Raw genomic sequence first — 144,179 nt, 5'->3', positions numbered from 1 at the left:
AAATAAATAATCAATACTCATCTAAATGTAAATGAGAAAGTAGCCCCCTTTGATAGGAGGGTTTTTATCAACCAACCAATTTTCTACAGGCACTCACTGGGCCTCAACCAAATCACCATCATTCAGCTCCCATGTAATGGATAAGAAAGGGGAGGGGGGAAGGCTATGGGGGGGCGGGGGCTATGCGGGAGAAAAGAGGAAGGGTCATCTGAGATCAGCCATGTTCAGAGGGCTGCATCAAGAGCATCGTCCCAGTGACTACTGTATGCTCAAGCTCTTTTTTTGTGAAGAGATTGTTAAATAACAGTAGGATTTCCCTTATGACAAATAATGCTACACAAGCTTTCGAGATAATAATGATGAATGGTAAAAAAAAAATAAAGATTGCAGATTACAAGTAGAAACAGCGTGCGCTTGACTTACCAAGTCAATTACATTTAACCCTAACCCAAGTGGAGGAAGCTAAATTTAAAAGAAGTTTCTTTTTAGATTAGACATAGATTAGACATAGATTAAGAGACATAGATTAAGAGACAACCTGATTATTACCCAAAACTGATTATTTTACCATTCGTCACATCAACCTTCTGTACCTGACAAATATTTTCCCACATCGAACCCAGAGCTCTATGTTTGGTGAAGCTAACTAATCACATTCGCCCCTGTCAGGTTCAATTCCATCAAAATGTCCCTCCAAAAATCAAGAAAGACAAGTCCATAGACGTTACGATGATTTCTCCCTATCTCTTGTGTTTACATTTTTGATACCTCTGCACTTTTCTAACCTTTTTGGATGTTGTATACGCTGGATGAGATTAGCATTTTATTGTCATCAGAATGCACTGCTCTGACTTTAAATTGATCCAATAAAAACCCTCAAATACCATTTTCCTCATCCTCATTGCGTTAGGTTTTATTTCATAACTCATAGATGTCAATAATGGAAACCATTATATAGCAATATACTCAATAACAGAATTTTCCTGCTTGAAATGCATGCAGTATTGATTTCATGTTTTTCTGGGTCCATAAGGGCAAGTAGCGTGGCGGAGGTTGTTTTACTGTACTCAGTCAGCACTGCTGAAACAACGTGGAGCTTCACAGCTAAAAGGTACAGCTTCAAGAACGTATAAAGATAAATAAGTATGAAATAAAGGACGCACTTCTTACAATTTTAGATTTTTTTGCCATCAGTTCAACAGCACACATTTGCAGACATTATGCACATGACCTTTTAATGCCCAGTAACATCAAAAAATCTAAAGAATAATGTGTTTTTTTTTCCAGATCTATGCCATTTAAACTGTAAACACTACTATGTTTGTGATTGCTGTTGATGCAGCATGTGAGTTATGAGCTATCGCTGTGCAGGAAGATGCTTATTTTTCAATTACAGTCAATTGTTTTATAAAGCATACAATTAATGTGGACAGCAGTATTTTCACAACAGCTGTATAGTCTGAGGCTGGTACTGTACTGTGGAAGGCTCCAGGTGAAACTGTGGTCTGTGGCCAAGCTGTTTTTGATTTTTATTGTGCTGAATTGGAATGACAGAGCAAAGCATTTCACAGAGTGTGTCTTCCATTTCCTCCCTGGGATCCCTCCAAGCTAGCCTATTGTGTCCCACGGGAAACAGACCCATCCAGCTAATATGCCATAAGCTGACAGCACTCCTCTGAAATGTGTGTTAAAGAGCCGGGTTTGGAAACATAAAGGCATTCTTCAGAAGCTGACGCAATCCCTTTAGAAAATCACACCTCCCAGTAGAACGCTCACAGCTCTGTTAATACAGGACCACACGTACATAATACAACATTATCCATATGAAATACATTGTCTATTATTAACAAATGACATAAAGAGACAAAATGTTTTAGATGAACTTCTAAATTCAGCACAGGGAGGCAACAAAGTCACAGTGTTGCTTTTTGCAGGAATAAAAAAATGTCAAGAAAATGTACTATACAGTATTAAAAGCTTCTGACTCACTCATATCTATATGCAATTTAGCTAGTACAGGAAATTGCCCCAAGTTCCAACCCCAGCTGTAATCCGCTCAAGGAGGATTTGCAGACTGTTCCTCCAAACCATTTTAAATCAGACAGAACTGCGAGGGTGAAAAATAACAATTTAAACGGATATCTTGACAGAATAGTGCAACGTTGATGTTACACCGCAGCTGCTTTTGTTTAAATCCGGCACATTCACACCTCTTAACAATGTTGCATCACTCCTGCTTTATAATCTCTATGCAATTCCACTCTTTGATGGTTTTAAAGAATACAAATTCTGCTTCCTGACTTAATTTCATAAGAATTACTGAAGACCTAATATGAGCATTTATCACGCCACACAGGCCAAGCTGAGCTGCAACATTTAGACTACATCCACACCTACTGAGACTCCCCGTTGCGCCGTTATTCAATTTACACAAAAATATTAAAGCCAGAACTTTTAAGTACAAAAGGCAATATTGCTGTTTCATAGAGCAATCTCTCACAAGCACATTGTTCAACAACAGAATCACCAGCCATTTAAAGACCAATACCAGAGACCATAACGCCTTTATAGTTGGTGTTGTCAACTCAATTTTCAAATTCCACCCCACACTCCGGCTCTTCTATTGAAGTGTCATCTGATCTGGTGAATTACTGACAAGGCCACAGTCATCACCGTACTGCTCTGCCTCTCCTTCAACAACACCCATCAGCAGCTGCATTACCTTCACCGAAACCAGGGAAATAACAGCTCTGTGGAGAAAAAAAGATGCTTGGATCCAGTCTTTTATCTGAAGGACTGTGTTTCTGCTTATTGTTGTACTACTAGGCTGCAGCCCACATTATCATAGAAAAGGTTGGTTTTTTTAACATTTATTTAGATGTAGACAAACTGTACTGAAACAGCCAGAAAGCTTCGTTCACAGTCAGTGGGAAGTATTCAAAAATGTAAATAATGATAAACTTTTGTATTTTTGTGTGTGTGTGTGTGTGTGCGTGTTGCTTTTAAGCCTTTCTGTTAACATTTACATGTAAACGTTCTTCTTTTTAAACTTCCCTTCTCTTATATGTGCCTCACCAGCTGTCTAGCAGACTGTAACTCAACTCTAGTTCTGCCGTAGTTTGTGCTGCAGCTGTATCGGACTGCATCACATTGAAAGGTGTTTCTAACAAGCTGTGGTATTCTATAGGTCTACTGAGCCTATTTAAGCAGAGGTGGTAAATCAATTCAGCTAAATCAGTTATTTTTGGGCCCACAGGAATGAGCTCACTTTTACAGTAGTAAGACCAAGATGAGCACACGACACATCACCTCATACTGAAAGATTCGGCAACCTCACCTGAGACTCTGGTCCCGGGGGCAGCAGAGCGGCTGAGGGGGGTCCCCTGAGAGAATATGCAGCTGTCTACCCAACAAAACTCAAGGGCACCGAGTACAGCAGGGAAAGGTTTGCCGATATGACCACTGGGTAGGAGCGGCAGACAGTCAGAGAGAAGAGGTGCCATGAGCTGGCTGCACTCTCGCTGCTCATTGGTTGTCAAGCACTTGCTCAAATTCACTTTTGTGACAGAATCAACCAAGGACACTGGGACTCTTGTGTATTTGCTGGTCAACGATAGTGACTGTTATTCCCGCAGTGGTTTGTTGTAATTCAGCCTCTTATCATAAAAGGACCAAAGGATGGCGCTCGTCCTTGTTTCTGTCTGGGAGACGATTTGCATTTTATTCTATTTCCACTTGTTGTAGAAGTGTGGAAGCAACAACCACGGCTTCCATTTGTTTTTAATTGTTGAAATAATAGAGTTTCAGTTAGGGTGAATGGAACCTTTAAACAAATCATTTAGACCAACATCAATACCACTTTGAAAATAACCCAACATTTTCACAAAGGAATTGTTTCATATTTAGAACCCCTTCTCTACGTGTGATATCTGAATAAAACTTCTACTTCTCCCACGTATTACAGTCGGAAGGCCCTCTGTGCTTTGTTTTTACGTTAAATGCACTTTCTGCCTTAGGCACCATTCCATGGCAGGTTTTGAGAGACCTATTGTATGTAACTGCTTTATAGACGTAAGCCCCTTGAAGAATGTTGAGGCTCTATTATTCATTATCACAAAGACAAACTGAATTTGGAATCTGCTGGGAAAAGGTAAAGAAAAGCTTTTGACCTGCAATATGGATTCACAATACTTTTTTTTTTACAGTTCATTTTTCTGGGACTGTTTACATGAACTGCATGAAACCCATGTTACTAATGGGGTGACTGTGGGTCAGTGGTTAGCAGGTCCGTCTTTCAATCAGGGGGTTGGTGGTTCAATCCCCACCCTAGTCGATGTGTCCTTGAGCAAGACACTTAACCCTGAATTGTTCCCTGTAGCTGTGTCTACAGTGTATGAATGTAACATGATTGTAAGTCGCTTTGGATAAAAGCGTCAGCTAAATGACATGTAATGTAAGAGATATGTGTGGCTTTTATTAGAAATCAATAAAAGTTTAATTTTAATGAATCAAAAATGTTACTTCAAATAACAGAAACTGCACTTGGCGGCTGTAATGCACCAAGAAATATCAAATTATTGCAGCAAGGAAAAGAAGACTGCAAACTAGCAAACGTGATGCAATTAATGCATGATTTAGAAATACTTCAACATATCAGCTTTGCACATGTTTTATGAGAAAGGAAATGCCTTCAATGCTTTTGTTAGGCCTCAATGCTGGTTGGCATAAAGCACTGACTATAAATGGTACATCTCTTAAAAGGAAAGTCCATTATTTTGGGCAGATAGTTTTAGTCGCTGAGATTTATCCCACACTGAGACATCAGATGTTCTCAACATGTCCACTTTTGAAGCAACAACTCATTTAATTTTAATGGGAAGTATTTATGTATATACCATTCACAGTGAGGTTTCTGGATATCGGGGGCATTTCTGGAAAGAGACATTGCTGTTAAATTTCAGTTTGAGCTCCACAAATGGTATTTAATTCACTTCCACTGTATAAATGTGTTGAAAGTCTTCATGGAGGGTATGTCAAAACCTCAGCTCATGCAATTGACTCTATCTACATCACTGGATACTACAAAGGGTAACTGAGAACATTTGTGGGGTTTATTTTCATGTGGTATGAGTGAACTGACCCTTTAAATTGTGTGCTTGTACATACAAGGCTTGTTTTTCAAGCCGGTCCTCCTCCACACATCTGCTCCTGGTAATGCCGTCTCCTAACAGCATTCCTGATGCTCAGGTGAGTGTTCTCCCGGTGTGAATTGCAGACCTTGTGCTGAACATTGATGCACTGCCTCCATTACCACCCTGCCTCCTTCCGAGGAGTCGACGCTATTGTTTATGACACTGACACATGCAGTAATGGGTATTTCACTTCTGCACCTATACTGAGCGTGTGTTGAAACTGGAAACACAGATAAATATGGTGCGTATCCACAACATCCGTAAATTTCTATTTCATCAAGTGAAGCATTAGACTGATCACTAGGAAAGCACAGTGTAATGGTAGCATTGCTCATTGGGCGCACCGCTATTAGAAACTGAAATTATAATGTTGTCTTAAAAGAGCAGGAATACTCCCATGGGTAAAACAGTTGCTTCAACAAACTCACTATCACTCTGTGTTTGGTCCCTCTGTTATTTCTAGGACTTAAATGTTCGGGGAATTCAAGTCGCAAAACTTCTGAAAAGATTTAACTGGAACCTCTCTTCAGAAAAATCATCAAACATGTAAAGATGTGTCTCAGGGGATTTGAGAAACTTCAGACATACTGTACAAGTTAGATGAATCCTCCGGTACAGTATGTCCCTGCAGACTGGGAAACATGGCAGCTGTCACTAACAAGGAAAGTCACATGCCACTCTTCTCCTTTATGTTCAAATACAAACACAGACTCTGGTGTATTAGTGCCAGATATTTTCAATTATCTCGTGTCAACCTTTATCTCTTCACCTTTACTGCCGTGCAGCTGGATTGATGCCTTGCTGTTTTCATATCTAAAGCCCTGTTGTACTTCAGAGGAGAAGGAGGAGGAGAAGATCACAGAAGTTTCATCCAACTTTTATGTAGGTGTTTTAGATTCGGGTAGCCTCGGGGTATATGGTGCACACTGTTAAATTCTTTAACAATGCTCTTAAGGGCACAATGATTTTGAATAAAAACGAAGGCTCCCAGGAAATGTTTGTCTTGAAGAAATCTTGTTCGGCAAACAGCTCATTCATTTTCAAACACAGAATCCTCAGTTCAGATAAAAGACTGATGGAGTTTGCAGATACAGAAAAGTCTCACTGTTGATGGTATACGTTTGTGTTATGAAGTAGCTGGAGAGCACAGCAGGGCTTTTACATCTCCTCACTAGTTTTATATTACTGTACAACAAAAAGCCTTTTTCTGTTTACATAGCAAGTGTGCATCAAGTGGAAGATTGGGCACATATAATTACCATAATAGGTTGGCCACAGAGTTTGCTAATGTGCTTCTCTGGATGATAGTGCATGCAGAGACTTGCTGAGGGACAGACAATGTGGCAAAAACAGACAAACCCTCAGCATATCCTCATTTTTCCCGGCCCTCTTTAGTACATGGGTGTGCAGCCACCCCAGGAGCAGCGAGGTTACCCCACATCTGGAGAAATGAGTTTGACCCTCTCAAAGGGCACAGGAAGTTGCCCCTGAAAGCTGCAAACAAAAGCAGCAGTGGCGAGCAGGAGCCCAGAGCGCCATTCATCGCGGCTAATGACTTGTTCATTAAGAGTGATGATGGATAAAGACTTCTCACGCTGAGATGAAATCAAGATTTATATGCGTTGTTTCCTCACCCAACTTGTGGGAAGATCATCATCATTTAATTCTATCTCTGCGGCCGGTGATGGGCATCCAGAGAGCGGGCTATCAAACGGTGCAGTCAGCTGGCAAAATCCAAAACGTGCCGTTGGCACATCTGGAGCTTGCCGTCGCAGCTGAGGGTGAGCAATGGCTGCTGGCGGGTGGCCAAATTACAGGCAGAGACGCTTCAGGACTCCACAGCCTCCACCCTGGCTTCTCCTCGTTTAGATCATCATCATTATTTATTTGCTTATTTATTATTTTTTCCATTATGTGTGCTGTGTTGCATTTCAACAGCACTTTTTTTTTTTCTTTTCTCAGCATCAGCGTATTATCACACTGCACTAGACCCTCGACCCACCTCTCTCTGTAGGTTCTTATCTCTAGATGGAAATAGGACCCAAGACACTTCATCAGTGTCCTTCACCCTGCTATCTGCTGCTCCCAACTTTTATTAAAACTTCAGCCTTTATCAGCTCCTGGGTAATTCAGGCATGACAAATTGGGCACCAGATGCCACCTCCATTTGAGGCCGCTGTACATCTCTTGCTCCCCTATCAAGACAATGGGAGGTGGCGGGCTGCGGCATTGTGGGATATGCACCTTCAGCCCACCACATCAGGTTACTTCAACAAACTTCCGACATCCATCTGAATGCTGAAAACAGTGTGTGCCATGGAAAAAGTTCTTCACTATGCATCTCTTCTTCATTAGTGCAGTCCACTCACTGTAGCCTATGTAGTGTAATCTCATTTAGGATTATTCTAGGTCCTTTCAACGACCAAGTCCCAGACTATATGATCTATTTTAGTAATTTAGTTCTGATTTAAAAAATTGTCTTTTCTTCTCATAACATTTTATTTTGTTGTAATATATCAACATTTCTGGGTTGACTATTATATACAGTAGTCAGACACAGTGTATCCTTTAAAAACATATAGTTGTTTTTCATTGCACTGGTATTGAAGTCACATAATGCATCTAAACCATCAAAATATGAATATCACAATGTGTTATTTGTAGGATAATACATACACCTTTATGGTTTCTTCCATGGTGTAGTATGAAAAGTCAACAGCAGTTTTTTTTCTATGGTGATGGGTGACAGGTGACTTATTTAGCTATGTCAAAATCATTATTTTGTGTTTGAGTGCCTGCCCATGAACTGCTAAGCATTAATTTATCTTTGACTTGAGAACATGAACTGTACAATCATTAAAAACAATAAATAAATAAAAAATATTTATAGAGTCTTGTCTTTCTGGGCCAGAAATTCACAATTAGTCTTCCACAGTGCCTTTGAATGCACTCATCTTGATGACATGGACAAGAGGAGCACTGGACAGCTCATATTTACTGTCTCCTCCTCCTGCACATTTCATTTTGGGCATGTATAAAGATAGGACATAATTTATGATGCATTTAAAAAGAGGGAATGTGGAGCAGAGGTGTACGCTCTGTTGAATAAAACCACAGCAGCTCCAGGATATAGAAAAAGAATCAGTCAATGCTGTTTGTTCATTTATATCACAGAGATTAATAATCTGCAGGGTTTTAGGTGACTGTGGCTCCTCAAACTGACAATAGACATCTACTCACATGTGGAATAACCTAATTCTGGAGTAAAAAGGTTTTCAAGTTGACAGCATTCATTGCCCCGCACATATTGAAGCTAGTTGGATCAGTTACTGGAACTCTTGAATCGTATTCATAGTGATAGGGACAGTATTCATAGGATATGGCCCCAACCTAGACCTGCACATCATCTGCTCCTCTGGGGATTCAGAGAGGGTTCTGCCTGTAAATAAGAATCCATGATAGAGGGGCAGCAGGCGTGAAGCATGAGATTGGAAACCAAAGGCATCACACTGGGCAGTTGGATCTTAGTGATGTTTAGCAACACATAACTCTACACATAGACCCTGAATTTGGCATGAGCTAGGACACACTGGGGCAGCCATGCATGTGAGCACTCTGTCATGCACTGCATTGAAGTGAACTCCCCTTTTCCCAAATGTATAATGCCTTTAAAATTAGTTTACAATAATCAAAGCCTGCTCTCTCAAAGAGTTGTTAGGTTAGCACAGGGGGCGTGTTGGGAATGAAATGCACACAAGTACCGCAGCGTGGATGCACTCTCATCATTCCAACTGGGTTCCATTTTAATTTCGCTCTAACATCTACTTTTGGTCCTTCCGTGCCCAACACAGCGGTGCCGGCCAAGATGCCAGCTGTGTTGCAGGGCTAAAATGTGTTTTAAGCGCTGCTGCAGGATGGTAATGTGTTGTGCAACCTGCCAGCCCACGAGCATCCTGAGGCAAATGGGAGAAGCAGTGGTTAAAAAGCAGGCTTTTTTGGGCTAAAGCCAGGGAGTAATCTACCACATAAAAGCCTGGCATAACCGGGGGCTATCATAAGGGATATGTTTCCCAAAAGACGTTATCTGTTTAAAGAGACCTCCTTTTATTTGGTGTCAATAAAATTTGGCACTGAAAGCCTCTTTTAGTCAATTAACATTATACATTCAAAAGCACTTTACATAGCCATGTTAAGTGAATTAGCAAACAATAGATTAATTTGTCAGTGATGTTGCCACCGTCATATAACTACAGCAGGGAAAACGCTCAAGTGGATACTGACCTCAAAGACTGGACCGGGATGCGCTTTTTGTTCACACATTTACCTTTTTGGTTTGAAAAATATACCAATTCCCTAGCTGAAAAGTCTTTAGTTTTGGCAATTTGTTATCTATATGGGTAAACTGGACTTGGGTACAGAAGTCTGTGATGAATAGTACCCATTAAGCTTGAATCTTACAAACCTTAAAGTGAAAACATACCTAAAACAAGAGCATCATTAGGAAAATGAGCAAAGACCTAAACCTGGAGTGTTTCTGAGCAGAGATGAATGATGGCATCACACCTCGGTCCATTATAGACTCTATTTATACACAGGCACACAGAGGAGCAACACTGGTTCAAGGCTTCTCTCCAATTAGGTTATTACTGGTCTGGGAGCCTCTCTGCTGAAGGAAATTTCAGAATAGAAATAGTGTCTTTAATCAACCATAAGGACATTTGTCATGGAATAGTTGACTTTTAATGTTGTTTCTTTAACATGGAATCAAAGCACTTCCTTATGCTTCCTTATGATATTTTACCATTTGCATCCACTATAAAATTAAATATAAAAGTCAATATTCTACTGATTATTATTTCTTCCGTGTATTAATTATCAGCTTTAATATTAGTCACAAAATACATGTCTGGCATGTCACTTGTTTGAGGATATTGTACAAAATAAGGAGCGAGTCATTATTTTGGTGACATTGCTACGGCATGTTTGCTGTAGCAATGAGGTTTTTCTTTCTTCCCTTATTTTTCTTATTGTCAACAAATCAACAATACGTCAGTTTGTCTCTTAATAGTGTGTGTCTGTAGCTCTAAGTGCCAAGTGTTTTGTTTCATATTGAAGATGTACATCTAGATTTTTTTTTTTTAAATAAAAAAAATATATGCTTTCATTAAAAAAAAAAGAAAAGAAAGGTTAAGTAATTTCCTGAAACAGCCCGACTCTAGTTTTTGTAATGTAACTAGTCTATCCATGCCCTTGTTCTGAAGGGTTAGTCTAAGGGACGTGAGCACCGATGTGTTGCCAATAAAACACAGGGCCAATGTGAGCAATAGTGTGGCCCTTTGCATGCAGCCTGTGCACTGAGTGACAGGTCAGTGTGCAGCCCTGGAATTCCCCCGCGCTCCTCCTCATCGCGGGACATGGTGGCCTCACTTGAAGTCGAGCGAGGAATAAAGGATTGCCTTCTGTATTTTTTCATTAGACTTTTCTTTTGTTACTGAATACATAAATCCATTGTGGCAAGATGCAATATGTATCATGGCGCTCCACCTGCGGACGTCTCATAATGGCTGCCATGTCCCTCCAGTCAGGGATGATAAGTGAACCCCCCGTGAATGTTAATGATAGTGATCATTCTGAACCAGACCGCCTCTTCGTCTTCGCTCACTGCCCGGGTGTCACACACAGGGTGGCAAGGTTCAAGGGACTAAAATGAAAACAAACACTCAGGGAGATATATAAATAAATAAAGATGGAAATGAGATGAATGAGGCGCTAAATGAATGCATGCCGCACCTGGGAAGGAAAATAGGTTTTGACCATATCGATGCATACATTTTTTGGAGATTACTTTTCCTTCATGCAATGTTTTGTTACATATTGTTGATTAATTATAGTGTCACTTAATGCAAAGTCCATGCTGCTATAATATTAGTTATGCAGTAAAATACGGTGGACTTATTTCATTATTTACAGAGCCAGTAAACACCGGGGAGCAGGTGGGTTCAAACAGATGTGGCTGTTTACATGACCGCCATAGTCTGGGCTTCATATCTGGTCATTGGTCATAAACAGCTTTGACAACATGCACACTTGCAGGGCCAGACAAAGGCTTGATTCAGCTAATCAAAACTGACAATACTGAAATCACAATGAGCCTTTTTCTATCAAGCACCATGAGTCAAATGGGAGATGAGCTTAAGTATCCCAATAATCTTGAACAGCACCCACACAACAGAGATAACCTGGAAAGTGGAAGGACTCTGCTGCTTGTTACCAAAATTATAGGAACAGTTCTACAGTCTAACATGTAATGGGAACCTCATTTAATCATATTTTCACCCCTCTCCCTGCAACTTGCTCCGTCTCTGTCCCCTTCAGTGTTCGGTGGATTGTTTTGACCAAAACAGCCGCCTCTCCAAGCAACACACCCAGCCCAAGTAACAGGCAGGGGAGAAAGCAAACATGGAGTCCATGCCAGCTCATCCCCCTCTCTACATCACACCGCTTCCTCCTTGTCTAACTTTGCCAAAGTCCTTGGAACTTGCCAAATCCGGTCATGCCTGCTTAGCTTGCTGGACTGATTGTGCCAGAAAAGAAAATAAGACACAGATGTATACAAACTCTTGGTAGTGCCAGTGGAGAGACAGCTAATGGCTTCATCTCGACCCTCCCCTTGTAGCAGGGCACAGGTGGGGATAATTAGGGATCTCTCTCTCTCTCCGCCCAAATTCTTTTCCAGTTGTGACAACTCAAAGGAGGCTAAGATTCTAGGCCCCTCCTCTCATGAACCCCCTCACCCTCATCACAGCCTTGGTAAGAACATCAACACCTCCCCCATACAGCCTCTCTTATATAGTTAGTGACACCACTGGACCAATTCCAACATTGGTTTGTTTTGGCAACATTGGAGGAAATTCAGAGTTTTCCAAATAGACATCAAGAAATATCCCATTGGGAAAACAAAGCTTCTTAGCAGACCTTCTCCTCTCAGCCAGGCTGTGTCGTAGCAGTGGAAGAAGCACAGCAAAACCACAAGCAGAGGGACTCATAGCCAAGAATCTACTGCTCAAAACAGCTCACGCTCGGTAGACACAATTCTACATATTTTTTAAGCTTTTGGAAAAAGAATACCTCCAAGTGGTCCATGAAAAACAGTTAGGTGTCTCAGTCAAGATTGCTGCCTCATTTAATAATTGATGTTCCTGAACTCCAGATGTTTGAATGAGCTCCAGAGTGTGACCTCCGTACTCTCTCTGGGACACTTCGTAATGAAATGATCCTGCATGAGCAGTTCCTGATGCAAAACGGAGCGCTATCATATAACCCGTGTGCTTCAAAAGCCTCGAAAAAGCCCTTTTTCCTGCGTTAGCCTGAGTGACAGCAGAGAGACATGTGTCTTCAGATGAGAGGAGGCGAGTCTCATTACGCCGTATTTGGTTGACACTGAGTGATTCAAGTGTTCCTGGACAATTCAGACACACTGATATAAAACACATTAAATGTCTTTCACAGCACTTTACCTGACACTGTTCATCTACGCTCATCTGTTATCCCTGACGAGCCGGCTTCAAGTCTGGGATCAGGACTGTGGTGAGCAGTGAGAAAAAAGAAGCTGTAATGAAACAGCTAAATGAATAAAAAATCCTATTAGAACATGAGCTCTTAAGATTTGAACTATCAAATATTTCTTTAAAATAAATATTTGAGAGTTCACATCTTAAGAGATCATGTTCTAATGCAAAGACAATTTGCAACTTTTATGTTTCTCATGAGTAGAATAGGTTTCAGCTTATAAGAATAATATCTGGGTTGCAGGAAATACACGGTAGCTTCCAGCGTATTTACACTTTTGTCAAATGTGATAGACCACATGCAGATAAAATCAAACGCATACTGTTAAATAAGCTGATAGTGTTTGACAAGGTAAACCTTTCTTAAAAAAAATTATATTTCATGTTGCACAGTAATCATACATGACACACCATAATATTAATTTGACATACTGCATTGAAAAAAGAGAACAGTAACACAGGCTGGCATGTGTGTATCTGATGTACATTTCCTCTCAGAGTGACAGGCACAGAGACAAGATGACACGTGAACCTGAAAGACAATCACTGTGACAATGAGGACCTGCAGCTCAGTGAGGATGAGGAGGAAGCTCCATCTTCTACATACAAAACTCAATGAATGAAAGTTCCCAACTATTATATCTTATATACAATATGGCTATGCAATTCATGCAATCACGAAAACAAGTTTTTCTTACTATTACTTGTAGAAAAAAACCCTGCATTCTCTGTTAAATAAAGGATGTAAACCTGATAAGTCACTTACGTTTAAAGTGAAGGTTTGTCACTTTGTCAGATTGGGAGTATAATAATAATACAAATTTAAAAAAAACCTGAAGTCAGCACGCGGAACCGATACTTGTAAGTCCGCAGTCAGAAGTTGTTAGCCGACATCCCTCCTCTTTGACACCACGGCGTTGATCCTCATTCTTGCTGCAAAGAGTTTGAGGTGAGAGTGAGGCGAGGGATAGAGATATGGCGGAGGCAGTGATAGGGCAGGTGAGTGGAGAGGATGCCAAGCCCAGTGGTCAGCGGGTAACAGAGAGAGGGCGGCTGTCACATCCTGCTGACTTGGCCAAGACAGATGAGACAATCAGCAACCTGAGGCCCGGACAGTTCTTCAACGCTGTCCGCATCCTGTGTTTGAGGGCAGCTATCCACAACATCTCAAACCCGCACTAACCTTTCCCTCTCCTGCAATGCGGAGGTGAGGCTGCTGCTCGGAATGGTCTCCGAGTCTCGTGAAAAGACATCTTGATGAGACTAATGCTGATTATCAAAGTTGGATCCATTTTTTTCAAATAGTAACAATGGATGAATGGGGGTTCTCTTGTAGTGACGAGAACCCCCGAGAAATGTTGTGTTTCGGGTTCAAACTTTTCTGATTCGGTTGATTCTTGAAACTCCAAATGGCTGCACGCAAAGTTAGCATCCGGCATGATAAACATATGAAGCCTTTAGCAGTTAGGAGCCAGATTATTATTATTTTTTTTCAGTTGATGAGTTGATTAGTTGATGAGACTAAAATTGGACAATATAAGTCAATACTTGCCAGACACAACTACAAATAAAGAATACTGTCTGCTGGATGTATAAATAACATGTTAGCCATATAAACTTCACAAGTTAATAATTTCATATATATATATATATATATATATATATATATATATATATATATATACACAGTATATCAGATATCCCAAGTAGCCAGAACACCAATATTTGCTGTTTAAAAAGTGTATGTTTAGCAATCTTAAATATGTTTTTCTTCTTATGCTCTGCTCATATTTCTAACTCCATTTGGTATTTTAGCCTCACAAGTCTCTGTGAACTAAACAAATGGCATCAGTCTCTTCACTGCACAATATGAAATATATGAAATGTCTTAAGTTCTTGAGCTTCTCGCCCAGTGCGCTTTGTAGCACTAAACACGATAACGTGCTGTGTTCCTCCACTAAAAGAGGTAGAGCTTCCTCTTGAGAACAGACACTGGACAGAGTGAAAACGTGTACACTTGGACCACAGCAGAAGTATTGAAAGCAAAGGGGTTTATGGGAAATGTGGTTTTAATTTTGATAAGCGTTAACATCAATAACGGTGGTGTGAGACAGGGGCAACCAATCATCTCGACCGTTGTCTCATTTCTTTGTGGTAATTACACCATGGTGACACAATTAATTTGACAATGACATATTGATGTTTAGAAATGCAACACACTGCACCTTTAAGCAGTGCTTCAGAGATGTTGCTGAGTACTTAGTGGACATTCAGTAGTACTGCTACTAAGGATGACCTTGTATGTCCCAAATAAGAAATAAAAAAGATGTTGAAAAGTTTTCGAAGTGTGCGTGTGTGTTACAAGAAATGTCCTACAGACCACGCTGGACCCAAGGCCAGCTTCCAGCCTCTCTCCTAATTGCATTGATTTTTAGCACAGTAAATCTAGCTGTGTCACAATCTGCACTCCCCAGGCATGATGTACAGCTCCAATGCCAGCCTGCACGTCTGCTCCCAAATTTGCTGGCTTAAAATCTGAACAGTAATGGCGTGATAAATGGTTGAATTAATTAATTGCTAAATGTATGCTAATTGTTTAATTGGTTGCCTGATCTATATAAGATCATTTCTAAATGAAATGAGTTGATTTACAAAGTTTATTGATTAAATGTGACAATGAGTTATACAACTGACTACCTGATTTGCAATTTTCCCAATTAAATTCACAAAGTGTGGTTTTGTAATGTGTGCCCTATCCAAGTGATCTACACCAGACCGGACACTGCTGTAGTTATGTATGAAATCAGACAGCTGATAATGATGCATTAATATTAATGGCAACTGTAAATGTTCATATTGCTCTGTAGAAACCAGTCCAAGAACATTTGTCATTGCAAGTCCATCTATATTTCACATTTATAATGCAAATTAAAGTGGAAGTCCTCGGTGAGGTCAAGTATCTGGGAGGAGTCTGGTTTTTTGGTTTAATGAGCTACAGGTGAATTATCTTGTGAAGACATGTGAAGGACACTTTTAAGGATAAGTTCATGAACAAGCAGCATCTCTATCTATTCTCCTGAAGACCTTGGAGGAATGCTTCTGTAGCATATGTTGAGCGTGTTTCCAAACATGTCTCACCATCCCTTAAAGCAAAAATACTGATGCATTAATACATTAAACATTATTCTTTCGTAATATTTGTTTAAAAGTTTACGATAATGGACGTACATTTTTGACTGTCTGATCTCTGCTGTGATGTATAAGAACTGTATTACGATACAATACAGAGAAGCTCTCGCTGTGTTCTGAACCTCTCAATGAAATTAAAACTACACAGAAATCATCACTAAGCCACTACGCTACACTCCACTTCCTGTCTGTGAATTATCACTTTTGTTTTTTCTCCCTTGGGGGCTGGATGACATGAAGGGATGCTTGGAAATATGGCATTATGGCGACCAATACGACTGCCCCTTTAGGTGTTTAGAAATGTTCCAAGCTCATTAAGGACCCAATGACCTCTGATTCCAGGTACTACAGATCATATATATTATTTTTTATCACAATAACATTGACTTTGGTTTGAATCAATAGTGCAAATTGTTGGTTAAAACAACTATAATGTAGTTGCAAGCAGACATAATACAATTTGTATTATTGTATGTTTCAAGAACTATAACTACAACTCGTGTTTACTTATTAAATTAATTAAGTGTAAATATTTATTATAATGTTTAACTGCAAATTATAATATGATTTATTAATTAAGGAGTTACAATTATTTTGATATCTCCTACTGAGAGCTATTGCATGCATGCAAATGCATGCTCTGAAGTAAAATAAAATGTTTTTAAACCTAAGGTGTAATAAGATGAAGAGTAGCTGTCACTCTTTTGTGAATGGGATTCCCTTTTTGCAATTGTGTTTCAATACATGACAGATCACACTTTTTGCTAATGTGCACTGATGTAAATATCTAGATAAATACCGTAGGTAATAAATAGAGTGGCGGTCCAATCTAACTTGCTAAGCTCAGCACTAGATTGATAGTACGGGTCATTTACAGTATTGAGCTACAGGAAAACACTTTCAAATAAATACATGGTGCACGGGGCCGTCTGCTGAGTACCTGAATGGGGGGCAGGGGGGGGGGGGGGGGCAGCGTGTGGCAATGCGATACAGAGATGGAGGCCAAAAGCTAAAAGCAGTCAGGAAATCTAAGTCGACTTCAGCATTTTTTTTGTTCTAAGTGATTTGTAAATTGTATATGTTGAGCTGTTCTATTGTGGAATAATCCATTAAAGGGGCAATAGAGGCACACTTTTTCACAACAAGACAACTTTACAGTCATTAACATACTTGGACAAATGGAGGCATTCTTTTTTACCTTCACCCTCCATCTCAATAATGATTAAAGCTATGTCATACTGAAGCTGGCAGGGAACCAAAGATGATAAACAAAAACACATGCTGAAAGGGAGAGAGCGCGAGAGAGAGAGAGAGAGAGAGAGAGAGAGAGAGACTGGTCTGTTCATGACCAGTTTGGCTAATTTGTTGTGGTCCACGGCCAAAATGTCAATGTATGAAGCGCGTAAAAGTGCACGTTTGTCTGGACTAACACTGGAAGTCTTTTTCATGCAAGTGGATGAATTCCAAAAATGAAATCCAGGTTTCCACTGAATTCAGAACTGCCAAGAATCCAACCTTTCAGACACATTCATCTTCGTCTTTGTCTTGTCTCCCACCGTCTGTTTATTCTGGCATTCATCAGCGCCATTGCCATGCCCGTCAGATCCCTTCGAAGGAAATGAAAAAGCAGTCATTTTGCAGGCTAAAGGTTAGTACATGTAAAGGGAGCCTGGCTCATCAACTCTCGCATGCGTCCCTCCCATGCTGGTATATTCTGTATTGCACTGAGCATGCGAGAGCAAAAGTACAATGAAAGTTCATCAAATGCTTCTGAATTTTGTATCTGGCTTTTAGAAAAGGTTACGGGAAAAAAGTTCTGAAAACTAACAGACGCTTTGGGATTTGATTTCATAGTCTGTCAGGATTAGTTCATGATGTTAAAATGACCAACAACAAAAAAACATATATTCTACCAAAAAAAAAAAGTGTCCTCAATTTAGCACTCTCAAGTCTTTCCTTGTGAGAAAGTCATATTTTCCGTCTCAAATGCCTCATTAGATTATATCCATCCCTGCAAGTAAATGAAGAGTAATTAGCTCCGTTAAATTCTCCAAAAGGCCACACTGGCAATAAAAAGGAATGATTGTGCAGGTGGCAAACATTGCATTGTATTCAGGAGAGGAATGCACTGTTGCTAGTGTCGGTGGTGTTGGTCCAGAGGTTACATGGTAGCTTTGGTGATTTTTTTTTTTTAGCCTTTTTGTAGTTCCTCGGAGGTGATGAATGGCAATGGGTGTAGTGCCAGTAGCGATGTCTCTAGAAGTAGCTTATTCTGTGCTGCCAAGCATGATTTATGACAAGAAAGGAAGGGGGGAATCTCTGACTTCACCATTTGCCCTCCTGCACTTTTCCATATCGTCCAAGAGGAGTTTGGGGGTAGTGGATTGACACAGAAACTGCACAGAGAAACTGGAGATATAGCCAGGCCCTTTTCAAGCCAACAAGCATTTGAAGGAAATAGGGCGACATGGAGAAATGGAAATATGAAGTGGCAAAAGAGGTATCCACAAAAAAAGATCCACATTGTTGGATTTCAGTCCATAAGTGTGGGTAACGAAGAGGATACATCTTAGGATACAAGCGCGTGTGCTCACATGCAGAAATATTGACCGGCTGGTGGTTCAACTAGCACTGCTGAGTGCAGGTTTTCTGAAGGGTGTGTCAATTGAAATATTGCTCCAACCACCTGACTGACTTTTATCTTATTAGATGGAAATCACGGCATACTGTGATGCATTTATGGGAGCTGGAGCAAATCTAAATCAACAGTATTTTCATTTTCATTTTAAGAAAAGCAGTGGCATTACTTTTGTCCTTTTGTTTAATTTTGTATTGCAATACAACAGTGTTGTTTATCCTTCTTTATGTAATTTTCCTCCTCTAAAATCGTCTCATTAACACTTTAAGACAAAAACAAAAAAGACAAGGACTTCTAAATACTTTCTTTTTGATCAAATTACAGATTTTTTTTAATCAAGGTTATATGCACATTTTAGGTGAAACATAGTCTTCGTAAATCACAGTGGTAGAATGCAATAAAATGTGTTCCTTCACTGCATTTAAGTCCTATTTTGAGATACATGTACTTTACTTGAGTATGTCATACTTCTATTCTTCTACATTTTATTGTGAAAAACAGACTTTTTACTCTACTACATTTATTTTATAGATTTGAGCTGGACTTACTTTGCAGATTACGTTTTAACAAACACAAACCAGGCTTAATAAATGAAATGTTACATTGTGGTATTGCTATTTTTCTTGTAAAATAAGTTATAAAAGGTTACTATTTTGAAAAGACAAAACATAACAAACAACAAACCTCCTCTAATTAAGCATTATTACCTATTTTTCCAATCTAAATCAGATTCTTGCATTAATTTGACGATACTTCAAGGAGGGACAAGGGTACATTGTGTACATTGGCTCAAGTGCTGTGTTCAAACTCTGAAAGATGGTACATATTACAACCTGTGATGGCAAAGAGCTCCTGGACTGCACCATACACGTTGCACTTAAACAGATTTGTGGCATTAAAGAGGAATAGTGTCCCTATGACTTCAGACCATTAGTCCATTCAAACAGGAGTTAAACATGAACTTTGGTTTGTTTTTCCCCTCAACCATAAAGCTCAGGCATCGACTGACAAAAGTCCCAAACAATCCCACTCTAATATGTGTGATAAATGTAATGCTAATGATGCAACTTCAGTCTCAAGTAATTCTCTTTGAGCCTTTTATCCTTCAGACATGCTTTTAAGGACCCCTGTCTTCCTAAATAATATTCATATAAAATCAATGCGGTTAAAATGTTCAAGGAGGATTTTAGCACCATAAGGATGAATTAGACATTCAGAAACTCTATTAATTTCAGCAGTACGAGGCGTCATATTTAGATTTAATAGAAAGTTTTTAATGAAGCAGATTGGAAAAGGGATCCTTGCCTCCATTACCAGATGATGGATAACTGAGAAAGGTTAGCACCGACTCATTAACACTCTCTTAAATTACGAAAGTACTTGCCGCTTTTCTCTCTCTCTACCTTTCATTTTCATTTTTTTCCCTTAAATGAGATAAAATAATATTGAGAGGATGAGTGTTGAATCAAGTCCAACCATAATTAAATACACTGATGGGGTTAAAGTGCTCTCTAGTGCTGCTTGTGTTTGAAAATGTTTCTGTGAGTTAAGATCTTGTTTCAATCCACTCAGCTGTCTGAGGCAGTGTGATGGATAAGTGCAGAGATCCATGTGGTAAAAGAAAAATGGTAATACGCACAAACGTATGTGTTGCTCATAAAGCAAAACAGAGTTGTGTTTTGAGTCAGCAAATGGAGTCATCTGCTCCAAATTAAAATAACATCGTTAAACGAGTCTTGAATTGTGTCTATTTGTAAACGTTCTGAATGTATACCGCCTGCGTTCTCACCTGTCAGAGTTGTTCTCAAGGCAGGTTAACAACTACAGTAGATACAGAAAAGGGAGAGAGTGGTAACAGAGCGTCTGATAAAAATAGAGGTCATAAGGTATTCTTCATTTCGCTGAGTGCTACAGAATTGGAGCCACTTGGGATGTTAGTATATAGGACACCCGCTGCTAAAACACCGGCATGCAGCACCATGATTACGACTTGATCCTCCTTCCACTGAAAGCTCATGCTGGTGGAAATCAAGTACCCCGAGGCTTACAGCTCGCAGCCCAAGGCCTAAAAGGTAATAGCATGAAATATAGATACCGAGGTGACAGATGTTTACAGTGCGTTGCGAGATGGCATTGAGACACAACACAGTGGCTCCCTCCATTGGAGAGGAACCTGATGAGTGGTATATAGTAAAGAGATGGAGTGATATAGGAGGCGCTCCGGCAGTGTTTGCAGGCAGATCATTAGGGCCCCTCTTTAACTCAACCCCCAGTGACAATCTATTGCTCTCCTCCCCTGTCAGCGAATCATTATGGTCTGATCATTAGTGACATCGCCACATGCCCATCACTCAGCCTGGTGCCATATTGGCAGATGAACAGCCTCTGCCCCAGGCCCACTAATCTAGAGACTTCAGACAGGGAGGATGAAGGAATGTTCGCCGAGCATCAAAAAGATCGGACTCATTCAGATCAAATGTGGACCTTTAAGCACCAGTGTACACAGAGGGGAGCAATGATACGTGTAATAGTTACACTTAAAATGAAGGGCACATAATTAGTGTCTTCATTTTGTATTTTATTTTTTCCTTCAAAGGTTTTTTTCTGACAGTGATTTGTAAGATATGTGTAGAAATGACATCCAGGTAGAGGTTGAATTCGACGTGACTGCTTCCATCTTGGTTATTCTTTCATTAGGTCACTATCTCTCAGGTCAAGTCAAGTCATATGTCCGGCTTTTGACTCACACCCCTCTCACCAGAGTAAACTCATTATTGTTTATCATATTACTCTTGTTTCTATAATGAATGTCATTCAATCAAAAAAGTCATTTATGATCCGATCAGTTCATTCACACTTTTAATGCCTTTGTTTTAAAATGTATTACATATCCATCTGGTCCACATTGCATACTGTACACTGTGTATTGTTTGCTTCTTTCTCTCATCATTTCACATTCATAACAGTGAACATTAGCAAAAAGGAAACATGCATCGCACTTCAACATGTATACTAATACTAGTACAACAAAGTCATTAGTTTTTAACATAATATTCATGTTTTCATCGATTTCATGGAGAGGAACTCCAGCGATGCTGTATGTTTTGAGGTGATGATGCAATGAGAACAGCAATGCATGGCCTCTGCTCTGTGACCTGTAAATAATTGATAAATCAATTTTCTTGACTAGAACACCAAATAATGAAGGAACACAATTCTTATCAATTACATTTTCGTCTTAATTGTTGACTTCACTTAGCACAAAGCAGCGCAGCGAAACACCATGCCATTTTTCAATTAAAAGGTCCAGATGTTTTTGGAGGCTTCAGTAGACACAGGCAGTTGTGAGAAATGCTTTATCTGCATTGTAATAATCACTAGAACATCAGCTCCAGGCTGCATTTACATACTCATGTTTTATTCCAGCCCTCTTTTTAATGCACCGCTTAATTATACTGAGCGCAGACAATGTCAGACCCCCATAGCCCCAAATTTATTATTGCACTGTGTGAAGCCCCTCATCACAACATACCACATCATCATTGCTTTCACTGTATGAAATACATACATAGCTCTCAGCATTGAACACATGTCTAAATGTCGGATTTTCTGAGCACACTTTATAAGTCTGTCTGGATAATAAACCTGCAACATAACACAATTCATTCATCTTTATCATTCAGCAGTGACCATAACGGGTAAAATATGAGGTGTTGCATGACGCACGGTGCAACAGCAAGATCTCTGTCTAATGGCAAACTGCATGCTCATTAATATCGATAGGGCATCTAAATATAATGTTGTTTTTCACATAAAGATTACATTGTTTTGAGAATCATAATCATAATAATAAATTGGATTCAAGATGAATAATCATGAGATCTAATTACTTTCTAAGGCCTAATAGCAGTCTATCATTGGGAGTGTCTGCCTCAAAACTATTGTCTTTTTTGTTGGAGCCTTCATTCATAAAGCTGACATGTGCAGAGGAAAGAGTGAGTATTCAGATTCTTTATGGTTGTAGAAATACTCCATTACAGGATACAAATCCAGCATTTATATTGTTTAGTAAAGGTAAGTATTATTTGAGAAGTGTATTAAAAAGTATTACAAGTACTCAAAATGCCGAATAATGGCCACTGTGATTGTTAAATTATTTTATATTATATTATGGGGTTATTTTTAGTGATGCATTAATATAAGAAGCATTTTTAAGTTGTAGTTGTTTAAGGTGGAGCAAATGTTTACTACTAGGGTAGTTTAATCTATAACAATGGTCACAATTCATACCTGTCTCTCAAATAAATGCAGTGGGTCAAAATAGTGCAATATTTCCATTGGATGTGGAGTAAAAGTATATGGTAGCATGGAATGGAAATACTTAAGTACCTCAACATTTTACTTATTTAAAGTACTTAAATAAATAAATGTTGTTAATTACATTCCAGCACTGATCATTTATATCAAATGTGTTTTTAAAAAATATGACATTTTAATTACATTGTTTTTAATTGATCCATATTTACATCACAGGGTTATGGTTTTTACGAGAGTTCACCTTCAGAGACAGAAATATAAATCAAAATACAAGACTAAAGATAAATCTCTCATCCAAGTATAAGTTCAGTCAATTCATATACAGATTGTATTCATGGTTTGGTTCTCATACAGGGTGTCTTCTCATATCTGTAAGTGCACAGTACATAAAGAAACCCACTTCTTCCAGCAATACAAGCTGACATCTCCAGTTTGGTGAGGTCACATGTTCCGTTACAGTGAGCAGAGAGTGGATCTCCCCCCACCAACAACGCAGCCCTGCTGCACACCAATGCCTCTGAGAACGGCCAAGCATGGAAGGAATATTCCTATTTAGATGAGGGCTCTGCAAGGAGCATAGTATGGCATAACAGAAGAGGAATACAAGGTGCTGTAGCATGCATTGAGAGTGACTCCAATACAGCCGCCTTCACAGAACGCAATCAAATCTGGCAGCCATGTGTAAAGATACTTATCTGCCTGGAGAGGATTTCAACACCATATTTCTTGGAGAAATGGAAATCAATGCTGACAGCAGCTTGTCAGTGTTATATATTCAGAACATCTGATCTAAATAGAGGAACTTCCTTGAGAAACAGGGAAAAATGAAGAGATATTTTGTAGTGAAAGGTCAATCCTACATTGTGAATGCAGTTAAAACACAAGGCAGAAAAGATTTGTTTGTGCTGTAAGTATTCAGTATTCTGTTGAGGTTTGATATTTCAAGAAAACACACTGATGTTGCAGCATGCTTTTTACACACTTTATATTCCATATTGAGTCTTGCTTTTGTTTGGATTTTGGTGGATTCCACTGCTTCACAAATCTAGCATAGTTCTGAATTCACAAACAAATATCTCTCCTCCGGTATGCTTTTTCCAATACGTTGCTGTACAGAAGTCCCTTGACATAATCTATAAATTAAGTGTCAAAACTAACCACAGTGGAGACTCATGAAATATGAGAATACTCCAGTAAAAAGAGACTTTGGCATGGACAAAGGCACTTTATGAGCTGGTATTCCTATGGAATTATCGCCCAACCAGCGAAACGACTTCACAATTTCAGCAAGCAGCGTTAATCAGATTTTCCCACCAGAGCTGTAGTTCATTGTCATTGCTAATGGAGCCTCCTCTGCAGGTTGTTGCTCTTCACTAAATTAGTGTGAAGTCTTATCCCAAAAACATTGACTAATACTGCACTTAATCTTAGAAACTCTCAACTCCCGTGAAAAATCTCATCTGGAATGACACTGATGCATCGGAGCGTCGCCCCGCATTGCATTCATCATGTTCCTGACAAAATTAATCTTGATAGACTGAAACCAAATTACACCTGAGTTCACACCCATTGCTCACCACAACCGCTGAATAAATATTTATTGATGGTACGTGTAATTTCTTCTGCATGTGGTAAAGTAGTTTCAGAAAATAAAGATGACATCAGAAACTTTCAAAACCAAAATGCTGAATATTTTTGGCTGCTTAAAGTCAGATGAAGAAGATGCTCCAAAGGCAAAATGTAGAAAAGAGCCGAGGGCATTTCCTCTAGGTGGAAAACTTGAAAGACGAGGAAGGCAAGTTGAAACGTAAACATTTGAAAACGTAAACACTGCAGTGTGCCTTGACCAGACTGGATGTTGGATTTATGAATTATTTCAATATAAACTGACCTCTTTGAAGTCATTTATCTCAAAGGTAGTGCTTTGTGGTATGAAAAAACTCAAATACTTAAAAAAGGTGTGCTACTTTCAAAATGTGCTAGTTCTGACATCTCGTAGATTAACTCAATGACAGAAACAAGTGAGAAAAGGATTACTGTTATTCACTGCATAGAGCCATTGACTATGACTATATTTTCGAATGCAAATCCCTCCTAAAAATACTACTATTCTATTTGCAGGGTACTTGATAATTTGGTATTATTCTAAACGATCATGAAACCATTGGCGTTCCTCTTTTAAGTAGCTTTGTAAGCTATGCAAATTGCGTCTCTCCTCTCTGGGGTGAAAAACACCCATCTTTAGCCCTGCCAACCAAAAACAGACATGCACAGCTCACGTTATTTATCTTCCAAATGAACTCATTTTTCACCACTAATTAAAACATGTTGAGATGAGGAGAAGCATGGAAGAAGGGAAGCATTTGTTTGAGAACTGCACAGTCACTCATTTAGACGCGTGTGTTTGGCTTCTGTTTAAAGAAAGCAAAGTGATGTACGAACACAGAGCAAGTTGTTGTCATTAATAGCGAGAGGGAGTTGTTTGTTTTGTTGCGGTGAGGCTGACACGCCAAACCGATTGACAGGCCTTAAAAATATTGGGAGGTTTGCCAACCTTTTCGGGCACCGTGTTTTAAAATAGATCATTCCGTCACTTCTTTATTGCACCTTAATCTATTAGGTACACAGCAAACCAACACGAATATTTTTAGATGATGGGTTTTATGGCTTTGTGTTGGTGATTAACTGAATGAAAAGGAGGCATTTCACAAATCATCCCTTTAATTAGTCTGCAAGCATCAGAGAGACGACGCTGCCTCTGTCTGAAAACACGGAGACGGGGCTGGAGGTACCAGCCAGAGCTCCAGCAGGGGCCGGGGGCTGTTAGGGGGCTTTGTAGGGGGCGCATTGGGAAGTGCTGGTGGGGGGGCCGGCCTGCCCCCGGCAGCCTGCGCTGCACACCCAGGTGCTGCTGTCAGCTGGAGTCCTGCTCCAGCTGCTCGCCAAAGATTGATTTAATTATTTCCATTCCCTCTGTCTCTGTATTTCTTTAATTCTTTGTCTTTTACTTTGTTGCCTTTTGGCTTCTCTCGCAGTCTTGACTCCATAATGACATGAAAACCTAAAGGTCTTTTTTTGACCAAAACAAAGCATTATATGTATTAAAATATAATCAGATACACAATCTAATCAAATGCAATGCTCCCTCACTCTGTTCCTCACATTTCCAAGCAGCACATTTTAAATTCAAACACACTTTAGCCACATTTTGACTCCCATATCATTTAATCTACTTCCTTTCTTTCGGGTCATTTTCACACATAATGAGACAGATTCATTTTATAATTACCGATGTACTGTATTGTTACAGTCCATAAGTGCTGAAGGAGATTTCGGCTCCGCTCGCTGAGTTTGAGGTCGTAGGACTTGTGTTATCCATTCTCAATGATTTAAATTACTAAAGTTCTTTTTCTCTTATCTGATCTTTTAAAGGGCAATGAAAAGGTCCATCTTTTCACTGAAACCCGTCCTCAATCACTGTTAATGTTAACCATGTACACATAAGAGGGCTGATAAAGAATCATTAGTCTCGTTAATGGAATCACAGGTCCAATCCCTCTATCCTTTTCCATTGAAAAGTGCTCTTCATTTCAAAGTTGTTCTGCTTTATTAAAGCTCATTACCATTTCTCTTTTAATAAGCACTCTTTAAAGTCATTACCTGCAGTGGAGTTAAAGGCTCAGCTATTAAAAGGTTACTTTAATGTGAATAATGGCCTCCCGATATACTCAAGTTAATTACTATTGGATACTGGATCTAGTTTAATCTAAGGCTTAAACCTTAATGAAAGATATGTCACGGTACAATGAAATGGTAGAAAAAATCAACAGAACTATTTGTGCTATCTTGCCTCTCACAGGCAACTTACCTCCATCTTCACCCCAAATGCAGCCTTTCCCTTATTGAATTGTAATGGTTACTATTTTCTCAGAATATCAATAGACACATGTTTAGCAAGGTTAATTGCAATTGAAGTCAATCTTATTAACGCTGTCTTCATCAATCACCTTTTAGAACATTATGTTGCAGTCAGTTACAGCTCTTTCCTTTTATTCCTCAGGCAAAGATGTTATCATTTTTCATTTTTCATTTGAAAAGAAAAGTGTGTTCAAACGCACATTGTGAGTTACTTTCTGTTTTTAAAACTTTACAAAAGTCTTTTTTCATCTGAACTGACAATCCAGTCTCCTATAATAATAATAATAATATTAATAATAATAATAATATGAAATTTAGTAGCATTTAATTTTACTATAAGTAATCAATTTTCATGTATCTGCCAAGTTGCAAAGCATTAGTATATGTTTTATTTGTTTTCTTGCAGTATCCACTCGTAGCCGCTCTCTAGCATTCTAGCATTTTTGAGGGTGTATTACCACAAACAGCACTTTGTCATTACATCATTTTTATATTAACAATGAATCACATGAATACTTGAATGTGAACGTCCTCCAACCCACAAAACCACACCGGTGCGTTTGTTTCCGACCTTTTAAAAGCTACAACCCGCAGCAGTGTTTCCTAAATTAGCGCCCCAGCCGGTGGCAGGAGATCAACAATACACAAACATAATGGTTGCAGCTTTAGACACATGGTCAACATTGTTAAACAGTCACAGTTTGGTTAGGTTCAGGCAACAAAACCACGACAGGTTGAGGAGAAGATCAAGTAACAGGAGACGGTAGTCTAACTACTCGACCCTTAAAGGGCGTACGTTAACCTTTGTTAAGCACGAGATGAAAGTTAAGCTTATATGTGACGTAAGTTAACTCGTAGACGTAAGCATTTGGTTGGCATTTGGTTTTACATGGTTCACAAACAGTGGCCTCTCTTCCTTCCACCGTGATTTTACTCTTTTGTCTGTTAAATATTTGAAGCGTCCCCAGTGAGTTGAAGCTCAAGGCACAACAGGTTACTTTTCAACAACCTTCTTTTCCTAATTTTAAGCAACGTGCAACGACTCAGATTCCGAACCCCACTAAAAATAATCCTGACAGCAATTAAGCTTCACTCACAACTTTACTGGGAACAAATTTAGTAGTATATATATACGTAATTTTTAAAGGTCACGGTTGCATTGAAGCCAACGAATTAGTGCAGAATGAAAGGCCCGGATAGAGCACACCAAATATGTGCACATATTTGTAAGAAAAACAGTCCAAACCCAGAGGGTGCAAATCTAATTATTCATAGGCCAGAATTCCCTATCATCCTACCTCTGTAATATGAAACCTTTGAACTCTGTGTTATCCTTCCCAGTGAGGGCAGACGGTCAAATGATGAAAGCTGACCTCTCCATTTCAAACAGATTTAATTCACAAGTGAAAAGCCTAATTGCGGTGATCTGCACACAAGGCCAGAGGTAAAGACTCCTGAGAAGCATTAACCTTGAGATCTTAGTGAGGTACGCTTTCCAGAGAAATCAGCGTTGCAACTCGGAAAGAAAATTGAGATAAAGTGTGGAACAAATTCGACCAAACACATTAGGTCAGGTGCCACAACATATCTATATATGTTATATAAAACATAACAGTGCCGTTAAATCAAACCCTGAAACACCTTTCTTCTAAATAACTCAAATGTTTCACCTTCCTTCCAGGAGACTGACATACATAATTAATGAATTTCATGATGCTCTCGCTGACATACTAAAAACCTCTCAAATCAGCAATTTCCCCTAATTCGCATATTCTCACAGGAAGAATAATAACAGCCAAGATGATATCACCATTTAACAAATTACATGTAGTCCTAATGGCTAAAGAGCAGATCCCCTTAATGTTTAAGATAGAGAAAGGAAGGCATCACTCTTAAGCTCCATTTTTATTTTTCAGAAGTGAAATATGAGTCGTATTCATGCACAGAATTAATGTGCACCAAATGCACCACATTAGCATTTTCCAGTGATCCGTTTTCCTCTCTCTTAAGGTCATGTGGCTTTAACTGGAGGCTTAAGCAAGATTCGTGTGCATGTGTATGACCCATTTCATAAATCCCTTTGCCTCTTCTGCGAGATAGTGGATACTAAATGTCACAAACCAGTGGGTCATCAAATCCCTTTTCCTCAACAAACTGCATTAAAACAATGATAAGGAATAAGCAGTGGTAGTGTTGGAGGGCTTCACAGTGCTAAAATACTCTGATGACAACAAGCATTTTCCATCATGTCAACAACAAACGGTGCACTCATGAATAGGTTTGTTGAAACGTGGTGGACAGATGTTGTTATAGTCATTGGTCTCCATGCTTGACAGATTATTTGCAAAACTTCAATGTATCTTTGAAGCCCAGGGGTCGCCCACTGCCAGCCAAACAGAAATGGCACTGTCAGTGAAAGGATGGACAAGTGACTTCCAGCAAAGAATGGCATGATGAAAAGACACAACGTTGTTTCTTGATCAAGAGCATGAAGCTTCTATTGAGCATTGGCTTTTAAGATCAAATATTTCAACTGAAAATTGGCTGTAGCACAGGCTGTATGGTGGAGTGCTTCATAAATATTGTACCGTATGTTTCACATGAATGCCTTGCTAACAAGACGAATGAGACACAGAGAGACATTCACCTGGAGATGTTTGAAGAAATCTGACAATAAAAAGTGTAATCTTGAGATCTTCATAGATGCTAAAAATAAGATATATTGCTTTTAGCATTTATTAAAATGCTCCTGATTACACAAACCAGGCTGACTGCTGAGATGTACCTGATCTTTCTCTTGCTTTCTTTTTGTTTTCATTGTTCATGTCTTTGAGCTCTCCATCCAGGACGCATAAGAGAAAAAAAAGACAGCTATTGGTGAGTACGGTCACATTCGCTCCCCTGCTTGTCAACGCTCCAACATTAATGAACTCACCGTTGAGTTGTTTGGTACAATAGGATTGTTTTCCATCTGCCGTGGCTTCATGAGAAATAAAGGATGACAAATGTTTAGAAAGAGGAAAAAGAACTGTCTTGACTTCTGCCTGACATGTGTGTCAGAATGTCAAAAGGAATGAATGAAGTAAACCATATTATTACTGTAAAAATACATTTAAAGCTTATCAAAGGCGTTCCCAATTAATAATCTGGAACGAGTTGTAAAAAGGCGTTGTTGTTTATGGATGGCTCACAATCATTAGATAATATGTTTTTGCTGCGAGAAAAATCTGTTAAATTAAAGAAATAAGAATTCAGCACTTATTCCTCTGCTTGCTGAGAGAATAAAACACTCAATCCGAATAGTCAAAATGAAGCTGCAGCCAGCAGCCACGTAGCTTAGCTTCGTTAGCTCAAAGGCTAGTAACACAGAGAAAAGCTTCTCCAGAGGTAACACAATGTCCCGAGCAGCACCTTTAAAGTCTCTATCATGTCTTCTGTGTTTAATCCTTACAAAAACCAGAGGGTAAAAATAACCCTGTTTTCAGTCTTTGTGAACATGTTTATATCCTCATGAAGACAATTACAAAATCAGCCAACCATCACCATAAAAATATACTAAGAATTAAAAGGTTTCAGTGAAATTTAGAGTCCTCATGGGACCAAGTGAGTGGATTGCATCATTCTCAGAACTTTACACTGTGTCATAAAATAGATTTTAATAACAATATTAATGTTTGTTTTCTTAATCTCTTTTATATATTATTTAAATCACGTTCAATTGCCTTGTTGTCGAAAGATGTTATAGAAATAAACTTGCTAAATCTCAGCAAGGAAGCAAATAATTCAGAGTAAAACTTAACTTTGTTGAAAACATTCATGTGAAATATGCCTTATGCGTCCTTTTGTTTCATGACATTTGTATCCAGAATGTAATGTTTGTTTGCACTCCACTATTTGTATTCACCGAAGACTTTTTAATACAATGGCAGTTAGATAAGACAAGCTATTTCTGAACAATGCACAATATACTGCTCGTTCCCTCAATGGAAAGAGAAAGATAGTATTTCTGCACCTCCATAAGAGCCTTTTAAAAATAATGAAACTCTGATGCTAGCTGCTCTCTCTGCTTCCAGCAACACTACATTTGAACTGTGTGTCAACAAAGCAACAAAGTCATCACTATCTACAGCGAGCGCTTGCATTTTGCTGATGAATGGAGAGCCCTGCCAGATTACTTGATTTGATAAGCAGTACAACCCATCGGTAACATAATACATCACAAATTGTTTTGTCAACAATTTATGATACCATTTATCAAATGACCATCGCAGTGGGCTGAGTTATGGTGTCATAGCTGGCATAATGTCAATACTCATGCTGAGTTGAGGGCAGTCTGGCCACAGTGATTTAGACACGCTACACTCTGACCTCTTCGGAGATTTTCTCTTCATTACCAGACAAATTGATGTTGAAAGGGGGAAGAAAAGTTGTAAAATGTAATGGTTAAATCTTTACAATTAAATATATGAAGGAGATAAAGTAAGGGTGATAAAGCCCAAAGTCAAGGTTGTGTAGTTCTGCTACAGTGCGATGAAGACTTCAGATTCACACGGTTTATTTTAAGATTTAATTTTGACTTTGAAAAATTAAAAATAAATGAAAGTATTTAATTTAACACTAGTCAATACTTATGGTTTGAATGAAAACCTTTAATTTTTTTCAGAATGTGTTTCTAAATATTTTTTTCTGTTTTCCTTTCCGCAACAAATTCCTCCAGCTTTTTGTCTCGTAAAAAAGTAGAAATCTGCCAAATGAATGTGCATTTTGCAACAAAAGCATTGGAATCAAGGTTGTATTTTATTCCACGCTGGAGAATCAATTTGAGCTGCAGCCTGGTTGACAATTAAAATGTAAGGCTTTAAAATGCCTCCCCAAGTCAATCCGGGTGTCTGGTATTGACCACATTATATGGCCCGTGTCCAAGCCACCACCACTCACTGGCCAATCTTAAAGGTTACTGCAGCCACTACATGTACCCACATTAGCAGGACACTCACCTCTCTGGGTTTATGGCCTGTGTAATAATTTTAAGCAAAGAGAGAAGTGCATTCAGTGGAGACAGTAACAGCGAGCGAGTCGAGGGAGGACAAGTAGAGTATGATTGATCGTGGTGAGCAGTGTGGCTGTGTACCTCTCACCTCTCCCCCCATCCCCCCACCCCCCCTGATTACTGCCTGCTCCTGATCTCTCACATCTGTCTTGACTTCCTCAAGAAAGCGATTCCTAAGATATGATACTTTCCACTCCTGGGAATAAAACTTTGTCTAAAGGTGTATTTTTGAAGGAACATCCTGCTTTACATGTGTGCAGTAATACAGGTGGACGGGGTGTACACTGAAGTTACAGTAGGTGAAATGTATTGACTAGGAGCATTTACATGTTAGTGGTTAAAGAAGAGGAAGCTTCACATTTTGGATGTTTATCACTTCATATTGTTCCAGCTCAGCCACATCAACACACTACAAAGTCACCGGCTAAATTCACTTCTGTCCCACAAACACATTGGAGATGTATCAACTCTCTAATTGTGCATTTAACATTCTTAACCGTTTATTAGTTTACCTCCCACACTAACACTTGAAATGATTTAATAACCACAGGGGGAGTTAACTGCACTCATTAGAAGATGCAATATTTCCTACATAGTTATCTACCTTTCAAGCGCACTACTATATGTGCAGTTTGTGATGGGATGTAACAATGTACATTTACTCAGGTACTATACTTTTCTCCTGCTATATTCTTTTCCTCCACTACAAGTCAGTGGAAAATGTATTATACATCACATGTATTTGATAGCTATAGCCACATGCTTTGCATATCAATATGATCGGCTCATTGAATATGATACCTTGTTGAATAACTGACTTATCAGCAGTATAAAATCTATTAAGAAATGTGTTCCCTCTTGACCCCCTACAACAGTAATAATTATCCATAATGAGTACATTATTTAGAGGTTTATTTATTTTGTGTGCTTTTGCTAATTTTTCCTAACTTAAGAATTGTAATGCTTCTTCCTTCAGTGTCTACCAGACACAACACCTGATACTATACTCGAGCAAGGAGCAGATTCAACACATATTCATGCTCCCTCTCTCTGCTTTCACGTGTGCAACAGTAATGAAGACAAAGTGCATGCACACCAGCGACAAATACCAGGAAATAAATAAGAATAAAATATCCAAACCCAATGAAAGACTGTTCATAATTGGGTTAGTAATGTCTCTGGCACCGTCTGCTTGGCCATTTCCTCCAATCTCCCCGAGCAACAGGGGATTATACAGGCGACACTCAAACCACGAGGTATCTCGCTGCGGTGTGACAGGCTGCCGTCACCGGGCTCCAACAGTCTCTCTCCGTCTCCAGCTCCAATTCTGATACGCGGAAGCTCAGAGAAAAGATGAACATCATTTGCAGATGTAAAACACGCAGCAATTCCACAAATCTTTGAATGATTTGTGACCCCTTTGTGGACAACGAAATGGTGAAATCATGCACCCATAACTTTTCACTTAATCTGTATTACTCTCATCACAACAGAGCAAGCCACTCTATCAGTAAATGCTAATCTCCTAATTAACAAGCTAATTAGGCAATTACAGCTTTGCAGAAGGATGCCTAAATGAAATATGACAACACAGTCACTTTCTACAGCACCTGTGGGTCTTTTCAAATGTCACAATGAGAGCCATGATGACAAAGTGTTGTCTCTACACTCATAGGTGCTGATTCTCATGCCTCGTTTAGCTCATTTGTAAAAATATTGTCATTTTATTTCACCCATATATGCAGTGTGTGTGGAGGCAACTTGTCAAATTACATCTTCAAAGAACTGACCTGCAGCATTTTCAGGACTTCTTGGATTTACAGCAATACGGTTTTCAAAATGGAGTGCACAGAATACAGCGGATAACACAACCTCTTGGTTATGTAAACAAGGTTTTCTGAACTAGTAGCGTCACAGTGTCTTACTGTCGGGAGCTGTCACATACGGAAATGAATTATGTTGACATATGGCTGAAAACAACGGCGAATAGGCCTGCTATGCAATGCAATGAAGAATCATGCACTGCAACAGAGGAGAGGAGCAGAAGCTGTACCTTTGAGCCCCTCTTGACAGGTATGGAGTGTGACTTGACAGCTCAGTATTTCAATGATAAATGCAGTAGTCCTGGGACTCCCATTCACTAAACTCAAGAGTGTGTTGCTCTAATACTTCAAGGTCAAATGAATGAGCAGAACCACACAGACTGCTAAAGACAATCTGTATTCATTTTTCAAATGTTGAAATCTTGTAATATTATGATTACCAACTTCAGAGTTTAACATAGTCATATAACTGTGTCTGCGTGCATCAAGTTGCTTTTTAATGACAAATACATGATGCTGAGCATTTAATCTATACAACTAATTTGTATTCATTATGTTTTATTCTATTCTAGATCAAATTAAATGTCATCTAGTTCCTGGAAACTAAGCAGACAGATAGCAGCAGGGTCATGTTCTACTTGTTCTCCAGTGAGGGAGTTGAAGAGTTACTCTAAGGAGTGTCTCACTGTATCTGAGTTTTAGCAAAAGGTGCTTCCTTTACTGAAGATTAATCTAATAACACATAATTCAAAAGAGAAGAGACATTTCCTGAGACCTGGTGAACAATGATCCATCTATACTGACCAAGAAGAACATGCATGATTTCAGAGGATCACAATACCAGCGCAATATCATGAAGACGACACTTAACTCAGTATTCTAAAGGAATAATCATTTTGTGATAATGAGAAAATGTTATAGAATTTGATAGAAATTGAATTCGATTTCCAATCACAATTGGAGATCATGTCCATTTTTACAGAGAAAAGGGAATTAAACTCTATTATGGGTTGTACTGTTTGTAACATCACTGCAAAAATACTGAATACTCTGGAATAATTACCATAAAGAAAGTAGAGCTTCCATGTCAGAGATGTACATTTTTCATAAAACCAGTAGCTTTTCTGTCAGTGTCACCCTGAAGATGTGTCACCCTGTCACCCTGAAGATGTGTTTTCTTTTCAATTAATTTAATTGAAGGGGATAACCACATCGTATTTATTTCCGATTATTTTTGACTAATTTAACAATCCTGTGAATAGTATTTCCTCCGTTTTTCTTTTGCTGGAAAGCAGTCAAGCCAAATCTGACCCAAATGCTGCCATTGCAAAATAAATTAATATTGTAAAATAAAGCACACAGACAATTACAGACTGATGCCCAATGATGCTTTGTCGATTTTCTGACTGTTGAAAACATTGAATATACAAAACATAATCAACAGGCTGAATAAAACTTCTTCCAACAACAAGACCTCTGAAATCCACAGAAAGTGCTTACTGCCACCGTGACTGCACAAACAATAAAGCAGATCAGGTTCCTCAGAATAAACTGCAGTCCATGAGGATGACGTTTGACAGGACTTCTGTTTAGCTTGTCAGTGTGCAACATCAAACAGAGAGGCTGAAATTAAAAACTAAAGATGGAAAAGTGTTGCAGACAGCTACCAGGGATAATGCTGATCACTGCACATTTATTCAAGGGGAATTTTAGGCGGTTACACACATTTATTGATTCCCTGATGCCTAGTTTTGGGAGAAATGACATACACAAAGGCTACTGGAGGATAACATGTCTTCTGTGAGCAAACAGTAGGCAACATGAAGCAGTAAAATTGTTCTTATTAAAGGTATAAAGTGTATTCAAAGCATTAAGGTGGCAGAACAGTATTTGCAATGTTAAGATATAGAGGAGTAATTGAGCAGAGTCAGGTCACACTCTTTAGCAGTGTGTTGTAATCCAGACTGATCATAAGAGAGTTGTAATATGCTTTGTATATATAATCGTGCCGCTACACAACGAATCCTGCAGTTTGCTGTACTGTTAGCACCGTTAGTTTCTAGCCGCCGTTGCTGTTTTGAGAGCCGTATGGAGGCAAAAGATATGCTCATAATTAACGCACATGGGCGAAGTTTAAATCCAGAGTTCTCTCCCAGAAATCCCCCTAAAATGTATGTGACATCACCCATTGGTTAATGAAGCTCAGAGTTCTGTACCTCAACCATCGACAACTTGTTTTTTGCAACCAGCTAACGTAAGTGGCCATATTCATATTGCGGAGGAGCGACGCTGTGGCAGTGACCTGTCGTAATGAGGCTGCTTTATCCTCTATTGTACTCTAAATTTGATCATGATTCACGAAATGAACATAATGTTGTCATAAAGAAGACCTGGAACTAGCGATTGAGGTCATAAACTCATGTTAACAATGTTACTGAGTTAGTAAGTGATAAGTAGGCTCATTTTCTCATAGACTTCTATCCAATCTGACTTCTTTTTGCAACCAGAGCAGTCTCCTCCTGCTGGTCAGTAAAGGTAATGCAAGTTTAAGGCACTTCCACATTGGCCTCACTTTTCTCTGGGTTGAGGCAACAATCACTTGATGAGGTTTGGGAAAAGATCATGTTTGGGTTCAACTAAACCCTGAAGGCAAACTTCTCCTGTGCATTCAGTGTTGAGCACCTTTATATACTGTGTATGGTGACTTTGTGACTTTATGGTAAAATCTAATAATAAAATAAATACCTCTCGTCAGAAGTTCAACCTCCAGGTCTGTAAAACTCCAGTGTTGGACAATCAAAGCTGTCTCTTTATTCCTGTGTGATGGAAATGAAATGCCTAAGGTGACCCCCTGTATTATCTGTTTCCTTACAAACTAACCATCTATATGTTTATTGGAGAGGTGCACGGTAGATTTGCTTCCTTGCATCCAGCTCAACAACTTGTCTGCTGCCATAGCAACTGCGGAGGAGCACCGAGCAGCGCCGCCTGCTTGTGCAATAGATGTCACTCGTAGCAACGACCAATCAGAAGTTCCCATCCTTTTGTGCGAGCAGTGTGAAAATGGAGGGATGGAGTGGGTGGGCTTTCAGCGTCATGTATCTGCCAGTAATAGGACACACTGATCGTCAGTCTTCGTCATTCTCGCCTGCGATTGGTCGAGGAGCTTTACTTTCCAATAATATAAACATGTCGGCTGCTTGCCTGGCTTGAACCAAGGCTTTACAAGGGGCTGTGCAGTTCTACATCAAACTGTATTAAACTCTCATTATGCATTTGCCTCTGTTGTTGCAAGGCTAAATCTTTATCATTGGTAGATAATATGCACATAGCTGCACGTGTACGCGTGAGGAAACGAGGATACCCTGCTGTCGCTGCCGCAAGAAAGAGAGAGGGGATTCTGCCGTGCTTTCATCAATATAATCACCATCCTAAGTACTAGCTCTTAACATTTTGTTTTTCGGTGTTCAGGCGAGAAGTGACAAGAATATAGACCCCTCCTCTGCAGGGCGGAGCGTGCATTTTCATTTCGTATTTTGTATTTTTTTTTTTCCCTACCCCTGTTCCCTGCTCTGACACGTCTGCACTGAGTGAGTGGCATTGGCACACTGTCAATCGCTCACTACCGCTGCCATCAAACAACATAAAACACACACAGGCAGAAGCTGGAGCTCATAAATTTCAGCAGGGCAAGATATTTTTTTTGCGCATCGCCTGTATACAGCGTTGTGTCCTAATTAATTTCTTCTCGTTGTTGCTTTTTTTTTTAAAAACCGTAATCTCCCAACTTTTTTTTTTTTTTTACATTTCATATTTTTATAGACATATTTGGACACCTTATGCCGCAGATTGTGTATTTTTTTTAAATGCTGTCAGTTGTCGCAGGAATCATTTCTGCACATTTATAGTTGGCAACACCTGCAAGATTTTTTATTTGTTTACACATTTCCACATTGGATATTTTTGTTGCCGGTGCTTCACTAGGAGGATTTGGACATTTTGGAGAAGGAATGCGCCGGGAATCCCACGAAGAGCGCAAATAAATGAGAGATCACCAAGGAGCGTTTCTGTTTTTACTACCCGTCACATCCCAGAGAAAAGACAGATTGGCATGAGGATTCGTGCGGATACGATGGACCATCAATTTTGACAAAGAAGTGCTCAGAAGAAGAAACCAGATTTATGCATTTTTCTACAAACACAGTTACGCGTTTTGGCACTTTGGACCGCGCGTAAAAAAGCGAGAGGACAGCAACTTGGACACGATTTACGCTTAAACCTCAGTGTTATAGGCTTCTTTTTTTTAAACAAACGTGTGTAGCCTGTGTCGCTGAAGAATCACAGCCGTGAACCCTTCTTGTCTGCTGCACGTGTTATAACCGATTTCGTATATGAGTTTTTCAATTTGTGTGGCTCAGTGCACAGACTCTTTAGCGGCTACTATGGACGATCAAGCCCGGATCATGCAGTCCATCGGCGGTGTCAGTCTGGCCGGCCACTCGGTACAAGGAGGCATGGCATTGCCGCCTCCACATGGACACGATGGGACAGACGGAGACGGAAGAAAACAAGACATTGGTGACATTCTCCATCAAATAATGACCATAACTGATCAAAGTCTGGACGAGGCGCAAGCAAAGTTGGTTGATTTATATGTTTTATTAACTTCGCCCCCCTTCCTCCTAAAAAAAGCACAAACGCTGAACGCATCATTATTAAGATGTGGCCCGCTTAACTTAACTCCCTCATGCATAACAATAGGCTAAAGTGGCTTTAATGATAAGCATACTCTGAGGTGTATTTACTGCCTTGAAAATAATAAACACATGAGAAAGTTGTCACGGAGGGTACAACAGCATTGTTTTTAAACTGCTTATGTGCTAACAGAACCGGCTTGTATTGTTGCAAAAGTTTGTGTGCACACATGTCTTCTAGTAAATGTTCATATATCTTCAAACTATAACTTGTGCTGGAAAATTGAAGCTCCTGTCAGTAGGCTTATTATATAAATTAAGTGTCATTTGACATTATATAACATTATCTAACCTGATTAACCAATACTTTTTAATTATGTTTACTGTATAGTAGCAAATTATAACTTTTAAGAGACGTTTGGTTTGGAACATTTCAAGGCATGACAACTAAACCTAATATCTAATCCATTTACTTTTTATGTCTAACATGTGATTTATCAGTGAATTTATTTCAGTATTGTATCTTGTCTTATACTGAAACAGGAAACATGGACTGAACTGTCACAGAATGAAACCAGCACTCTTCAGCGTTCTCTGTGAAATCAAAGAAAAGACAGGTAAGATCTTTGTGTAAAATCATATTTGAATATGATCTCAATGTAAAATAATATTGGACCCTCAGGACAATAGCACACACAGACATTCTCACCTCCCAGTGATCCGATGGCAGCCTGCATCCAGGTTACAGGAGACCTCTGGCCAAATTAATCAATCACTTTTTTTTTTCTAATTATGTCATTGTGCCACACAGAAACACTCTTGTTGTCATAGGAGAGGTTGATTTTTTAATTTATTTTTCCCCCCACGGTTTTGTCAGGAGCATCTTTTTCCAGCACTGGTTGCTTGGATTTAAACAGAAAATGAGCCCCAGCTTTCACCCTCACTGCCCTGGCACCGAACAGGATGGGGAAATCCCGCAGCATATGCTCTGCATAGCTGAGATCCCAATGAATTCATGCTTTATAACCTGACACAAATTGCCAGCTTTTCAACATATGAAGGCAAAAACACTCTCAATCAATAATTGTATGGCAATTGCATTCAGGCTCCTGTTCTACAAATGTAATAAATGTAAATGAAAATAATAGAATCAACTTGAAGAAAATGATTGAAAATTAATTTAGAAAAAAAGCTGCATATTAGTCATGTGCTTTTAATGAGCTTCAAGTCTGCAGATTTCTATAACCAGTGTTGGAAACCTTCATTGCATCTCCACACATTAACACATATATGAGAGACTGCTGAAATTATAGCCAATGTTTTCATGACTTTTTCTAAAGGCCAAACTTTGATATATTATATTTTTTATACAGCCAGATTTCCGTGCACTTTCCCCATAATATTTATGGTATAATCTAAACTGGTTCTCTTAAAACTATTAAATGAAACATAATTGATTTTATATTGATAAAAGATTTTTACAGACTATGCCATATATTTATGTGACTGTCCTGTTAATGAAAAAAAGAAATATAGTACTATTGAACCAATGCTTTAAATGTTCAAACTACTTTCCATCACTATTTACTTTATACGTATATTGTTTGACTGTTTCTCAGTAAAAGGAAATACATGAAGAATACAGTGCTGTGTGTTTGGTGTAATTTAGCAAACCTGATGGCTTGTCATATTTGTGACCTTTGTGCAGTTTATGAGGAAATTGGCTTGGGAGAGATCATAAAAGTTTATGAACTTCCCCAACACAGGTGGCGTCCATAGGGGCAGGCAGAGTGTCCACAGTCTAGCCGAGGTTATCTGTTTTGTGTGTGTGTGTGTGTGTGTGTGTGTGTGTGCTTGCATGCGTGTGTGTGCCTGTTGAGTTTACATAATGAAAGAGACAGAGCGAGAAAAAACAGAGGCTGCAGATCGCACATCACACAAGATGCCAGCTTTTATTTTGTATGTGACCATTGATTTGATGTGAAAGTCTTTTCCAGTACAGAGGCTTTGCTGCATCTCTCAAATGTAGTCGTCAGAGCAAAAAATATTAAAGGGATTTTATTTCTAAACCTACGTCGGACTAAAATCCTGTTTTAATTACTCTACAAGTTACTTTAACTAGGTGATCTACCAGTTTGTTAGTAGAAACTTGCATGACGGCTCCAGTTTAAATGCTTCTGCTGTGAACCAAGCTCTCAAGTTTAAATAAGCCACTAAATGTGCATAAAAAAGTAAATGAAAATGACAACATTATTTTTAAATCTATATATTCACAGGTACGTTTTTATGTGCTCGGGAATAAGTGAGTGTGACAAAGAGATGAGACGGTGGAGGAGAGGGAGAACAAGTGTGTGTGTGTGTGTGTGTGTGTGTGTGTGTGTGTGTGTGTGCGTGCGTGCGTGCTTAACCTGTGGTTTAGAGTCACAGCCTCCCCCTCTTAGCCATTGACAGAGCTCAGCTGGTCTGGTGGCCTTGTTGACCGGCCTGTTTTTCCAGCACACAGTGAGTCTTTGACTGGCTTCTGCAGCATCGTTCACAGGGCTTCCTCGGCCCTTTCATGTCCGTTCACATGGCACAAGGGCCGCTGTCTTTTAGCCATGGGATCCACCGCTGGCTGGTCTAGACTTTTAATAATACATTTGAAAGCGGTCCAAGGATCATCGGTGTAATTACTGCGTGCATGTTATGGAGGCTTATTGTCTCGTGTCCAGATAAATAGTGAGTTCAGGGTTCAGCTTCAAAGCTTTTAGTGTTATTTTGTGATCAGTGGTGAGAAGAATCTTACTCTGGATTTTCTTGTAGAGATAAAGAAGAGCATTTTCTTGCCATTGCAGGGTGTTGTGAAGTTTCCGGCACTCTTCTAACTTGTTATTGTAGAGCTACAGCATATTTCTGCATTGCTAATGCCCTAGAAGTATTAATTCACTTTGATATGCTAATTAGAGAGCATTATGCAAGAAATGAGATTAAGTGGCAGCATGAAGTCATTTGCCTGTCACTAAATTGAGTGTTTTTAGCAGGAGGGTTTTTCCCCCAAAATGTTCTTGGTTTTGCATTTAGAAAGGCTAAATGAGATGTTCGGTTGGCAAGTGGAGTTCTTTGTCCTTCAGTGTGTGATGATTTTTCTTTTAAAACATATATATATATATATATATATATATATATATATATATATATATATATATATATATATAAAAAGGGAATTAAAATGTTTTGTTTTAATGTTTCTAACTGTTTCAGGACAAAGGATACATTCATGTACCCTTTTTCCCTGTAGGCTGCCTGAGAAGACAATGAATGCATTGAGTGAAAATTGCCTGTGATTCAGATGAGCTTTGCAGTTATTCCTCTGTGCTGGGTTTGTTTCATCCTGCTGGCGACTCCCTTGTCTTGCTCTCGTGCTTAGAGAAGAGGCTCACAGCAGCAGCAGTGGGAGCGGAGCGGCAAGAATAACAAAGGTGAAAGATTACCTCCATATGGTATTTCTGACCAGAAAAAGAGAGGTTCTGTAGCAAGACTCCTTTTTGATGTGAGGTTTAATCAATAGAAAGAGATTACAGAAAACTATTACAGGCTAAATCACGGAGTGCCACAGAGAGGCTTAGCCCTCTCCACAGCTCTCTCAGCTGCACGGCGCTTCTTTTGGCTGCGTATTGACTTGTTGTTTTCCTGACCTTTGACTCGTCAGGTTCAGAAACAGGGGGTCTAGAGAGGTAGGGGAGGGAGAGAGAGAGAGAGAGTGTGTTGGATTCAGGCTGATAAATGCTCCGATCCAGTGTTTAACGCAGTGGATTAGGGAGGGACTACACGCACACTCCCGAGCCGATGTCGGCGTTTTGTTGCACATGTTTGATTTGGCTTCTGAAAGACGCTAAACATGCGTTCATGTATGTTTATCAGTTTGTCTGCGTTATATGTAATGTTCAGCAAGGAAAGACTGTGTTAATTAAATACAGTTCAGGATGAGCCTGTAATTAACCACATGCAAGCCGGACTAAAAGCATTACCTGGAGTAAATAGAGTTAGGGCTGAGGAGGTAAGCATTTCTGAAATCTACAGGAAACATTCATTTCAATGATCCCTGAAAAAGTGAATGACTTCTCTTATTCTAATTGCGATATTATTAATATAATTGTATAATAATAACAAATATTATCATTAATAATAATAATAATAAGTATTATTATTATCATTAGTATAGCAGCTGCAGCTAAAGTAAAATAATCCCACTTGCAAGTCAGGGAACATAGAACAAATATTGAGTTTGATTTGATTTTTCTACCTTCGGGGTTTTCTCGGTCCTGAAAAAGCTCCACTAAGTAAATGCATGACAGAGAATAGAAAGCTATTCAGCAGGAGAGACAATTGACTTTGGCTGCTTTTTGTCTCAGAGAGCCCCAGTGATGCGGCTGCAGTGACTAGATAGTGTTGTGCCGAATGGCTCGCACACAGCTGGGTTCCTGACTGGCTCAATGGCAGGGCCACTAGTGCTTCCTCCTCTAAAGCATGAGGGGGACCGGGGAAGATGTGGCCATTATCTAAGTAGCTCCCAAATACCCTCCATTTACCCATCAGCAAAGATGAAAAGAAGACGAGCCAGACAAAGAGGAAAAGGGGGGGAAAAGAGTTTATCCATCAGTTTCATTTGGAAGGCTAAATGCTTTCGTACTGAGGAGATAGATACCTCTGCACCGGTGCTGCCTGGTCTCTGCACACACGGCTCCTCAAATCTGTTTTTTTTTTGTACGGTGATTCAGTGCTGTCCCTCCATCTGCACTCACGAGCACCCATCTTGCAAACGTCTCTCTCGCTCCCCCTCCGTCGCTCCGAGCGTTTTCTGCCGGCTCCTACGCGATCAACAGCTCATAATTGTTTTTTGCACATACGTTATGCAAATGAGTCTTTATGGCAACTGGCACAACAATTAGCATCCTCCAACAATATTTTAGTAGGTTAATTGCAAAAATTCTGAATTGTACATCTGAGTTGTTAATTAGGCATGACAGAGGTGGTGAAATAGTTATCTTCAGGCGGTGGCAGCCAGCAGAGGCTGCTTGGGATGCAAAGAGGAAGGATTGATTGAAATGAGTTTACAGCAGTCGAGCAGCGTGTCTGTTTGAGACTCTTTGCATGCCCCTTTTGCTTTTTGAAGCGTTTGCCTGTCGCTGAATGTAGAAATATAAACCCGAAGCAGGCAGGGAGAAGCTGGATCAAACTATGACCCCCTGTAGAAATAGATTAAACGTGAACGATACAACTTGTTGTGGTGTCGGCATGAGTTACCGAGGATTTTGTTCATGCATCACTGGGGCTGCACTCTTGTCAAAACAGTAAAAGACCTTTGACCAGCCGCACATAGTTAAACCAAATGTTTCTTTTCCAGAAGTTGCAATATGAAATTGGACAATGCATTGAAGTTAATGCCAACAACACACATTTCATGTTTCACACTTTTAATTTCATGTGGCAGAATTACAAAAACTAAAAGTTTTTTCTTTGTTAATTTTTGGCACCGGAAAGAAAATTAAAAAAATGCTCTTATGATTATGAGAAACACGTGTTAATATGTCATTTTATATATTAGGCTTATGGTAAGACTGCATACTTTCAGTTAACTGTTTTTATTTACAGCAAAAAAAAAGAGAGAGAAAAAAAAGGAAAATAAATAGTTTTTAAGATGAACTTTTCCCAGTCTCTCGTGTTATGATGTCCATTACTGTGTCACACGATGGCCGAGTCTATGTAATGCCATGGAGCCGGTTATTAGTGTAAAAAGGGTTAGAGTGAAAGACTGGTGCAAAGCAAGTCCTCTCTCAGTAATGACTCTGCTATTTATAGGTCCCTATTTCATTAGCTCTAGTGTTTCAGGGAAGAGTCTTCCTCATGGGACAGTAGACACCATGATGTTCATTTACTCTGTACACATTACATGTGGACAACTAAATGACCTATCATTTGTGAGTACAAGAACACTGAAAACAATCCTGCTTTTGTCGCAATTCTTTGCTTTTGCTCGAGAAACCTTTCCCGTATCCTTTTATTTTGATGGATATACTGTCACTTACATGTTTTTGGAGATAGTTAAATAATACATACATTAGAAAGCTAATGCAAATGCTTGTATTTTATCATGACTGTTTTGTGGACCTGACACTCCTACAGGTGATGGATATCTGTAAAGGAAGTGATAGAGGCAGAATTCAGTAAATGTACAAATTTAAAATTGAATTTGTGACATTTTGACACGGCAGCAGTCTGCAGTTTGTTACTTGACAAAAACAGAAGGATACGTTGTCGTCACCTTTCTTTTCTTTACATACGATTGCTTTCCAAAAGCAGAAAAAAAGCCTGTCTTTCCATTGTTCCATATGCCATTGTTCCACATGTTTCATACATTACAATGATAAATTGAACGCAGAAATGGGAAAAAAGACTGCAATGCAATGAAATTTTAATCAGCGTCTTCTGCTGCTTTAATAAGGCAAATAATTCTTATTGGCTGCTGTGTTAAGATTTCTAATATTTAATTCATAACAAACCTTGCATTATTCTGCTTTAGCCCTAAGACTAGCTGCACTCTACTGCCTGCCAAAAGGCAACTATGGGAAAAATAAAGGGAGCATGGGGATACAAAGGGAACTGCACACTGAGCATTTTTCTCGTCAGTCATGGCAAAATACTATCACACTGTTTTGAAATTGTTTGTGAGTTTAAATATTTATTTAGAATAATTGAAAATAATATTGTTCCTGGCGGTAATGATGAATAAGCTGGACTGCTACTGCTGGTGATCAGTGCACAACACCTGAAAATCACTCATTTTTTTAACTTTGTCAGCGGTCAGTAAAGTATGACCATTCACAAACATCATTTTATTTTCTTAAGTCCTTGAAGTATATTCTTGTGTCTGAAGTAGTGGAAAGATGGCGAGGGGCCAGCAGCTAGGTGCTGGTTCATGTTACAGTGAAACGGCGGGCCCTGTTTTCGTCTCTCGGTGAAATGGCTTAATTGGTGTCAGAGCCCCAGGGATAAAGGCCTCTTGCTCTGAAACACAGCCACACAGGCCCTGTCTTCCCTCAAACCAGGAGGAACGGCCAGCGTCTGCTGGTGAATGAGGACTAAGCCGTGGCATAACAATACCAAATGATGTTTGGGATGACAGAAATTAATATGCGCTTGCTCCCAGAAAGCTATGATTAATGACGGCGAGCAGGGGAATGCTGTCCCTCCGTTTTGCTCCTCTTTGATAGGGATTGAAAAGCAAAAGCAAAAGCAAGAAAAAAAAAAAAGGTTTCTCCTCAGTTTAGAAAGTGGAGGTCATCCAGAGTACATTACTGCTATTCTTCTCTTGCCTTTTCCCAAAGCAGGAGGCAGGAAAGGACGCAGCGCTTGTGATGAATTTTGGAATGATTCACTAACATTGGTAGCCGGTGTGTATTGTCCCATGGCATCTGGCTCACAGAGACACTACCTGTATATCTTTACCACACTGCTCATAATTTCAATGGCAATAATTAATAGCTGATTGTTACATATTTTTCATACCTCATTCAGGATAATTTGAAGTGAAATGAAGCAGTTCTCATTTTAATATTAGAGTTGATAAGTGATCTGAGTTTTCTTTGCATATGGACTTTAAACACACACATTGATTTGGAGCCGAAACGTGTGAACAAAATGGTGGTGTGCTGTTGTCATGATAATGATCTGTATCTGTTGTGTCCTAGGAGGAGACACATGAATATTTAATTGTGTCTGCTAGAGAGATCCCCAGACCCTTCTGCTCATTTCTTACTTTCTCTAATGTGTTTCCACCCTCCCAGGTACTTCCTCTCTTAGTAATGGAGAATTAAAGCGTGCATTAAAATGATATAAATTGCAATGTGAGGGATTTCTAAGGACATTTGTCTCCCCACAATGCGGTTGAAAATTCAAATGGCAAGTTTTGACAGCGGACATACTGCTGACATGGCGTATTTGCCTCACATTGGCTCCTCAAATAAGCATTTTCTCCGTCAGAGTGATTGATATGTATTAAGCATGCACTTTTTTACATCTGGAAGATGATGTGGGTGCAAGGATATGAGTTTCAAACAGTGAATGAGTTCCCCTCATATTGATCTATTTGTGTTGCTGGAGTGGCAGGTGCTATACGAAGACTGTGTCAGCTTTGATTGTTTGTGTCAGTGATCCGAGCCGACATTGAGCTCTCTTACTGTTCGTCACTGCACTTCCTTTTGATGAATGGCAGCACGCTGCACAGATCCTCAAAAAAACCATGTCTACGCTGTCTCACCAACCCTGTGAATCAGCATTGGTCGACACAGATTATTTATCACTTGTGTGCACTTAGTTTTCTTCATGCAAATATGTGGGACATTTCCTGCATTGTCTTTAAATGCAATTATGTGAAAGATTTTCATGTGAATGTAAACATCAGTTGTTGAGAGGCAGGAGGTGTGGTTTCGCTCTTTTTTTATATTTAAGAGTAGTTCTTAAGTGTGTGTGTGTGTGTGATGGTTGTGGCGTGGAGGTGAGGTGCGTGATGCTCAGAGCCTCTGTAAGTATGCAGAGCACGGCAGGCGTCTCGCGGGTGTTGAAGGAGAGCATGGAGTGGCAGAGTTAATTTATTTAATGACTGAGCGTCTTATATCTCCCCAGCCCTGATTAGAATCCATGCTTGATGAGGGAAGCGATAGAGGGGTGTGCACTGCCCCTAGGCCCTAGCACATACGCTCATGGTTTTCTTTCTCCAGTGTCTTTTTTCCCTGCCCCCTTTCCACTGGGTTTTGCACAAAAAAATAAGGTAAAATGCACCAGCGAGTAGGATAATTTCCACTTCTGTTTTATTTGCGATTATGTCGGTAAGGGTGATCATTGTGTCGCACATTGACAGGGAATGCAGCTCTGAGGCTGATTAAATGTGTGTGTTTGTGTGTGTGGCGTCCCCGTGATAAAGACGAAGTGCTGTGGAGCTCTATGAACGTGGGAAAGCCAAACAGAGTGTGTCACTTTGGCAGCACGGGCTGTCAGCATTGGGGAGCTGCAGTTGTAAAAACCATGACCTTCCTCTTTGCCAGCATGTCTCCTGCAGAGCCAAAGCGCTGCCCTGTAGTTCTGGGCTGGCTCTGGGAGGGAATGCAAACACAGAGAAAGGACAGGCCGTGGAAAAAAACGGTAAGAGCCATAATTGTAAAGAGGGGGGTGGGGGGGGGTGGTTGAAGTAATGAAATACTTCTTGGAGCTATCATGAGTGAGAAGGTGAGGGAGGGAAAGCAAAAGGACTGGCGAAGAGGGAAAAAATACTCTGTGGCTTCTAACATTTCCATGAGCCATCATCAGTAATGCCGCAGCAGCCAGAAATTATTTCTTCAGGCGTTGCTGTCAAGTGTTATTCAAATAACACTAGCCTCACATTTGAATAACAGCCGACATTTTGAATTAATTAATCAGACAAGATAGTCTAGGCCTTTTCTCATTAGTCTACGGGTCAGGCTGTGGAAGATATATGTGCTGGTGATGATATACTTGTCTTTAATAGTGATTTATGGAGATTTTGGATTGTACGCGATTTGTCAAAGGGCCTGGTAGCAGAAAAATAGGACAGTGCATATTTCATTACCTAATCTTCGATACGTTCCATGATGCTAAAAGATACAGCCCGCGTTGTTTAGATGCACAGGAAGCTCTTTTACATTCACTCTTCTTGAGTGAAGAGGGGCACAAGCACACACTCGTTTTTTTTGCACGCACTCACGCACACACACACACACACACACATTTAATCTCCTCTCATAGACCTCTCCCATTTTACTTTTCCTATGCAATTAAGCGAGGGCTGTAAATTATAACTGTGTCGTACTTTAATTATCATGGTGTAAAAATAGAGTTCCTGTCTTTGAGAGGAATTCATTAACTTACTCAATATTCCATGCCAGCTCAGAGAATCACAAGATTGCAGTGAGGTTTGTGTTTAACATGCTTTAAATCAAGTGTGTTATTTGTTTTGACGTAGGTTAAACCAGGTAGAAAAGTAGAAACAAAATAAGTAGCTTTACATATAAATGTAGACTATACATTTCTTTCATTATTCACCTTAGAATGTTGACTGTTTACTGGATGGTGTGACATTTTTATTTTGTGGTCACAAAAGTGTAAATGAAAATGTGTATTTCTAAAAGTATGCTAACGATGTAGTGTCACCAGTTATATTGGGCGTTAAATAATAATGAAGCAACACTCTTTTTTTTTTCTTTTTTACATACACAGGTTTTAATTATCCAAAGTAGACATGCAGCACATGCAGTATGCATCTGTGATTTTGTGTTAGTCCAGGTGTATGTTTGTGTTTTTGTGTGCAAGTAGGTGTGTGTGTGTGTGTGTGTGTGTGTGTGTGTGTGTGTGTGTGTGTTTGTACACAAGTGTCAGGAAGCTACGAGCTGTTGCCATTCCGGTGAGCAGCCCACACAAAATGCACCAACACCAGTGTGACAAAACATTCAAATAAATTGCTGTCAGGCTGCCGAAAAACCAAGTGCAGCGATTTTTATCTGACATGTGGAAGACCCAGACATGTAGTCCTGACAAGTAACGCCGGAGCACCTGTGAGAGACAGGCGATAAAAATCAGGATATGCCTGATCCTCGGCATAACAATACCTATCATTACTTGATATTATTACTCTTCTTTAAGAGAGAGCTCAAGATGGAAAGATAGTACACACGTGGTGGCTTCACTTAATTCTGGGTATTAAATGATCTTAGGCCGTTGTTTGCATAGGTGCATTTAAAATGTGCACTGAAATTGAATTATGCAGTCATGACATGTTTCAACAAGTACTGAACTGGCTTTTACATTTGTGTATTGTTTGTTACTCAAACTGCCATGTTTTTTTTTCTTGTGCAGGCTCATTGTAAACAAAGTCCAAGGTTAGGACATGTATTTATTCTGGTCCAGAATCATTGTTTACAGGTGTATTATTTAGAGAACACAATCAAATTCGTGCGTATGATAATTGTCTCGGATTCATACTTTATATTCTAAATTTATATTTTTTCCCTTTATATTGCACTGCTAACAACGGGACTTTGTACTTCTCTGCAGTATGAATACAATTTAGTCCAAATTTGTTACAACTGATGACTCTGATTGACTTTGTTTTAAGCAGCATGGAGGCAGAAATAAATACTAAGGGAGCCTGTGTTGCTTCACATATTTTCATTATGTCTAGAAAATTGACTCAGTAATTTTTAAATCCAATTGAGAAGCGTAAAAATAATGCTTTTCAGAAACACTGAAACAAAGGACTCACTGTGGAATGTGCCATCCATTCTCTACTGTATTGTTATTTTCTCCCTTATAGGTTACTAATGAGGAATCGGCCCTCATTATGATTTTAAGGATGAGAGAGGAAAGCTTTTAATTAATGATATGTAAATGGTTCTGAATTGATTATGTTAGAATATCAAGAGAGATGGGCAGAAGCTGTGGTGTAATATATTTTAATTAAGAATTAATTAAAAATGATGGCAATTTTATAGAGGCTCACAGAAAATAGAAGAATTTATTCTCTGTCACAAGTAAATCAACCCTTGATTAAATAAACAGGCACATGCTGTATTCATTGAAGTTATATTTATACTTTGCCAGGAAGAATTATCCCGATTATATTTTTTAAAAAAGATCAGTGGGGTATGTCAGTGGTCGACCACAAGCTGGGTTCTCTGGGGTTAATGGTGATTTATCTCATTCCTAATTCATGAGATCCTCCTGGTCTGTCTTAGGTGGATCAATAAAGCTATGTTTCCTTTTTGAATTCAGTGTCTACAATTAGATTTGCTATGTGGAACACAATTATAAGTAAGACATGAATGCCTGTTTTTATCACTTGTGGCAAGTGAATCTGCACCCCAAAAGATATCAATCTGTTTATGAGGTAAAAAGATTTGTGTGAAAAAGATGAGTTGTGACTCGACATGCACCCTCGTTAACCTTTTTAATTGCTATCTGCTTTCTTTCATTCATTCTTCAGGGCAGAGGAAAACAGTCGACATTAGCTGCATTAACCGCGTGCACCACTATTAAAGGGAGAGAGGTCTTTGTTTTTCCGCTAACGGTGGCATGCATGCTCAGTGCTAAACTCCGCGATCAATGGCAGAGAGGCTGCTATCACAGCACTCGGAGCAGGCGTAGCTCAGGGGGGAGGGAAGGGGGGTCCCTGGTGGTTCATTTTGATTGGAGCGCAGAGTTTTGTGTTGAAAGGCGAGGGAGAGACAGGCTGTTGGAAGCAAATCCCCCTGGATCAGTTAGAGCTTTGCAACAAAAACACCTTGATATTCCTGGGAACATTTGCTTAGGAAAAAGAATGAATTTAAATAAACGGGCAACATGAGAACAAATGATCTAAAGCATTTCTGAAGGTTTGTATGTTCAGAGAGAGCTTTTGTATCTCAGTCTTAGAATTAATTTTCAATTCACATTTAAAATCACAGGAAATTGCTGCAGCGTAAAAAAAAAAAAGGGAATATCAATGTAACTGTATTCTGTCAATATGTGGTTCCACATTTCTAAAGAGCTTAATATATATATATATATATAAATATATGTTAGAGGGTTGTGTGACTAGGGTGACTGGCAGAAGAGGCAGTGTGTGAGTCTGTGGCAGCGGAGAGCCTTTATGAGCTAACCAATCTGTTATGGGCGGCAGGGAGGATGTGCTGCTTGAGATAGAGGGAGTGTTGAATGGATTATTAGTCTGAGTCCCCCCGGGTCACATGTAAAGGCTTAAAGGCCTCATAAACAGTCACAAGTGCACACACCCATGTACACACACACAATGTGCAGAGGGACGTACATTGAGAAAAAACAAACATGCAGGGACACAGACGTGTGCATGCATGCATGCATGCATATATACAATGCATGCATGACAGCGGCTGGCAGCGCGTCTTCTTTTTGACACCTGCAACTAGTTGTAATACATCATTGTCAGGATCACTTCCTCCACCTATCTGCATTTGTGTGTTAGTTATCCACAGAGGGTCCTTCGTCAAAAAGTTGAGCAGTCTTGACATCAGCTCCCTAGTGGGAACAGAAAAGGTGAAGTTGTGCTGGGCGATGCTACAGCGGGTGTCATCGCTGGCTATACTCTTTGCACCCAACAGCATCCTAATGACAACTGAACATACATGTTTAACATACAAACATTATGACACAATTAATTATCTAATTGACACAAAGAGAAATTCAGAAAATGTTCTAGTATTCATCCCGAGTCATACAGATAAGTGCTGTATTTATGAAATGAAGGCAGAAGAATGACATAATAAAAGGCCAGGTTGAGGTTTATTTTGTTTAGGGCCTCTGGTAGTGAGTGTATGTGCTTGTGTAATTGACAGTGAGTGTAGCTTGTGAGGAGGAAGTGAGGGCACCGCGCCTCCTGTGTGAGCTCACTGTGAAAACGAGGAGAGTCTGCCAGTGGCACTGCTAGTGGTGAACACCAACAGCTCCGGCCGCGACAGAGAGGAGGTGGGGGAGTAGAAGGGGGTGCAGGGGAGGGTCAGCGTCTGAACTGGCTGATGGGAGCCAGAACATGAAACAATGCCGGGGGAACGTCTGGTGGGTTCGCTGCACAGAATTACAAGCGAGGGAGCAGGCCTGCTGAGGCAATTACAGCTTAATGGGGTCATTTGGAAGGCAATTGCCAGGGGTTAATGTAGTATGGAGAGATGAGGTGAGATTGAAGTGAAATTTTTGGCTAGAAAATGTGTTCAAATGAAAAGGGAGCAGGCAGACAAGTTGTGCACTGATAGGGTGGGAGGTTGATTGGGGGAACTGGAATGCAGGCTTTCACACGAGGCAGACGCGATGGACGCGAAGACTGGACGCTCACCCGTCTGTAAGCCACACCAGACCACACTGTACACACAGGTGCTTTCTGCTTCCTAGGCCAAGCCTGTGCTCAATCTTCTGGCCTGTCCTTTCTATCTAAACCAGGAACAAGAGCTTCACTGTGTACTCCTGATCACTGTCCTGTTTTACTCACAGACATAACTTCTTTCAACTTGAATTACCTGCAATACCTTTGTATTGGGAACCAGCAGCACACAAAACGGAATGCAAAGCTATTTCTAAGTGATACAGAGAAAGATGTGTCAGAGAGACTACAAGAGGCGCCTTAGAGAACGAGGATAAAAAGGATCATTATGTGCTGTTACGTTAGCCAGTTCATTACCTTAATTGCCCAACATAATCCGGTGTTGGAAGGGTGCACTGGAGCTTTGGGAAAGAGTCTTTGCCAGGACCTCCTAGCCCAGGTCTCATCTCCCTGATCCCCTGATCTGTAGCAAACAGGCCGATCGTGCTAAACTTTGATCAAAGCCAAACTTATTTAAGGTCAGCCATGTGAAATCCCCTGGGAGCCTCCGTGTTCGCTGGAGCGGACTGCAGTATAGGAAGTCGTACAGCACTGTGCCTTGCTGCTGCTGCCTGTGACCGTGTTGGATCACTGGACAGCAATAGCATTATCATCAGCCCTTTCAAGTCTTGGGCATTTTTTTGCGATTATGCTCAACAGTGGAACTTAACATCATCCATGGGTGGAGATTCCTTGAGAGTTTGCTCTCTCACTCTCACCCGTCTCTGTCTGTCTCCCTCTCTTGCTTTCTGTCATCTCTGTGAAGTCTCTCCCCTGCCTCCCCTCCCCCCACCCCCTTTACACAGGGTTTTGGCCAAGTGCCGGCCACTTCACTGAGGCAGATTTTCCCAGGCTCCCCAAAGGCTATTTTACCAGGATTCCCATTAGGTCTTTACCCATTACCAATGTTCCAAATCATTTACAGAAGAATCTATTTACTTTATGTGGTAATAGATTCATTTGACATGGCTTGCTCTAAAGAAACTCATCATTTAACATGCACTTTCCCCTCAATTCAATCCCTTTCTGTATTTTCGACATTTGGTTTACTTTTATCTGTGACAGCGGCGATTTTCTGGGATATGCCTTTAAATCGTACCCCCACTACGCCTTCCATCACAGTGCATTATTGCACAATGTAGAGGTGGTGGAGCATTGTGTCAGTGCTGCAGGAAACACAAGTATGATGCAACTCTGTTGTCATTTAAGAGTGACAAATAGACAGTGGCAGACCATCAGAAAGGGGGAGAGAGTGGAATGGTGTCGCTGACAAACTGCTGTGACCTTTGGGTCCTTTGGCCTCCAGAGTGCACAGCACATACAGTGTTTACCTCAGGTCAGCAACAGTGTGAACATGCTGGTCCCCCATGGAGAAAAGCCCGGCCTATTTCACTCATCACATTTGAATCGGAAAAATCAATAATCAGTCAGATAACCTTCAGTCAAATTAGATGCATGTGTCTAGAATAACAAAATAAATGGGATGGGTCTGTATGTCTTTGTACATTTTAAAATGCTATTAGTTGGCCATGCTAAATCCCACTTAATTCACAAACGGTCCATAAAGCAAAGCAACAGCAAAAGAGAAGCATAGCGCCTAAAGCTACTGTGCACTTCCCCTGCCTGTATTCCATGTCACCAAAGCATCCCATCAAAGCCTCCTTCCTGTTGTAAGGTAGGGGAAAAAAATCAATGCTGCAATCTTTTCTTTTTGCCTCTTCCAATCCGTAATTGAAATGGAAAATCAAATGAACGGCAAGCAGATAATTGTTTTATCAATATTCCCTGCCTGCCCTACAAGGGTCAGTGCAGAATGATCATGAGTCGGGGATATGACGAGGACAAAATGTGAAATTGAACAGCTAGGAGGCAATAAATCAGCCCTGACAACTAAGAGTGACCAGCATGTTGCTGCAGCAGGCAGCTCTCCCTTCAGAATTTGTCCTAAAGCTGTCTACACTAAATGGGGAATATTCATCTCATTATTGTTGCACTTAATATTGCTATCAAATATTATTCTTGGAGTCCAGACGGGGAGTCAAGGTCACTAGTGCTATTATTGTTGTCATTGTTAGTGTGTGATATTGGGAGAATAATAGAGGGCAGAGCCATATGGTCTATAAGCCTTATGACGACGCAAAAAATACATTAAGTAATTTGTTAGAGTTGAGGGAAGAAGCGGTTTGCTGTTTGGTTTCCTTTTGACATTGCTATTACTGCTGCCTATAAATAGGTGTACAATTTTGAAAACCACCAAAGAGTGTTACAAAACACCAAGACAAATAATCTGCCCGTTCCAGGTTTCACTATTAAACTGTCGAATTGTGTGTAAACTTAAGTCCGAAAATACCAATAACAATAAATGATTAACTGATAATACCCATGGTAACTGTTAACAAATAGCTGACATTAAAACAAATCAATAAATATTCCTCTGAGCTTTGATGATTGCAAACTTAAATTCCACAGCTTTTTGTTTGGGAGCAGAGACAAGTATGTAGTGATTTAACTAATACTTTAGTTAATTATTCAATAATTTACTGTTACTGTCTCGACTCCAAAGATATTCAGTTTACTAAGATATAAGACAAAGAAAAGCAGTAAACTATTGTATTAGTACAAGTTGGAGGAAGCTTGGAGGAAGGCATTCATGCATAACAACTGACTGAAATTATGAATTGACTCAATCAACTTATCGATGAACAACTAATTGTATGCCAGCTTATTTGTCTTATATGTCTTTAAATAAACCCATCGTGCCAGCTTTCTAAGTCTTGTAAAAACTGCAGATAAAACTGTTGCCAGAAAATCGACATCCTAAATCATGTGATGTCCCTTCCCATCTGGCTCATCCAGTTGCAAGGCATTGACAAAAATATGAAATTGATTTGGTTGAAGGGTGTTAAAGAGCCGACAAGAGAATGTCACAAACAATGAATGGTCACAGCTTGGAGGAAAATCAATGACAGAGGTTGAAGCCGGTCTAGAGTGCTACTTGGCAGTGTTGCACTCGAGCTGGAAAAGAGCTGTCTCCTGGCCTTGGTTGTCTGATCAAAAGAAAGACTTGATAGCTCTAATGAAGGAGGATAGAAATGACAACTGAAATAAAGACATTGCAGCCAAGATTGTTTGAGTTCAATGTGGCTATATGCACTGTTTGAAATTAATTTATAATTTGCGGCTGTGGGATGACTTTCTATAGTTATCATTCATCTTTATGCATATTTATAATGCAGAATCACAGTGACTCCCTCTAGCTCGTAGGGCAATGCCTGTCACTTTGTAAAGCCTATATGTACTATCATGTATACATATTATTATAGTGTTTGCAGTACAATTTTACATTGTGGAGATCCATAAATCAGACTGGCCTAGAGTCAACGGATGAGAGAAATGTCTGTATTTTACACAAGTTATGTTAATTTTACGGTGTATATTATGATCCTTGGAAGGAGGGGAAAAAAGAATTGTCAGAGTGTCTTTCAAGTGGACAAAGTGATGAAAATCCCCCCTACTTTGTTGGGATTGCAGTTGTAAGCTTTGCACCATATGCTACTTTCCTCTTTAGCTGGGATTATGCCATCATTATTGCTGATAAAAGCTGTTTACTGCCTTGGCTCCAAATCGATGCTCGGGGCGCTCTGAAACTGGCATTCCCTCTCCAGAAGAGTTCATTCCATGCCAGCTGCTCAGGATTCAACCCCCTTTGTTTAAGATTTCACAGTTTTGGTAATGTTTATTTTCTATTTAGTTTCTACCCCCCTTTTCCTCACACATGAGGGTTGTCCTGCATTAGCATATGTTTGCAACAATTTGACATTTACATTTGATTTGCTTACAGCAGATTGAAGGTGTCTGAGACATGGTTATACAATACTCTTGGAGCTACGATGGTAGTTAACACAGTAGCAAGAGACTGTAAAATACAAATAATAGGGCCGGTTTTAAGGGGTTGTTTTCTATACCAAAATGCAATCATGGCATTGAAAAGGCTCTAAATTCAGAGTAGTATCCTAAAGGCTCTCACAGTGTTACCAATCAATGGCATAATCAGTCAATGCAGATTCAGCCCGACAGCTGTGTTAAGATAACAACTGGTTCTCATGACTATAGCTGCCCCAATGACCTTGTGTGTCTCAAATTAATAATGTAAAATCAACACAAGACAACCACCCCCCTGGTTCACATGCAGACAATGATGAACTACCTTCGCCTTACCATCAAAGGCCACTCAGACGAAGTCATGTTTCAAGGCATAGACCATAATGTCACGTTTATTTTCTTCTTTTTTTTCCTTTTTTTTAACTTAGGCTCCATGTCCCTTAAATAACGTCTCTCACTCTTCCTCTACAGCTCCCTAGTACCCAGGGAAATCATACTGATCAATATTTCCCATTTGAGAAGAACTGCGGCAAACATTCACACACGATTTACTGTAGCCCTCTGTTAGACTTTAATCAAGCTATAATTTAGATCCAACAAACAAAAGGTTGTGTTGAAAATAAATGAAAAGTCTATTTGCAATTTTACGGTTTTAGTCCTTTATACGTTTTATTACTAGTCCCAGTTAGCCTTACAGATTATGTTCTATTTGATTTATCTATTTCTATCCATCTATCTATCTTTTTACATTTACTTATTTTTAGCGACGGTGTGTGTTGGTGTTCATGCATGTGCTTGCATGCATTCATAATGTCTTCACAGGGCATAAATCAGAACATGCTATCTCAGTAGTTCTTTATATTGGTCAAGGGCCATTGAGCAAAACAGCTTAATGTGCCCTTAACCATTTCAGTCGTGGCAGGAATTGAAAAGACTGCTGACTGGCTGACACTGGGACCGACACTCTCTCCAGTCTGTTTATTGTTTAATAAAGTGTGTTGGATTTTCTGAAAAATGCTCCAGAATAACAGTTGTGGAGTTTAAAACAGTGGATGGATTTTAGTAAGCTAGCTGCTTTTGTAGCGAAGCTGTTGTATTAAACTAGCTGTTTTAATAACCAAGCTGTTGTATTAAACTAGCTGTTTTAGTAGCCAAGTTGTTGTAATAAATTAGCTGTTTTAGTACCCAAGTTGTTGTAATAAACTAGCTGTTTTATTAAACTAGCTGTTTTCGTAGCCAAGCTGTTGTATTAAACTAGCTGTTTTCAAGCTGTTTTATTAAACTAGCTGTTTTCATAACCAAGCTCTTTTATTAAACTAGCTGTTTTAGTTAGCAAGCTGTTGTATTAAACTAGCTGTTTTAATAAAATAGCTGTTTTAGTAGCCAAACTGTTTTATTAAACTAGCTGTTTTAGTTGCCAAGCTGTTTTATTAAACTAGCTGTTTTAGTTACCAAGCTGTTTTATTAAACTAGCTGTTTTAGTTACCAAGCTGTTTTATTAAACTAGCTGTTTTAGTTACCAAGCTGTTTTATTAAACTAGCTGTTTTAGCCTACGAAGACAACATTTGCACAGAATTCAGGTACATCTCAGGCATAATACAACTAACGAATGTTATGGTAATACTGATAGCAAAATGTTTGCAAACAATATTTGACAACAATATAAAGCTTCCCCTTGTAGTCTTTTATCATATCATGGTCTATTGCCTACGTCAAAACTGTCAACAATAACGACCATCAAATCGGTGTAAAAATGGCGATACATTGTGTTTTGAACTGCAAAAAAAAAAGAAACAACCTAAACAAAAGGCAGAACAAAATGATACATACAATTTGGTCTTCTAATGGCGAGGTTTTGGCAGTTTATACTCCTTTCGTACCTCTTGGGTATTGTGGAGCAGCTCCTCGTTCGTGCATGACTGTCGGCACACAAACTCAAGCTTAACCCTATCGAGCGAGGACTCCCTGAGCTCCCAAAGGTTTGGCAAGCTCAGACAGGATGTGGAGGACTGTGTGGAGCTGACACAAATCTGTAATGAATATACACAAGCACAATTACATGGGACATATACAGTAGCCTACATCTTGCTGCTTTTCCGAAAGCCAAGCGTTGTTGTTGTGTGCACCTACATCTCTACAAGCCAGTCTGATCACTGTGACTCTCCTATGCTATCTGCTTCAACCTGATGATAACTGGATGACCAGAGTGCAGGCTGTTGTTGACTCTTCTCAATGGCAGGTGGTGACAGAGCATGTGTGGTCCCCATCACAGGTGTGTGCAATTAGCCTGACAGCTAGTTCTGGATTGCCCGAAAATAAGACCCTCAACTGTTTATGTGACCGTGTGTGTGAGAAGTCTGCTTTTTGTACACAAGTTACCAGCAAATATAAACTGCTGTAGTTCCCCGAGAGCGTTTAACACAGCAACAGTGTTGTATGATGTTATACGGCGCACGGTGTGGATCCGAACTGCCTGGTTCTTGTTGTGGGGGAGGAGAATCTGTGTGTCATTTATTCAGCCTGCTGTAATGGGGAACGGACTTGGAAGAGAAGAAAGGGTAATGTATTGGAAAATATCCCTTTCAGCACCTCAGCATTACTTGTCATAGGTCAGGCTTAAAACGTAGCTTGATACAGTTATTAACTCTAATCCGGGCATAAACACAAATCCTCAAGCACCAGCCCAATTAATAATTTGCATAATTAACATGCATTTTAATAGAGGCTGGTCTTGTCGTTGCCAAAGCAAGGATGGGGGTAATTAGGGCTAACGGAGCAGTGCCTAGGGCCCTTACCCGCGGACGTGCTGCAGTCGTTTCCAGCAAAGGGATTGACAACTGTAAGACAAGCTCTCTCGGCTTAGAGCAAAACCCCCTTTGACAGAATTAATAGTTGACAAACTGCTCCTAAAGCCCTGGCATTGTTTCTGTCAGTTGTTTGGTTTGATGTCACTGTTAGACATTATAAATCAATAGTGTCAGGATTTAGTAATGTTTATCGCCATCCATGGTTTATTATTTCATGTGACTGTCATGGACAAATAGTATTTATCATAGCTGTCTATAAATTACTGCAGAGTGTTGGTTTACCCAAACCCACTCTGCTCTTGCAGGGCCCATTCCAACGTCCACTTACATATTTAGAGTAATTTATTTTCTCAGCCGTAGGCCCACATTAACCCTCTGCTTTCTCACACTCCTCTGAGACTTATTGTGGCTTGATTGCTGCGCCTCAGCTGACACATTAACACATCAAAAAAGCTGATCAAAGCTAGTTCAAAACTGCATGTTACATCTATTTCAAGCCTGAACATATTTTATCTGTGAATTTGTTTTCAGAAGCTCTTAAATTCAGATAAACAAAACTGACAGCGAGTTTTTTTTCATGCTTTTACAGAACATGTTATCATTGGCTCCCCTGTCTAGGCAGAAAATGTCCATTATATTGTTAGTTTATTCATAAATAAGTAATTCTGAAGTGAAAAAGTCCAGTCCTGATTCATCAGTGTCAGACTTTTATGTGATACATTTATAATGCATTCATTCAACGAGCAGGCTTTCAAATGGTCCTAACCTTTGCATCAGTGCCACACTCATCAAAAACAATTAGAATCATCAGTTTTAATGAGATGATTGATTAGTCAGCTCTCGCAGACACTTTGTCAACACAGAGCAAGAACACAATCACTGTATTCAGTGATTGATGCTATCAGGTAACATGACTTACATTAACACATGGATTTGCCTTGTTTACATTCTCCATCACAATAAATATGCAACAATGAAACGATTGAGCGACATTCTTTGTGTTCAACGGTCACCATTCAGGTGTATTGATGAGTTTCAAGATTTTTTAAATTTTTTTATTTGGATAAGCATTAATGCGACTCCTACGATAATTTGGTTTATTTTTGTATTTCTTAATATCTGTTCTAAGACTGTGAGAGGATTTCAGTGAAGACTAAAAAGAGAAAAGAGAGGGTAAGCTGAGCTGAAGCGGTGGTATTGATCAGCTGTGCTGTGGACTATAAGGTCCACATGCAGCAGGGAGGTCATTAGTTACTCCTGTGTGCTAATTCCTCTCTGGGTTGAGGCGTATCCGTTAGAATACTAATTCACTACTATGATCTGACAGCTGGGGTAAAGAAAGGGGCAAGCAGGCTGCTGCAGAGAGAGGAGAGGAGGGGGCTGCAGCGGCCTAGTGGTCTGGTCTTGTGTTTTAGTAAAGAGGAGGACTTCAGTACATAGGCTGTGGCAGAGTGTGCACATAAAAAGGGGTGCAGAACTGACCCCTGCTGTCTCTGCCCCCCAGCAGTAATGATGTAAAAGAAAGATGACATTTGGTGTCCACATTTAACTTGCATTTGCAGTCCACTTGAGAGGTCCAGTATGCGTGACCTACCTTGATTAAGCCCGGGGCTGCCTAGGACTGTACCCTTTAGACAGAAACAAAAAGTGGAAGCTCACAGGAGAAAGCTGAGCCCGTATAATTGGGCCAAGTAGAGCTGCGGGAGGCAGCCAGTCTCCGCTTTGCCTTTTGTATATTCATGACCCCCTCGACTTGATTGATGGAAGGATAGCATTTGGTGACACTGTCATTTGCAAGTTGAAAAGGTAGTGCAGTGGCTGTAGCAACGCTGGGGCTGTGCCTCAGAAGCGGCATCGTAAGGAGCCTCATTTCTATGCTGATGATATCCAGCCCCCTCTCATTTTCTTTGTCTCCGTCAGAAGGACATCTGCTGACAACACAGAGTTTAAAATGAGCCAAGTTGAAATGAAAAGAGAGAGAACGAAACATACATCTCCGTGTTGCATGTGAAAAGCACATGGCTGGACCTTTGATTTTAATCAGCACAAAAGTTTGCTATTTGATATCTGCATAATTGTGTTTTATATTTCAGTGAAATAGAGCATTTTGAAGCACATGGCTTAAAAAACATATTATATAGTAATGGGAAGACTCACAAAGACCTGTTTTTTGGTATTTTGACTTGGAGCTCATGCAACATCTGTCAAAGGATATAAACGCAACATTACTACATATTTCTAAGCAGCTACTGTACTCTCTCTAAAGTTATTTTGTTTGTACGGTTTTCAAGGCTGTTATACTTTTAAGATAACTACTGACTGTTGACTTAATCTTCTGTGTTTTACTGTTACAGATTCCATTTTGTAACAACTTAACATAAATACCAAAAAGGTAGCATTAAAAATTGTATTATAACCCCCAGTATTGACTTGGCCAACTACATTAACACAGTTTTTGTCTTTGCCCTTTTTATCCAGAGTGAAACTCAGTAAATTCATTAAAACAATTTTCACAATCATGCAACACCACATTTATTGCATGAAACCATACTGAGCTGAGAACCAGTTACTCATTGTTGGTTTTCCAGTAAAACTAATTGCATGTGGCTTGCATTTCCATGCCATACAAATACAATGAATTATTTGTATTATTATGATAGTCAGATTTTGCAGTAAATGTTAGTTCCCAGTTGTTACTCATGATCATGCCATAATCTGAAGATATTTTCTAAACAAAAGCATCACCCAGTTGCCAAATAGGTGCTCTGGAGACCAACGTTTGTTGTAAAAACTACAATTTTGCAGCTGTGTGCAATTTTCCCTTTTTTCTGTTTGATTTCAATGATCCATGTGGCAAAGTATAAATACTGCCATTGTGCCAAGAACACAGTAGGAAAAACAATGGCATTGAGCAAAAGAAAAATAAGCTACAGGTTCTGGCCAACGAGGTGCTGTTGCGTTTTTTAAAACTTCAAGCAAGAAATTTAAACGTAAGAAAACATATATTTGGGATTTAATATCATTAATGTTGTCAGTCCTTCAGTTCCAACTCTTTGAAGACACTAATAATTTCACTGTTACTGCGTGTGGCTTTTAGAACTGATCTTTGGGATTGTTTTGTCAATAGTTTTTGCATTTAGGCTAATTTGCAGAAAGGGGTCAATGTTGTGCCTAATGTGTGCATATTACCTCATTTATTCACGTGCAAATAGTGCAGGTGCACCGGGACCCTATTTGCTTGGCGGCACAGTTAGGGCCTTTGAGAATTACACGGTTTCCTTTTGTCTTATTTGCTCAGGTTTAGCTGTCGTTAACATCATGCAATCCTTTTGTGAATTTGCCTATTGGTGTCTGTTGACAACTTGGTCTTGAAATAGCCTAACTATGATATTTGACATTCAAAATTAAATGAGACTTTCAAAGCCAGACCAGGCAAATATGTCTTAAGCTGTCCAATTTCTTTTCTCAAGCTGTGCTGCGCTTTGAATGTGTAAAGAAGGACGAGGGCTGGCGACAGAAATATCACTTTCCTAGAGACACTTCTATCCCCTCAGCACTACAACCCACACTTATCAGAGCCACAATTTATAGCTACGGTGTGAAGTGTTCGCCTGCAACTCCTATCTTTGTATTTACACCAATTAGCACATAAACTCTAATTACCGAGATCAAGGCAGCCGGGAGTCCATAAATGCAAAGCGACACGGAGAACCAAGTCAGCTGACAGAGAGGGAATGTGACGATAAATACTGAAGTATCAATTAGGCATCAATGACGCGATGATGCATATGTGTACTGGGAGGTGTCACACAGAGGGAGATGGGAGTGTGAAATATGCGGGGGCAGCAGGGTCCACAGAAAGTTGCAGAGGCTGTGGGGTCTTGTAACTCACACAGGGCGTTGACACGTCAACTGTACAACACGTTTCCACATTAACGCCACAATCAGGCACCTCTCTTGTGTCTCAGTGAAAAGTACTATTTATCACAGCACGGCACTGCTTTTAAACTAACAATTAACACATATTTAAGGGGCACGGTGCAAAGTCAAAGGGTATAAAAGTTGTTTCAAAATAAGAACAAATGAATATGTTGCAGCAAAGGGTCATTACCGAGTCATCATAATCTGAGTTTCAACTTGTGTTTAATTATAAGGATAGGAAACTTAATCACAGCTGGAGAAAATAGAGGCTTTGTGTAATAATTTGAAATGGATCATAGACCACGCTTAAACCTCAGGTTAATCCAAATCAATTTTACTTAATCTAATACTATAGCAGTAAAAAGAGTATGGCTCCGCACATTAATCTAACAAACGCATAAAAACAGGACTGGCTGAGCTCTATAAATTAAACTAAGGCTGCAATAATGCTGATCGGGGGAAATTCTGCCAGCACTGGCTCAAGCCGCGTCTGTATGTCTGAAGTCTTGTTATCCCCCTTGTCTTGATGTGGAATGGTGTTATCTGTTCCCCTCTCCGTGTGCAGCTTGGAATTTTTTTGTTGCAGGATGGTCCAATGATGGATTTGCAAAGAGGCTGTTTACAAGAGAGTGTAGAACATTAAAGAGCTGCCAGAAGGGCTATTAACATAAATGTTTAAATCAGACAGACAAAGTTATGCACCTAAAATTAAGATATTTCCTGCATTAATTTGCCACATCTGCCTTGGGTCTGACAATTAGTCCCCTCTCATCCCATCCACTTCTCACTTCTCTCAGTGACCACTGGTTATAGGAAAACGACAGGGAGTAGCAGATATGCGGGGTGCAATGTCGCTGCTGAGGCAGCAGCTTCCAGAGACCCCACCAGGATTCAGAAAATAATTGTCAGTCTTGTATATTATGATGGAGTCTGTGGCGTTACTATGAGGTCTTGCAGGCCCGGGGTGAAGCACCAGACAGTTTACTCCTTGTTTTATTCTCCTCTATCAACACATGGCTCCACTGCTGATTTAAAGGCTTGTAAAAATGTCTCGTTTTTAAATACTGTTTGCATGCAGGTCCCTGGAAGACATTTCATACTCAGCAGATTTACATGATGGCCATTATTATGATTTTATGATGCTGAAGCCTTAAAAAGTATTTCCCTAAAAATGCTTGGGAACCGTCAGAGTGTTTGCAAGTGTAAATATTTGCCTGCGCCATGTCTGAGCTTTTCTCCCACCAAAAGCCAAAAGGTCCCATACACTTTTCAAAGAGATAAAAGCTTTTCCCAGCTGGGGTTAAGGACATGTTTGTCCTTGACCCCAAATCAATCTCGCAGGCTTAAGTGGTCTTCCCAGAATTTAGAGAAACAATGAAAAATAAAGTGCCACGTGAACAAGGAACGACCTAATCTTGAGAAATTACTACCAGAGTTTTATGTTTCTTACCTCTTTGCTGTGAGAGCAGATCAAATGGATTCATATGGTGCTAACAGCAAGGATCAGATGACAAGGGTGAATGAAAGCAGAACTAGCCTTTACTTATCCTTATCCCTTTCATTATCTTGTGTTTCAGGACATCAAAACTTAACAGCATTTCCCATAAACACTTTGCTCAATCTGCTTCATGTCGTGGAGATCTTGAAAGCCCGATTGGAAGCAACCAAATGTCGCTGAGACGAATAAAGCATGTGAATTGATTCCTCCATCACCTGGATAGGCTGTTGATTTTGGGGAGAGTTATTGCTGTTTTTCTAAGTGTGGCGTGGAGATTTGCTGCAGGGCTGAGTGATCGATTCAGCAGCCTGGAGCATCCTAGTGTGTTTATACATGGCTTGTATGGCAGCTTTCATAAGACATTTACCCCATGATTTGCGATGAGCTTATGTGTGAATAATTAATGGCAATTAATCCTTAATTACAGTAATTAGGCAAGTCACAGGAAATTAGGCTGCAGCTGGAGAAGCCCGTGCCTAGGAAAGGGAGGACTGGGGCTGAGAGAACGTGCCATTTAGTGACAGTGGAGCCGTGGTGATTGTGTGGCAGGCCTGCACCAGTGGGCTCGCTTGCCAGCAGAGATAAGAGTATAGGAAGACACAGATGCTGCTGGCCAGTGAACCTTTCAGCTAGGCCTTGAAAGCAATCACAGGCACAGAGCACCAACACACCAATAAAACCCAACTATAAATGTCCCAGCAAGGTGACCTTTGACCTGAACAGTGCTTAAATGTCCCAGTTTGCTCAAAATTACATGCTAAGAGGTATAGTGAACTTCAACAGCTTGTGACTGATGAGCTAACAGTAATTGGTTAATACGACACATCTAGCTCCTTTTTTCTCACTTTTATACAACTAGATTTACCACTTATTGGGGCCCCCGAGGCTGCAGACTTTAGCACCCAATATGTTGTTAACACCAAGTTTATGAATCTGCCGTGGCTGGAAGGAGAGACACTCCAAGAAATATCTATTTGTACCTCTAATAAAACAATTAGCCTGCTTAGAATTATTAAAGGAAACTACAGCCGGCAGAGTTGTTTGGTTGCTGATTTTATTGTTTGGTAATGGCGGGAGAGATTAGGTGGATCTGTTCTGGGCAAAGATGGAGCACAAGAATGGGCACGAGGCTCTCTGCATCTCGCTCGGAACTCATTTGTGCTTTTCCATGCTTGCCTTGATGAATTTCCGCTTCTTTCTGCTCCTGTTGCTTTCAATTACACTCTTATTCACTATCCTAATTGATATGCCAGTCTCAGTAGATGAACCATGGACTTTTTACAGTCCATTTTTCTATTCTTGGACTAACGTTTCCCCGTGACAAAATGGGGCTATGGATACCACAGATGTGAATTTTGCAGCCTTTTGTTTTTTCAACAATATAATAGTGTATTACTTGAAAAAACATTTGAATATTGTAAATTTTTATTATTCTTATTCTCTCATTGGGTGCTGTTTCTTTTGGGAGTAATTCACATGGACTTTGTGTGGGCCCTGCGCTGTTATGGGCTCCCACAATCGTCACCTCCTTTCATGCATTGCATACTTTTTCTTTCTTTTTTTTTTTTTTTCACGGAAGGACTTTTAAGCTAACAGGGAATGTAAGTGAGTTGAGGAGGCATCCAACTGTGATATTACATTAACCCATAGTGCTTGGCCATGTCTGTCAGTGACTGCAGAATAAAGAGAACATGCTCTGCTTTACTCTTTAGCCTTCAGAAGTGCTATTAGAAATAATGAGGATTTATAGTAAGATAAAAGACGCTCTCTTTGCTCCTGAATTCTGAATAACTGGTCATATTCCACCACCAAAAGCTAAATGAGGCTCATTGGATGCATACATAATCATACTAATATGATCAGTGTTTGCATTATATTATGTATTGCATTGCCTCTCTTGTATTCATCATACACAACTAGATATTGCCTTTTGCCAGGATATGCACTCATACTGTATATGTAATGTAATCTTATAATCTGAGCTCAATAGGTTATGTTCCTGAGCCACTCAATAAGCAACTGCTTTGCTGTTACACTCAGAGGCCCTTAGCTTCTCCTTTATGTATAACATGAGCAGGAAGCCCCGGAGTGGTTGGGTAACAGTACCTGAACACCAGCAAGGATCCTCACGAGCACGGGGGGAGATGCTGCTAACGGTGACAAGGTCAGCATGTTCTACAGGCCCTGCACATACATTCCTCACTATAAGTAATATAAATGAGGTTGTGTTAGCCGTAAACTCACAGCATGTTGCCTGTAAGCTAAAGGGTAACTGCGCAACAGCAACGCCTCCAAATCTCCTCCTGAGCAGGTCTGACTACACGGGAGTCTGCAGAATGAAAGACGGAGGAGCCGACCTGCTTGACTCGCACATCTCGTATGAAGGTTTTTACAGATTTCAGCAAATCATTCCAATTACGTTGTTTGTTAAATTGCCAGCTGAATACATGCATATAAGCTGCTAGATTGTTTTCTCCCATGATAAATGTGACAGAGTGTGGTTTATGTGCAACATTTGCATGCATCTGGAAACTCATCCAAATGTGTTGAGCATACAGCTTTAAGTAGGAGCAACAGAGTTTGTGTTGTTAGGGGCATTCTTGTATCTACAGTGGTGTTTACTCACATTGGCAATTAATTATTAATGCAGACGCACTGAGAGGTTACAGTGATATGGCGCTCAGGCTTTCCAAGCACTGTCTATATATGAACAGTCAACATAGTGAGAGCTTCAAAGGAGCCCTCTGAAATGTTTCAGATTCTCACGGAGAGAGCTTATTACAGTTGAAATGTTTTTCTAGGAGCCCCAGATATTCTTTGTGAATGCTGGAAAATATGGAGTATTTTTTTCTGTTTGTCTATATCAAGAGACATGTGAACAAAGAGATAGTCAGCATTTGCAGCTTCACTTGGTCGGAGTATTCCAGTTCACAAGCGAGGACTTGTTTGTGCAAAGAAAATTGTTTAGTGAAAAAACTGTGAAGAATCGACGTAGAGCAAAAATGCACAATTCCAAATACCAGTCCAAGAATATATACACATATTTATTTTCCAATACATCTCATCACACTCATCTCACTGTCTTGTGCACGATGCAAGGCTAATCCATTTTTTCCCATTAATTTTGGAGATGTAACATCCAAGTAGACGCAGGCTGTGAGTGTTTTAAAAATGAGTTTAGAGATGACCATCAATTGGCAATCTGCTCTTTTTGAGGCATCTTTGTTGCCTGCAGAGTCTTTCTGATGACACCTCTGTGGATCTGCTAATGGAGGAGGACCTGTAAGGCTATCCCCTGGCCTTTGTCTGACCCCTTTGTGGAGCTGAATTCTTCAGATGTTTGCAGGATCAAGTCACTTAATGTGTAACACAGACAGAGGAAGAAGAGAACAGGGAGAGCATGGAAGAGGGAGCAGGGGGGGGGGGTGTAGCAGACAAGCGCCTCACTCTGTCTGAGGGCAGAGCATTCAGCGCACAGGGTAAAGAACTGCAAATGTCTGCCTGTTCTGTTATGCACCATTGTTTCATACAGAGCTCGAAATAGACAGGAACAGTGTAGCAGGCAAGCTCTGGCAGGCGGTGCGTTTTATTACTGCGAGACCATAGACTTAGACATTAGTGAATATGGCTCATTAAATGCCATGGAATGTTACCATTCTACATAATTCCTCCTGTATCGTTGTTGTAAATGAAATCCTGTTTCTGTCTCTCACTGCACTCCAGTCACTCGACAGCCATTACAGCTTTCCCATCAGACCCTAGCACTTCTTGAAAGCAGCTATCTATAATTTCAGGTCTGTGTCACACACAAAAAGCGTGCTCTACAAGCCTAATGGTACGGCATGGTTGATGTGGAAAGGATGTAGCGCAAATAGGAGGAAATCAGAAGAAATATTTGAGAATTAGGCAATGATGTATTCAGATGGCTGGAGAGACCAGGGTGGGCAACACATATAAATAATGTATGTTGCAGGCCTCTTAAACATAAGCTGGAATTTGCCGCCGCACTTTTTGTTCTCAATCACCTTGATGAAACAATCCTGAAGCAATGGCTGTGTGAATGAGACCACTGACAAGCTGATTTTCCACCCCTGGCACGAGGCTGCTTTCTCCACTTAATGTTCTCCGATAAAGTGTAGCACAGAAGTAAACTAGAAGAGCCTCCACTCCTGACACATGTGACAGCATTTGCATCAATTATGCAGTCTACAGCTGCGGCAGGAGGGAGCGGGGACAGAGAGAGAGAAGGAGATAGGAGAGAAAAGGGTTTGTGACAAGATGCAGAGGCAGAAATGAGAATTTCTCTTTAAAATGCATTCTTTAGAAAATAACATTCAAGATCATTTACATGAAAGCAGATGCAGCGGTGAACTCTACAAAGCAGCAACAAAGTCTGTGGAGCGTTTTGACACTAAAGACTTTGGCAAACAGAGTACAGTATAATGGAGAGTTCTTTGTCTCCTCTGTATTCACTGTATGCAGAATATCTACCCTGAAGAGCAGTGGAGGAGAGAGTGGAATGAGGAGGGAGACTGGGAAAGAGTACCATATTGCCAAATTCAACCAAAGGAGTTGGTTGTGCAAGGCCAAATAAACTAGCAGAGGGAACACACTCCCTCAAATGAGCCTCTCTAAATTAATAATTCAAATTTACAGAATCCAATGTTTTTGTTAAAACAATGTGCTACATTTGAGGTGGCGGTTCCCTTGAAACCACAGTGGTAGAGGCAGATGCCTGCTTATTGGCAGAGGAAATAACTTTTAAACAGTGTCCCAGTTTCCAACCGACTTCAGCACACGTTTTATTTAACTGTGTCCAACCTCATTTCACATCCTAGTTAAGTACACTTACAAATCTGCTGCGCCATGGTTTCTAGCCTGTCATACGCATGTGAATCCACACTAGCACACACACACAGACACATCACCAGGCCTGTCACTGCCTTTTATCCGTCGTCAACCTTCAGCTGTATGGTTTATCCGTAGTGACACTATAGCAAAGTGCTTGACTGCTTTTTGCCAACAGACTGCAACACTTTAACTGTACTTAGTCATGCATCATTATGGCAGACTCAAAGCGGTGTGTCTGGGAACGCCTGCAGATGGTGGAGGCTGAACCATTTGGAAAGGAAGCCTCTGTGACAATGATGCTTATTGCATGAGTAAGTGTGTATGGACACAGGGGTGTGTTTATGTGCTGGATAGAAGAAGAAGAAAAAACAGTGTTAATAAAAAGGGTCACTGCTGCTAATTCAACAGGCTTGAATACACATTCTCAGTGCAGTATCTGTTTGGGAGATATGATATATGAAATCAACATCTGAGTCTTTGTTAGAGGGATCCTTTTATGTGTGTATTGATCAGTCATTGTTTACTCCAATCGATGCCGACTTTGTGAAATGTACCTTCCTCTCTGTTCTTCATAGAGATTTAACCCTCTCCACGTCGCATTTCACCGCTTTGTTCTCCTCTTCACGCCTTCCTTCAGCTGAAAATGTGATAGCATTACTGTCACTTGTCACTTTCTCTTTATTTCAACAGATGACAAAGCTTTTACATTCAGTATTCTGCTCCACACATGGGTATTTTCAACAGATCTCCTCTGCTATTGAAAGATAAATGTTAACTTCATTCAATAGAAACCTCATTCAAGGTTCATTCAAAGCCTGACTTCTTTATTCTTTAAGGAAATGAAGAAACCATTAACGAAATATTCACTCACGGATAAAGAGAATCTTATCTTTATTCTGCATGACCATGCAGAGCCATATTCCTTTTGACATCATTATGTAAAACCAATTTCTCTTTCATATCATTTCCGCCGTGCTGCATTACCACATCTATACACTCGCTATTCTTTATTACAAAGTAGGTGGCCTAGAGGAAAATATATGCATTCGTTCCCCATGGCATAAAATATGCATATAGGTGCCTCATTTCATCTCCAATCTGTGTTATTCCTTTTTAAATTCACCGTTGCCCGCAGTCCCTCTTTAATATTTAATTTGACAACTTTTTAATCTGTCTTCATGCGATGATGAAGTAATAGTCAGCTGTTACAAAAATGATTGAATGATACAATGGGATTGAAGTGACTCATAGGTTGGAGGCTTCATTATTTGTTTTGCTTGAGCTCTAACGTGAGCTTGAGGGAAAGAATATCCTTTCACACATTAATTTGTCTCCCATCTTTATTCATCTTTTCTCCCACGCCCCCCACATGAGGCAGAGCTATGTATACTATTCATTCATCATTCATACCTTGTTTACTAGCTTTTAGTTTGAAGTGGATGAAAATACCACAGCCTGTTGGTAGATTATTTAAAAGACAGCCTTTACTTGTGTATCCGCACCACTTGCTGCTTTTCCAAAGCCCTTCACTTATTAGTGGGAACCACAGAGCAATGATAATTACTCCCAATCTTTTCTTAGCTCCTCTGATCTTTAATGATCACAGATTATCCATCACGCTAGCTAAATAATTAGCAGCAATGTCTCGTGAACAACCCGCCGACAGATGCTTCCAACACCCACAAGGTGAACGCGGGTGACCTTTCTCCTCAGCGAGGTGACCAGAAAAGAATCATTGTAGAAAACAAAACAAATAGATAATGGAGCAACTTAAATGAACGTTGCAGCAGATAAATGATCGGCTCTGGCTAACTCTGTAGCACCACCTCTGCTGGCCTCTCTGGCAATCTGGCCATGTCGGGGGCCCCCACTGTGGAACAGCATGGCACTGGGAGTTGTGGAACCCCCCCCCCCTCCCCGTAGCCCCAGGCTGCCTCTACCTTTGGTATGCTACTCAAGGTTAAAGGCATCCCACGTGGGTGTTTAACAGTGGTGTACTCAGTGTCGAATGCTTTTTTTCCCTGTCTTTTTTGACACGATCTGCACTGTTGAGAACGATACACAACTGTTCATCTTTGGAGCTTTTTTTTACATCTACAATGTAAGTCCTAGTTCACTATTCCAGCTGTAATATTTCAATAGCAGATCTTTACATCCTTACACCTCTGTAATACTCTTTCAGAGTAGCAGGGGTAAGTGATTTGAACCGTTTTACTGTGAGGATCTGCTGTTTGCCGTTCACGTGCAGCTTTTGCTGACATTCATTTTGAAACCACTCGGAGCACTTGCGACTCAGAGTAACAATGCTGGGGGGGAAGTGCCTGCTGAGCTCTACAGTGAATATACCTCTGACCCAGACCGACGAAAGGGAGATTTATGAAATCCACATGTTTAATACATTTCATTTTGTCCAAGGGATTTGTATTGCTTACCACAGTATTTTAGGGTTGAAACACTCTGTATAGTCACAGCTTGTAATGTCTGAGGAGAATAAACCCTGTCTGGTTCTGGCTGCTGAAGATTTGTTTTATAGCAACCTTTTGCCTTACACACATCAGCCATGCGCTGTCTGAGCTATTGCATTTTATTGTGCTGAGGTGTTAGGTATACACACCCTTAATCTTTAATGCATAATCCCTTGAAAATCCGCTACAAAAATGAAAAAGATAACCCTCATATCAGCGTGGTGACGGAAAATGAGATAAATAGGTAATTTAATAAAGGATTGACGCTGGCCCCGGTGTGATATGGTGTGTGACCTCTGTGTATTCATGGTGCAGCGTGGAGCAGGTGAGCCACTGTTGTAGAAGAGTAGTTCCTCCTACTCTGAAAAACCCATCCCGGGAGTGTAACATTTGTGGTGACAAACAGAATGCACCATATGGATTAAAGCGCAGCGAGGGTCGTCACTGAAATATTTGCTTTGCCAAAGTGTTGACACAGTATGGGGGGGAAAAAAAAGAGGAGAACCACAGCTGCACTTTCCCGCTGTAATCAGGTAGCAGTAATCGCAGCAAAGTGTTTGCTTACCTAATGGCGTTTCCATTTTGTGAGTCTGTATCATCGCCTTCCCATTCGGAGCGCAGGCAGGAAAGACTCTGCCTTCTCACACAGTACCTTACTTACCGAGGCTCGGGGTTTGTTCCGTCTGTCTGTGAGAAGCAACAACGAAAGACAAACCGATGAATCGTGTGAGGAAGATAAGTCTTTTGAAAACGTCGCGATGTGGTCAGTCGCTGCTGCGGGAAGCATCGAGTTCATTTAGCAGCTGACCACATCCAGTCATAAATAATGCGCCCAGGGAACGCTTGTTTTACATCAAAAATGCTCTTGAGTGTAATGTTGACAGATATAGCTTGTGACGAGTGATAGTCAGAATGTATGAGCGCCCATTATGCTGCTGTCAACCTCTGGTGCCAGACTGAAAATAAGCAGTTCACCTCTGTTTTCATTCAGGAGAGTGCAGCAGACAGGACAGGCTTCTGCGCTGTATTTATTGACTTGTTTTACTAGCCTGAAACAGGGTGCTTTTATACGGGCCTGCTCAGTCTTAAGACTCTCCAGACATTTACATTATTCCTGACTGAGTTACACACACGGATAAAGGAGCACGTCCGCAGGCCTGGTTAGATATATGCTCCCTCTCCAACTCTCTTTCTCTCTTGCATTCATACACACTCATGCACCATTTTATTACCCCACCATTTTAGATATTGTTACACGGTACTTTTCTTCTATTACTGCTTCATATTACCAACATTGAATCATCTTTGGTAGTGCGAGAGTGTTTGCATTCATGCTTATTAAATGGCTTTCTATATTTTAGAAGTGTATGAACAAAAACTTGCATGCATGTTTGAATACTGCATTTAGAATGAAAAAAAAAAAAAAAACGGTTTACGCTGAAGCTGATCCAGTTGTGGAAAAGCATAGATTTTAGGAGGCTCTAAAAATCCTCTTTCGCTGACTAATCTTCACGACTGCAGAGGAAGATAATGAATGCCAGCACCAGAGTCACAGCCAACACCATGATCCCCCCCACCCAGCCTAAACCTCCAGCAGTATTTGGATGATATTTCATTTTAGAATAAACCTCTTTTCTCTCCCACTGTGAAGATATTGAACTCTTTCACACAGATGTCATCTTAACCAAAGCTTATTAAAAAGATGGACATCAAAGTTGTTGGTGCCCATTTATCTTATAGCACTCTAATTGGCCACCACAGGCAAGAGCACAACTAACTCCAAAATAGGAGGCGTGGAGTGGTTGGACTAAAGAAGAGGATGTCTAAAGACCTCTCAGTGGATTTATTGCCAATAAATCCTCTGGAATGAAAGCAGGGCTTTTCTGGAAGGGTTGGGGGGGTTATGGAATTTTGCAAATACATTATGAAATGTGAAACGCTGAATTAACTGAACACTTACAGCCACAGGGTTCGGTTTCTTTGTCTTGGTGAGTTTTCGTGCCTACATTATCCTGGGCCTGCACCTTCAATGTTTGCTTGACATGAGGCAATACACTCTGAAAAGGTCACACAGCGCCGTGGCCATGACTGAAATGAGATTTCATTCTGCCAACTCCATATCGTACACTGCATTGTTTTGAATAAACAATGTGCACCACAGTGAATGGAACTGATTCTTTCGCCAAAGTCACTGCCACTCCATCAAACACCGCACACGGAGGCCTGAGGTGAATAATGTGTTGTGTTTTCCACTCAAGTGGGCAATAAAAACACAAAAACAAAGTCATTAATTGCCCACATACAGTAACCAAATGCCATCAAGAGCCTGTGCTCTCATTAACCTGGCACCTAATTATCTGCCTCCAGTCTGAGTCCTGACAAGCCCCACCGTCTGAACCCTCAGCTCAGTTGTGTTGTGTTGTGTCAGCACTCGCCAACCGCAGCCAAGGCACCATTAGGTGCAGAGAAGACAAAAGCTTCTTGCAGCAAAGGTTCCCTCTGTACGCGCCTCCACAATGTTCCTCCTGTTAATGCCTTCCCTTCCAATTAAATCTCCAACTGTTAATTATTGTAATTATGAGAGTGAGCTCTGTGCACCCCTCCCCCCTTCCCTCTCCTCCCTTGTCGGTGTGCAGAGACGCTACGGGAGCTGTTGTGTTGCTTCAGTGGTGCCTCGTCTCTGCTCCACTGAAGCCCTAGCAGGGAATTGGATGCGGAGGGGGACTTGGTACACATGACAGGGGTGACGTGAGGGAGATTGCACGGTTCATCTTGGATAACTGGGCGAGCAAGTCACAGCCGACGGCCACGCCTCCAGTCTAACTCATTAAATGGTGTGTAAAGTACATGCTGGGAATAATTAGCACCAAATAACCTTCTTTTTTTTTTGCTTTATTGTTCGCGGGTTGTCTGTCGCACCTCACAAAAGAAAAGGTGGAGTATCATCCGTAGGTGTACAATAAAATGATTCAGCTGGTCAAATGGAACGAGGGAGATGACTTTCTCCCAGCAATCATTGATTTGCTTTGAAGCCTCCAGTTATTTCACTCCTTTCTTATGGTAAAAGGAGACTCTATTTTTGCCATGTTTCTTTGAGAGACAGATCCGAAGTGATGTGTTGAGTATAAGGGGAGCTGAAAAAGAGTGGATGGCAGGCCGGCTGCCTGTTAAATCTCTGCGTGTCTCAACATCCTCTTTGGCCTGCTTCTGTCACAAGCTGTTGTTTGGCCCGGACCTGATCTGCACAGCCACTCCTTGCACTGCACTCTGCAGCCCGAGCAGTAACCTGCAACATCAGGCTCGGGATGCTTGCAGAAACAGCACGAAGACACTGGAGGTGGATGTGTTTTTGTGACGCTCGGAGAATCGGCGTGTCAAGAGCAGTCTTATTCCAGTAGAACCTCAGTTGCCTCGTAGCACAATCCGTACACGCTAACACAGCTAGCAAAGGATTCTGGCTTTACAATTTGGAGCTGAATTCTTTTCTATAAAAGACACTGAAGTAAAGAGCAGCTCCTTCTGCTTCAGGCAATGCAGCCTTTTCGTGGATACACTGCAAAATCTAAATGATGGACTGTCAACTCTCTTGCAGAAATGCCACTGCAAAGAATAATCTCTCTGGCAGTAGATCATGGTTGGCTGTATGCTACCAATGCCATTTCTTTGTTTATGTGAGCATGTAGCCTTCACACGCACACATGCAGACATGAGTGGATGCCCATGAACACATATAAACAAGACACACACACACATTTTGCGGGCACACACAAATACATAACACATACACACAATTCTTCAAGCCTATATCCTTTAGTTGGGAGCATACAGTGAAATATATGGGATTAATAACGTGAATAGCATTATTTTGTTCACCTCTAGCCTTTAAAATAATGCATGCTCGGCTTGGTGTCTGGCTGAAGTTTTGTCTGCGTATTTGCCTGGTTATCGGTGTGTACAAGACCTGCTGTGTGACCTGGTTTCATGCAATCTCCATCTTCTAATTAGGAGGCTGCAGAAAGGCTGGAACGAGAGGAGGAGTGATTAGTTGCCTTTGGGTATTTCATAAGTGGCTTTCAGTGCCACATTTGCATTATTTGCTTGGGGTCTGAATAACAAATCAGCCTACCTTTGCAGCAAATTGAGGCTAGCAGCTAAAGACCATCAGTACATTAAATATAAAATGAAACTGAAGAAAAGAAATAAGCGAAATATGCTAACACAATATAGAGGGGTAGAATGAAATATTGAAACACAAGACACAATAACTGTCTCAGACGGTGCAAGTCTGACAACAGCACAAAATATTCTTTGACTCTGCTATTGAGTATATTTTCCTTTATGTTGGTCTGAGATGTCTGCCTGACTAACACACAAGTGTCTCGGTGACTGCGGCTCATTCTGTGACTAGCAGACCATGTGAACCATGTGAGCCCTATGTTGGAGCCCCATGCTGTATGTGTCCTGTAGGGTCAGTCAGTGTGCTGATCTGTAGCGGAGGTCCTGTCCACTCATTTGGCCGCTCTCCCCGACCGCTGCGTGCGGCCGCCACCGCCAGGCCTGGTCAGCCATCACTACACCACTTGGCCCTTTGCCCACATCGAGTCTTAGAGGGCAGGAAACAAAGCAGGCGCTCCCATGTCCACATACAAAACACACATCGCACACACATGCAGGCATGATCACGGCGAGTGACAGTGGCTCTTGTTTACCCAGCCCTCCTCACCCTCCCTCGCTCTCCTTTCATCCTCTCCCACTAGTCTGTCATGTTGTGTGTCACTTCCCACAAATGTCAGTGCCACCATGGGACAGTGATTAATTTTGGTGTGCTTGGCAAAATGTCTTCAAGATGTTTGTTTGAGATGTCTTTTCCCACCCCCGTCGCCCAACCCCTCTCCCTGCATGTCTTTTAGTCGTGGGTTGAGAGTGGCAAGCCCCCGTCCTCCTTCCCCTCCTTCCCCTCCTTCCCCTCCTTCCCCTCGCTGTCACAGGGGAGTTGGGGGTCGGGGGGGGCTCATCATCATCAAGGGACAAAGGCTACCTGAACTGAAAGAGATCTTCTTTTCTGACCAGAGCCACTACCCACCACCACCTCCATGCGCTGTCTGTTTAGTTTGTGCTGGTGGTGTATGATGGGAGAAGTCTTGACCTAGCACTGAGGGGCTGTAACACTTCACTGTCAGCGCGGCTGATTAGCTTATCACTCACCACACGGGGAGGAAATACATCATCATTCTAGACAGGGATTCCCCAGTTTGGGGCCCATTCCCTGCCACCTCTTACTCTGCATTTAATCATCAGACGCTCTGTACCCTCCGGTATTTCAGCCTCACCTCTACAGCCAATCCTTAATTATTTTCGATGAGAACTTTCTTCCTTTCAGGTGTGTTTTTACTGAAACCGCAACAGCTACATTAATGTGTGTAAAAGCACTTCATCAAGCACTCGACAGGCTACTCTTCAATGCACGGCCACTGCATGAGCCATCCTCCCAAATAATTAATTTCAGCTCACTCAACAAAGAAAGTGAAACACAAACGCAAGTGAGCTTTGGCTTCCCCACAGTGCAGTATCAGGTATGGTAATTACTCTGCCATTAACATTGGGAATAGTTAATGTGTATTAATGTGTTAATGGCATGTTAATTACTGTACATGCTAAAGAGAGCCCGCAGGCATTCTCTCAGATTCTTTGTGCCATGTGGATGTAGGCCAAGCTTAAAAAGCCTTTAAGAACATCAATGAAAGAGGATCCTTATGTTTCATTTGTCAGAACAAAAGATTTCCAATGGTAATTTGATCCTGCTCCCCGCTTCTGGAGCTGAAAGTCACTGATCCAGGCGCCACGACAAAGGAGATGATATGAAGTCAAAGGAGATGTGGAACGTGGCTGTAGTGACACTGGCCTCTTTGTGAAATGGATACTCTAAGCCCTCTGTAGTCTCCAGTGTGTTGCTTTGGCAGCGGGTTTTAATAACACGGTGGATTAGAAGCCTTGGATCCTGAGTGCCAAGCCAGAGTTAAAGCTCACCTTGGACGAGCCTCAGTAACAGGCTAGATGCCACGGTCCTCTTCCTCCTCCGAGCCGCCTCTCTGCTCACGACGTCTACTCCGCGGCTTTAAGAGAGATGACCTTTGCAAATATTGACAGAAAATAAATTCTGTTTCGATTAGTTAGCTTTGGGAGACCTATGCGGATCAATGCAATTAGATGAACAGTGTCGATAGGTGGCCGGAGCTGTTCACTGGAAGCGCTGGGTAGGAGAGGACCTGCAGGAGGTCAGGGTTACTAGTGATGAACAGGATGTTTTAGAAACAGTGGTGGAAGTAACAGAGACTCAAACACAGTTAAACACACAGGCAGGGACACGTTACTGCAACGCATATTCTGCAAACCAGCAACAAACATTTTAGCATCTCAAAAAAAGCATTGAGAAACAAACCACAAACAAAAAAAATACCCCAAAAGACAAATCTCTGGCTTTATCTGCAAGAAGTGCTGATCTTGAAGTGTATTGTCTGGCATCTGACAGTGCATTCAGTGCAGTAGAATGAGGTGGAGGAGCCCAGAGCCACCCCTTCTCTCTTCAGCAGGCCACATTAACCCAGCAGGGCTCTGCCTTTATGGCTCTCCTGCTCACACTTCAGTGATGAGAGTAAACAAGCAGCGGGCCAAAGGTCAGCTAAGCCCACAGAATAAAAGAGGGCACAGGGGGGAAAGAGGTGGGAGGAAAGGAGAGCGGCCCGAGGCAGTGCTCAGATCACTGTCAGGGCTTCAAGCAGGGAATGATGTACGAGACAACAGCCCAGAACCGGAAATGATTATAAACAGAGAACAGGGGAGAGTATATGAGAGAAAAGGGCTGCATTGTCTTTATCTGTCAACTTTGTTACTTCCTCTGATCTGATACGGACGGTGAAACCTGTAAAAAATGAAAAGAAGAACCACCCCTGACTGATAGGGATGGATTAATCACAGTGTCTGCTTTTGTCTCAGCCACAGAGGAGAAACGAGGAACAATCATATAGGCAAGTGCCTTTTCCCCAGCTACTACACCTGTATTGTTGAATGACAAATGAGGCAGATTAAGGACATGTTACATTATTATAACAATTTCATATTCTTTTTCTTTCTTTTACATCATTAAATTCGTTCTGGTAATTAAGTGAACCGGCATCATCCGAGTTGTGTGAAATAACCAAACCGTATATAGATTTTTCATTCTTAACTTCCAATTGCTCGCAGGCTTTACCAAGGTGACACGACTCCCGCACTTTCTCTTTGCTCTGAGATTAATCCCACTTTAACTGTGGAGGTGGATTAGAGCTAAACTCTGGTGCCCAAACTTGTTTTAATACCCATATCATCAGACAAAAACAGGATAAAGATTTGAGCTGGCAAGCAGCATTGCACTGCTAGAATGTGACTGTGGCTTTGCAAGTTACTATACAGATTTGTCAACCACACAGCAAATTAAAGATATTATCTTGCTTGAGCCTATTTTGTGGAAGTCGCATGATGGTGCCGAGCTTAGACAGTGAATCCACAATCTTTAGCCCGTTCAACAAAGGTGCACAGAGAGATGGAGAAACATTGCACCTGCTTTTAAAATAGTTTTTTTTTTCTGGAGGCTATGTTTCCTCATTTTGTCAAATTTGTTGTATTTAAGACAGATGCATCATCCCTCCCAACATGTGAGTTATGAATGGCCAGCTGTAGCTGCTGTGGCACAAATACACCCTGGTGGACTCCTGCAGGGCCGTCTGCTTCTCAGGGCGGCACAGTAATCATTTTTATCTTGCTGATTTCCCAAATAGAAATGGACATGTATGATAAAAATGTCACAGCCACTCCTCATGTCAGTGGACTAACAGGACTACATGTCACTTTCTAATGTCTTGCTCTGGTTTCCTTTGCCGTGAATGGAGATATTATTGCACACAGGAACTTTGAGGTAATATATGGTAAGAGACTAGTAGCTCTTTATGGCCTGTGATTATTTAGTTTGAATGAAACAAGTGATTTATGCCCATTTAGCTGAAAAGCCCTGTAAATTCCCTCAGCTGCATTTCCCCTGGATATAGAGTGAGTGGAGTGAAAGTGACACCTGGGTTTGGTGTGGAAATGTACGCTGTGTCCCAGAGTTATATTTAATATACCTGACATGAAAAACATGCCTACCTACTTACCACCACCCGCAGCACAAAGGAAAGTGCAGCCTGCTGAGCTTCAGTTGAATCAGAGAGTGGGAGGAAATACTGAATTAGGAAAATATGAACCGGAGTGGCAGACAAACCAGCAGCTATTAGAACATGTATATGTAGCCGGCAACCTGGTCAGTCAACATTTGAATCATGTGCCATTTTGTTTTCACACTGCACAAACTGGAATAGAAACAGTCGAGCCTGTCCAGAACGAGAGCTTTGGGTGGAGTTACGCAGATGCAGTGTGATGTGGATGAGGGTTAGTGGAGCAGCGGCATATTGTCCACATGGATGGCTTGGCTCTGTAAGCCTGATGGAGCCTTGTCCAGCATCACAATGTCTCCAACACAAATAGCCACATTCATCCACTCCTCTCACACCATTACACCTAAAAGATTCAAAGCCAGCCGATCCATAAATAGAGGCAAATTTGTTTTTCAGTGGCACTGCAGTATCACACAACACGCCAGCAGAGATGAAAACACCAGGAGGAGTTGCTAGAATATGAAATGTTTCCTAATTAGTTTTTATTCAGGAATGTGTTTATAAGGAAGACAGAAAGAAGAAAGGGTTTTTCCTTCTAGTATGTTCTCCTGTGGCAGGCGTGCCGTCAGTCGGTCAACGTGTGGCAAAAGGGCTCCCTGATTGCATGCCTACTGGCGGACACAATAGAGCCACTAATCTTCTTATTTAGAGTCCAGTGGCTGGCCATATCTTAATGAAGCTGTAATGAGCTGTTGAAAATCCTTGAATTGCGGGAGGGATTATTGAATTGAAACAACTCTGGTAATCATAACGTTCGAGTATCCACTCAGTATTTACTGCCCATTGAGGCACATTTGTATCCACTTATTAGAGTGGATTGCTCAAGCTTGTTTTTGTTGTAATTCTGACCCGCAGTGTTCTTTTGTTTGTTTATTCTCTGTAAAGCCGGGCATTGTGGGTACATTGCCAATGCATCAAGGTGAGCATGTATGCTATCTGCTGGGTGATTAGGACTTGCTGACAGACCGGCGGAGACAGAAAACCAGAGGAAATAAACAGCAGGGTCTGACAGAATTCATGAATGAGCACTTTACATAAAATTGGCTCCACACTCATTTTGCCGTATGTAGATTTTTACTTCACCAGCACATTTTTATTACTTCTTAGAATATTGCAAAATCAGGATAGTAAAATTATACAAGATTCAAACCGTATAAGCAAATAGAAATGAGGTTACTTTCTGGAGTTCCCAGCATTCACTGTGTCAAAGACAGAGACACTCACTAGAAGTATGGTTTTCTGTTTAGCATCCTTTCGCAGTGTAGAAGTGCCACTTCACCATTGAGCATTTGTCAGTTTATGGATGTTGCTGTCATGTCAGCCTTCCCGTACACACAGTGTGCAGCGCAGTGTGTAAATAAAAGAGAACAGGCGTAGACCTGGGCGACAGGAACGCAGCACATACACAACAGGCACCCAGTTCATACCTGCAGGGTAAACATCACACTATACTAAAGCAGACTACACAGACATAATGCTTTTAATTGCTCTTAACAATTCAGTTTTGGGTTTATATTTCTCATTGTTCTCATGTTACTGTCCCTAGATGGCATTAGTTGACCCTGTGTTCCTGTTTGTGTGTTGCTACAGGTCTCAGCATCCGTGGTGCCCAGGAGGAGGACCCCCCAGACCCCCAGCTCATGCGTTTGGACAACATGCTGCTGGCAGAGGGCGTGGCAGGACCAGAGAAAGGTGGCGGATCTGCCGCCGCCGCAGCTGCAGCCGCGGCCGCCGGAGGGGCAGCCGACAACTCCATTGAACATTCCGACTACAGAGCCAAACTCACCCAGATCAGACAGATCTACCACACGGAGCTGGAGAAATACGAACAGGTGAGGAGACTTTGTAATCCTGAGGTTAAAACGTCCCAAGAAAAGCTCCAGGATGTACCAAGAAACTGAGATGTTTTGGGTTTTTTTACCATTAAAAATGTTTAAATAACCATGTGACTCCCACCAGCTATTCAGTTGGCATTCAAATAGACCCATTGAGTTCACACTGCACATCCAGAACAGTGTATTCCCTGCTTTTGAGAGAAAAAAGCACGGAATATGCTTAATGGGGAGAATGTGTTCTCAGTTGGGGGAAAAAAATATCTATTTCATTCACTGTGTTGTTGCTGATTATAGAGATCCAAAGGAGAGCTTTAGTCATCTGTGTTGAATGAAAGTATGATCAGCTCCTTCACCTAGCACTTATGGGCATTATGGGCGAAAATAGAAGGTGTAATAGTGATGCCTCAGCAAGCCAGTGAGGTAAATTAGACTAATTTACTCTCTGAGAGAGGAGGTGGGTACGCAGGGGCACACAACACTTCGCCTGGAGTAAATGCATCTTTCTTAAGGGTGTTTCCAGGTTTTAATTATCTAAATGTAAATACTTAACGAATTTTGCTCAGAGTAATGAGCTAAAGTGTGCACTACGTAAATGAGTTATTCTAATTAATCATGTATGAACTACTGGTTTAACGAAAAGCTGTTTGAATTCGCTCTGCATTAGGGCCAAGCCAAATTGCAAATCTGCATTTATATTTAAAGATGACTTCACCTATTATGTCATCAAAGTAATATACAAACACCGGACTCTGTTGACGCTTTTAACAAATAGAGCTTGTATGTAAAAAAAAAAAAAAATGAAATGTACACAACTTTAGAATATCTGTCAAAGAGCTTTTGTAAATTCACTGCTGTGACTTGGGACATTTACATAACTCTTGGCTGTCTCTCTGTCACTTGGCAGGCATGCAACGAATTCACTACCCATGTGATGAACCTGCTGAGGGAACAGTCTCGCACGCGGCCCATCTCCCCCAAAGAGATTGAGCGCATGGTGGGAATCATCCACCGTAAATTCAGCTCCATCCAGATGCAACTGAAACAGAGCACCTGTGAGGCTGTCATGATCCTGCGCTCCAGATTCCTTGATGCCAGGTCAGTAGATTGTGTAGTGTTGTTGTTTATATATTTAGATGTGTGTGTGTGTGTGTGTGTGTGTGTGTATTTGGTATCTAGAAACTTGACCTGCTTCCGTATGACCCATATAAGCACATTTAGTGCGCAAGGTCAGTTTAAGACTGTGTGCAGGTCAGAAGTTTGTTTTTTCCCTCACTTTTCTGGCACAGCACACAGTGTGAGCACTGCAGATGCAGAAATGCATGATTTTAATTATGTCCATGTTCCATGCATTATCCATTTTCAAGACAATCATGGCCCCACACCTGAGAACAGTTGAGTCTAAATGAAATGGGGGCCGATTCATGTATAATGGATGGAAGGGAGGTCATCAGCAGGTGTTGTGGATTTACGCTAATCACTAACCGTGTGGTGCATTGTGGGCGCTCAGCAGAGAGTGGCACAGGTTTGGGCCAAACAAGCCAAGCGGAAGCACATTTGCTTGCCCACTGCCTTGGTGAAGCACAGTAAACAAGGCAAAATAAGCAAATGCTCAACAACATGATAAGTAGTGCCCTTGGGAGGGAAGGGGACCCAGATCTAGTTAGAGTTTGCTTGTTTCTGCTGGAGATCCCTGGGGCTGTGGCACTTCAGGAACAATGCTCAACTGTGCATGCCATGATTTCTATAATGTACCGAGATGCACTCCGACTGGGCTTTGCGCTCCATCACAAAGCCCACCCATCCGCTGCACTAAACTCTACACATTACACGCTTGGACTGGAGATTGGAGACCAACAGACCAAATTAAACATTGTATGTGTTTTGTGAGTGTATGGGCTTGTCAGTTTATTGGTCGGAGTCTGTACTTCTGTGTGTTGACGAGACTCTTGGAGCAGGACACGCTTTTCTGCTCCTGAGGGCCCTGAGAGCCCATCTCTCATTATTTTCACCGTTTATGTGTGAGATTGATTGTGCAATTTGTGCAATCCAAATGGATGAGTTAATGCTGGTCGTGCTAATGGGCGTGCTCGGCCTTTCTCTCGTTTTGCTCCCCACTCAGGCGGAAAAGGAGAAACTTCAGCAAGCAGGCGACGGAAATTTTGAACGAATACTTCTACTCGCACCTCAGCAACCCATATCCAAGTGAGGAGGCTAAAGAGGAGCTGGCGAAGAAGTGCAGCATCACAGTTTCCCAGGTGGGTAGTGCTCACCTAACAGTAGCTGGTTGGTAATCAGGGTGGGAAAGGCTAAAGCCGAGAGGGATAGTTACCGTAGGTCACACCACCAAGACACAATGTCCTTAGCTAACCTTGACAATGTGGCTGCCTAATGATGCTTCAGTCAAGGCTGGACCCAGTCAGTCAGAGCATGGCCACAGGGAGGGAAGGCCTATATCATCTTGGCCTCAATCAAAGCACTATGCTGTCCTTCCTTAGCCGCCCCAACGCTGGGTCCCCTGCCATTCCCCCCCCCCCTCCCTCATTCCCATCCACCATGTGTGCTCTCTCTGTTGCTTGGTCAGTCACTCAGGTCATTGGCTGGGAAGAAAAATGGCATCATCCATTACGTTAAGAAAAGCAGTAAAAGTCTGGTGCTGCAAAACACTAGATGAGACTGGCTATCTATTTGTATGTGTGCTGTTCAAGTGACCTTGCAGGACTCTGCTAATTCACAGTTCTATTTTAGACTTTCCCACTTGATATATAGTAGAGCCTCCTTGTTGGGTAAACCTGAAGGCAATATCTCTCACACCTAACCCCCACATCCACAGTATGATTATCCTGTGCTCTCGTTTTTTCTGCTATGATTGTGCCTACTATCTAGATTTTTTTGATACTCTATTGTTCTATGGTTGTCCTCATGAGACACTATATCACAGAAACATGAATCTATACAATAATCTGCGCTGTTTTTTTCTGTGTGGGGAGGGGGTGTTGAGGGGTATATTGAGTGTAGTCATGAAGAGTCAGATACTGTAAAAGCCCATTCTTTTTTGCCTTCAGGGGGTGGGAAGCACCATCACAGTATCACAGGTATGTCATAACTTCTCCTGATCCACTGTTTTCATTTTTTGTAACTCTTTTGTTTATGTATGTAATAGCCTCACAGTGTTCCACTGCACAGAACCTCCCTTCCTCACACTCCTGGATCAATGCTAATGTTACCATGAACAGCAGTATTTCAAGTTTGAATTGACATTTTTTTAATTAAAGAGTGGATACGCAGCATTTACATCCCACCTTCAAGTCACACAAGACGTATTTTTGATTGACTATTTTTTAAGCTACACCCATGTTATCACCATATTATGTGTGTACACATGTGTCACATACAACGTAACTTTTTGGCTATTGTTTACCCCATGATTTGTTTTTTTATGTTTGTTGTAGAGCGTAGACTAATTGTGTGGTCTTTTGAATCTTTCAAACTACGCTCTGAGATTATGCACACACACACCCCACCCCCCTGCTTGCCCCGCGATCGCTGTGTGCTTTATAGCGGTTAAAGAAATGGCCACCGACCCTCTCAAATGGAGCGCCACTCTGTTTTTCGAGCGCCTCACAAAAACAGGCCACCGTTCCAGTTCCCATGAGAACAAATCAGTGTATGCAGAAATTAGAGGGCTTTTAAAAATTCACTTGAACTCATCTCAGGCCCCATTAGTGGCGTACTCCTCGACCGGCGGAGGCCACGGCAGACATTCTTATTGACTTATTCTTAGTGCTTTGGCTCATTTTAAGTGAGTAACAAAGTCGGAGGCTTGACATGAAGCCGAGTGCGCCATAAGTGTGTTATCCCTCACCGTGCCCCGGTCTTTTAAGAGTCGCAAACCGCTCGCTGGGGCCACTCTGAGGGCTTGAATAAGTCATTTCTCAAACACCCACAAAATCCTTTTTGCGGGCTTTGTTGATTGCACGAGCAGTTCATTAAGTAAAAACCATCCGTCGTGAATGGTATGCCAATATCAGTCCGCAGCTTTGCTTGATACATCATCGCTGACGAAACACCCGGCATCAATTCAGCAGAGATCATTGAAAATGCAAGTGATGCAGTCGTCTTCCTTGTGAGCAGAGCCTCTTTAGCTCAAGAGATCCATGCAGCTCACATCCAGTTTGTTTGTTATATCTAAATGCTGCAATGATAACCTTGAACAAAAAATAAATAAATGCCAATGTGTCTGATTTGTTTAATATTGAACCCTGAAAGTACAATGAGCATTGCTACGAGTACCCAAGTGGCTCTGTCAAGACAGGATGCCGTCTTATTCCCTCTGTCACTCTGCATGAGCTGGGCTGGACTCTTGAATTAAGGCATGGGATTGGATGCCTGTGGTTTGTGTCGGGGTTTACCGAGGTCATATTTGAGATAATGTGTGCGAATGGTTCAACATTTAAGGCAGATTCCTCTGCAGAGACTCGTTTACATTGCTCTCATTTTTCTTCTGAGTGACGCTTTTCAATATTTCAGATCGCAGTGAATTTAGAGAAGCTAAGACTTGAGCGAGCTCCTATTCATTATTAATGTGGCTTGTATAATTAATGGTATCACAGCGAGTGAGACCACCTTTGTATTTGTATTGAAAGCTTCGGGCATTGTAATCTCAGATATATTGAGATCATAGACAGATCGTGCATTGCATTACATTGACTTACGAGGAGCATTGACCTGAAATAGGGTGAAATAGTTTGAATTATTAACCACAGCTCCACGGCCTCTCTAGTGGGCAGCAATGAAGGCAGCGGTATCGTGTTCTTGCAAGGAGCCTGCATGGTCATTATACAATTGCTGCCTTTGAGGCTGCTGATGTCAGGTAATTCAATCTCACAACCTGGCTCTCACCACACATAGGAGTCAATGGAATGCATGGCCTGCCACAAGATAAAAGGGAATTCGTTCTGTAGATTGGGTTGTGCTCCACACCTTACAGTGCCGTGCATTTGTTCAATATTTAGCTGAACCCGAGAATCACTGACGCCAGAGTTCATTGGTCAGGAGAGAAATGTGCGAGAGCTGAGAAGGGTGGTGTAACGTCCAGAGGATTTGAAGACTTAGGCTTGTAACACCATATCGTGGCAGAATACAGTCATAACACACTTCATATTAAAGCGCAGATTCAAGTTTATTTTTCAACCATACCTAACTTGTGCAATTATCCCATTTTAATATAAAACTGTAATATATACATGTATCACTGCGATGTTTGGTTAAAGAAAAGTATACCACTGTCAACTTCCAGACTTAATGATACAAATATGTCTTCATGTGCAAACACACCATCTGACATTTTAATACATCTAGTTCTGTTTAATACACTGTTTGCATGAACATTTAGTTAAATTAAACAGACTGATGAGCTTTTGAAAAAAAAAAAAAAAAAAAAATGATTTCGAGGGGTTTGTAGGCACTTTGTGAGCTGTCTAAAAGAGTGAGAATATTGCATTGTCTTTGGCCATACAATCCACATAAGCAGGTTAAGTAAAAAGGATGATGGCCAGGGCTTTCATTGCTTCCAATTAAACCTTGCTTGTTAGTTTAACCTCTAGGTAAACCCATCAAACAATTGATGTCAAGGAAACCCTGCCAACAGTGGGCCTCGCCTGAATGGTCATTAATTTTAATTGCCTAGATATTAAAGATTTAGAGCACAGAGACGTGCAGGATGGAAATGATCTGATGTCCTGCAAATCCAGTCAGATTTTTACACCACAGCATTGGCGGGCTGCTGGGGATATTAAAATTTAAGCACATGGGTGGAAATTAAATAAAGCGTCATTAGGGGCAGCTGCTCTTTGGCTGGTCCAGCCGTGGGCTGCAGGGCCTGAAAGGGGGGCAGCAGCCCAGCGACAAGACACTCTAATTTATAGAACCATTAAAAACAAGCATCATGTCATTATTATTCCACTGTTATTGCAGAGCCAGCATTCACACATAATGTTCACCCCTCATACAACTTTTCAGTGTCTGACTGATTCAACAAAATGAGCATATCCGACTGCTCTAAATCTGAAGTTAATTCTTCCTCTTGCCTTCAGAGTTACATTTTACTTCTGTAAAATATTTCACTCTTCTTTAACAAATCACTTAACGCTGACTGGCCTGATAGTCTGTGTTTACCGCTTCACATGTCTGCAGGTCTTCACCTTCTAACTCTTGTTTTTGATAATTACAAACAGAAGTTGCTTTCAGGATCACTGAGCATGCATGTTTACACAAACAAACACACACACACACACACACACACACACACACAAGTTTCATCGCTGTTTTAATGTTCTGATATTTAAAAAAAGAATGAAAGCACTGACGTGCAGCTACCCAGGTCAGCCATTAATTAAAGCAGATTGTTTATTAGATTATAAAGTGGTATGGATGCTTTAATCCTATTTGTATTCAAATATTTAACACATATATACATTTTCCTTTTTTTCTGTTGATGTGAAATGTGTCATGCTGCCTTATATTACTTTGCCCTATAATATTGAATCACTTAAATTGACTAATTGTCATTGTATTTGCATAAAGTGTCAATCACCTTGAGTCACTGATCTGGAATCAGTGGGCATTCTTTAGAGGGTAAACATGTATATATTTTACAGAGAGAAATGTTAGGATTTATTTCATGTCACATGTCATCCCTGATATTTTATATATATATATATATATATATATATATATATATATATATATATATATATATAACATTGACTTAAGTGTCTGTGCAATAGGAGCCCCTTGTGTTTTAGTTTTGTCAGGAGACAGAACTGAGAGCATGTCATGCTCCCATCCATGAGAAGACACAAGTGGCTCCTGATTATGGCTTAATTAGCTTGTGTACCCGGCGGACATTACTGCAGGGGCTGGGAATTGGGTACTTGATGGACCCAAACATGACATCTTGAAACAATCACACTGCTCAGTGCACGGTGTCGTGGCTGCTTGACGTCTGACTCCTCTGCTCCTCCTCCTCTGCTCTACCACACAGGTATCCAACTGGTTTGGCAACAAAAGGATCCGGTACAAGAAAAATATCGGCAAGTTTCAGGAAGAAGCCAACCTGTATGCCGCCAAGACTGCTGTAAATGCAGCACACGCTGCAGCCGCTGCAGTGCAGAACAGCCAGGCCAACTCCCCTACCACACCTAACTCTGGTAGGCACTCCTGCATATAGACAAGAAAAGATCTGCCCTCCATCTCAGCCCTTAACCTGCTGCCTACCTGCCTCACTCTCTCATGCACGATTCACACACGCAAGAGTGACAGGCTCTGCTCCCAGCTTGGGGATCACAGTGTCTCCTGTCTATAAGACAGTTGATGCCAAGCAAACTCATGCATAAAGAGAGCGTTCCTGACTTGTGAACCGAGAACACATGTATTTTTGGCAAAATAAAAATAAATTTAAAAAAGAATTCAGAAGGATGCCAGTGGGATTTGTTTCCCCTTGACTTTCTGTCAACTTCCTGTCATTTGTAATGTATGTAGTCCCACTGAATGGTAGTGCTTTTTTTGTGCTAAATAAAATGACACATAATTGCTGGGAGCATTTTACCCTACAGTAATACATAGTATTATATCAAAATGGCATTGTATGCAGTTCATATTGAATAAGAGTCACTTGAAAAGAGGAAGCTTAAAAGGAGGGCATGTTTAGTCCAGTTTAATGAGTAATGTAATGCTGAGTGTGGACTAGGTTGACCTGCATCGGGATGTGGTAAGCTTATCAAGTGGTCCCTTTTTCTTGCACCCAGGATTCCAGATGAAAGATGAAGAGTTTCAGCTGGATTCTGCAGAGAGCAAAAACACTCTTTTAACCAACATGTTTACTGGTACTGGTCTTTTCATAAGCTTCTTATTGTCCTTGTCATTTACCATGTGATACCTCCCTGCCAACGTTAGATTGGAAGTAGGTGATGTGGAACAATTGGGAGCTTAAGCGACCAACCACATATAGAACTGGCCCCCTTTTCCCCTTGTGTCATGTGATTTTCATTTCATTTGTGTCTACTGCATTTGTAAAAAGACAACAACAAAAAAAGATCCTCTTCAGTCCTCCTGCATATCTTCCTCTCCTCTCTGTTTGTTTCTTTGCTTCCCTTCCTTTCTCTCCTTCACCTTGTAGTTGCCTGTTTTATGGGAGTCTTTCTTCAGTGTATTTGTCTGCCTGAGTTGGGTCTGTGTGTATGCAGACACGTGCGTGGTGTGTGTGTGTGTGTCTGCATTGTTTGTGCGTGTGCGTGTCTGTGCTTTCCCTTTTATAGCCTTCTCATGTATTCAGCTACTTACATCCTCCCTTTCCAGGTTCTTCAGGTTCTTTTAACCTCCCAAACTCTGGGGACATGTTCTTGAGCATGCAGAGTCTGAATGGGGACTCTTACCAAGGGGCACAAGTCGGAGCCAATGTACAGTCACAGGTAGGATCAACAATCGGGGACAGTTCCTGACTACCAGTGCAGAGGGCTGTCCTTGTCTTGCCTGTGTACTGAGCCATCCACAGTGCAGTCTGAAGCACATTAAATCAGAAATAGAGAATAAGAAAAAAAACACGCTGCTCATACGAGAGGCAGTTCAAATTACCACAGCGAGACCTTCTATAACCTCAGATTGACTAAAGTGTTTACTGACTATTTCGCTTTGGATGGAATATTTTGGCAGACAAAATATAATCCCACCCCACTGCTATCATGCCGCAAAGCAATTTCCCTGGTTACGATTACAAACACCTTAACATGTTGCGAATGCATTTGGCTTTGACTTGAACTCTTGGTTGGTATTGGGTTTTCGGTACTGTGTTCTCCCCTTTTTCCCTGTATTTTATATTGCTATCTTCCTGTCTCATCTTGTTATTGTCTGTTGTGGATGTCTTTCATTTTGTAAATTTAACGCAACTGCACAACTGACACACATGTAAAAAAAAAAAAACACCTCTGCTTATTCACGATTAAAAGTTAAAACATGCATAGTGTATTTGATTTATGATTGTCATGAATGCTTTTGTTTATTATTCCATAGCCAGTATAGAAGATGTAATAGTTTTGTGCATGCTTGTAATGTCAGTATGCCTTTGCTGTTTCATTAGAAAATCTATTAGCTGCATTACAAATGTGCTGTCTCAGGATTCCCTTTGTGATTTCACACTAGTCAGTATCTGTTGCTTCACTGAGCATGTTTACAGTTAGTGTTGACCTGCTTTGAGACAGCGAGTTGACCAGCTTGTCCACCTTGTCTGTCCCCTCAGGTGGATACTCTGCGCCATGTTATCAGTCAGACGGCAGGATACAGTGATGCGCTTGGGGGGAACACAATGTATAGTCCATATGGGTTAACTGTAAGTACAGCTTTTAACGGTTACATATATTTTATATCATATTCATTCTACCTAATGAAGGTACGGTACATTATATTGCATTATACACATGGCAGATATGTGTTTGCCCAAAGCAGACATCTTGTCACTTTGTCACCTGATATGAATAGAAGTTTCCTTTAATAAAACACATTGCAGAACAATCTACAGCTTTACTTTAATAAACATATTTGAATACTCTGTGTGACTCAAACCAAAAAGGAGATATTAAAATATCTTCCTCCACACAGTATCTGGTGCATTTAGCTGTTTTGAAATGCTTCCCAGTGTATTCCAAAGCCTTATCTTCATGATAAAATATGAACATGTGATCCCAGCAGCCTTTTACAGACATGAAATCCATCTTCCTTGATGAGGTTTGATATGGCTCCTTTTTGCAAAGCAGCTCACAATCTGAGGCCATCAGAGTAAAGATTAATTCTGTTGATGAGGAAGGATGAAGAGAAAGGAAAAGAGAGAGAAATAATATCAGACAGCTCTCTCTCTCTCTCTCTCTCTCTCTCTCTCTCTCTCTCTTTCTCTCTCTGCAATATAGGACCTCAGTATTTTTTCTCTTAACATTATGCCTGTTGGGTAAAAAGCACGCATATTTACAGTCTAATATTATTTGAAACTCAAGTACCAAAAATAAGGTATTAGATTTACAGCAGTGTTACTTTGAGTAACATGTTTGATATATTTATGCAAAAAAAAGAATTAACACATTTTATGTAAACAAATGGTGGGGGCTGTTGCCAGCATTCAATGCTTTTGGTGTCATGTTGGCTTTGCTGAAGCCTTATTGCTATAAGCTCTTTAGACATGTCAGCTCCTACCAGGATCAAGCGTGTTTCACTTTCTCACAAGGTTTCTCACTTCCATCCGCCGTGGAGACCTGTGCCTACTGGCTCACCAGAGCTCAGCGTGATCCCCGCTAAAACAGCAACTGACGGCACTGAGCAACCATGACAAGAGAGAATCGGAAAACAAAATATAGTAACAAACACAATATTTTGAATAAGTCAAATTGTGGCAAAGCTCCTATCGTGTAGCAACAAACCTTGAAGTCCCACATAGATATATTAGCATAGACTAACCTTTAGCTTTGTTGGTGGTGACGTAGAGGGATCCAGTAAAGGCTAGGTCATGCCTGGAGCGAAGCAAAGTCAGGCTGGCTAAGACTGGCTCTCTTGGAGAGACCCTGCCCTGTCACTTTCACTCAGCTCCCCCCACCTCACCCGGCCCGAGCCCTCCCTCTCCTTGACTGACAGGAGAATATGTAGCGACAAGCTGTCGGCCGCTGCCGAAATCTGCTTAGACACTTATTCCAGGGACTGCTCCGATTGGTCGGGACACGAGACAAATTTGTTTTCCAAGATGCTGATGCTACTGTAATAGCAGAGCCTTATCACACAGCATCGCTGTATGTAAAACATGTTGATATCAGCTGACACATTAGTGCAACCAGAAGCTAGTTTGTGTTGTGTTACATGTTGGGGATACAAATGTTCATATACGCTCATATTGCAGAGAATGTGATTGTAATCTCAACCTTTTCCATTTGTGTCCCAGGCTAATGGGGGATGGCAAGATGCAACGACTCCGTCTTCTGTAATATGTTCGACAGAAGGACCCGGAAGTGTGCACTCCGATACCTCAAATTGATCCGTTATTAATGCATCTTCGCCTCAAGCTGGGCATGGACTCTTTTCACTGACTGCAGAGGATATACGAAGAAAGAAAATACTTTTCACAACAGATCGGTTTGTCCAGTACCTTAAAATTGGCCACACACAAATGACATCGTGTTTCCTGATGGTTCAGTGTTTTCTTTCTGTCTCCATAAATCAGATGTAATCACCGTGCTCTTATTGGTTTGTCGTAGGGGTAAGCACACACACACACATGTACAAACAGAAAACAGCTCTCTGAGACTCAGTAAACTTTCAGGATAATTGGCTCCTCTGAACTTAAAGTACTGGATGACACTCACATTTAATTTGACATTTTAAATGCAGCCATTTGTTTGATTCTTACTTTAATTACTACTCCCATTTTGATAATTGGGTTTTCATTCAGTGCTTACAATACATAGATTAAAGCAGCTGTTTCTTTGACTGTAATGTGACTTGCAATCTTGTCCAGCAACTCAACAATGCTACTGTTGACAGCTCAATGGCAGCTTTGTAGTTACTTTCAAGATTTATTTTTGCCTTACAGCCGTGTACATTAGTAGAAGGAAATGGCTATTCAAACTCTGGAACATAAAGAAGTATAATTGATTGCTTGACTATAACATGACACCATTCCATATTTTATCATTTGATGTTTAGTATGTACATATGTAAACATTTGTTTTGTACTGCTTATCAACAAATCCCCCACAGTATATCATTCATGGCACACAGGAGCAGGCCCCGTTACACAGGAAAAGTTGTACATAATATAGCTCAAGAGTAATTATACATCCCACAAATCAAAACACAGCTTTATTACCTCATTCAAATTCACAAAAAAACAATAATTTCCAACATTTCTGTAGCTTAGAGTGCTCACTTACTACCTCTAAACAATATCACCACCATAGTTTCTTTTGCCCTTATTTAATTTTTTGTTTGTTATTTTGATTACATCCTGTAACACTGTAAACTCTACATCCTCCATGTAATCTAATGTATATTTTAATCTTTTAATAAAATGCAACGTAAAATGACAAAAATAAAAAATGAAAATGATAACAATATTAATACCATGAGAACGAGACGGGGAAGGGGGGGGGGGGGGCTTAAGAAGAAGTTGTTGTTCTGTGGCTTTTAAGAGGCGGTGCGATGAACATTGTTGATAAATTAACACCAAACAGTAAAACTGTTGTAAATATTGAAGAAGAAAAAAACATTTTGAATGTTGCTCATCTTGTTACTAAATCATGCAGAAAAAAGAGGAAGAAAAATCACTATAAAAACTGTAATGCATAGAGGTTTCAGTATTCAGAACTGTACATTTCCAGCTCTGTTCAACAGGGTTAAAAACTTGTTTTCTCTCTTTTCTATTGTATGTGATTCTGAAACTGAAAAAAGTCATGAAAAATGATTTGTGGCAGTGATTCTAATGTATTAAAGATGTTTAGTGTTACTTTCTAACCAGACTACACCCTGGACTGAAAAGTCTTCCTTGTGGTAGTTGTGTAATTTCAAACATGAATAAACCTTTTGCTTTCATGACAGCAAGTTGTGCTTTCTTGTGTTGGGTCAGTGGGCGAGGCTTGACCCTTGTCTCCTTCACAGACTGCCAATTAATTTAAGCCTATATATCTGCTGTCTCATATTTATTTCGGTCCCCTATTCAATGATAAAACGTCATGTATTTTCATGTTTTTAAGCAATTCTATTGTGCTTATTTACATTTGCTTTATTTCCTCATTCATCAAATGTAAATTCACTACAATATTTCAAGTAATGTATGCATCATTGGCACGCAGTGATCCCTGCATTTATATGCCCTGCACAAGGCCTTTGCTCCTGCTTCATATGTGGAATAGAAGGTTGAGACTTAACCTGGTTTGCAGCTACTGTGGAGCTGACATGGTTAGCGCAATTAACTGAAATGTCAGGCACTTCTAATTCAGGCTTTTTGGTCTGTCTGTTATGGAAAGGCTGCCTTAATGGATCATTGGTTACCAATTCCACATGCAGATTGACATCCATTTATTCTCATTTTCTCAGTCGAGTTCTTCATTCCTGTCTTCCTCCTCGGGCTCGAGTCCAGTGTTCGTGTCTCTCAGTCATGGATTTCTGACTGAATCACAGTGTGTTATACCACCACTCACAATGTGCAGCTAATTTAAACTTCTCTCTGTGTGTCTGTGTATGTGTGTGTGTCTGTGTATGTGTGTGTGTGTGTGTGTGTGTGTGTGTGAGTGTGTGTATGTGTGTATGTGTGTGTGTGTGTGCGCGCACGCACACGTCTATTCTTTGTTTTGATTCCAACACCAGTGTCCATAGACAGGAAAGAGAGAAAAGAGATGTAACAGCATAGAGTTTAATTCAAGCGCAAAGCGCAGACGGTTTCCCGGGAGAGCAGATTTGTCCACTCAACCAGTGCAGAACCTCATCGAACACCTTTCTCTGGAAATCATATCTTCATCCTGATATCACACACCCGTGCCACACATGTCCAAATGCATGGAGATACTTTTTTTCATAGCAAATAAAATGAAAAGTCGAGTGCATTTGATCAAGAAAGGAAACTTTAATCTACTTTGCATAGCACTATTTTTTTTATGATTAATGATAATTAATTAATCTGTTTGAGGGAGATTTTGGCAACATTTCACCATTGTTTTATTTAACATTTAGTGCATCTCCCCAAGCTAGGTTGCTCCATTTTAAGGCTGTTTAAGGCCGTTCTCTACTAATAATATTAAATGTCCATGTCCATGCATATTCCCTCTCACAAGAATTATGAAACTATTTGCAGTTTCAAGTCCAGTACTGTTGTACCCTTCCATTTGAATTACAATCTATATGCTCATTCTTCCTTTACAAATAGATACATTTGCTTCCCCAAGACTTCAGCTATTGGATTTTAAGTACTGCACTCAGCAAAATTGGCCCAAGAACCTTTTAAATAAAGAAGTTACATTTTCAGAGATTATGCCTATTAGAGATTTTTCTAAGGTTCATTAAAGACGACATTTTCTAAGTAAAATTCACCATGAAAAGCATGCATCATTAAATATGGAAATCCAAAAATATATTAGCAATATGCACATAGCTAGTGCCAATTAAATTAGAGAAAGATATCATTTATATTATTAGGTAGAGTTCATATTAGATTAAATATCAAATGTAATACTTTCACGGATTGATTTATAGCTTATAGTGCATTGTTCACATACCCATGGTATACTGTATTTCAATAGAGAGGATGTTGATATTTCAATGTAAGAAAAACTGTAATTGCTTCACACTGTTGCTAAATTAAATTGGTAGGAGGTTCAAACAGGAGTGCTGAAGCTGGCACATATCTATTTTTCATTCTTAAATGTGACTCTATATACACACACAAAGCCCTTAAAACATAATTAGTGTCTGCAACTACTTAGTTTTTTACTTACTTAATATTTACTACTTTCTAAAAGACAATATTCAACATGTTGTAGCTTCAAGCCTTGATCAAAGACTGGGATCTATGAGGAATACACAGATTTAGTTAGGTTTATTTAATAGAAAGATATGGCTTTACTTGTGTTGGACACTTATCTACAGATCTTGCTTGTATTACTTGCATGGATCCTCTGTGTGAAGTCAGTATAGGAAGTAACAAGACTTAGCTTACATGTTTTAAAAACATTGGTAACCTTTTAATTTAATTCCCTCTATTTACACAATTCAAACATGTAATATATGTGTTATACACACACCTATGCAGAAGTATGCAGTAGTATATCTTCTCCTGAGCCATATTGCATATCATTACTGTTTAATTCTATTATCCTTCATTATTTGTTTATTCGCCAGCCTCCACATACTGTATGGCTGCCCAGAGGAGGAATTATCCCTTTGACAAATGTATTAATAAACACTGATATCCGCTTACAACTATATAGTGAGTATTAAACCATTTATTCATTGTTACCAAAAAATTAAAAAAACTTTGAAGCAACAACACTAAACCCATCAGTGCTTTATGATTCACGCCGACTACCAGTGAATTCCATCAAATTGGTTGTCATTCCCTTACATCTATTTTTTCTTACTCAGTCCCATATTGCATCTAATTCATGGTGAGAATGCTTCTATCAAATTGCGATGCTGATCTCAGATAATATGCTTTATTTTTTTAATTAATTTTGTTACTTTAGTTAACTCTCACTCTGTGAGATCATGATTCCCCTTTACAGATTTGGTTTGCTTGATATTTGATTTTTTGTGGAACAGCCGCTCTGTATAATTATTTTAGCTCGGTAAGAGCTTCATGAGACGCTCATAAAGCCATGAGAGTGTACAGTAGTTTGATTTACTCAGCAGGAGTATAATGGACCGCAGACTGCCTGCACTGATCTCTTCAGCAGCACTGACTTCTATTACGAGATGAGTCCTGAGTGGCCTTTGAGCTTAAAACAGTGGAGTTAATTAACATTTGATCCTACCTCTCCTTACATCTTGAGAAGTTCATTTGCAATTTCATTTCAGCCCATTCGCCCATTTTGGTGCTCAAAGATTGCTTTCTCTGAACTGATGGTGGCTTATCATAGCTTGTTGGGCAAAAGCAAGCATGTGAAGGCTTGTGACAGGAGACAGATGTTTGCCTTACCTCTTAGCAGACGCGTGTCAGCAAGCAGGGGGCTGCCTTTGTGCTGCTCAAATAAACTGACACCAAGTCACAAAAAATAGAAAACAGTAACAAAAAACCCCTAAAAAACAGGACCTGTATCTGTCTTTTTCTGTGTAGGTCTGTCTGTCTCTTACATACACATATTGCACAACACAAATTCAATATATACATTGTGTAACTTTATTAAATCAGTGGCTGCATTTATTTAATGTTTGGACCTTTCTAATTCGGTTTCACAAAGACTTCATTACCGAGTCAAACGTATCATCAGTCACTGAACTTACAAAGCAGGTGCAAATCACCGAGGCAGATGATAGATGAAACCTATGGAGCACCATTTCATATAAAGCCACTAAAGACTCAAGTACCATAATATAAAACTGATTGTCGTGACAGCTCTTAAATTCATTTGATCTATAGGGGTGCAGCATCTGCTTTTGATTAAAAACTGTTCCTTCATTCATACTTAATCCATACTCTTTCTTTAAAAAAATAGATATGTTAATGTGCGTAATTTGTATAAATGATTAAATCATGTGCTTTAAAGGCAGGGACATTGACATAATGCAAACATTGCACCCTGAAAAGATTGCACGATAAACGTTACACTCAACACTCCTACTAATGTTTTATTGGGCTCTGACTGAAACAACTGGGAAGATTTCCACATAAAGAACTCTACCACATCTGGTTTTAACTGATTAAAGATCAATAACTAAATATATTACATTCAAATTGACCACATTCATTATAATATTTTTAAACATTTCTATTTTTTCATGAGAAAAAGAAACACATTCAATGTGTTTGTCAGAGCTCAAGCATGTGCCCAATGCATTCTGGTGAGAAACATGCAATGTATTTAGATGCTTTGATGGTTTACAAGAAATATGTTGGCACCTTTTAATGAAAACATCAAGGCATGCAAGCATCTAATGTCCATGTCCATTTTAAGTTTACCGGTATAAGTGAAACAAATATATATTGTAATTAATTTAAATCACAACTAACTGTATACATCAGTTTACCTAAAACACTATGCACTCACTGGGCTCCGTTTGTTTCTTATAAAGAAAACTCAAGGAAAATATTTCTGCAAATCCGTGGTTATTAACTGTGATTCTTTGGTATTGGTAGATGGTATGTCAGCTAAGAGTTGGCAGGGCATGCCCATAGACAACTGTATAACTATTCAGGCTGATGGAAAATGTGATGAGGTTGGCAGGGCCAGTAAAAGGAGTGCTGAGTCAAGGGAACGCCCTAAACCTGTGATTGGGCAGCAGCCGTGTCATGAAAAATGATCCTGTTGCTGAGAGAATGATCCGGTAAGAAGTGGACGAAGACATTTGCGGGTTGAGGGTGCTAAGACTGGGAAAAAAGGATGTAACATTTGTTTTCCTCCTTCAAACCTAACACAGGACATATGTCAGGACACATATTTAAATGAATTAAATTAAACATGAATTACTTGATATAAGTGTTGGATACTATTGGCATATAGCGATGAAGTGTTTAAAGATGAAAGTAAAACATGTAAATCCTATGTCCTGTCACCACCCAGGCTTCTGTTTACTGTTTACTTCCCCTCTCTCCCGGTGTCTGTCTCTTTGTCTCCCGTCTTTGCTTGGATACGCGTCCTGACATCCAAAAGCAAACGATCCTGTTGTCAACTTCTGGAAAAAAGATAAAGCGGCTGAACCAATTTGTTATCCAAGATTTGGCAAGTGGGTCATTGAATAAAAATACCAGACAACAGACTAAATTAATGTACAAGCTTTAAATAAAGGTATAACTTGACAAGTCTACCTAAAGTGACAACATGTTTGTGACTAGATGCCTGTGATGTGTTTTTGTTTTTTTAAACATAAAATGGCTTGTTAAATATCCTTTGCTACATGTTTTCGTGCTGGAGGTGGGGTGATTCAAAGAAGGATGGCAACATGCTGAGAAAGATTATCAAAAGCTTCCGCAAGCATTCAGAGTAGTTTTGAGCTGCTAAAGGAACAGTACAGTCAGAGTTATATTGAAGGTGTGTAACCTGGATGAACCTTATTGTTCACCCTCATCATTGTTTGCTGCAGCAACACAGGAGTTGTTTCAGCAATAGCTTTACATCAAGAGTCTGCAGAGAGCAGCCATTTGTTCTCGGTGCAACTAGATTCCGAAAATGAGCCCACTATGGAGTTGTACCGGTCCGTTTTAGTGCTTCTCTCCAGCAGCACAGATCATGGCTCACAGTGTAGCTTCTGTACGTGTTCTCGTGTGGCTTTTTGTTTGTGTGAGCCACGTACTGGTTGTGTTTCGTCTCTTTGTGCTGTAGTGTCTCAACTGTGGAGGCATCATGAGATCCTAACTACCATCAATTCAGTTTGAGTTTAGCAAAGAGATTGACGGTAAGACATTTCCAAAGATGATCTATTTGAAGATTCTGTCTCAATTCATAATACACCCAACAATTAGCAAAAGGTGTGTTCAGACTGTGTTTATAGTGTTCAAATGGACTAATATATGGCCAAAGATGCCAAAAAGACATACATTTTCCTAGACAGAAATATGCGAAGAAGCAAAACAATTGCAAGAATCACATAAATGTTCAGAATGAAGGACATCGTTTTCCCGGAAAAAACATAAATAACTTAAGTTTCTCGTGATTTATGAAGTAAAAGGGATAAGAAGACAACCACCCAAACATATAATCGGTGCATCTTTTGTCATCTAGCTTACAGCTGGAAGTTTGGGGCGAACATACAAGCTGTGCGTGAATAACGCAAAGCACAATATTACCCTCACTTTCTGTTGGCAGACATCTTAAAAAGGTTTTATTCGACATTGTGGAAAATACTCAATTAATTTTGCGACTGTTAGATGTGATGATCAATACTATACACATACCTATCTGCTAAATATGAGGCTTCATGCAGCAGCTAGTTAGCTTAGCTTAGCATAACTCTAATGTATTCATGAGGAAACAGCTTGGCTGGATATGTCCAAATGAGTTGTAGTTTTAAAGTGCAGTGACTTCCTGTTCTTGCATTATTGTTGCCTGACAACAAGCAGAGATTCCAGGAAGTTGCTCCCACACTAACTTCCAACTAAATGGCAACTGATCACTTTTACACTTTTTCTAGGTAAAAAAACAAAACTATAATGTGTCAATGCGTGCGCTTCATAAGTGCTATAAGGGTGAGGAGTGTCTTCCTAGCGAGGTGAGCTGCTTCCACTATTCATGCTGAGCCAAGCTAACTGGCTGCTAGCTGGAGTTTTATATTTAGAGGACAGAAATGAGAGTGGTTTCAATATTCTCATTCATCTCTCAGCAGAGAAAGCAAGGTACATTTGTTAATTTTACTGAAATCTATCCAAACCTGAAATCCACCTCCCAGCTGCTTCGATTTAGGTAATTACTTGAAATGACAGCACATTTTTGCAACACATTTTGCCTCCTCCATGAACTATCTAGTGCAGCGTGGCTATAGGCTACATTGTGTAATGGGAAGTCATTAGCTTTTGGTCTGATGCAGTTTGTTTTCAGTCCCTCGCTGCTACATTTATATTTCATATCTTTTGTTTCACACTGTATTAACAGCTGTGGCTTGTTTTTGCCATCTGCAGACAATTACTTTAGTTTACTCGGCTTTGTAATAATAACATGTTTTCTTCTTGCAACTCTCTCAATAGACAACATACTGCAAATTCTTGACAGGTGCTGAGGCATTTGCTCGGGAGACATGGTGAGGAGGATTATTACTGCATTATTTAGATCTCCTGAAATAAACAAACACATTCCCTTCCTAGCATCATGTGTGACTACCAAGTCAGCATTGTGTTTTGCTTCGCTCCAGCTCGGAGCAGCCAATTATGATTTACGTCAACTACCAAGAACCTCAGTGCCCCTTTTCGCTACCAACAAGACCCACTTAGTGTTGAATATTTCCCCCTCCGTACCCTCTCATTTGCTCAGTATCTCCTCCTTTTATGACCTTTTTACATTCACCTTGCCTTGTTTTACCTTCTTGCTATCACCGCAGTGGCTCAGGTTCCGCTCCACAGTCTAGTTTCAGTATAATAACTTGACACTTCACATTGCATTAGTCTTAGTCCCGACAACAAGGTTATGTGACCTATAGTGTCAGAGAGCATACACCATACTTGCCTGGAGTAGCTATTTATCAAGACAGCTTTGGGCCACCTATGATTCAGAGCAGAACAAATACAGATGTGAGGCGGTTTTACTGAGGACATATTTGTCCAGCAACCCGAGTTTTGGCTAGCAAACATCATCACACAGTTGCCTCTCAAAGGACATGAATGGGACATTTAATCCTATATAAATCGCAGGGATGTATATCATTACATAGTTAAAAGCATAGATGTCATTTTCCTAATAATGTGGTGTTAAATAGGGAACATTTTATATTTTATTCCCTCATAAATGTATGCGTCGTGTTTTTATTGATTAAGAACAATGAGTGGGAGTGTGGAGGGCGATGCACTGGATGGTAACAGTGAGGGGAGAAGGAGGCTGCCTCTGAACCCCGAGGAAGTCATTAGGAGACCAGTGACCTCACTGGTGCAGCGCTTAAAGAAGCTGCCCACAGGCGTGATGTCATATTTTAGATGCCATCAGTCATTCTACCACCCCTGGTCATCAAAACTGACGAGCATATAGATATTGACCATTTGAGATCATGAAGAGGAAACATGTTTAAGTGAGCGTTTTGTGTTTATTACAACAGACACCGACCATGTTGCTGTATTCTGCTCAGTTCACAATGTGATATCAGAAGATTTAAGGTTAACACATTTAAGGCAAGCATATATATTTTTCACATGACCACAAGTGGTCATTACAAGGGTTAATCATGCATGAATTGCCTTATGGTGATATTTCAAACCTAAATACAATTTAACCATCTGGGTCTGAACCACTGTTTCTAATTCTCTGACACACAACTTTCTGTTTTCCAGAGCAATTCTTCTGGGACATTACACAACACTACATGTTTGGAATAAAATATGTTTTCTCACACACCGTAGTAATAAATATTATCTATATATACACTTGTTTCTTTTACCAATTGTACATTATATCCGTTTGTTTTTCTTTTTAGTAGGCATTTCTTGGTGCATTAGCTCTTAGAGTACATCATCAGACAAGGGTCATCAAGCAAGCTCAGATTGAATTTATATTACAGCCAAAGACAACAACTGTACAGCACAACACATAGCAGCAGCACTTTGACAAACTGACATTATCATGATGGTTAAACCAGCAAAAAAAAATACTGTACGCTTACTGGTAAGCCAGGTAGAGGCATTCAAACAACACTGTGTACATCTGCATTCATCAAAAGCCCCTTGAGACTTGTCACATGTCTCTGCATGTGCTTCAAGAATCACCTCAGAAAGCAATGTAACCAGTGTGGCTACTATGTTGATACAATCTGCACCACTGTGCTGCATAATTTATTTTATTGCACAAGAAGTAAACCTCTATCACTCTTCCACACAAACGCAGCCTTAGTAAATGTGTTTATCTTGTTTATTTCTCTCTCTCTCTCTCTGGGTCTCTGGGGTCCGAGCCGCCCCTGTCTGCTTCCTGGTGGTGTCTGGGAACCCAGGTCTATGAGGCACCAGGATCATTTTCCCTCTGTAGCTGTTGTCACGAGCATGGACCCAACTAATTCATCTTGCTAATGGCAGGTGGGTCAGTTGAGCGCTATAATTGTGATTTCCGTTTTCTCTTTCTCTCTTTTTTTGTGGCTGTAGTTCTTTGATCTAATAAAAATAGCAGAACCTGCTTTAAAAGAAGACAGCTCTACCTGCCATCAACATGTTTTACCATAACATTAGGAAGATATGCAAATCCACTTGTGTTTTTAGTTAAAAGAAAAGAATGATGAATTGTAAAGATTCAGAGTTTAGTGTTTTGCCACACACATTTGGTTGAACTGGTTATGTGATTAAAGACTGAAATATTGTGTTTCTTGTGTTTTTCTTTTCTTTTTCTAAGTGAGTTAAGAAATTAGGGTAGGGTTTTAGCTAATTTAAGCCCTTGAGTGGCACTTAGATTGTATCTGTGTTGCACAGAACCAACTGCTGGTCATGAGATATATAATAAAATACTTTTTTTACCTAGAATGGTCTGGATATAATGAACTCTATATGCTTTTTAAAGAGTGAACAGGTTTTACCAGAATGAAGTCAGTAGCCAGTTAGAGTCACTGGGGCATGAATCTCCAGAGAGCAGTGGACATGGAATGAGCCCGGGCTGATTTCAGTCAGGAGGAAGGTCGTCACCACACAAATGAAAAACATGAGAAGTGGTTGAAGGTCTAATCAAGTCCTCAGACTGCACTCACTGGGAGCAATTAAGTTCCTCCCTCTCCCTCAACATAGGTAACCAGATCCTTCTATTGACATTCTCAATAAAAGGTCATTTACTGGATGGATAAAATGATCAGCCTCTATAAGCCTGAGAACATTCTTGAATAAAATGAACTTGAACAAAATTGTGGTCAGAGCTATGACCAACAATTGCACAATGTTTACAACATTGACAAGGACATAAAATCGAAAAAATGATTCACATAAAAGAACAAGAGGCATACATTTAATACCATAAATGCTTGCGCTGTGTGTTTAGAATCTACATGCATCTTCACTGCATGAATTTCAAGACCTTGGCACCGAGTCCAACCCAACCGCAGGAATTCATTATCATCATTGCTAGCCTGACACAAATTAAGTCCTGGTACTTTCTGTCTTGCCTCTCAGACCACAATACTTTACCATACGTCATGCTTAATTTGTATGGTTGTCGCAGGCACTTGTTGTCAAGTCTGTTCGCTTGCAGCTCCCTCTGTCAAAGCCTGTCAGGACCGTGCAGACTGGCAGGGAGAGAGAGACCATTTGCACACTTTGATTCCACCTAGAACGCCCCAAAAACTCCTGTCTGCCTCTGAGCCAAAATGTAAAATATAGTCCTTGTGAATGTTTGTTGTACTGTCTCTGCACATGTTGCAGGAAGCATGAAGTAATAGGGTAAATACCATACATGATACCACTATAGCAGAATTCTACACCGTCCAAAATGTAAGATGATGCCGTTTTGGTTTTAAAACCCTCAAAAGATTTTATTGATGGTGAGAACATGTTTCCTGTCTCTATATTTCAAACCCCCAGGAGGAGTAAACCTGTCTCTGTTTCATCATTGAGCATCTGGCTTTTACAACACAAACTAAAATTAAATGCAACTTTGATGCTTACCAAGTAAAATCGAAAAAGGGGTGAAGATTCTTAATGATACTATAAGAGTTGTGATTTGCCGAAGGTTTAAAGGCAGAAAATACACAGATTTAGGTGTCACTTGTGAGTCAGACTGTTTTCCTTTTGCCAGGGTCATAAGGAGCAAATATAAATGATCTTAAGTGTGTTGATCGTCTTAAGCTTTAACACAGTGAAACACAGGTTGTGGCCTTTCTTGTGGGCAGCTCTTAAAAGGTAACCACCATATGTCCCCAGTCGGTTGGTAAAATCCTCACATCACAGTCAACGCTTAACATTATGAAGAATCAGATGGCATCTAATAAATAGCTTTGCACATAGGTACAACACAAATACTTTGCACTCCAGGACAGCATTAAGGGGAAACACAAAAATGACTCATGATGATGGTGGGAAGTCAGCCATCATTTCTCTTGAAATTATTTTGATGCCACCCCTGTATCTTTGTTAATTACTTGCACAGCAATACAGAGATTCCCTTGGGCTATTTACCAAAAAACAATAAACCTTGTTTCACACTGACTCACCAATTGGCAACAACTGCAAAAGAAGCTGGAATAGGGTAACCAATTAACCAGAAAACCCATTTGCCCTGATTGGTAACACTTAAACTTTTCCGTTAGTGTTTGACCTCAAGACACAAGAAATGCTGTTCTTGTCTTCCTTTTCATTTTTAAAAAATAGTGTAGGCTTATGATTATAGCTTGGATGTTTATAAGTTGTATACATCTGATATGACTAAACACCTGTTTACTTATTACATTACATGTCATGTCATGTAGCTTTTATCCAAAGTGACTTACAGTCATGTTACATTCATACACTGTAGACACAGCTACAGGGAACAATTCAGGGTTAAGTGTCTTGCTCATGGACACATCGACTAGGGCAGGGATTGAACCACCAACCCACTGATTGAAAGACGGACCTGCTAACCACTGACCCACAGTCACCCATACATATTTATTATCTATGAACATTGTATGATTTATAATCATAATAATAATATTCTCATTTTTATTATATGCTTCTTCAATCTTCTCATTTTAAGGCTTTATAAGGTGTACAGCAGCTGTATTTTGTACAGTCTGATGTGTAACGTTCATAAACATGAGAAGACTATTGACTCTAAATAAGAACTCTGCAGTCTATTCTCAGTATAAAGGTGGTTTCTTCCCTCTTTCAGCAACATATTAGCAATATGAAGCTAATTTATTATACGTGTAACCAAATCTAAACTCTGTAGGGGACAATTATCATGTTTTCCATAAAGAGTTTCCTCAAATTCCAGTTTTAGATTATTCACTTTCTTCACATTTCATGGTTGCTGTTTTGTCTAAGATTTAGGTAATGTAATACAGAGGCAATTGAGAAAACATGAGATTCATTTTTTACAGATTTCTACACATGTTGGCACTCAGACTTGCAATGTGCAAAATACATTACATTTTGGGGGAAATGGTTTCCAAAGCAATAATACACATTCAGTGCTGCATGTATCTGCCTTTATTTGTTAAATTGTTGTTTAACGTTATTTGGGAAAAAGTTCATAATTTGCACATTTTTACAACAAACTCACCTTGCATGAATGCTTTAGCAAACTAGATCCGGCAGAAATGCAGAAAGCGGTATCTCACCTTAACTTCTAACAAAGGAGCAAGGGATCTGTCTCTGTCTTCAATATTAATAAACTTTGAATTCAGGGCCCTGCAGACTCAATGAACACATGTGTGCGTGCTCGAAGCTCGCGCTCCATCTTGGGAGGCAGGCGCCACGGTGCCACGCACGCACAACGTTAAACATAGTTTGACAGACTTATGTCGAGTGTGTCGTCTACAGACGTGCTGTCCCTCTGCTCATTGTTGCTGCTGGACGCGGGTGTTTAGCTCCATGCTGTGTAACCACGTCACTGGAGAACGAGGACCAGTGGTTCACCTGTAGGACCAGCGCCAATCTGCCATTGCGTCTCAAATTACCACCGGCAAAATAACTCCGCTAAACCGGGCAGGCGTCGGTGCATGCACGTGAGTGCACGTGAGTCTCTGTGTGTGTTAGCTAGCTAATGGACGCAACTCGAGACAGCGCTGCTGATGACGCAGGGAGTCCACGTGGAAGCGTATCTGCTCCCTCCGGTTCCCCCCAGGTTAATTAACTCTTAACTCTTTTAACCACTGTCAAGGTTGTTAGCATTGTTCGTGCACGTTAGCTGATAGCCACCGGTGTTCCGTCGATTTAAGCTCCCTATGAGCACGTGTGAGAAGGCAGACTGACTGAATCACAGATATGCTCTGAATACTGTTCATAACTCATTTAATAGTAGATTTTTTTTTTAAAAATACAATAATAATTATAATAATAATAATAATAATTAATTTATACTGCACAGTAAAAGACCTGCATTAACTTGTTTACTTCAAGTGAAGAGTGAAAGAGGCATTTTCACCTCAATGTACTTACCTTTACTTAACTTCTGTTCAAGGGGGAGCTTTTAAGATACTGCTAGACGGTTAAATGAATAATAATGCATTATATTTTAATTGTTATATTTTGTGAGTAAAATCTGCAACATAACCAGAAACATGTATCTGTTAGGGACCCAGTACAATGACTTAGAATAGTAACATGGTTCAATAATTTTCATATCTAACCAGCATTATGAACCTTGAACTCTTTGGGGCCCTCTCAGCTGAGGGCCACAGGCATATCGATAACATTTACCCCAACAGGAATCAGTGTAGCTGCGACTGGGTGTGTGATGCAATATTATTTGTTATGGCAGGTGTGTTGCTGAGGACCAAAGGAAGCAGGGTCCAGTACGAAGTTGTATGAGCGGTTCTCATGAAATCTGCGAGCAGCAACACCGCAGGCCAATCACCTGGCCCGTTCTCAACCGGCATGTTCTGAACGGCACTGCACTCGTCAAGTAGGATTTTCTTCATTGTTTTCTATCAGTCTGAAACACAACCAGTAGCCCAGCAGGCAGTGTTGGGTTACAGAGAATATTGTTTACTTTGGCTCTGTAAGTGAATTTGGTCCAAGTTCAACATGTAACACGCCATGGTCTGGGTGAGCTTTCTGTTGTCGCACTGTAGCAGAGAAACAAATGCCAATATGTCTGTTTACTAGATAGCACTCTTGAGTTCCTCACATTCATTCCAGTTTAATGGTCGTTTAAAAGCATTACGATTGTGTGTGTGCGGGTTGCAGAGGAAAGCAGGTCCTAAAGGAGTCATAAGGGCCATCATCTCATGTAACACACTGTATTAGTGATGGCAATACAACCGTTTGGGTTAATATGTATTAAGTATGTTATTTTGTCTTTTTACAAAGCTACTACTTCCTTAAAGAAGTATTTCGTAAAGAGGCATATTCGCTTTCTTGCTGAGAGTTAGATGAGAAGATTGATACCCATTAGCTCCGTGCAAAGCCTAACAGGGGGTAACAGCTACCTCGGCCACGTCCAAAGGTAACACAATCAAATTTAAAGATTAAGCTCACTGAATAACCGTACAACAACTAAAATGTATAAACGGAGTGGTTTAAAGGGGGGTTAAAGAGCCTATTTTTGGTCCGGAAGCCGTGTTTCTCTGGAGTTTTGCTTTTCCCCCTGCAACCTTCACTGTTATGTTACCTTTGGACACTGCCGGGCGGGCTTTTTTCCGACCCATGTTAATCTAAGCAAAGTCAAACTGGCTGCTTAAGTCCTTAGCAGGCAGATGGACAGAGACATTCTCCTCTAACACTCAGCAAGAACGAGAGTTAACACATTTCCAACAGACATTTTTTAAGCTATTACTTTATTTTACATATTAAATAAGTATTGATATTGCCACAGTTGCTGTGGTATTCAGTGGAGGAAACAATGCAGACAAGCCTTTTGAATAAGTAAAGAGACACTATTACTAACACATTCATGTTTGGCACTATCAGCAATGAATCATAGATGTGGTGAAGGGCTGTATTTATCTGAGAACAGGACAGCGACTGAAGAGGGTTATCAACAGTTTCACACATCCACTGATGCCCTTTGAAGTGAGATGCACTATAAAGACGTAAGAACACGAACAACGACCAGCAAGAAATGTTAGCAACATTGTCATGTTGTAATTATTTATGGAGTAGTACATTTAAAGTAATTACTGAGGTTCCCACAAAACTAGCCAGGCTGCGCTGCCTTTTAATTTTTTTTGTCCACGTCAACTGGTTTGATCTGAATGGCTTCAATGCAAAAAGCTCATTTCAGCAAAAGGTGTCACAGCCATACATATTGTTACGTGGTCATAGTGCTTACTTGCAAAGTGCCAGTCTTATTCATGTCTGAGTGGGCATATGCCACACAAAGGGCACCAGACACAGAATGGATTCTCGTCATTGTGTAAGTAGAAGTAAAGCGGTTGAACTGATGCATTGACATGACATCACAGCAAACCTCCACATCAACACATAGCTGGCTATCTTTGGAAAGTGATGATGATCTTGGCTGTGCTTCTCATCAACAGTGAGAAAGATTGCAACCTACAGCTGTCTGCGCGCGACATCCATTTGACATGTTGACACAGTGGGTCCTTAAAAGTGCATGTGTCAGGAACTAGGAACTAATAGGGCAATGCCTAACTTCAGAAGATTAGCCAAGCAACAACATAAGCTGTGGCTGCTCTGGTGTTTAGAAGCTGTTTTTGAAAAATGTGTGTGGCACTCGTACGTGAGGAGAGAGAAATGAAGGCGACGGGAAAGGCTCCGCAGGAGTGGAAAATAAGTGAAATGTAAGTCATAGGTAGCAATATTTTGATAAAGTAATCATGCTTCAGGAGCAACGCTCGGACTCTGATATCAGCCTTTGGTGATTCCACGGAGCTCCACCGAACATGGCAGCATCAGATTTACAAATTGAAAATCATTAATAATTCTAACCAGGATGTGATAAATCTGGAATCACTCCCGATGAACCTGGACACACTTTCATAAATCAAAAAGATTACTTGGAAATTTTTTTAAATCTGATGTCAAAGTGTCAGGCTTACTAATGGTTTTTGTAGATCCCTTGCCGTGATATATCATTAATCTGAGATACATTTGAAGTGTGTCACCGGGGCAATATGTGATCCCTCTAATATTAGGAATATGCTGGTCTGTGTCAATACAGGAGATAGCAAGGTTAAAAGCGGATGGGGGTGCTGGAGAGAAAGTCGCCGTGGGTTACATTTTGATAAGGTGTTCAATGAATAGCCTATTTCAAATCAGCGTACACAGCATGAACTGAAAATGTGCACGTGTAAATGTTACAACAGTTCTGGTTGGTGGTGCGTCATGATGAAGGTGTTATCGAGGATGATAACACATTGCAATCAAAACAGATAAACTACTGTAGAAATGATAACGAACACTTGTTTTAATGCAGCTCCGTGTTTCCCTCCTGAATCCTGGGAATATCCACACAGTGAACTCTGGATCCCCAAAATCCACATCACTGCTGAAACCTTCTTTATTCTGAGAGCAGCGTTGCTGAGACTTAGGAGGGCTATTGTGATGAAGGAGGTATTGACCGTGATGGTGAACAGGGCACCTCTGTAATCTAAATGTCATTCACTGAAAAGCATCTCCCACACAGCCAATGGCTTTCATCTGAATGTGCCTCCAAAAGATTCAATTATTTTTTCTCTCCTTCTATTCCTTTCACCCTCTGATCTCCACCCTCCTTCCCATGCACTAGTTGCTTATCGGCTGTGATTATAGTCATTATGAAGCAGCCGTGTCTGTAGTGAGATTTCATCAGGAGCAGACATGCTCAGCCAGCTGCCTCCGCAACCAGGTCTTGTTTAGTAAAAAGGAGATGAAATACTGAATATTTCAACTCCAACTACTGGTTTACCATAGATTGTTGCACTCAAGGCATAACGTGTGAGCATATCACTAATAAGTATGTATTCTGTGCCATATATTCTATAAACATTATTCACATTTAACAGGAATGGCTCCATGTATACAACTCTATAGAGGTTATGCACTGTAATGCACAGTCCTGACTGTATTTCACTATTCTGGTGAGGCGAGGGGAGAAGTATGGCAGCCTGAGGATAGGGGGCTGTATCAGACAACACATCTGCTCTTTTCATGTTCGGAATCTGTTTCTCGCACGTCTCCGTCTAGGTTTCAGCGGAGGGGGTGGAGTTTAAATGCAATGGAACAAAACTCATTTTTTGACAATGACATCAAAGGAGATGGCTGCTTTTGTGTTTGAAGTGGAGCATGTTTGAAGTGTTCTGAAGACAGTAGAGTGGTAGGGCAAGTTCATTGTTGCTTCGCTCTGGGGATGATTATCAGCTGCTATCGGCGTGAATCTCTGAAACAACTGTCAGCATGTCATGTGAATAATGATCTCCCCTTTTCACCTGCTGATGCCAAACCCACTCTGACACCTAAATACCTGCAGTACTACCAGAGTTCAGACATTCCTTTCTTCGTTCTATCTTTGTCTGCAGTTTTAGACAATTGTTGGAAAATGATTGAAATTATGACAACATTCTATTTTAATATTGCATTTATAAGCCCACCTCTTATGATTAGTCAACTAATATATTGTTTTGGTCTTAGTCGACTAAGATCTCTTTCGTCGATTATTCATTCATTGTTTTTTCCAAGAAACTTACAACAGATCGATTTAATCAACAACATTGTGTTGGTTGACTAAGAATGTCTTTAGTCGAGGACCACCCAAATATTAAGGAATACATGGTTTTATGACTTTTACACAAATGTAATAATGTTGTAACACCATTTTAGTTGTTTATTTAAGTCTTATAATCTTAATTTAACTCCTCCTATGAAGCATTTGTAATTGATTCAATCAATGAGAGTAACATATTATATCACACTGTATATTTTCAGTATATTTAAACACCTCTATATACAGCTTGGAACCCACTGTTTAAAAACTGTTCAGAAATAATTTATAACACACATTTTTCAATATATAGATACATACATACTATCTTAAGTACAGAATCATTATTATTACATTACATTACATTACATTACATGTCATTTAGCTGACGCTTTTATCCAAAGCGACTTACAATAAGTGCATTAAACCATGAGTCCAAACTCAGAACAACAAGAATCAAGCAAGTACAATTTCTTCAATAACGTCAAACTACAGAGTACTATCCGTAAGTGCCATTTAAGTGCTACTAAAGTGCTAAACAACAAAGTGCTATCGGTAAGGGACATTTAAGTGCTACTAGAGTGCTACTACGGCTCTACCCTCCCTATTCAAGGTATAGTCGAAAAAGATGTGTTTTTAGTTTGCGACGGAAGATGTAGAGACTTTCTGCTGTCCTGATGTCAATGGGGAGCTCGTTCCACCATTGAGGAGCCAGCACAGCAAACAGTCGTGATTTTGTTGAGTGTTTAGCTCGAAGTGAAGGAGCTACAAGCCGATTGGCAGAAGCCGAGCGAAGTGAACGGGCTGGGGTGTACGGTTTGACCATATCCTGGATGTAGACCGGACCCGATCTGTTCGCAGCACGGTACGCAAGTACCAATGTTTTGAAGCGGATGCGGGCGGCCACCGGTAACCAGTGAATTTCAAGATATTAGCAAATCCTTAAAAATGTATTTTTTAAATCTTTGTACAGCTTTATTGTAGTGTGAATATAAATCATGTATTAATGGTTTTCCTAGTGCTTATAAATAAAATGCTACCATCATTATCTACTGATCACAGATATGCTACACAGTTTGTATCAGTTACATTAGGTTAATGCATCTTATACACGATTCATTAAGTGTTTATATACTGCTTATTTTTAAATTAAAATTATTACTATTAAAAGACATCTGTTATGGATAAACATTTTCTACGTTAAACATGCTTGTTTGCATAGTTGCTACCAATTTCAAATCATAATGAGTTTCAAAAGAAACACCATGTTTTCCTCTTCTCTCTGATGATGGTGCGAGTCAGAGAGCAATGGCCGACACTGCCCTTGAATATAAACCAGTCTCTGATATTAGCTACCATCATATAACTGTGTGCCCTTAATGGTTACATTAGCCTAGTAAAATAGACACGTTAACAGTCCTCCCAATACGCGTAGTGAGCTGTAGATTTAGTTGGGCCTCTAAAATCCTCCTCTGCTAACTATTATTGTACATGGGTTGGCAGTCTATAGTCCAGCCTGTAAAATCTTTCAGGAAGGGTCATTAAGGATATTTCATTATCTCCATATTGCCAAGGTCAGGTTGTCCATATATCCACTTTACGGCTGCTAGGGGAATATGCTGCGACTGTAGTATAATAGACCAGAAAATGTCCACACCAGGAATGATGGGAAATCAATATTGGGCCCAGCTCATCAATACAAACCCCATTTTCACAAGCAGGAAGAAGGTACTCGGGGGGGAAAAAACGTTGAGGAAAATAGATTGAATCAGAGCAAGAAAATAAAATAAAACAATGTTTTATTGTTAATAAAATGTTTGTTTTTTGGTGTACACTTTTCTGGGAGACTCGTCACAGAAGAGTTTTAAACTGGTTTGGCTTGATTTTGTTTTAATCTGCCAGCAGTGGATCAGGCAGTCCATAAACGTCCCAGCACAGCCGTGTAACCACGTTAAAGCAAAAAGAAACATGGGTTGTGACAATGATTTGCCCCATTTGTTACAGCACTGGCAGGGCCCTCAATCTGCCTTTTGGTTTGTTTAGAAGAATGTTGATGCCTTCAGTTTATTGCAGGGTGATGGCGAGAAGAAAAGTAGGATGCTTACAAAAAAACAAACAAAAGCTTATATCATTAAAATGAGAGGATGTGTAGTGTAAACCATTCAATCATTACTAAAGCAATGCCACTGTCATACACAGATAATGTTCAACCTATTAATCAATCAAAGCCAGAACATAAAACATACACTATACTCTTCTAAGGTGCAAGGTGTAAATATTATAATGTAGTAGGCTATTTGTTAAATAAACATAGCAGAGCATGTTGTGGCCCAACAAGAAATTCACAATGTTCTATGATGGAGAAAAGAGAAAACAGCCTGTGGTTGTTTAACCAGCCAGTGGTAGCCTTGGGCGTTGTTTGTTTATGCAGCACAGCTTCCAACAAATGAATATAACACTGGCAAACTGATGTTGGTAAAAAAGACTGCATACAAAAGCATCTCCCCTCCTTTCCAAAAACGACTGCTACCATCAAAATAATCCTAAATACTCCAAGTGATGGTTCTTAGTTATAGTACATCTTTTATTTGTTCACTGGATTATTGTATGGCACAGACACTGACTCACTGCAGTTACTGTACAGTAGACACAATGTCTTTGTGTGAACATTACACATTGTCTGCTGCATGTTAATGGCTTATTGACCATGTATGGTGTAATGAGACCTTGGGTGCAGGGGCAGTTATGATATATGAGGTTGAAAATTGGCCTCTGCTGCACTGATGACCTAATTTCAATATTCAGGGACTTGGGGAGGGAAATGACACTTTTCACATTTAAGTGCTTTGTATTAGCCCCTGGCTTACTGTACAGTACCTCTGCCTAATCCCAGTCCACAGACAGAACCACACGCTGCACAGAGAGCGTGCATTGGCTGGTTTGGACCCGCCAAATTACCACCATTCATTGTGGACACAGCGAGGTGTACGGCCTACAACCGCCAGGCAGCGTGCACAGAGAGAGAGCATTTAACTCCTTCTAGGAGTCACCTTCATCTTTTCGTTCTGCTGGCTTGATGCATGCATTCAAGAAACTAAAGCAGGGCCAGATTCCAAAAGGGCTCTGTCTTCAGAGATAACCTTGAGGATCTATGGCATTTAGCATTCTGCTCAACCCCGGCCATGGCTTCCTGAAAGCGGTCATGGCTTCCCTAAAGCACGTATTTTTCGATCCCTAGCCTTGTGTAGGGGAACATTAATACCCTTTCATGCTAAATGGGAGAGTTTCCTATATTTTTTTTCTTAGGGGAGAGGCTTCAAACTGGAATTTAAAGACTGTCATTGCATGTTAGGGCAAGAGGGAGATGAAGCTCAATGACCTATTTGCATTTCTGTCTAGGAGAAGAGGAAGAGCAGGAAGATGAGGTGTATAGCGGAAGGTTGTGAAAATGCAGATTTTTTTATCATTCATCCCTTATTTCTCTTGTATTAGTGAGTGGAGGTGTCATGTTTGGCACATCGAAACTCTGTGTTCTGCCAAAGAGATGTGACGCCAAGAGAAATAGGTGTTGTTTTAACCTTGAGCCTGATTTAAGCAAACATGAATACATTACGTGCACTATCCCTCATCCCCTAGCTGACATGCTCACACTGTATTTTTGCTATGCTACTGTATATTAAGTGCAGTTTTTTACTCGCAGACAGGAATATGAAGTGTCAGGTTATGCACAAAGGACAAGTGAACCACTGCATGGCAGCTTAGCCTTTTTTCCTTGACAAGGGGGAAACAATCCTGAAAGATGCTCTGTAAGCTATAACAAAACGTACACTGAGATGGATAGATAATTTATTTTTGGACTCCATAGATTTGGAATCCGAGATTCCATACAAGAGCAGATGGGACAGTGTGCGGGCCACAACTACTCCTACGGGGGGGGGGGGGGGGGGGGGGGAGAGAGGGAGAGAGGGAGAGAGGGAGAGAGAGAGAGAGAGAGAGAGAGAGAGAGGGAGAGAGAGAGAGAGAGATTTTCTGTGTGCCATGGGGACAGCGCAGTAGCTCACAGTGCTCCGACAGGTCCACCGTGTGTGGTGTTCTGCAGCATCAGCAGCCGGACAGGGGCCAGACGGTGGATTTATGATGCCAGAGAGCGGAAATGACCTGCTTCTGTCATTGGGTGTGTGCCCCATCACGAGAGGCCCTAAACTATATTGGCACAGCGCTGACAGACATGTTTGTCATCCAGTCAGTTTTGAAGATACCATGCAAGGGGTATTAGTCCTTTGACAAGTCCTTCCACTCAATCTGTGTTATTGTGTGTGTGTGTGTGTGTCTTTGTGTGTGTGGGCTGCGTCTGTCTTTTCTGCTCCGTCTACTCTTTCCCTGCCTTTTTACTTTTTAGAGCTGTTCTTTGGCATTGTGCTTTCTTTGTTACTCAAATTGCACCACATTTCTTAAACGGGATTTAGAATGAGTAATACTTACTCTCTATCATAGTGTTAGTATATTTAATTATTTACATTTTTTATTTGTACTATTCTGTGTCCAACAACCAGTCTTCACAAACTGCATAAGGAAGGTGCTCTCAACTTCCCAGGATAAAGTGTGGAAGTGTTGCATGAACAGTGACACCTTCTGGCATTCTGAAAAGACCAAGCTTGACTAGATTGAATCATCAGCCAGTTAAACTAAAGGAAGGGGAAGTTAATATACATGTTTTTCTGAAGATTGAAGTGGTTATATGAATCTTCATCTTAGATGTTTTTTAATTGATAAGTAAGGGTATCATATCAGCAACACTTTTCTAATGCGTAGCAATATAATGCAAACGTTTAGCTCTCCATACTGTACTTAAAAAATAAAAAATACTAATATGCACTCCTGAGAAGAGACTCGCTAATGGCCTTTTGTGTTTCAAGACCTCGTTACTCACCATTCATTTTGTTGGCCAATTATCGTCTCGTCTTGACTCCCTGACAGATGAGATATTGTATCTCAATGGGACCTTTCTAGTTAAATAAGGGATAGATCTGATCAACAATCTGCATTCAGCCCATTTTGGGTTTATTTTTTGCACATGATGCAGGTTGAACAGAAGCTCACAGATAGTCATGTAAGACATAGTTGTTGTAACTGGAAATGTGTGATCTTTGCAGGGACGTCACCACATGGTTATATAGACTTGGATAATATAAAGAAGGCTCCTTCTAACATTGGCAACAAAGACCATAGACTGCTAAGTGGGCAATTAAAGATCCAGCTGTAATTTAATCACGATCATATCTTAAATCAATCTTTTGTCAGCGTAAAATGGATGCAAGATGCTGTAACAAAAGCAATCTCGCAACAGTAAATCACTCGATCAGCTCATTTACTAGATGCAGAGCATTTATTTAGGGACTAAAAAAAGTGCACTTTTTAGTCCCTAAATTATTTGCACCACATCTTTAGTAGGAGTAAAACATTTTTTTTTGCCTTTTTGGCAATAAATTGTCTGACCTACTTATGTGATTTACACCGCAGACACCAAATTCTGTTTGTATCCACTTGAACTTCCAAAGATTTTTTCTCCATCACAAAGCAACCATCTACAGAGCCTTGCCTAACCCATCCACTCCAATGAATATTTTATAAAGATGCAAAGATTTTTTTCCATCTTAGTGTGTAATCAAATGCACACAGTGCTGCAGGGATTTAAAGAAGAGATATAAAGTCACATCTTGAGGAAGAAATCCATTTTTCTCTAGCCGTGCATTCATTTAGGAATCAATGCGCCTCTCAAGAGACTGGCTATGTGAATCACAAACACACCCACACACACACACACACACACACAATTGGAAAGCTTTTTGTTATTATTCTGATCTTTTGAGCTTTAAATGCTTCCAGACAGCAAGCATTAATGGACTGCGGATACTTAGAGGGCTACCGTATAATGGTGCTTAACTCAACACTTATGAAACATGTTAATTAGGAGAGAAAATAAGGTCAAAGCGGTGAACAAAACACAGCACTCAAATATAATATATATAGTTTGTATTCATAGTAATAACTGGTATATTATTGTGAAACAAAACAGACTCATATCAGTTGATACATTTAGCCATGACTTTTGCAGTTCAAGTGAATAATGTAATACCTTTTTTATTCATGCGCAGAGCTCATGTTTGTCAATGAATCTTACAGAAACAAATAAGATGAAAATACAGAGAAAGTGATGAATTTAATACACATCTATTTTTCTATCATTATCTATATTTTCAGGACAAGCATATTTCTATTGTGTGTGTGTGTGTGTGTGAATTCACTGCCCTTTTCATTTCTGATCCAGTGTTTTCCTTTGAACTATTGGCACAGTGTGCAATCCATTTGGGTCCTCTTGTTATTTTTATTGTCATGTTTGAAAAGCTGTAAAGCTGAACAGTTTTAATTAGTACTCTGCACTTTATGGAGATCATTGTTCACGCTTGCCTAATTATGTCGAGATGGCCCAAATCTCCATCAAAGGAAACCATTATCCTACATCGATGGTAAAGCGACGGGATTCCATCTTCACCCCCTAGACAAGGCTATTACTGCTCTGCCTTGGCTTGGACACGCTAAATAAACACATCAATTTCATAGGTCTGGAAAGTTAGAGATTGTAGTTATCAGCTGCTTATGGCTGATGATACAGATACTGTACTGTGCATCACAAGTGTTTTTTCAACGGATGGATCGACCAGCAGATTTGTTCACTGCAATTTCTCTAACCTCTGTTTAACCACAAAGCTACTTCCTGACAGGAAACCAGTAGAAAAGAAATGCTATACTTCCTTGACTCACATATTCCTTTGTAATGCCTTCTTAATGGTGGTATTTAAGAGCAGTGGGGGAGGGTAGTGATTGGTGATGTAGTCTTTTATCTTTTATTTTTTTGCATGCATCCTTGCCTGAGAGCCTAGTGAATGTGATGGTTTCAGATTTGATTAGGCAGCCCAGGGGCCTGAGCAGTCCAGCCCTGCAATAGGCCAGCAGGGGCCTTGTACAGGCGTCTCATTGCTCACCATGCCTCAGTGGTGATGTACACATCGAGTGTGACCGCCCGCTTGATTTAAACAACAGTCCAGCCTCGATGTGGGAGTGTGCTCACTCAGTGCAATATTGTGGCCCATTCATTCAGTAACCACTGGACATTGGTCTCTGCCAAATATGTCGAGCTTGCCACCACATTTGTGTTTGGAGTGAGAGAATCGATGGTGTATGAGCGCTGTGAGACTTCATGCTTGTGTGTCACGTTCCCTTTACACTGCATTAAACACAGTGAACACATACAGTATATTGACAAGAGAAGATCCAATGCATTGTCACAGCATTAAACACAACTAATACAAATTATATTTTACTGTTCTCTTCTAACTGGATACCTGCCTAGTATTTAGAAATATACAGAGCTCTTAAGAAGCACTGGTTGTACACATATTCAACTCTGAAAGAAGTAATCCTCTTCCTTCCAGATACAAGTTTAATTCATAAGCAATGAAACACACTCACTTCAATGCAGTCAGAGGTGTTGTTGCTCCGGCCTTACTTCGTCTGTTTGACGTAGAGTATAGTGGCAACTACTAGCTACTAATGTTAGCTGGCTTTAAAGAGATGTTCAGCATTTACCATCGCTCTGTACACCTGTCCCTACGCTTGTCCCCATTCAGCAAAAATTGGATACTGTAATCTTGCTTATATACGAGGGCATAGAACAGTTTCTTAAGGGAGCATTTGTGCTCTGTGTACATGAATACGGTCCTGTGAGCACAGGGCTGTGACGAGCACGACTCGCCCCTCCCAACGCGCTCGAAACTGCTCAACTCGCTCGTTCGCCAAGTTGACTTTTGAGACTTTTACGGCGGATATGGAACTGACAACTGATGCCTCCCCTTCCTTCGATTGGTCACTTTCAACACCCACAGCCGCATCAATGTTTTTTGTTTTGACATTCACAACACCGTTCATCATGAAATTGAAATGTTGAAAATGTGCTGTCTGATATCCAAAGCAAAATTATTTTGGCATCATAGGCATATGTCTACATTTGAGCTCTTACAACATAGCGAAGCTGATTCACACACCTGTACAAACATATACATTCAGAGACCTGCATGAATTTTTTTCAATAACTAAACAGATAATCTTTCAAAAACAGGCACCTCAGAAATCTAAATAGAACACTTTTGGGCAGTGGTGTGAGTATAACAACAGTCACACTATTCATGGTTTAATATGGTGCAAGCAGGTGGTGTTAGGTTTCAGTTAGTTAGTTAGTTAGTTGGCAGATTTCTATAACATTCAACCTCATATTAGTGTAATATTTTAGAATAAAAAAGCTTCACCCGACCCAATTCTGTGGATCCTCAGTGGATACTTTAGATAAAACAAAAAGCAAAATACATTTCATAAGAAGATAACTTTTAAAACATATGGAGAATTGTTCTTAACGTGTGTTCCCTTGCACTGAACGATGCAATCCCCTGAATTCCCAAATACATCAATGCATCCCTGCAGTCCAGGGACGATGCGTTTCACTGCTCTGTGATGTAAGACAGATCCTTCTGCATCAAGGATTATGGGAGCTGTTGATTCTTATAATAATACAAGTTAAAGCAGCTCAGTAAATCCCCAATGTGGGACCTGTGGTGATGTTAAATTTATAGTTACACTTTTTACATGCATCGAGCTAAAAACAACTGAAGCCCTTTTCGGGTAGGACCACCCACACTTCCAACACAAGATATCTCACTTGCAACAAGATATCTCACTTGCATTGTCACACGCAGGTTTTTTCTAGGTTTTGATTTAAATCTCTTGTTCATTGCTCCACACCAAGCAATGATTCTATTTGCAATTTAGTGGCCTTGTAAACTAGCCCATCACACCATTTCTGCAGCCAGTAAGCACTGAAGTTATATTTAGAAATCCAATTCTTTACTCAGACCCTCAGCCTACAGGCCTTTGCTCTGCACAAAATGAGCAAAGTTATTTTCATTTCCTAATGGTCACTACAGCCAAGCAGTAATGAGCAGGGCCAAGGAGGATTGTTATTTTCTTAAGGACCAAATTAAAAAAAGAAAGAGGGAAAGGAAAAAAGAAAATCCTGAGTAGTTCCATCATTACAAAGGGAAGCCTAGAGGACAGTTTGCAGTTCATTAGTCTACACGCTTAGTCCTCCTGGTCCTGCAGGGTGAGGGAATATGGGTGATAAATTGTGCATCCATTCACTTCCACAGTGCAAGTTGCCATTAAAGGCCCAGTCTGCAATTGGAACATAGTGCCACCTTTGAGCTCCACCTGCTGCTGTGGCTGTGTTTGTATTTATTTTGTAGAGCTGGGGACATTTAGAACTCCCACAGAGACCCACTGAGTTCCTAAAATAAGGACTACCAAGTATGTAATGGCCTTAAAATATATTTTGAAGCTAGAATGATTTAGCTTTGGCAAAGTTTATGAAAACTAAGAAAAATAGACCCGGCTGTTTTTGTAATGCTGTTGAGAAAAGAGTGGCAGGTTTCTTTATATCACCCAAATGACTCATTAATAATAAATCCTGTGTATTGCTGTGCAACACAACAGCATGTCACTGTATGTATACATCCTCAGGAGTTTACTTTACTGAACATTCCAATGATTGTGGTGCAGTGCAGCTCATTGCTTGTCGATACAGGACCACAGGTGATGCTCGTCTGCTTGATTCATAGGTGAGGCCACTGCTGTATATCAAATGGAGGTAAAGCCGCCAGGTGCATGATGTAGTTCTTACACTTTTGGACTCTTCACTGTGTCGCTGTGATGAAGGTTGACATGTGAAGTATGACAACATGCCACCGGGCATTTTTTTTTTTTATCTCTGCACCAGTGAGGTCACTGGTCTGCTAATGACTTCCTCAGGGTTCATGGCCAGCCTCCGTCTCTGCAGCCCATAGGGTATTCCCCTATATCCAGCGTGTGGCTCACGTGACATGAGCATCTCAACGCTTGGCTAGCCTCTCTGCTCATTGTTCTTAATCAAGAAATGTGAGGCATAAAGATGCAGCAAGTCAGTTCATGCATGCCCAGTGGGGTCCTTTTTGTCAGACAGTCAGATGAAGCCGAGTGGAAAAAGCCTCTTATGATGGCTATTACTGGCTGGTTTGTATTCAAGATGATCACATGTACAGTTTACATGAATATAATCTTATGCACATGATCTAGTATTTGATACAGTACAGTGAGCATTGTAATTTTACAACATCCCGTCCTCAGATCTTCAAAGCAATGCATTTTCAGCACAATATATATTTATTCTTGATCCTAGTAATGGACCACAGGCCGAGAGTGATCTTTTTCCTTACTACTTCTGCATCTAAAGGCGGGATGAGAGGAATGTAAATCAGGCAGCCCATGTACTTCTTTAATATTTAACATAGGTTATTAGACAGGGCAAAGATTTGACCCCCGAGCGCTTCTGCACATCACATGAATAACTAATGTTGGCTGATTATGTTAATCAGTAGTACTAGGCAGTGATGACCAGGAACGCAGCACCACTGCTGCAGGAGAGAGCTATAATCTCAGACACATCACAAAACACAGCCCGAGCCCATCATTAGCTCTGAAACACAGCCGCGCACTGTGTGCAGCACAGGGTGATTTACACTTCACATGCTCAGCTAAATTTTCCTTTAATATGTATACTGGAAATAAACATGCTGCATTTGTGAAGCAACTCGCTGTGATCTCCCTTTACAGATAATCAAATATTTGCATAGCGATAACAACACTCTACCAGGCCACTCGGTATGTCTGCAGCTCCAAATGGCAGCAAGAGGAAACGGAACATGTTAAACTTATATAGAAATCATGTAATGTGACTGAACTCAAACAACTACAAACAAGATTATCGGCTTTCTGTAGGTAGGCGTACAAACTGCACCGTACCAGGATTTTTTGAGCGTCAAATATTGCAGATCAACCGTATAACATCACGATTATAGTTTGGACAAGACACCTCTGTTACAGCGTCTTAAGGAAGGTTATTTTATTAAGATCTATTGATTTCAGCTCTCTGCAGGAAAACTCTTCAATGCATGTCTGTAGGCATTCGACAGCTATGCCAGTTCTGACATTTTTATCTTATGAGTGAGTGAACTTTGGGTGAGCTCAAGAAAAGCGCCTACATATTATTTTCTATAAGGGGACAGTGCTGATTTTAAAAGCTTATTGCTACGTCATAAAGCAAGTGCCTGTCTTCTCTCCTGTTTGTTTTGAGCCAAAGATAAAAACATACTCTCGGAAAACCATTTAGAGGTAGAAGCGGGTTGATCGTGGCTATATTCCATCCCCATCACCACAGTTCTTTGGCCTCCACCATAAAGAATTCCAACGAGACAATTTTGCGCAGTGTGGGGTGAGTTGACAGGGAGTGTTATTAAAGCGCAGGGTGCTGACCGCTCTCAAAGTTATTAAAGTGCTGTGAGATTGTGTCTGTGATAGCCCTGCCGGTCGGGATGTCCTTCACACACACAGGTACATTACAGAGGGGATGCGGTCATCGCAGGGAGAGGGGGGTGAAGGAGGGTGAGGAGGAAGGGTACAGATATACTCACCAGGACCCACTACGAAGTACTGTCATTGTCTTTATTCCACCATTACCGATAACCATAGTTAACCCCTGGCTCAAGGTTCCCCCTATTACTGTATCGGTGTAAATAATTCAGAATTACAGCCTCTTAACATTTTCAAAGTTGGGTGCTCAGTGGTTGCAATGGACATACAGTAAACTACATCAAACCTATTCTGAAATGTATGCACGCACCGTTTGAATTGAAAGATTTCTAATGTTATGATGTTGTACACATCACAGGAAATGTGGAATGTTAGCACGTTGACAGTTGTCTTCTTGACAACATCAAAGTGGAAATGAAATGTTCAATTAGTGATGGCTGATATTGTTTTGTCTTTTTTCTCGGAATATTGACCTATAGGGAAATACATTTGTTCTCTTTCTGCCACAAGTTAGATGAGCAGATTGATACCATTCTTATGTCTGTATGACAAATATGACGCTATCAACCGGTTAGCTTGGCTTAGCTTAATGCCTGAAACAAAGGTTTATACCCCGAAATCCTGTTTCACGTATCCAAACTATTTTCATAGAAATATAATAACAGGACAAATTAGTTATGATCTAGGTGTAAACCAAAAAGGCTGATACATGCAAAATACAGATATCCCTACATACATACTTTATGAGTGGCCACCTCATGTGGTGCAGTTGTGGGGTGGAATGCAGGTCGGCACGTACAAGCAGCTTCTGGACAGAATATAGAATATATCTTAGCTTCATATAATTACTTTATTAAACGTCAAATTACTTACTTTAACGAGTTCCGTTTGCTTATGCAATTAAAAATAGCCAAATATGAATTGAGGCTGCTCTCAGCAGACAGATGAAAGTCAATTTCAAATTCCTTGCAGCTATAGTGAAGTTCAAGCTGCATGCAAACTTTATGTTATCAATCAATCAATCAACATTTGGTTAATCCGCTGATCGGGCTGCTCGAGCTATACACATTTACATTTTGATAAATAGTGGATGGGTTGTGGTCTGATGAAATTATACTGAAATAATAATAATCATTAATGAAGAAAATGGTAATTACATTACATTCTATAAAATGTGATGATAACAAAACTCATTTATGCACGAGGAACAGTAGCATAAATTCATTGATTATTTCAGAACCTAAACGTTTAGTTCCGTTTGCATTTAGTTTTGCTTCAAATTGGCCCAATGCTTTTTGAATAAAGCTGAAGTTATACCTTTTTAAACAAGGTCATTTCCAACAATTTCCGAGATAGTGTGCTTCATCTCCTGGGACAGAACATTTCTCATTTTTGGGAAAATATGATTCCCTACTGGAAACAGGGGAACTTCAATGGCCGACAAGGTCAAACATGCTACAACCGCCCAAAATATTTCCATTAGGAGAAACGTGCTGCGGCTTCAGAAACAGCACCAACAGACAGAGTGGCATCAACACTCTTTAATCTTATCAAAATGTCAAACTATTCCTTTAAAGTTGGACTCTCAATAGATTACACATAGCATGTCTGTTTTTATTGTGAATGCTGCCATTCTGGCTTTATATTTATCAAAGCAGTGTAATATTTCCCAAAGAAATTTTAAACTAAATATACTGAACTCGCTAAAAACTAAAGACCTATCTGTTCTGCTGTATAGCTTTGTTTCAGACCCGAGGTGAGTCTCAGATTTGATTGTTTGGTCAGCTGCCTGTGTAAAATGATAGTCAAATGGGAGGAGGGCTAATGGACTGATTCTGTGTGTTTTAGAGGAGAGGGAAGAAGCCTGCAACATCAATCTGCTGTCGTCTCCCTCTCAATCTGTTCCTGCTCCACTCTGACATGACAGCATGGGGGACTACAGCCCTCAATTCATCACCGGGTCTGGAAATAACAGGACACCTCCAGTTTGTCATAGTAGATTAGTCTGTGGCCCGTAACCACTGTCCTTAATAGAGTCCCCAGCGTTTCATCTGAGGTGTCCACTAGACCACCACTGTAGACCTCAGGGGGAACACAGAGGGTGTATCGACATCTCTTGTACTGACTTACATGTCCAGACTGCTGCAGTGTATTTCACCTCTACTGTATAACAGAAGACAGGGAACCACACACACACAAAAAAAACATTGACAAATATTTTCTTCTTTTTCTTTAATATGAGGATTTACATGGATTATTGGAATTTACCTCCATGCGGTATATGTCTGTCCTCAGGCACAATTCTCCGGGTCCCATAAATCTTGCACATAAAAATCAATCGATTGTAATCCATAATATTTCTTAATTGGTGATTAGCTGTTCCTTTGTGGATCACAGGTCCCGGCAGTGGAATTAGCCTTGGTCTTTAATAAGTGCTCAACCATCCAGTGGGGAAGTGTAATGGACAGTGCAGGGTTAGGTCAGGACTGTGATACAGTAGCTCCTCTCTGCCTACCCTCCTGACCTTGACTGGCAGTATGGCTCTTTGCAAATATAAGTGCCCATCTTACAGTATGCCTGAAGCAATTTAGGAGTCCATACACATTCATATAAGTCCAGCATATTGATTCCTTTGCTGCTGTTCACACAGTCTGGCAACGTGGAGTTTCAATTATCACTGTGTGAGCTGCCACTGTCTGGGGAAAAAAAAGTGATCTATAGCCCGAGAACCTGAAAGTTTGCCGGAAAAATAACAAAGAAAATATGTGAAACATTGACACCAGCATGTGTTCAATAAATAGACATTTTTGTCCTTGTAAATATAACGTAATAGCGTGTAACCTTTTGGTAATACAAGTGATGTCCAGGCTCCCAAGACCAAAGATGAAATTCAAATAAAGTGGACAACAAGACCAGTTCACGCATCAACTGAAACCTAATGATTTATATTAATTATTGTCACCATTGTCTGCATTTATTTAAGCAGCAGGTTCAGGGCCACTGATGGATACAGGACTGCTGGAGGGTTGCTTATTTAGCTTGGGATGATGTGTGCTGTCTCTGGCTCCAGAGGCTGCCCCTCTTCCTGTTTACCTGGGAGTCCTTTGGGGTGAGGTTGAGCTGAAAAGCCTAGTCAGAGCCAGTCAAAGGGAGCGTGGCGCAGTCTTGACCCTGGTGCTCCACTCATTGTGTAGTGCAGCGGTGTAATGAGGCCCTGTGTGGATATTGATATGACAGAACAAAAGGCCAAGGTGCAGTAAGGACAGCAATCCACACGTTTCACACCATTTGTTTTTCACACCGTATCCATCACATTAATGGGTCACCTTTCTGTGACAGCTCATGATTACCTGCTTACCCATGGAGAGAAAAGAGAGAGAGAGAGGGAGAGAGAGAGAGGGAAGGAGAGAGAGAGAGAGAGAGGGATAGAGGCAGGAAGATGGGAGCGAGGGTGCTCCAGTACTGAGGGTAAAGGGTGAGTTGGGGTTGGAAGGGGGTTCAGGGAGTCCGGGGATGGGAACCTAGTGCCATTTTTTTTTTTATTCTTTCATGAAGATTGGCTCCAGCCCTGTCATCATCCCCACAGAGTGAATTTATGACAGGTTAGCTCTCCATGTAGTCACCTGATGGATGGAGAACATCCAAGTTTATTTGGGGCACAGTGGAAATGGCTGAACAATTCCCGAAAGCACCAACAGAATTTCTAACAAAAATCATTGTCACTTGTAAATTTGTAAGTTTTTTCTACCTACAGTACCTTTTTTAATTATCAAGTCTATACGAAATTGTAAGAGTGTAATGGATATATAATGCTTGGTAAGTGAATAATCATTGGCAATAAAATACTAGAGAGCAAAGGGGTCTCTCCTATTGATCACATATCTTGATATGAATTTTATGAAGTATGTATATTTGCTTTGTTTTCCCTCCATCTCTCTGTTGATTATTGCCCATGCATGGCTCATTTGCTGTAATGTCCAGCAATTTCAAATGCTGAAACTCTTGACTTGGATATATTTTATTGCTGCAACAATGAGTCTGCTGCTGCTACTTTGAAGGAAGATTTAGACAAAGATATCGTTTTTTTTCTTATGAAGGCTGTTCTGACACTCGCTCTGGCCTCACTTTTAAATTACAAACTATTACTGTGGAATACTTTACAAAAGTTAGAACACAGTTTTGCTTCAAAGAGTCAGCAGTGTACAATGAATACAAAAGAGCTTTTGTTCTCAGCTCCTCACACTATTTTATTGGGTTTTCAGTTGCTGTTTTGCTTGGATCTGGAAAATAAGTTATGTTCTGCTTAGCTCAACAGCTATTGATGCCTTCCATTCCCAAAGCACCATCACCGGTGTCATCTATGAAATCTTTAGTCACTTAAAACGAGCATTTCAACGTCCAGTCATTGCGAGGAAATGGAAAGATCCCATTTTATGATAGAATAAGACTACAGCTATGTATCTTTGGAAAGGCCTTAGCTCAGCATATCAGGTGAGAGGCAGGGGAAGATGAGAGAGAGAGAGAGAGAGAGAGATCACTTTGTCCCAAATTAAAAGTCAGAGTGTCATCTTTCGGTCTAATTGCCTGGAACCATTATTGGATACTGCAAAAAAATTGTGTCTGCATATGCATTTATTTTGTAATCCATTGATGTACTTCACTCCGAGTGTAGTCTAAGGGGACCAAAACCAAGACATGCAAACATGCTCTTTTTGTATGAATGGGGGAAGGATTGCCGCCGATACTGCACAGAGACAGTTCCCCATATGTCATCGCACCCAGCAGATATGAGGAGATGGTGTCAATACATCTTGCGTCTGCCCAGTGGAGGCTTACTCCGCATTACACTAAAACGTGAATAATATGAGTGGAACAACGCTGTGTTGGGACGGGACGTAAATCAGAACGCAGAGAAATTGCTGACAAGTTTTGCTATTAAAAGATAATTGTAATCAAGGTGCAAGACGAGCAATGAAGTGTTGATAGCAGATAGATAGACAGCTGCAAAAGATGGATTGTTTTAATTTGCACCAATTAAATTGAAGTTCACTGGATCATCTTCCTCAATCTTCATGAATACTTGATTTTCTGGCCGCTACAAAGCTATTAAAAAGAGTGATTGGACTCTAACACTTGGTATACCATATTTTATGCTATACTTTCATTAACCCTTTGTAATAATAGAGGAACTAATAGACGTACCAGTAAGCACACTATAGCATGCATACTGCGCTTTCCGTTAATTGTCTGATAATAACTAATGATCAGAATATTGAAATCGACCATTGTTTGTGTAGAGGGTAAGTTTTATATAAAAATGTTATCCCCACTTCAGTCATTAATAAAGCTGTAGGAAGATAGCACCACATGACTTGTAGGCTACTTATATATGTATATGAGTGACTTTATTTAATGTTGGCATCAAATTCCATAAGAAGACTAAAACCAATAATACATTATTGTCAATCCATCTCTCAATACTTTTTGACTTCCGTACCCTGTCTTAATCTGTGGTTGAAAATAGTCTCCAGAAAAACTATCTACTCCTGTTTGAGTAATGTTTGAAGGAAAAATACAGTACCCAGCAGTTTTAGGAAGTTAGATAACCTTTTATAATGAAACTATATATTTGTGACTCAATGACAAATATTTACATCTTCGGCATGAATCAATGGGCTTTGTCACATTGGGCACGCTAGTTCGTATTGACACCAGGATTGACTCAAAATAAGATATAGTTCCCTCATTGGCTTATTGGAGTTATTTGGGACATCAATTGAGCTCTGTAGTCCAATGATATATCAGGTTTCATAGGAAGTGTTGACAATATGAGAAATCTAGAATACTAGCCTTATTATTTTAACAATGAGCAGGTTAGGAGTCAAGGTTTGCCTTTTTGTTGTTACTTAACAGCATATTGAACAGATTACAAACCTCATCAGTCGTTAGGAACATCGCTAGAGGCTGAACATAAGTGGTCATTATAACCTTCCTTATGGTTATCCCACGGATGAGAAGAGAACAACTTAATGTTGCACACACAAACACATGCACATACATCAACACATACATACATATGTGTTTAATATGCACATTATAAAAATGCAGAATATATGGTTGCTAGTAAAGAATGCTGTATATTAGTCTGAATACTTTTTCTTTCCCAAATATTAATCCTTTTAATCTGGATAACCACATTTTAATCAATTTAAAAAGAATATTGACAGATATATGCAAATGTATGAAGTCATTCAGTCTCACTTGATGCTGATCCTCACTTCTTGGTCATGTTGTAATTTCTAAAGGTCAGCGATCGTCATGTTTGTTTAAGTCTGATATATAGTATACACTTAAGATATGTTTTTAAAAACCTCAGAGGGGGAACACAGACCCTTTGGAGCAGAAACTTCATGTATTTAAGGAAAAGTTGTTTGGTATTGGCAGATGTAAATTGATGTTGTAAATCACAATTTCACACACAAGGAAGTATGGTTGTGAGTGTGGTGAGGCATTTCAGCGGGGGCTGGGAGCAATGTTCCACAGTGTTTGCTTCTGAGCCAGACTCGCTTCAAGGCAAGGGTGATTAGTGCTTGTTGGTAATTTGGCAACCTTGACCATGTAACCTTGCTAAAGCTGGATTAACATTTTACCCTGGAAAAGCCAGAGATGCCTTAAAACATGTTCCATTTTCCTGCTGCTTATTATGAGACAACAGCCTACAGAGGCTATTCAAATAAGTGCCCGTAGTATGCTGCATGAGCACTCAAGGAGAAACTCTTATTAGACTTAAGCATGCTAAGTGTCAAAAAAATGTTGACATTTCCAACTGATCACTCTCTGAAAACATCACACTTAACATATTGTGAGCACATAAATCCCAGGGTTCAACAGCTATGGTTCATACACTCAATAAACAACAGGAATCGTATGTGCATGAATAAACTTCAATGAATGTTGAATTGTTGCAGTTATCGTAAAAAGAAAATGTTTCAATTCTGTAAGACAGCAGCAGGTTTTCAGGTAAGGAGGTAAACATTATGTTTCACTTCTTTAGAAAGCAACACCTCCCCAGCAAGTTTAACACAAATGTTAACCATTGATAATCAGCTGTCAATTTACTGAACTCTGCACCACAGTGATAGCCCTCACCCCAGTTGAAAGCAATTTTCCAATTCTCCAACAAAATGCTGCTTCCTGCTAACCAAATTGCACATGTCACATTTACACCTTTTGACTCAATGTACTTTACTGTAGTTCTGCCTTCTGTTCAGATGCGGAATAAAAGGAAGGTGGACGCTGCTAAAAGATAGTGACGAATGGCATGCTTTCTTTCCAAAAATAAAATCGACTGCCCTCCCTTAATAATTGTCATACAGTCCCTAAAGTGACCAGTTTCACATCCGCTTTTAATGGTAATTACTCTACACTTTTGCTTAAAGCCCTCTTTTTCAATACAAGGTTGTTGCTAATTTCCAAGTGCACCTCCTGTTTCTGTGACATTGGTGTATCTGAGGTAGGTGGTACATTGCCCTCCTACAAAAAGCTGAAGCTTATTATTGAGCCTCTTTATCTTTACTGTAGCTAAGTTGATAATTAGCTAGACCTTGAATTAGATTATTTGCATGTCTGAACAAGGGCTAAGGTATTAATGCTCCCTTAGGACAAACTGTAATAACCTCTTCGGTGGCTCCAAGTTCCCTGTGGAGGGGGCTGCATGGACACTAGCCCCTGGAAGGAGGGAGAAAGCACAGCCATTTCATCCAATTAGCTGTGGATTATACTGCTCCTCTCCCTTTGAATCCTATTTGCTGTGATAAGGTGTTCTCCTACAGGGACAGACCTGAGCTTTGCTATCAGGAAAAATGATTAATTCACAACCCAATATTAAAATGCGGTGCCTTCCATTTCACAGTGTCTGACATAGGAGGAAGGAACGGCTCAGAAATCAATACAGGCACTAAACAACCACACAGGAGAAGGAGAGGTTGGGCAAGTGAGCACATACCCCTTCGTATCTCAGAAGCAAGCTGCATTTCATTCTACACACCACACTTATACAGCTCTCCATGGTATGGGATGTCCTTGAATTATTCAGAGCCCGCTAAACCGTGGGAATGGTTTTAAGACTAATGTGGCACAATATCATGGTCGCTATTGTTATTGCATTGTACTGTGCAATTTTCTAAAATATTTACCTCTTTCTTCTGATCTTCCCAAGGGCATGCATTTTAATTTTACAATTCCATGCTCCTTGCACCTCTTTGAATGAAGGACATGGTCACATAGAGGATGGAGTCAAAGGGACATTTATTCATGTCTTTTCTGTTGAGATGAAGTGTGGAAAAACCAGAATCCAGATTTATATTTTCCAATCCCTCCGATGCCGCACAAATGATGTTTAAACACCCAGCACCTAGGGTTTAATTAAGTCCCTCTAATCGTGTTCCAATCAGAAGCTTGGACTGATGGGCTGGAATTCCTGATGTGCATTTCTGTCAGTCTTAATTGGATAATTGATTGCCAATTTGAACCTGGCCACACACTGCATACACAATAAAGCGCCTGGCCATGTTCCTTGAGGATTCATTTTCCATCCGAATAAAGATGCTGCTTCGATAGGCAGAACTCCAACTACTGGTCTTGCTGAAAAATAATGCCCGGCTGATGATGTAGATTGGACGTCCATTTATGAATGCCTTTGGAATTGTTTGTGCATGAACACAGTTTTTGTTTGTGTAAATGTAATTGTATTGTCCTCTGGTTCTTTGTTTTTACACTTGCACCACATGTGGGAGGCTGAATCTAGCAGTTTCTGTTGTGTTTTGTTGTGTTCCAGGTAACAGTGACCTTCAATATGATTATTTGTGCCTGTTAGTTTGTTTACATACTCATTTCATACACTATCTAAGATCCATAGATTTTAATTCTAAGCAACACTTTTTGCACTTCAGACCAAACAGAGAGCAAGGAGTTTGTGTTTCACACCAAACTCGTTTAGTTGTGACAATCTTTGTATTTGCAAGTGAACACGTTGAACTCAAAATTGATGCTGTTTTGCATGGACATTTTCACTTCACTTTTGACCTTTACTGACCTCTGACTGCCCAGCTGTACTAGATCATATTATTCCTCCATATGTGTACCTTTTTTTTTTAAAGTATTACAAACACTTTTGATATAAAGTAAAATGATATAACAAAATATCTACTCAGATAGTAATGTAGAGTTCATTCAACACATAGACAATTAAAGTCGGGAAGTATTCATTGCAGATCTTCTATATTGCAATGCATTGCATCATGAGAGGTGCTTCTATTTTTCAGGTCGCTCAGAGTGTTTTGCTGTTGTGTTGGCGTATTTTGTTAACGCAGCAGTAGCTTGGAAACAATCAAAAGGTGATGCTGAAGGGGAGAAAAGGTGATAACAAGAGAGAGAGAGTATTAATATGTATCAGGCAAAATATGTGAGATGGCTGTGAAGGGCTTCATGGATACAGACGCATGACTTCTGTTTACCAATGCCTGTTCTTGAATCTCGAAGATACTTATAGCTCAACCTATATGTGATCGCAAGATAGTCACACAACATAAAAGGTTTCATGTGATTGTGATTAAACTGCTTGAAAACAAAATACAGATTGACACTGCAATATTGAGATAATACATATTTAATTCTGCAATTTGAAAAGTATTAAAAATTGTGGTTTTATGCAAAGGTCTGTGAGTATAAACAATGGTTAATAACACATTTTGAGTCTAGTCACAGAATGATAACACGCCTTGATAATGGTGACCAGATTTTCTAAATATCTTTATGCAGTTATACACACTTTACTTGTCAGAGAAAATTTCTCTGGAGAATCTGAACCGCGATACTTTGATGGGAAACAGATTTAAGGAGTCACCACGGCACCGAGCTGATCTCCTCTGATCTTCCTCATCACTGACCACATTGCTCTCGTCTGTGCATTTGGTTCCATTTAACCGTCCCCGGTGAAGTGCTGTCTGATGGTGTCCTTCGCTTTCAAAATGTCATCTAACACACCACAATGTAATCATTTGTAAGAATAACATTTCTCAGCTTTTTTACTGGGAGTGCATTTCTTTAAGTTGAAGGTGCCAACATGTTTTGACATGTCAAGGCGAAAGACTGGGGGCCTAATTTTTGTGTGGACAGCCGCGACTGCATATGTCCCATATGGGTGGGCTTGAGTTATTCTAGTCTCTCTCATCTACTCTACATTTCTTGCAATGTTTTCTCACAAGGAATTGATTTTCCTCTGTAAATAAGAATTCTTCCAAGGAGCAAAATGGTAAAGAGAGAATTCTCCTATTATAAATGGCCTTTCTCAGCCCTGTATCCTCGCTTCGAGTTTTAGCACTAAAGTGCAACCCGTTGTGGGATTAGATATTTTGGCCACCATTTGTACAGAGTGAAGTTTCTTTGGATTCTCCTTGAGACAAGTGACCAGTGCAGGGCAAAGTGAAGGCCTTATCAGTCACCCCACAATGGTGCCACCCCATGAATTATATTAGGGACGGATGTGGCTCACCAAGCCACTGCATTGTGGACCATCTGGGTGACAATAAACATGTCGCCACATGGTTTCCTCCATCATTCAAGTCCAGATAGCAGATCTGGACCTTAACTATAGCTCACTATCTCCTGGATCTCGGCGTGACCCGTTAGAGAGATGGAGGTGAGGCTCAAGGATATCTCTCAGAGAGTCTGCTCCAACACCAGGAGGTTATTATAGCCATGCTGGGGGGAGGCAGCCCGTCTGTCTATTGTGCCGCTGCGCTCTCTCTTTTTCTCTCTCTCTCTCTCTCTCTCACACAGAGGGGAAGATTGTGAGTGAAAAATGCTTAAGACATGTAAACACTGCTACCCCTGTGTTGGTACAAACTGGTTGAGTTCAGCAAATATCTGTCAGATGTGTGGCTATCAAGTATGAACATTATTATTTTAGACCTGAAATAACTCATTATGTTGCCACTTGGCGGCAGTGGCATGACGGCAGTAGGAGCATCATAAATCCACCTGACCCTAAACCACTGGTAGTTGGTTTTCTTCCGGAAAAAGGATCCCGATAGGGGCGTGACATATCAGGTCAAGCACAAGTCGTGACTGATAAGACCCAATTCAGAAGCAAATGTGGGTGCATCATCGTTTTCAAAGGTCTCTGTTTCAGGGGATCTAAAATGATGGAGTTATGTGGACTCTCGGCATAAACATAGCAAAAGTTGTGCTTTATCCACACCATTACGTTTTTGTTTTAAAATGTCCATTGTTTTGTTCTCCACCAACTCCTGTGGAAACTATTTTACTTTGACTTTTCCCCCCACTGTAACTCTTTCAGCCTTTAATAGTTGGATCAGATCACATTCGTTTATATTTAGGTTTATATTTATATTATATTAGGTTTATATTTTAAAGATGGATATAAAACAGTGGTTGACTTTTTTTTAAGCATTTTTACTTTTTTATAGCTCTTTTTTTATAGATTGCATTTAGATATTTAACATATAAGTGCATTTTGATCAATCATTTTCTGATGTTATATCAAACAGTACACTCGGTCAGACCTGTGACAGAGTGTAGTTATGAATGTTTGTTTTATTTGTTTATGATATGCATTCGACCTGTTCTGCAGGCTTAATGAACAGAAATATTAGATGTGCAGGTTTTGCTGTTGTAAATTCACCTGCTTCAGCAAATGGGTTACTGGAGCTAGTTATTCTCTGCTGTTGTCGCTGATAGAGAACCATACAAATTAATCATTTACAAGAAAAAGGATTCAGTGGGCTAAAAAAATGCGAAGTTCCACATGTCTGGCATGAGGAAAAATTGTTTAATTTGACTTAACATGCTAACGCCTTGATAATGAAACCTGAAGTGAGACTCAAATGAAGCGTGCTCAGGGCAGGCAACAACACAACAGTGGAAGACCAATGAGGAAGTGAAAAGTGAGGCATAAACAATGGCATTTAATACAATTTCATATAACCACTTATAGCACATGACAGGGGCTCACATGTAATCACTGTAAGTGGAGACGAGGATGGGGGCTGCGGTGTCGTCGTCATGATGCTAGAACACTTCTCCATGACACGTCCCCTGCTTCTTCTCATTAATCCCCTAAGCTACATTCATTAACGGTCACTCCCTCCGTTCAGGAAGCCTGCACACCCGAGTGAAGTCACACTAGCCATCACAACAATAACCTGCTGTAGAATTGCAATAGGATCATTTGTTATAGCTTTCCAATCTTAATACATCCATTTTAATTAATTAGTACACACTGTTACTTTATTCATTATGGTGAGATTTAAATGGAAAAGGGTATTATGCATGGCTTGGATCCAGGTCAAATCAGAACAAGTAAATTTAGACAAGTCGGAAAAGTGCTGGGAAAGAAACCCGTGTCTGTATTTTAGTGGACGCACAGTGAAATCCAGCTGACACTGAAGGACAGTTGTATAAGGATGGCAGTCAGAGGGGAGAGGTACAAGAGGCGATGATAAATACGAGAGATTTACAGGTCCTGGGAGTGTCAGATGCACTGTGGAAATAGTGCTGGGTGTGCTGTTATCTAGATGGGCCAGTTAGTGGCTTTTGGAGGATCCCCTGTTCTGAATAGGGCTGTAGTTTCAGAGGGCAGCCTTTATGGCTCACCAGTGCACTGACCACAGCCCATTAACTCAAAGAGCCTCCGCAAGAGCACTGGAGCAGGAAAAGGGGCCGTGACCTGCCCGAGACCATCTTATTACTTTAACACATTATGTCTCCCACTGCGATCTTTTTATTTAAGTGACTTCAGCAGAACGCATCATCTCGGGCCAAGTCGGGGACAGACAGGGGCTCCTAGACAAAAGGCGAGAGGACGGGTCAAATGATTTATTGGAAACGTCTGCTATTGGGTTCTATAGAAAGGGAGTGCAAGGATGGACAGTGAGCAAAAGTGCAGGGGGAAACAGTTAGTGATGAACCTGACTGAGATAGGGGCTGTTTATGGCGTGGAGAGGCTGAGCTGACCCCAGAACAGCTCCTGGGAGGATTCTCACGTTCTCACTGATGAGCTTTTGCAGCCCTCTGATGGCCACATGGCCCAGACAGTAAGAAGCAGGGGAATGGGGGTGAGGCGTGGGGAGTAGGGGGGTCTGGGGTCGGGGGAGTGATTTACTTTACCTCCATGTCATTCTTTATGGGCCACACCACTAGAGATGGCCTCAAATGTTACTGTCCTCAAGAGGAAGATCAGCGCGCTTTGCCTAAGTGTTACAGCAGCTCAGACAGACTTACTCACCTCATGTGTGCTCCTCCTGGCTTTGTATACTGGCATCAGCCAGAGTTCATGCTTTAACGGCAACTGACACAATGTGTGATGCATGAAGGAAGTCAGAGGTTAAATTACAGCACGTCATTTAAATGAAGTTACTTATTAACATTTATTCTGATAGAAATTAATATTTTTCAATTAAGCAGCTGAGTATCCTTTGGAGTTATGTCGAAATTAGATGAAACCTCAAGTCATGGCTTATAGTATGTCCAATGCTAACGTTCAAGGCTAACGCAGGAAGTACTATCATACTTTGACTTTCATGCAGTATACCAGAGTGAAACATCCGCCCTTTCAATTACCATAGGGTCATTCCTTCCTAATTTTAATTAAGTGTTTTAGTTGCCTCAGCCTATACTTTGACCATATAGTGTATTTACCATAATGCTGACTTTAAAGTCCCTTGAGATTTTAGGCCTAGAGACAAGTGGTTACTGGTGGTAACAGTAAGCTCAGTTTAATAACTACAGCCAATACTCCCTGTGCCGCAGACACACAACCAAAGAGAAACTATCTGATGTATGTGTTTACAATGCAGTCAATCAAACTCAGGTTGCCTCCTCTGTAATATTCTAAACTGATTTGCTATTAAAAAAAAAGAAGAAAAGTCCATGAATGAATTGAACAACCAAGGTCTAACTGATGAAATAAAACTAAAAACAGTAATGTTGAATTACATGGATACAACGTAAATCCCTTGGTAGGTAATTTTGATTTGGTAATTTTGTCAGTCGATTTAAAGGGATGTTATCAGTCGTAATCACTATCATTCTAATGCATCAGATGAGCCAAAACGTCACCTACCACCTTAAGAAAGTGAAACAAAAGAACTCTTGGTTTGGGCAACAGTTGATAGTCCTGTGTTTATTTGACCCATCCACCCTGACCTCCTGATGTGGAATTTCTGTCGCTCTTTATACTGCGTCACCTTATTTCCTCCTTTCCTCCCATCGGAATTACTACATTCAGTAGAAGTCAGCGCCGTCTTCTCATATTGGTGTCGGTGACTATATGATCACAGCCTTCTTAACCTAGGTTTAGCAGGCCTCCTTCTGATCCATAACTAGACACTCATTACTGCTGATAATGCAATTGGCTGATATCATGGCTATCAACAATGACAACTGCTATATAGATAGCTTATTACTGAGAATGAATGCACTGAGTGGATATTGGTAAACATTTTTGGACTAGAATTAGTAGAATTAGTATGAAAAATTGAGTTTGCTTCCATGAAAATCTGGGGGACTTATTCTAGAAGTTAACCTTTGCATAATTGCCCCATGATAACATTCTGGTCTGGCAATAAAGTTGAAATTAAAATAGCAGATGCACGAGAAAAAAACAGGCACGTACTAAGATGAGTTGTCTACAATATCAAAATTAATATTTACACCAGTTGCCTTCTAATTTTATTGCAGCCTAAAGTCCTAGAGTGCGTACTCTCCCTGAGAAGTGCAGGAAACATTACATTTTTTCTGCTCAGAATCTTACAAGGCCCCTTGGGTTCATGACATGGGTCATGGACATTCCACCATCACTGATTTATTTCAACCCATTAGGATTACAGAGACAAATCTGCAATCCTCCCATTTTCAGAGGCTGTCTGTCCCCTCTTTTTCACCCAGCCTTCCCCGACAACCCACACATCAAAACTACCATTACATTCTTGTTAGTTCACACTGTCGATTAGAGAAGGGCAACATAGATTCATGCCAAGGGCCAAATGTGTTTATTCTAATTCCTCCCCTGTCTCTGCTTTGTCAGAGACAGACACCCACAAACATAGAACATCTGAACAGCTCCAACAGCTCACATCAGAAGGACTCAATCCTTCAGGAAGTGGAAGTAACCGATTAGATTATGTCATTGCCACAATCTGTTACGAAAAATAAACACTGGGCCTTTTCATTAACCTAATGAAGACGAAGCACGTTGATGAGCTCTTAAGTCAATTAACGATATTTAAAAACAGGCGGTGCAGCCCCAAGGTAAATTAGCATGCAGAGAGTGAGGAGGACCCAGGTTCAAACAAATTGTGCGTGGAACCCTCTGGTTCAAGCCGCTTGACTCTCCCCCCCCTAATGTACACCCCTCCTCTTCTGCTCAAACAAGCTTTCATTAGCCATAATTAACTGCATGCTTTCTGTCTTTGCAATACCACAAGAGATCAAGTTGAGACTGAGGGTAAGGATGGAGAGGAGAGACATGTCCTCTTCAGTCTTTGCGTGGTTTGATGAGAGAATGATGCAGGTTAAGAATGATCTATAAGATCACAAAGAGGGCGCAGCATCGATGGTTGCTTTCCTTTCATGGCTTCCTTCTGTTTTTTTCAGTGAGCTTATTTGAAATCCCTCTGGGTTTTAAACCTCTCTCTCTCTCTCTCTCTCTCTTTCCTTCCCCCTCTCTCTTTCACTCAACTCACTTGGTCTCTTGGCTGCAACAAGGTCTGAAGAGATTGCAGTTCATTTCGACCCACAGTGGATGGAGGCCTCATTTAGTGGCTGCTGGCAACTCAATCAGCCTGCCTCACACTGATGAGTGAGTGACTACTTTCAGAGCGCCAGTCAATATGTGTCTGCTGTGATAGAATGTCAGCACCCATGGCCTGTGTTCTCCTGACCCAGTGTTATGGCTTTTTTATTTTGTCTAATCAATGATGTATGAAACAACACAGACACATTTCAACAATAGATCTTTTTGTTCCCTGCACATACCAACGCTCCCTACAATTTCTGTTCATGCAACCTGCTGCAATCTTCAGGATTAAATAAGGAGTTTACATGTATTGGAGCTTTTTCCTGGCTGTCTGGATTCTGGCAGAATTCAATACAGATGGAATACAAGCAATAAACAGTGTACCAAGAGTGATCCAAATAAATAAACACACTTGCTTTCTTTCAGTACACTTGCCTAACAGGGATGGCTCTGATGCTGCCTTCTGTTGTACAGAGACAGCTAATCTGGAAAAAATGAAAGTATTGTGCATTCTTAAGGCTTCAAAGCCCTAACCAAGAACAGTGGGCAGTGTTGTACCCAGTGAAATACAGCGTGTGGATATTTCCATCTCAGATTTGTTTGTATTGTTTTCTGTTGTGTGAGTAAAGAACCGCCTATATTGTGAGGCTGGTCAGATGCGCCGAGCCCAATGTCCCCTGTGTCCTTCATTTCACACAGCCCACTGCACATGCTCTGCAGTCTGCCGACCTCCTGACCTGCCTGTCACTGTGAGGGCCTCAGTTATCTGGAAGTAGTTATTTAATATAGATGGTCTCCCTCACTGCAGGTCTTTTATTGAAAATAATAATTAGAAAGATCACCCCAGGAGGAGTTTGAGCAATGGACTTAAAAGCAATATTTGACTTAATAGAGAGGATTTTTATTGCCTGTACACTTTTATAAATCCATTAACAGTCAACTATGACTGCAGATGGTGATTCAAGATCATGTCCAAAGACAGACATTCTTGTTCACAATTTCCCCCAGTTCACAATTTCACAAATGCATTTTCGTAACAATATAAATCAAGAGCACTACTCTCAGTGTAGTGCTCTTGATTTATATTGTAGGTGTTTTTATTACCTAACCATCTGGATGTCAATGTACGTGTCTCTTCAAGGTGTTTTATTTGCCAGTTGACCTAATTGTTGTGGTCTTGTGTTTGGACAATTTACCCTGTATCTATGTATACATATTTATTGTACTGCATGTGCTGATGAATATCTTCTAAACTCTTTGTTGGATGAAGTGTATTGAGCTAGGTGTCAAGTTACTTTACATGAAATAAAGCTTCATTTAAACGACCCCCCAGAGAAATGCAGCAGGCAAAACTAAGGCAACATAGCAACATTTGTTTGATTGCATCAAAGCTACTTTTTCACTTTTACTTATATTAATTATATAATTATTGTGTTATATAATTGATAATACAATATACATTTTAATCTATATTCCATCATCATCAATGAACTCATCCAAAGACAATAGCTGTGACTTGTAGCGCCACTGCTGCCCAACACTGTATAGAGCAAGACATTGTAAACCAGTATACCAGAAGTAGAAGAAGACCTGTAGGAGTAAAGGAGTTACATTTCATTTTGTTCAGCTGAAAAAGACTGACATTAAATTATCACAGTGCAACTGAATCATATTCCTGATTACTTTGGAAAAATGTGTAACTTTTGAAGGAAAATTAATTCAAACACTTATTGTCTGGATATTACATCATACATAAGCTATTTTAAAGCGTATTGTCCACAATAGTTTAGCAAATGATTCATTGTTTTTATAGCTGACATGTTTACTTGTGGTGTGACTTTGGCTTTAATTAAACTAGCCGTTGACCCTCACCATCTGCGGTGTCGAAGCTTCCCAGAAGAACATGAAAGTTTTTAAATCGCTCTGCACTTTCAGCTGCATTACTACACAGCACAGTGATGTGGACAAAAGTAAAAGTACCTATTTGAATTGAAGGAAATCAGTGGTTACCAGAAAGGCCAGCAACACAGTTCAACAATAATGTAAATAACTTGTTATTTCTAAGTTTGAAACATTCAAAAGCATTGCAATGGTCTTACTGTCACATTTACTTCATCATAAAATTCAAAACTGCTACTAACTAAACTACCAATTGTATCCCAGTGAAATGTCAATAATTGTAAGGTTTACATGAGTATCTAAATCAAATAGCTCAACTAAGTAGTCATTAGATCAGGATTATGTTCTTATTTCCCCAGTGGAGTCAATAGTGAGAAATGTGGTGTGACTCACTGCTTTCATCAGAGGTTAAATGAATATGTAAGTTATTGATATATTGATAGAGGCCATTAGACTCATGAGAGCCAGAGGTGGAAATTACACAACTGGAGTTCAAATATTTCCCCCCAGTCTGATTCATCCCATAGACCTTTGGGTTTAATTGAGTATCACCGGTGCCCAGGAAGCACTGATGACTGCAGACATGCAGGATCAATCAGAGTGAGAAGTCAAAGGCCAGAAACCTGCATGAGAGACATATGTACATGAAGAGAGCAGCAGACCAGTGAAGCTGTCATCAATGTCCGCCAAAATCATCAGGTTACAGCAGCGTTATGCTGACTTTATACTAATGCGGAAAAAAAGCTTGCGCAGAGCCGCAGAGATGATTCATGGAGCTCTCAGAGACTCGCTGCACAAACATGCAACTAGGCGCCGGTCACTGCGGAACGCCACAGAACATTTAATCAGAATCCAATTGGACGTCAGAGCTAAAGAGTAGGGGTCCGGACAAGGTCCTTACATCCGTACCAACAGCAACCTCATTTAATCTTGGCACAGGAGCTCCTACTCATCATCCAACTCTTCCATCATTTATTTTTGTTACAGCCCCAGAGTTGTGTTTGGCCAAACGTACTGTATATATGTAACTATTAAATCACACCTATCAAAGACCGCCTGAGAAAGGATTTAAAAACCATGGGTTCAATTCAGAACACAATTACATGCCACGCGCAATCCCCCACAGTAGTACTTATGGCCGCCGTGCTGGCAACAACCCGCGCAGAACGCATACGCACACAGCTGCAGGTGTGTAAATCAGGCATCAGACTTTAGATGTTTAGACACCTTGGACTAAAGGGCACTACTGTGTGCACATCAATTGGCTTAGGATCTGTGTGCATGAAAAAGATACCACATACTGTACTGCGTTTGTGATGCGCATGTGTGAATGTTGGTTATTAGGATATTAAGAAAACAACCCACCAATAGATCGTAAATCAATCAACTTCTAAGGTCTTCAAAGGCTTTTTTTTATGGATGTCCTGCCTTGCCTGTCTCCTTTAGTGTGTCTATCAGCAGATGCATTCAGCAGAGATTTTCAATTTATTCCTAATCAAGCTTTATCTAATATTCTCCCGACAGGCAATTAAGAAATTCAAACTACCCTGAAAAGCCATTGCTCACTTTTCACTCTCTCCCAGTGTTCACATAAGGATGTTATTTCATTAAAAGCTCTTGTTGATGAGTTTGCGGTAATTTGCAAACACATTTGATTACCATATTCGGCACTCACCATTAGCCTGTTCCACGGGTATTGTCAGGATTTTTATTTGTGAGAGAATTTTTTTATTTGAAATGTAAATGTAAAAAGAGCTGAAAAACTTCTGCGTCCAACTTCAAAAGGTCTGCAGTTTGAGTTAGAGAGTGCTTCCTACAGCCGAGACAAGGACACCACTGATGTCCCAACACTCCAGTTCATTTGTCAGCAATGTTGCCAATGGAAAGTATATCACTGTCCTGCCTGGTGCACTACCTCACCAGGTTTATGGCCAACCAAGCACAAACTGAACCCTCTCCCCACAAGATAGCGCTTTGAAATGGCAGAAAATAATTGCAAAGGGTGAATTTGTCATTACGAGTCATAATGAGATTCTCCTGGAGAGGCTTTGTTTGGTGGTGTGAGAAGCTGCTTCGTTTTAAAACCTCATAAACAAAATGCCACAATGTGCTTTTCCCTTCCTAAGGGATCAGCAGTATACTCTTTTATTCTATACATCATTTCAACTTGTTTATTTAGAGAATAATTGTGTCCTTGTTTATCCTCTCAGGAGTAAAATAATGCCGCTTCAATTAAATTAAATAATAAGTCGAGAGTTGTTTCGGATTTGTACGGAGAAATCATTGGATGTTAGACCTCGTTAAAGTCCTGGCTTTACTCATGGCGACAGTTTTAATCTGTGTTTTGTTTTGTTTTTCATCCCCGGATCTAATCAGATATCAGTGGAGTGGTGCAAATTTTCTTGTGGGAAATGTTGCTGAAAACAGACACAACATAGATTGATCGAAAGAAAGAAAGAAAGAAAGAAAGATAGAGAGTGATAGAAAGAAAGAAACAAACAAACAAACAAAGATTGAATTGAGCAGCCTCTCAATTCAAGGTCTAAGTTGCTTAATCACTTGGCTTCTATGATTTCCGTGCACTGCTCTATTCAACTGTGATGCTGATGAGTACACCACCAGAGGCGTGTGAAATTAATGCCTGGAAGGGCCTTGATCAGAATGTGCTGGAGGTGCTTGAAGAAGAAGAAGAAGAAAAACACATGGAAAACAAACCACCCTTGAGTGCTGCACACTCTTCGTTTATTTAGGGCAGCCATGTCCAGCAGTGGATTTGAATATGCATGACTATCCCAGCTACCCTTGCAGCACAACTCTGAGACCAGGCACCAGCCTTTTCAAAGAAGAATACAAATGCGTAACATTTGAATATGTAACAGGCCCTGTCATGCACAATAAATACAATGTTCATGACATGTTTGAATGGATAAATGATGATGAATTACCCCAAAACAACTTGGAGTGATACAGAGTTCTTAGAGCACAGAAGTGGCCTTAAATTAAAGAAATAGAAATATTAGTTTTTCACCAACATCTCTGAAAATGTTGACAATATATTTTTGGGGAAATAGGTTTATTTACTTTCTAGCCAAGAGAAGATTGATTACAACCTTACATTTGTACAATACATTTCAAGTTACCGCAAGCAGCAGGTTAGCTAAAAAAAGCATAAACCTGCAACATAATGTTTTCACAGTGAAACATTTAACTTGGTCAAATAGTGGGATTTAGAGGTGCAGGTAAACTGATGCTAACAAGCTGCTTGCAGTAGCTTTATATTTACCTCACAGACATATTGTTGTTGTTATCAATCTTCTCATCTAACTATTGGCGACAATGTGAATAAGTGTACTTTTCAAAATTGATTCCTTAAAGACAGTCGTTATGAGGGAATGCTTGTTAAATCATTTAGTAGAAATGCAGAGAAAATAGTTCACTACTGTTTACCCAAAGATTTG

At 40.4% G+C, this 144,179-nt stretch overlaps 1 protein-coding gene across 4 annotated transcripts; it reads left to right on the top strand.

The window, feature by feature from the left end:
- Nucleotides 1-38,122: 38,122 nt before the first annotated feature.
- Nucleotides 38,123-92,875, top strand: pbx3b (pre-B-cell leukemia homeobox 3b). Of its 4 annotated transcripts, none has more exons than XM_034541751.1 (9): nucleotides 38,123-38,334; nucleotides 38,933-39,006; nucleotides 81,566-81,807; nucleotides 82,715-82,905; nucleotides 83,930-84,065; nucleotides 84,873-84,902; nucleotides 88,853-89,018; nucleotides 89,616-89,693; nucleotides 91,103-91,149. In XM_034541751.1, the coding sequence occupies exons 1-9, from the start codon at nucleotides 38,138-38,140 to the stop codon at nucleotides 91,147-91,149; spliced, it is 1,161 nt and encodes a 386-aa protein (XP_034397642.1). In that variant the 5' UTR covers nucleotides 38,123-38,137. The 4 variants fall into 4 exon arrangements, with proteins under 4 accessions (XP_034397642.1, XP_034397641.1, XP_034397643.1 ...); XM_034541750.1 differs by lacking the exons at nucleotides 84,873-84,902; nucleotides 89,616-89,693 and adding exons at nucleotides 90,166-90,278; nucleotides 92,783-92,875 and having other exon boundaries at nucleotides 38,138-38,334; nucleotides 91,103-91,192; XM_034541752.1 differs by lacking the exon at nucleotides 84,873-84,902 and having other exon boundaries at nucleotides 38,138-38,334.
- Nucleotides 92,876-144,179: the final 51,304 nt, after the last annotated feature.

Source organism: Cyclopterus lumpus, chromosome 9 (assembly GCF_009769545.1).
Source record: "Cyclopterus lumpus isolate fCycLum1 chromosome 9, fCycLum1.pri, whole genome shotgun sequence".
Taxonomy (NCBI): domain Eukaryota; kingdom Metazoa; phylum Chordata; class Actinopteri; order Perciformes; family Cyclopteridae; genus Cyclopterus; species Cyclopterus lumpus.
Note: the sequence above shows the minus strand (reverse complement) of the source record. Positions and strands in the feature narration are given on the sequence as shown.

Excerpts from the sequence above, each read along its gene's own strand:
- pbx3b (XM_034541750.1), top strand. The coding sequence starts at position 38,138 with ATGGACGATCAAGCCCGGATCATGCAGTCCATCGGCGGTGTCAGTCTG. Across the intron at positions 90,279-91,102 it reads GAGCCAATGTACAGTCACAG|GTGGATACTCTGCGCCATGT; the intron begins GTAGGATCAACA and ends CTGTCCCCTCAG. Across the intron at positions 91,193-92,782 it reads ATAGTCCATATGGGTTAACT|GCTAATGGGGGATGGCAAGA; the intron begins GTAAGTACAGCT and ends TTTGTGTCCCAG.